This window comes from Pan paniscus, chromosome 9 (genome assembly GCF_029289425.2).
Source record: "Pan paniscus chromosome 9, NHGRI_mPanPan1-v2.0_pri, whole genome shotgun sequence".
NCBI classification, from domain to species: domain Eukaryota; kingdom Metazoa; phylum Chordata; class Mammalia; order Primates; family Hominidae; genus Pan; species Pan paniscus.
Window position 1 is genome coordinate 20,586,724 of NC_073258.2, and position 121,586 is coordinate 20,708,309.

A 121,586-nucleotide genomic window follows, 5' to 3' on the forward strand; every position below is an offset into this window, starting at 1 on the left:
GCCAGTAGGTCTGAAGTAGTTGACAGGCTGCAACTGATACACAGTGCAAAGCTTTGCTTTTTGAAAGTAAGGTCTGGACACAGCAAGTTCACTTGGGAACAAAGGAATGGACTGGATCTTAGACTAAGAATAAAAGAGACAAGAAGAAACTATACTGGGTAGCCAAGATGGGGAAAGAGGCAGCGCGACTGGGAGAGACAGAGAAATGTAAACCACCATGGACTAATGAAACCTGCCATAACCCTTGTGATCCCACACAGATGCCACTCCCAGGGGGAACATGATTTGGAGCACAGTGCTCCACAAGACACTGAAGGAATTTAGGGATGCTATGGGGCTTTAATAGGTTTAGGGACATGGTGACATTCCTAGCAACAAGATTGTAACACACTACATAATCTTTTGCTTGAAATAACTTGTTTTTGTTTTCTTACAATATAGGTACTTTGTTAGAGGTTGCGGTAAAATGAGGGTAATATGATGGCCTTTATGGTTAGGGGATACAAGGAATATATGAATCTTATGCCCAATCAAACCCACAAGGTCCCCAGTGGAGATAAGTTCTGAGGACAATGACCAGCACTCTATTGTTGGTTGGGGTTTGGCCCCAGACTTCAAAGCAGAACTCTGGTAAGTTGGGCTGCACTGCATGGTCTGGGCTAGAAGTCTAAGAGGACTTCTTTCAAAATCAGTCTCCAACCCCTCAGATCAGAAAGGCCATTCCAGTCAGCCCCCACCAGCACTGGAGGGAGCGAACCAGGGAGCATGAGCTTGTGTTTGACCCACTCAGAGCCAAGTTCCTATTGCACACCTCATAGGCTTTTTCCAAATTAGAAAAGGACAGAAGGACCTGTGAGACCTGCTCTCCTTCACTTCCTTTAGTAGGGTAAGGCTAACTTGCTTCAACAAAGATACTCCAAAATACAGAATGTTAAGGAATATACAAATTTATGTCTCACCTAACAGTTTGTGATGAGTATTTCAGCTGCCAGGGACTTCAGCTCCGTACTGTCTTTCAGGTTCCTTCCAAGTTGTTGGCTCTACCATACTTCAGACTGACCCTTGCTGCTCAAAGTGTGATCCAAGGACCAGAGGCATCAGCATCGCCTGGGATCTTGTCAGAAATGCAAAATCTCAGGCTCTACCCTAGATCTACTGTGGCAGTCAGGAGTTCCTACCTAATCTGTAGGAACTACAGCAAAAAATAAAAATAAAAAATAAGTAGGGACTTGTTGAGAAGCCAAAACAGGGGGAAAAAATGTGGGAACCCTTGTCCATCAATTATTAAGAATTTCAAAACAGTGAAAGCAGAACATTAAACCAAGTGGGGGGCCCTCATAAGCTCAGGGTTCTGACAATTATACAGCCCTCACATCCATGTGAGGTGGACAGAATCCTAAGGAAATTTCAGCAGGTGGGCAATGGGTGAAAAGCCACGCCAGAGTTGAACAGGAACATATGCAAAAAGAGCAAAGTGCAGAACGTATGCAAGGAACGGAGGACCCAGGACAAGGGACAAACTTGGGCTCTGAAACAGAAAAAGTTTGAAAATAGATCACAGAAGGCCTTAAATGCCAAGCCCAAGGGCTTGGGCTGTACTCTGAAAACAGAGGGGAGGCGTTGAAAGTTTCTGACTGGGAAGTGGCATGACTGTGCCCCAAGAAGACAAAGATCCTGGCAGTGCATCTGCAATTAACTTCCCATGAAAGAAAGATAAACAATCTTTCTCACGGACTGTGGTGCATCTATACACGAGGATGACTCTGACTAAATCTCAGAACAGTGTGGGGGTCAATGGCAAGTTGAGGGAGGTTAAATTAGTCCATTGAGCCCGGGCACAGTGGCTCACGCCTGTAATCCCAGCACATCAGGAGGCCCAGGCAGGCAGATTAATTGAGGTCAGGAGTTGGAGACCAGCCTGGCCAACATAGTGAAACCCCACATTTACTAAAAATACAAAAATTAGCCAGGCGTGGTGGCGCACACCTGTAATCCCAGCTACTCGGTAGGCTGAGGCAGGAGAATCGCTTGAAACCAGGAGGTTGCAGTGAGCTGAGATCGTGTCATTGCACTCCAGCCTGGGTGACAGAGCGAGACTCCGTCTCAAAAATAAAAATAAATTAGTCCCTTGATCTATAGTTTTCAGGTTTGGGGCAGGGTCTCTACCAATTGTATTTTTTTTTTTTTTTTTGAGACAGACTCTCACTCTGTCACCCAGGCTGTAGTGCCGTGGTGCGATCTCAGCTTACTGCAACCTCTGCCTCCCGGGTTCAAGCGATTCTCATGTCTCAGCCTCCTGAGTAGCTGGGATTACCGGTGTGTGCCACCATGCCCAGCTAATTTTTTTTTTTTAAACAGTCTCGCTGTGTGGCCCAGGCTGGAGAGCAGTGGTGCAATCTCAGCTCACTGCAACCTCCACCTCCCGGGTTCAAGCGATTCTCCTGCCTCAGCCTCCCAAGTAGCGGGACTACAGGAACCCACCACCATGCCCGGCTAAATTTTTATTGTATTTTAGTAGAGACAGGGTTTCACTATGTTGGCCAGGCTGGTCTTGAACTCCTGACCTCAGGTGATCCGCCCACCTTGGCCTCCCAAAGTGCTGGGATTACAAGTGTGAGCCACCATGCCTGGCCAGCAATTGTATTTTTAACAAGCTCCTGCGGTGATTCTGATATGGAGCCAGGTTTGTGAATCACCTGACTGGGTAATAGTGTGTCCGGAATTGGTGGGTTCTTGGTCTCACTGACTTCAAGAATAAAGCCACAGACCCTCTCGGTGAGTGTTTAAGTGTTACAGTTCTTAAAGGTGGGGTGTCCGGAATGTTACTTCTGGTGTTCGGAGTTTTTTTTTCTGGTGGGTTCGTGGTCTCCCTGGCTCAGGAGTGAAGCTATGGACCTTCGTGGTGAGTGTTACAGCTCTTAAGGTGGAGCGTCTGGAGTTGTTTGTCCCTCCCGGTGGGTTCGTGGTCTCACTGGCTTCAGGAGTGAACTGGAGACCTTCGCAGTGAGTGTTACAGTTCATAAAGGCAGTGTGGACCCAAAAAGTGAGCAGCAGCAAGATTTATTGCAAAGAGCAAAAGAACAAAGCTTCCACAGTGTGGAAGGGGACCTGAGCAGGTTGCCACCGCCAGCTCAGGCAGCCTGCTTTTATTCTCTTATCTGGCCCCACCCACATCCTGCTGATTGGTCCATTTTACAGAGAGCTGATTGGTCCGTTTTGACAGGGTGCTGATTGGTGTGTTTACAATCCCTGAGCTAGACACAAAAGTTCTCCACATCCCCACTAGATTAGCTAGATACAGAATGCTGATTGGTGTATTTACAGTCCCTTAGCTAGACATAAAGGTTCTCCAAGTCCCCACCAGAGTAGCTAGATACGGTGTCGATTGGTGCATTCACAAACCCTGAGCTAGACACAGGGTGCTGATTGGTGTGTTTACAAACCTTGAGCTAGATACAGAGTGCCGATTGGTGTATTTACAATCCCTTAGCTAGACATAAAGGTTCTCCAAGTCCCCACCAGACGCAGGAGCCCAGCTGGCTTCACCCAGTGGATCCCGCACCGGGGCCACAGGTGGAGCTGCCTGCTAGTCCCCTGCCATGTGCCCGCACTCCTCAGCCCTTGGGTGGTCAATGGGACTGGGCACCCTGGAGCAGGGGGCGGTGCTCGTCAGGGAGGCTTGGGCCGCACAGGAGCCCACGGAGTCGGGGGGAGGCTCAGGCATGGCAGGCTGCAGGTCCCGAGCCCTGCCCCACAGGAAGGCAGCTAAGGCCTGGCGAGAAATTGAGCACAGCAACTGCTGGCCCAGGTGCTAAGCCCCTCACTGCCCAGGGCCGGCGGGGCCAGCAGGCGGCTCCGAGTGCGGGGCCCGCTGAGCCCACGCCCACCCAGAACTCACGCTGGCCCGCAAGCACCGCCCACAGCCCCGGTTCCCACCTGCGCCTCTCCCTCCACACCTCCCTGCAAGCTGAGGGAGCCGGCTCCAGCCTTGGCCAGCCCAGAAAGGGGCTCCCACAGTGCAGCAGCGGGCTGAGGGGCTCAAGTGCCGCCAGAGTGGGGGCCGGGGCCGAGGCCGAGGAGGCACGGAGAGTGAGCGAGGGCTGCGAGGGTCGCCAGCACGCTGTCACCTCTTAATAGATCTAAGATTGTTTACATTTATTGTGCTGAGATGAACTGGTGGCAGTGATGGGATGTCAGTGGTTAGAGGTGAAGAGAGGAAGGTCACTTAAGTCTGCTGTAATGGGCCAGGCGCAGTGGCTCACGCCTGTAATCCAAGCACTTTAGGAGGCCAAGGCAGGCGGATTACCTGAAGTTGGGAGTTCCAGACCAGCCTGACCAACATGAAGAAACCCCGTCTCTACTAAAAATAATAATAAATAAATAAAAACAACAACAAAATTAGCTGGGTGTGGTTGCACATGCCTGTAATCCCAGCTACTCAGGAGGCTGAAGCAGGAGAATCGCTTGGACCTGGGAAGCGGAGGTTGCTGTGAGCCGAGATGACGCCACTGCACTCCAGCCTGGGCAACAAGAGCGAAACTCCGTCTCAAAAAAAAAAAAAAAAAAAAAGACTGTGGCAATAGTCTAGGCAAGAAATAATGAGAACGTGAGCTGGTGGCAAGAGACAATGGGAAAAAAGTGACTAATGGAAAACACCAGCAAGGTAGAATTGAAAGCAAGGTAGAAATGTACCTAGTCATTAGAAGTGAGGGTAGAGGAGGAGGAAGAGGCAAGGATGACTACTAGAAGGTTTTGAGCCTTGACCAGGGCAATCACAAATTTAACACATGCAAGGAAATTATTCATTTCAATTTTCGTCTTCCCACTGTCTCTGGCTCATGTAAATCCAATGTCTATGGGTCTGATAACTACCAGGTCCAACAACGACATCCCAAACCTTTCTAACAATAGCTAACATTATTACCTATATGTTACGTCACAGGCACTGTGCCCTACATTTCCGTCTCCTTTAATTCTCACTAAAAAGGAGCTCTAACACCTCACTCTTTCTTTGTGCTATGATCTCATCTAATCCTCAAAATACCCTGAATCAGAGCTACTATCATCCCCATTTTACAGATGAGAACACTAAAACTTAGAAAAACAAAGGAACTTCCCAAAGTCATGAAGCAAAAGAGAGAGTAGATATTCAAACCAAGGCAGTCAGCCTCAGAACACAAGCTCTCAGCCACTCTGATGCCCTGTAAAACAGCCGGTCAGATCTGTAAACAAAAGCGAAAGGGAGGCAACCATGAATCACCATCTGCCTAGAACTTTCAGGGAAGCGAAAGAAAGATACAAGTTCTATTTAAAAACTAATACCCAAATAGACTGCAAGTTTAAATGTTTAACTGAAGGAGATTTTTTTTTCATCTAATGTCATGAAGGTGATTTTTGTTTGCCTTGGAAAATAAATTCAAGTGACAAGATTTGTTTTTGTTTGTTACATTAGAAATTTCTCTCCATACCCTTTATCAAATGAGAATTGCTGTGCCTTGAGAAGGTCTGTGAAGAAATGATTGCACAATTGTGCCAGTTCATGCTGTCTGCTTGTCACGTCACGGGACTTCCTCTGGGCCTTCTAGTAGTCACTGTGCTGACAGTGGACGGGGGCTCTCACCCTTATCTCAGTATAGATGCACATTTCAACACAATCCAATACGGCCAAAAGGCAAATTATGCTAGTGGGAAGGTTTTCCATACTTCCCGGAATTCTAAGAATTCTCCTTTCCCTGACAATCTCTCTTTTTTTTTGAGACAGAGTCTCACTCTGTCGCCCAGCCTGGAGTACAGTGGCACGATCTCGGCTCACTGCAAGCTCCGGCTCCTGGGTTCACGCCATTCTCCTGCCTCAGCCTCCCGAGTAGCTGGGACTACAGGCGCCCGCCACCATGCCCGGCTAATTTTTTGTATTTTTAGTAGAGACGGGGTTTCACCGTGTTAGCCAAGATGGTCTCAATCTCCTGACCTCGTGATCCACCCGCCTTGGCCTCCCAAAGTGCTGGGATTACAAGCGTGAGCCACCGCGCCCAGCCCGACAATCTCTTTAACCCATATGGTTGCATCATATCTAGGAGTAATGTGTAAGTTTAACAGTGATTTGTGTCCATATTCTCTGGTTATGTTATAAATGAAAAAAAGAGTTGAATTGTTCAGTGCATCCAACACTTTACTTACTCCACACCTTTCTGCAAAATGCTCATAATAAACCTCCTGTCTACATTGTGTTCCAATGAAAACTTTAGTCATATTTTACATTTATTATTAATATAACATGCTATGTAAATGTACAGGAGCCTGACAAATGACAATCTACTTACATAATTTAAATAACACAAGTGCTTGCTGCAGTCTTTATTAGTACACAGCTTTGTTATGGCTTCTTAGAAATAATTTTAAAAAGTGCATGATTCTTGTGGGCTACTCTGTTTAGGAAAGATTACAGATAGCACATTTCTAAGAATGAATTAGTCAGCTGTATATGGGTTCAGATTAGAAAATATTAAATAAATACAGGGAAAAATATTTTTAATTAGCTTAATTTATATATGAAGATATTTTATTTAATTTGTTTTTGAGACAGGGTCTCTCTCTGTCACCCAGACTGGTGTGCAATGGCACAAACACATCTCATTGCGGCCTGGGCCTCCTGGCCTCAGGTACTATGCCTAGCTAATTTTTTTTATTTTTTGTAGAGATGCATTCTCACTATATTGCCCAGGCTGGTCTTGAACTCCTGGCCTCAAGTGATCCTCCCGTCTTTACCTTCCAAAGGGTTGGGATTACAGGCCTGAGCCACTGCACCCAGTCCCATTTTACTTAAATATCAAATTCAAATCTTCAGTGTTCTACTTATTTTGGGTGTTAATTCCATTATACGCCGTCTTATTTCAGTAATTTCCATATTGTGCCAGACAAGATATAAAAATAATTCAACTCCAGTCAATAATACTATCTGTCTTCATGTGACCAGGATGAAAAGCTTCTGCTCCCAACATGGAAGCCACAGTAAGAAAAGAATCTGTCTAATCCACTAGCAACAAGCAGTTAATACTGTAGTTCGGAATAATACTAGGACATTAACATTCTAATTCCAGCAAACAAAGACTGACTCTTTTCAAAATTCAACTTTGGTTAGGAAATGCTGAGTACAACTTTGGTTAAGAAACACTGAGGTCATGGATAAAGAGTCACAGATGCCGATGCCAAGGGTACAGACACTGACAAAAGTAGCCCCAATAAGATGGCAGGATTTGGGGGTGGTGTCTTTCCTTCAATAACAAATGCGTTCAGAAGGTTCAGGAGCATGATTTAGTTTTTCTCAAAATGTCATGACATCCTGCTGAATCTTCTCCCACTAGGCCTGCTGGGACCAGAGAAACCGATCGCATTTTTCAAGCATGCTTTGTATCAAGGCCCTGAAATCCCAAAGAAAAGAAACAAGCAAATTTAGTTGTCATTGTTCATTCTTCACAGAAAACTTAAAAACTACAGAGTTTCAGAGGATTCAAAAAGTTGACTGATTCTGTGCATCAAAAGACTCAATGCACAGAGTGAAAAGGCAAGCTACAGAATGGAAGAAAATATTTGCAAATCATGTATCTGATAAGGGGTTAATATCCAGAATATCGGAGAACTCTTACAGCAACAACAACGAAAACACCCAACCTGATTCAACATGGGCAAAGGACTTGAATAGCTATTTCTCCAAAGACAATTATATAAATGGTCAATAAGCATATGAAAAAATGCTCAACATCTCTAATCACTAGAAAAATGCAAATCAAAACCACAATGAGATATATAGTACCTGACACCCACTGGGATAGCTACTGTTTAACAAAAAACAACAACAGAAAATGACAAGTGTGGGGCTAGCACATGGAGAAATTGGAACTCTTGTGCACTGCTGGCAGGAAAGTAAAATGGTGCAGTCTCTACAGAACAGTATGGTGGTTCCTCAAAAAATTAAAAATAGAATTACCATATGATTCCAGAATTCCACTTTCAGGTATATACCCGAAAGAACTGAAAGCAGTGTCTGGAAGACATATTTGTATACTCATATTCATAGCAGCGTTATTCACAATAGCCAGAAAGTGGAAGCAATTCAAGTGTCTGTCAACAGATGAATGGATAAACAAAAGGTGGCATATATATACAACAGAATATTATTCAGCCTTAAGTAGAAAAGAAATCCCGACACATGCTGCAACATGGATAAACCTTTAGGATGCTATGCTCAGTGAAAACAGGCTGGTCACAAAACGACAAATCTATTAATTCCACTGAGATGAGGTATGTAGAATAGTAAAATTAATAAAAACAGAAAGTAGAACTGTGGTTGCCAGGGGCTAGGTAGAGGAAGTAAGTTGCTGTTTAATGGGTGTGGAGTTTCAGTTTTGCAAAATGAAAAAGTTCTAGAGACTGGATGCAAAACAATATGAATAACTTAATACCACTGAGCTGAATATTTTTAAATTGTTAAGATGATAAATTTTATGTGTATTATACCACACACACACAAAAAATTACTGAGACATTAGGTATCTGGTACCAGTAATTTTTTTTTTTTTCAGAGTTTTGCTCTTGTTGCCCAGGGTGGAGTGCAATGGTGTGATCTTGGCTCACTGCAATCTCCGCCTGCTGAGTTCAAGCGATTCTCCTGCCTCAGCTTCCCGAGTAGCTGGGAATTACAAGTGTCTGCCACCATGTCCAGTTAATTTTTTTGTATTTTTTTTTTTTTTTTTTAGTAGAGACAGGGTTTCACCATATTGGTTAGGCTGGTCTCGAACTCCTGACCTCAGGTTATCCACCTGCCTCAGCCTCCCCAAGTACTGGGATTACAGGCATAAGCCACCGTACCCAGCCAGGTACCAGTAATTTTTTTGTTTTTGAGATGGAGTCTCGCTCTGTCACCAGGCTAGAGTACAGTGTCATGTTCTTGGCTCACTGCAACCTCCACCTTCCGAGTTCAAGCGATTCTCCTGCCTCAGCCTCCCAAGTAGCTGGGACTACAGGCACGTGCCACCACACCCAGCTAATTTTTGTACTTTTTTTTTTAGTAGAGATGGGGTTTCACCATGTTGGCCAGGATGGTCTCAATCTCTTGACCTCATGATCCGCCCACCTCGGCCTCACAAAGTGCTAGGATTACAGGCGTGAACCACCACCACCAGCCTGGTACCAGTAATATTTTTAAAGAATCAAGGACACATCAGATTATTCAGGTTAATCTGAACAGCATCTTGGTCATGGCTGTGAATGAAATATTACTTTAGCCTCTTCCCTCAATTACCAGATCAGTCTCAGTCTCCTCATGTTAGTGATGGGTCGGGACTAAATGATCTCCACATCTACATCTGAAAGTCTGTGGCCTTCTACCTTCTCCAAGCACTATGCAGAGGGTAGGACAAACTGATATTACCTCTGCCTTTTCTCAGCAATCCTCAGGATATCACAGGTTCTGGTAAACTTCTCTGACAACTCAAGGGCCAGACCACATTCCTGTAGCAGTGACCAAGCCCGATCTGGGCCCATGGCCTTAGCTAACAGAAGTGCCACATTCTCCACATTGATGGGGGAAGGCCCATCACTGAGGCTCCCATTTAGTGACTCCTGGGGGGCTGGCCTCGTGCTCTTGCTCTGTATGAGATGAAGGAGAAGCTTCCATTCCTCCACGGTCTCTGGGATCCAACCTAAACACACACAGGGAAGTGTCAGTTTGACCACTCTTAGCACACTGACTGGATACAGGAGATGGTCAAAACTGTGAAAATGTTTAATGCCAAAACGTAAAAATATTCAAGAACACAATCTCATCACCCTAACACAAGTTGTTTTCTGAAAATTTGTTGTATAAATTGTTCATGAGAAAGAGAAGCCACAAAATTAACTTTAATTTTTTTTCTTTTTTTTTTTTAAAGAGAGACAGGGTCTCACTACCATGTTGCCCAGGCTGGTCTTGAACTCCTGAGCTCAAGCAAGCCTCCCACCGCAGCCTCCCAAAGTGCTGGGATTACAGGCATGAGCTACCACACCTGGGCAGCTTCAGAATTCTTTCAACCACTCAGTAATTACCCAGGGCATATCCTAGGCTAAGCACTGGATATGTAATGATGAACAGAAGAGACACAATCCCTGTACTCTTGTGGAGCCTACAGTCTAGTATAGGAGACAAAACTTAAACACGTAAGTATATACTTATAAAGTATGCTAAGCACTATGAAAAAAAAGAACAAGGAAGCATCAGAGAGAATGGCTGATTCTGCCTGGAAGATCTGAGAAGGGCTCTATGAGGAAGTGACATTGAAGCAGAAAGCTAAAAGATGAGACAAGCTTAGAGGACATATGCATGGGGCCCACATAATGTGAAAACTTGGAGTAGGAGCCATCAGAAATAAGGGGCCTGCATTTCTGATAAAGGAAACATGGAAGACATTGTGACACAGGAAAGAACTTGACGAATTCAAGGAATTTTTCTTTTCCTTTTTGTTTTGAGACCAAGTCTTGCTCTGTTGCCCAAGCTGGAGTGCAGTGGTGCGATCTCAGCTCACTGCAACCTCCACCTCCCAGGTTCAAGCAATTCTCCTGCCTCAGCCTCTCAAGTAGCTGGGATTACAAGCATGAGCCACCATGCCCAGTTAATTTTTGTATTTTTAGTAGAGATGGGGGTTTCACCATGTTGGCCAGGCTGGTCTCAAACTCCCGACCTCAGTTGATCTGCCCACCTCGGCCTCTGAAAGTGCTGGAATTACAAGCGTGAGCCGCCGCGCCTGGCCAGAATCATCTTTAATTAATGGGAAATTAAAAAAAAACAACAAAAAAAAGAGCCTAAGCACAAATTTTGGAGGAAGTCCTTGGTCTGAACCCCAGCTCCAGCATTTACAATTAGTAGCTGTGTGACTTTGGGCCAATTAACTGTCCCTTCTGTACCTCAGTTATCTGGAAAGTGGAAATAATAGTAACTATCCCCAGAGTTTGTTATCTCATTTAAAACAACATATGGAAAGCACATAGTATAGTGCCTAACACATAGTAGGCACTCATGAAATAGAAAAGTTGCCTATAGTTTATTCTTAATTGTGATTTCATAACATATCAAGGGCTATAGGTAAAAAAACAAAAACAAAAACAAAAACTCCACAAATGTGACAACTAAGTGGAATCACATATTAAATATATGATCATTGAAAGGTTCACCAAATTTTTTTGTTGAGAGGTCTGGAGTAACTTCTAAAAATTGACAACCAAGAGTAACCAGTTAGGATTGACATACCATTGTCCCCTTCCATCAGGCTCATATCATTCAGATACACAATATTGGTGAAGGCCTCTCTTCTTCTCTCCAGCTCCAAACAGAGAATTAGATATCCAGGCCAGAAACTTTAAAGAGACCGAAGTTGAAGAAAGGAATAAAAGGCCATGAATTTATCTGGAGCTGTGCTGCCCAAAACAGTAGACACAGTCACATGTGGCTATTTCAATTTAAATTAATTAAAAGCAAATAACATCTGAAAGTCAGTTTTTCAGTTAATATATTCACATTTCAAGTAGTCAATGGCTACATGTGGCTAGTGGCCACCACTGGACAGTTCAGTAGAATATCTCCACTATCACAGAAAGTTCTATTAGATGACCCTGATCTAGGGAAAAAAAAAACAAAACACCTAGCAACAAATGCTGACATTTGAGGCCAAGCTCCAATTATAAGGCATTTAAGCTTTATTCAATTTATAAACTTTAAAATTCAACACAAACCTAGCATATTTCTTCTCCAAATATGTAAACCTTGGAAGTCTTCCTTGACTCTTCCCCCTCCTTCATTTGCTATATCCAGTATCAGCATGTCCCACCGCATTTTCCTTTGAAATGCCCACTGGATGTGCTCCTTTTGCTGCCCTACTAATCACCAATCCACTCATATCTGAATTACTCCAACAGCTTCCTAGCTGGCCTTCTGTCTCCAGCCTTCTCATGTATGACATCAGAAATGATCTCTAGAAAGCTCCACTTTCATTACACAATTTTTGCACCAAGTAGTTCAGTCTAAAAGGGTCTCTACTGATAACTAAATTATTCTACCAGCTTTCAAGGTCCTGCATGATCTTGTCACCCACCACCTGGCCAGACTCAGCCCTCATTACAATGAACAAATATGTATCAAGTGCCTGGCACTATACAAATTAGATATAGACATTATGAGGGAAAAGAAAGACACAAGTTGCTATCTCCAAAAGATTATAATCCAGTTGGAGCCATAAGCCAGTATCACCAGGCAATAAATAACTGACTGAAGTGTGACATGGATAATAAGCAATGCCAGTTTTCCACGCCCTTGCTCTGTTTCTCTCACCTAACTCACCCTCTCCTGGCTCCTTTATAAATACAAATCCTACCCAGGTTTTAGGTTTTACCTCCCAAATCTCACCTCCTCCTTGAGTCCTTCACCAGCGATGCTATTGAGCCCATTTTGATCTCTCTCTTACTGTATTAATTATAAAAGTCTATCAATTATAATTGGTATCACATAATCTGGTGCTTAATTAAATACTATCTACATGCCTGAGAACTGGGGCTGGCAACTAAGCAGAGAGAGTGGAGGGGAATTAGCTAAGGCTATTTAAAAAAAAGAAAAAAGAAAAAAGCACGAAATTTAAATGGAAAAAAGACGTTTAATTTACTATCACTTAAAACAAAAAGGTACTTTTAAATAGCAAAGAGAATCCCCAAATATTAATGCGTATTAATTCAGACCCTTAACTATAAGGTTGTTAACTGAAACGTTTCTAACCTTAACTTCAGTTTCTAAAAAATTCTCACTTACCCACAAGACCTGCAGATGTCTGTCATTTTCTCCTTGGTTATAAAATCTGCAGGAAGTTTAATTAGATGAAGGATCAGCTGACTGTAACCCCAGGAAAGCAAGTGTGAATGAGGCCTATGAAATGAAAAGGAATCAGTAAATTAGATAGGAAATAAACTCTAGAAAATGCTTATTTATCACCTAATAGGTAAGAATAGAGTTTAACTGCATTCTATTACTACATTTTAAAAACATTGCTATTTGGCTTTTGAAAAATTAAAAATAGCTATTTTCCCTATAACCTGTTTATTTTTAAAGATTAGATACTTTAGGTAATCAAAAGCAAAAGAAATAAATTCTTTTTTCTTCAAAGATTAGATACTTTAGGTAATCAAAAGCAAAAGAAATAAATTCTTTTTTCTTCCTTTAATTCTATCATTCCATCACTCACAGATAACCACTGCATATCCTTCCAGACTTTTTGCTAGGAATATAAGACAGGCATTTGGGGGTCTTTTAAGAAGCTTCTCCTGGGAGGAAACGCAAGCAATAGTTCTGACACAAGTACCAGTGTGTACTTTAATTTTATTTTATTTTTAAAGTCCTAAATCAGGTTATGTCTAAAAATTCCTTGACACATTTTTAGGAAGAAAACACATACATACCTATCTCCCTAACCCCCACACCCAGTTTTATCCTCTCACAGGCTTAATCACCAAGGTCTCTTAATGTGGGCCCATGAAAAACCTGCAGGGGGTCAGCTGTGCAAAGTTTTGCATGACTGCATTTTTCTAAAAGGAATCATCAGATTCTTATAGGGTGACCCCAAAAAATTTCAGAACCACTAAGAAATATACTTAATCTCATTACTACCATGACTTGGGTCTGTCTCTTCCATAGCTATTTCTAAAGTGAGCCCAGAATGCCATATGTGAATAAACCAGTTCCATTCCAAAGGAACACTGGAGCTTAATCCTTAGAAATATGACTCCTAGCCAGGCACAGTGGCTCACGCCTATAATCCCAGCACTTTGTGAGGCCAAGGCAGGTAGATCGCTTGAGCCCAGGAGATCGAGACCAGCCTGGGCCATAAGGTGAAATCTCATCTGTACAAAAAATTAGCCAGGCAGAGTGGTGTGCTCCTGTCTTCCCAGCTACTCAGGAAGCTAAGGTTGGAGGGTTTAATCACCTGAGCCTAGGAGGTCAAGGCTGCAGGAAGCCATGATCTTAGCACCACATTCCAGCCTAGGTGACAGAGTGAGATCCTGTCTCAAAAAAAAAAAAAAGTAAAGAAAAAAACAAAGAAAGAGGACTTCTTCTGTACCTGGGATAACCTTCATCATCCATTGTGCTGGTGCTTGGTGGAGCATCAAGGGACACTGCCAAAAGCAGCCAATCCAACCTTAAAGACTCTGGTTGCAGAAGGGACTCAAGAAAAGATGACCTAAGAGAAAGTTGGGGAAAAAAGTCACCAATCTTCACGCTAAGAAAGGAAACATAAAATGTGGGGAGTGTGAAGAAAACCTGATTAAGAGATGAATATAGAAGAAGAAATAACTTGAAAACTCTTCTGCTACAAAATGTCTAGAAATGCTGGTGACCAAGCTCCAAGATAAGAAAGAAAATGTCAAAGGGCCAAAAAAGAAAAAAAAAAAGGGAGAGAAAGAGAGAGAGAAAGAAAGAGACAAATAAAAACCAGTGTGGCCAGAGTAGGAAGATCACTGAGGCCATAAGTTTGAGGCTGTAGTATGCTATGATCATACCCGTGAATAGCCACTGCATCCAGCCTGGGCAACATTGTGGCAAATGTGAACCAATCAAAAGAAGAAAGGAGGAAGCCGCTAGTCTAATAAGCCAGCGGCACAGGTCACAAGTGTTACAACCATGGGGAGACAGAAAATCAGACATCAGCCTAAAAAGAGAAGAGCTGGAACTGAGATCTATGTCAATAAAAAGGTGGCAGTGAATCTACTCACTGCAAAGACAAGAAGAAGCTTATCTTCTTAGTTCAGGCCCTGAATCAAGGGATTAATTTTGCACTGATCTGAGAATCCCTGAGAGGCAGTGAAGAAGTGTGGTACATGCACATTTGTGATGTGTGCTGTGACATGTGGCAGAATGTTACAAGGCCTCCCAAATCCTCCTCTTCCATAGTATGTGCCTCAACCCCTTGGTAATTAACAGTACACAATGTGACACCTGCTTATAAAAGAGAAACAATGCCCTGTCAAAAGAAAGGAGAGTCTGCAAATATGCTCTCCTTCTCACCGCTGATCTTCAGGCCTTGATTTCACCAGACTGTCTAAATAGGCCAAAAACTCAGCAGGGTGATGATGACAAAGTTGTATGATATCCGATGGCAAAATGGATGGATAGAACTTGATTAAGGATCGAAGAGCAGATTCCCCAAACTTTTCATACAACCTGCATTTAAAAACAACACACTTTAGTCTCTAATTTCAGTGAAATTATATAACTTGGTTACATTTAGGTTACTTATTACAAATGAAAATAAATATACTAACAGAAGCTGCCTCATATGCAAATGAGTAACATTAGAGACTAAAATACACAAAAAAATGCATGTGCTTCGGTTCATATAAACAATATATAGGACAACTTACCGGGTAGCATAAACAACCAACAACGGACTGTCAAAAGGAACCTCATCATCTAGTAACTTTAACCTTGTTGGTAGATCTCCTTTTTCCATCTCCATATACACAGGATTGGAACTTGCCATTTCTGAAATAGAAAGCATATCCTTTTCCAAACTTTATCTCTTAGGCGGAAATATTCAATTTATGAACATGTTCATTCAGCAATCATTAGTCACGTACCTACTGTGTGGACCTATTATGTGCAAGGCCCAATGTTAAGCATTGCAAGAGAAACAAATAAAAGAACAAGAGATGTAATCTCTACTTTTAAGAACCTTAAAATCTAATTGGGAGGCAAAGCATATTAGAAGTTGTAAATAAGACAAAGGAACATATAATTAATACATCAGTGACTATTACTCTTAAAATAATGAGTATCTAGGCCTATATATAGCAACTGTCCATATAAGCACACATCAAAAACCAATATACATAGCTATCATCAATGCCAAGTTGCTCAGTTTTTTCTAGAACTAGTATTCCTACTCCATCTTTTAGAATTAAATTCAATGAAATTAATTTTAAAATATTTGACCTTTTCTTAAAGTTATCAGTATAGCAAATACTCATTCTCTGAAGTACAAAAGATTTGACTTTTTGGAATAGCCAAAAGTCATTTAAAATCAAGTCTGGTGGAAGAAGTGAGTGATGATCTAAAACTATTTGTGGTTTAAAAAAAAAAAGTATGACTCTAAAGTAAAGTGGGTTTTTTCCAAGTAGTTTTCTTTTTTAGTTTTTTAGAAACAGGGTCTCATTCTGTTGCCCAGGCTGGAGTGCAGTGGTGATCACTGCAACCTTGAACTCCTGCGTGGGTGTGTGGGTGTGTGTGTGTGTGTGTGTGTGTGTGTGTGTGTGTGTAGCGACGGGGTCTTCCTACGTTGCCTAGCTGCAGTGCCTGTGTGCACACATGCGCACATGCGTGTATGGAGAGACAGGGTCTTGCTACGTTGCCTAGCTGCAATACCTGGGTGTGTGCATGTGTGTGTGTGTAGAGACAAGGTCTTGAAACGTTGTCTAGGCTGGTGTGTGTGTGTGTGTTTATGTGTATGTGTGTGTAGACAGGGTCTTGCTACATTGCATAGGCTGGTGTGTGTGTTTTTGTGTGTGTAGAGACAGGGTCTTGCTACGTTGCCTAGGCTGGGCAAGTATTTTTAACTGCCTCTGAAGACAAATCCCAAATAACAGTTCCAAAAGCTGTTTCCCATAATTATCACATCATTAGAAGGGTGAGGCCTACTCACCAGGTTCTAAGAGCCAACATTCAATTTCTGATACATGCTTTTTTTAAAAAGTCATTTTTTCCCCAGTCTCATTGTTTCCCATTTGACTGTGTCAGGCAATAAGTACTTTAAAGGAATTCAGAGGAGGAGGCCATTCAGAGGTTTGGAGAAGCCTGATGACTGCGCGGGAGCTAAACCAGACATATCCACCTAAATTGAAGTAAGCAGCCATATCACTCAAATTGCCCACCATGCTTCCTCTAGCCAGCACTGGTAGTAACAACTATCACTCTGGGTGATGGAGACTCTTTTCTGCTCTTCTGTGACTGGGTATGATCACATAATAGAGACAGATACAGTAAATTTACAATGAGTAATAATGTCACACATTTGAACTTACCTGAGGAGAAATAGCTTGTTTCTTATTTCACACAAAAGACAATCTACCTCAACTCAGAAAAAAAAAAAATTATTATGCTTTTAACTGCTATATTTGAATTAAAGCAGATCTGTAACTATAGATCCATGTTTCTAGAAAGCTAAAATATCTTTAAGTAAGATGACATTAAAATGTATCTCTATTCACTTTTGGTAATGAATGAAAAGTTTGCTTAAAGTCTAAAGTATTAGAAATATGGCATCTGTTATTCAAGTAGGATTTGGAATTAAGAAAATTCACTTCTTCAAAAACATGGGACTATGGCTGCAGAAAGGGCAATGCATATAGTTTTTAGGGTATGAGAGCTGGTTTCTATTATATGTCAGGATGACATATGTGACCTTCAGCCAAGGTAGATACTGCTGGCTATGCACCAAAGTCTCTGAGGCAGACATGTAAGCAAGCTCTTCACCTATATTCATTCTTTTCCTCCTGGACAGGTTACATTTCCCAGTTTCCTTTGCAGTTAGTTGTGGCTATATGACGGAATTCTCATCAATGGAAATGTATACAGAAGAGAGGTAAGCCACTACCAGGCCAGGCCTATAAGACAGCACTTTCTACATGCTTTCCCCAGACATAGCAACCCAAACACGACCACATCCCTTAAGGGAAGATGGAGCTGAAAATAATGGAAGGAACTTGGAATGCTAGAATGCTGAATTACCACCTGGGAGACAGCTACCCACTGACCTGGAATACCTGTCCTGGACTGTTACATGAGCAAGAAATACACTTCTATTTATGTATGAATTACTTCATTATCAGATATTTATTACAGCAGTTTAGCTACCTAAGATCTCTCTCTGCCTCAGACTGCTTATCTATAAAATGGAATAACATCATCTACTCCAAACATTATTGTAAGGATGAAATGAGACAATGCTGAAAAGTGTTTACCATAATATCTGCCACACAATAAGTACCCCATATAGTATTTCTGTGTTAGTAAGTTACATGAGAGATTTTCTTCTTTTAATACATCTGCATTTATAAACATTTTACTTTAACCTCAACTTCCCCAGCACTGCTCTACCATTTTCTGAATGTCATTATGAGAGAAATAAAACTAATTTCTAGGGCCAGCCATGGTGGCTCACACCTATAATCCCAGCATTTTGGGAGGCCAAGGTGGGAAGACTGCTTTGAGGTCAGGATTTCAAGACCAACCTGGGCAACACAGTAAGACCCCATCTCTATAAAAAAATGAAGAAATCAGAGGGTACAGTGGCACATGCCTGTAATCCCATGACTCAGAAAACTGAGGCAGGAGGATCGCTTGAACCCAAGGGATCAAGGCTACAGTGAGCCATGATCACACCACTGCATTCCAGCCTGGGCACAGAGTGAGACCCTGTCTCTAAAAATAAAAAATAGGGCCAGGCACAGTGGTTGATGCCTGTGATCCCAACACTTTGGGAGGCCAAGGCAGGTGGATCACTTGAGGTCAGGCGTTTGAGACCAGCTTGGCCGACATGGCAAAACCCTGTCTCTACTAAAATACAAAAATTAGCTGGGCGTGGTGATGCACGCCTGCAGTCCCAGCTACTTGGGAGGCTGAGGCAAGACAATCACTTGAACCCAGGAGGCAGAGGTTTCAGTGAGCCAAGATGGCGCCACTGCACTCAAACAGAGTGAAACTCTGCCTCAAAAAAAAATAAAATAAATAAAAATTTAAAAACTAATTTCTTATAATCTAGTTGTAAATTTAACCAATGTCTGAAAGAACTATTAAAAGTTAAAATGAATGGAAAACAGAATGAAGGGTTGACCAGAACAGATGTGATTTTCTACTTAAATCTTTTTTTTAAACCCCAAAATTCAAAGCTGCTAATGTTTTTTAATACGAATTTCTATCTTTGATAAGGCAATCTGAGTATTACCTTTCAATCCTTCAATAAAAGTATCCCAAACAGAAGGGCTATTACTGTAACTAAGCTTGATACTCTCCTTCGCTCTTTTCAAGTTCAGGAGAAAAAAGTACTTCTTCAGGAATTGGCAAGCCAGAATTTCAGGAGAGTACTGTTGCAAAGTGTGGTCCACATGTCCACTGGTGCTTTTGATCTTAGAATTCAATACATTCAACTCCAAACATAATGTTGTCAATTCAGCCAGGTCGTTCTGAAGACCACTTGCAATGGCGCATGGAGAACATATTTGAAACAGGTCATCCAAAGACTCCCTTGGACTCCTTACACATTCACATGCTGTTTTATCAACAGATTCTTCATTGCCTAAAGAGTCCCTTTTTTCTTTTTCATTATCTTCATCTAATATTCCCTTTTTTGATTCATTAACTAATAGTACATCCTGGTTCAATTTCATGGATGAGTTGTCAGTATCTGAAACGCCTGAAAAGTCCTTCATGGCAAATGTTTTTTCTAAATGTGAAAGCCACTCCTGTAAAACCATTCTCAGAGACTCGGATTCAAATAAAACCAGAGGGTCCTGTAGCTTGGTCCTATACAAAACAGACAAGTATGAAATTCATGTGTCATGTGTTTTTCTTAAAACAAATTAATTCATGCTAAATTAACCTAACCAATGTAACATACTCATGTGGAATAAACGTTACTTTTCAACTCTTTAAATAAAAACTATCTCAACAAGATGACAAAACAGAGAACATAAACTTTGTAGTGTTTTACTAATTCTTTTTTTTTTTTTTTTTTTTTTGAGATAGGGTCTTGTTTTGTCACCCAGGCTGGAGTGCAATGGCACAAACATAGCTCACTGCAGGCTCAAGTGCTCCTCCCGCCTCAGCCTCCTGAGTAGCTGGGAATACAGGTACATGCCACTACACCCACTACACCCAGCTACTTTTGGTATTTGGGGTTTCATCATGTTGCCCTGGATGGTCTCAAACTTCTAAGCTCAAGCGATCCGCCCACCTCAGCCTTTCAAAATGCTGGGATTACAGTCATGAGCCACCACGCCCAACCTAATTCTTCAATTTCAATTCCAAATGAGGCTACCTCTGCCCCAAACTGTCTCAGGACCACTACTGATGGACTCAGAAAGTCATTCCCATTCTGGGTTTGTGTGAAGGCTGCCAATCTTCTCAGTAGTTTTACACACAAAGCTAGGAATACTGGAAGTCAAATACCAAAAAATTAACATGAAAAAAATCTTATTGCTGCCAAGAATGAAAACTTCAGTGCCTGGGTTTTTCCTATTAGTCCTAGGAAGGCAACTTGGACTTAATAAAAGGAAAGACCATTTATAGCAACTTCTCTAATCAACTATATATTTCATATAAGGCCCATAAAAGACTTACAATATAATGATTCACTTCATTTACTAAACTGCCTTGAGAAGTCACTATAAAAGTTTCTCATTATACTCACATTGCTTCTGCTGTTGCTACTTTAAGCTCCTGGAACCTGTCTTCTTCTGGAGGTGGACTAGTTACCTCTTTTTCCTCCCTAAAAAAGTGTGAAAAATAACAATAACATTCACAAGAGTTAGAGGGGATCAGAGCTTTTTTTCTGAGACAGGGTCTCACTCTGTCGCCCAGGCTGCAGTGCAGTGACGTGATCTCGGTTCATTGCAACCTCCGCCTCCCGGGTTCAAGCAATTCTCCCTGCCTCAGCCCCAGAGCTTTCTTAGACAAATATTTCTTTTTTTTTTTTTTTTTTTTGAGACAGAGTCACGCTCTGTTGCCTAGGCTGGAGTGCAGTGGCATGATCTCTGCTCACTGCAAGCTCCACCTCCCAGGTTCACACCATTCTCCCGCCTCAGCCTCCCGAATAGCTGGGACTACAGGCACTCGGCACCATGCCTGGCTAATTTTGTTCTTGTATTTTTAGTAGAGATGGGGTTTCATCATGTTAGTCAGGATGGTCTCGATCTCCTGACCTCGTGATCCACCTGCCTCGGCCTCCTAAAGTGCGTGAGCCACCGCGCCTGGCCCTTAGACAAATATTTCTCATGCTTACTAACGGCAAGTATTATACTCATGTTACATAAGACAAATAGATGAATAGAAAAGGTGGTCCTTGGCCTCAAGGTGATAAGCTCCAGTAAGCTCTCATTAGAAAGAAAGGCATGCAAACAACTAAGTATAATTTAAAAAAAGAGTAAGTTGAATACCAAAGAGCAGCTCTTTAAAAGAGCATTGTGATATGAAAACAGAGAAGAAGAAATAATTTTTCTGAGTAGGGAAAGGGACATATTCCTAAGGAGGTATTATTTGTGTCACAAAAAATGGCGGGAGAATCCTCTGGATAGAAGACATAGCATGAAGAAAGGTAGTAAAGTGTCAGTGTACACACTTAGTTCTCCGATAGGAGTGAAATTTATAGCACTTAGAAGGATGTGGCTAGAAAGGTAGCTAAGGTCAGATAGAAGGCTGCATTAAATGCCATGTCAAAAAATCTGTACTTTTTTCTATAAACGTATGGATTCACTAAGTTATTCTGAGGATTACAAATCTTTTATTTCATCTGACTGTCCAGATGCACTGGTCCCATGGGTTTCTCCCTTAATTCCTGGGTAAGTGCTGAATTTGTTTGCCTTTAATACCCAGATTCCCTGAACTATAAGGCAGAAGCCAGAGAGACAAGATACTCCACACTATGCCCGATTAAGGGCTCTGCTACAACTCTACTACACAAGGACCAGGCCACCAGCATATTATGGGAAGGTACCTGACAGGACATCAATGCCAACTGCTTGATCAACGTTGCCTAAAGAATCCCTTGTTTTCTTTTTCATTATCTCAATCTAATATTCCCTTTATTAGAGAATAAAGTATTATACTCATGTTACATGAGACAATTAGATGAATATAAAAGGTGGTCCTTTTGCTATTGCTTGATGAGTCCTTGACTCATCAAATAATAGCACATTTTGGACCTTACAGGCCAGAGAGCATCAGTGACATTCCCAAAGTCACATACTAGTCATACGCAGAGCCAGGATGAGGTCTAGATCCTTGGTCATCCTACTCTTAATATAATACTCCTGTGAGATCCCAGAAGTTTGAAGAGATTATGGGGGAAGGAGGGGAGTTATGCAGGGGAAAGATGGAAGAAGTACTAAATTAAAACTCTGCTCAATAGATCTGCTTCGGGGTGATGTAATTTTTCAACACTTTGTGGAATTTCACAGTTTTTATAAGCTACACAAACAATCTTCAATGAATGCAGACATACATGTGCCTTCTTGAAAAGGACATAGTCTATGGCACAGGTGTCCAATTTTTGGCTTCCCCGGGCCACATGGGAAGAATTGTCTTGGGCCACACATAAAATACACTAACATTAACAATAGCTGATGAGCTATTAAAAAAAAAAATCACAAAAAAACTCATGTTTTCAGAAACTTGACAAATTTGTGTTGGGCCACGTTCAAAGCCATCCTGGAACACATGAGGCCCACGGGCCACAGGCTGCACAAGGTTGGTCTATGGCTTTCTTAAAACTGACAGCTGGATTCCCTAGAATGTATAGAGATTTATGTGTAAGGGCTTACTCAGTGTCTTCCTCCTTTGGGCAGGTATCTGAACTCACATCCTCTTCACATGATTGCTCATCACCCCTGAGCTCTGGTCTCACTTTCAGATCAGGGCTCGTGTGAAGGGTGCCAATCTTCTCAGTAGTTTTACGCACAAAGCTAGAAACACTAGAAGTCAAATAACAAAAAACTAACATGAATAAAAACTTATTACTGAGAAAACTCAGGTTTTCATTCTTCAGTTTTCTTGGTTTCTATTAGTCCTAGGGAGGCAACTTGGACTTAGTAAGGACTGTTTATAGCAACTTCTCTGTTCAAATAATAGTATTTCACGTATATAAACTTACAATATAATGATTCACATTATTTACTAAACTGCCCTAAGAAATCAGTGTTTCAGCGCTAAAGAAAAGGTCTTTAACTCCAGCTGTATCTGTAATATTTCTGTCAACTTAGGCAAAGCCATGTGATCATCAGCCCCATTCTGGTCACAGAATAAAGAATTGCTTCATGTAAGTCAGCTGTTAACTAGTCACAATATACCCTTCTTAAGCAAAATTTGTATCCAGTAAGACTCAGATAAGCAGTTAAGTAGCTGCACAAAGTCTTCTCTCTTAATCTCAAATGTCAACCCTGGTCCCATGGAGTAGCTAGAAAAGAATTCTGAAAAGACTCCAAGTCTGAGCCCAAACTGACCATTAGAAAGGATCAACTAAAGACTAATGTAATGATACGTGGAAACTATTCCCATCAGAGATTTTTAATTTTTGATCTCTTGAGGGTGGGGGCACCTACATCTGCAACAACTCAAATACCAGCTGCTAAAACAGAGGGAAGCTAGACTCTCCCCAAGGTAAATGAGAAGTTAATAGCTCCATATGACAAGTTATATGGAAAACAAGAGACTTCCTTTTTCTCATTTTCCATTCTCAGCACAAATTACCTAATGTGAGAACTGAAATAAGATCAGTAATGGAATTAAATGACAAGACTAATTGGTTTACCTTTCTTTGACAGCCTGAAGAGACACAAGAGGAGATGGAGAACGAAATGGTAATGGAATGCCGAAGGGGAGAAAAGTTTCATTCTTATCTGTCTCAAACATCACTGGAGCATGAGAAACATTGTCTAATGAATGGAATCAGGAAAAAAAGAAACAAAATCTAATCACGTGGGAGTTGTTTTAATCTTTAAAAAAATTCCGAAATGAATAAACCGAAAGAAATGAAGGATTCAATACCAAAATCACAACTGACCCAGAAACAAATGAGTGGAACACAGGTTTACAAAACGCACGGGATGGTCCACATAAAACACCGAGGCAGGTACCTTCATTTGCCTACTAACCCTGAGTCCCCATAAGTCAAAAAGGGAGTTTAGGATCTCTATTATTCTCTTCTCACTAGTTCAGCCACAGGAATACTCGCACATCGAAAAAGGAAGGCAATGACCCCCAAAAACTGCAGTAATTTTTCAATCCTGATGAAAAATAATTTGGTTAGTCAGAATAAAATCTTCCCACTCTTTTGGTTAATGACCTTTCTTTCATAACCTTTCCAGCATTTTGATGCATGATCAAAAACAGGCCCTAATGTTAGTCCAAACATGAGGGGAAAAAATACTAAACATAAACCAACTCTTCTAGTAGGGAGCAGATCTGTAGATCTGGATGGAAAGTTCTATCAACATGTTAAAAATTATTAACACTTCAGAGAAATTCTGTGCACAAGATAATCCTGGTAACAAGAGCTCGTGGAAAATAATGGCTTCACATCAGGAACCAACAACAGACACATTCATCACCTTCATTTCCGTGTGAGCCACAGCACTGATCTGGCAGGTCCTCTTCCTGCTGTGAGGTGAATTCTTTAAATCTCTCATCTTCTGAGAGGGTTTGGCTGTGAAGGGAGCAAGAGTCTTCATCTGACTGACTGCCTCTTCTACTACTAATGATACGATAAATACCAGAGTCCAAGATGCTGAAACTTTCCTAAAAATTAAAAGAATTCCAAAAAAAAAGGGTAAAAATTTCCTTTATAACGTTAATATAACTTCTGCAGAGAAATACCAACACTCAAATAGAAAGTTAATAACAACCATTATGGCTTATTAGAACAAACTGATGAGCAAGGCTTAGGTGCCTGGCAGCTGGGTCACTCCGTGTGCTAGTGGCATCAGCTGCCATATTTCTCTAGCTTGTCTTCATAAAGCTTGGTAGTGAGAATGGGGATTAAATGAGATAATCCAGAGCTGCATTCAGGCTCAAATTAGCATGAAGCACCTGAAATCACATATTAGAGCAACGTACCTTATGCTGGGAGCTATATGAGTATATCAGGGAACAAAAAATAATAAACAATGACAAAACAAAAAGTGGCTCCAAGACACACCTAAATGGAGGCTTCACAGAGCTGAGCCACTAGCTGAACAAAAGTTCACCCCTTCCCACCAAAAAACATAAATGGAAAGGACAACAAATTTGGGGATCCTAGAGGTAAATAAGAACAACCGAAGATGGAAAAATCTTACCCTACAAAATCCTTTAAAGGTGAGAATACTTACATGTGATGAAATGGAGCTTCTTCTACTGCTACAAGCTGAATCCAAAGGTTCAAATTTTAAGATCAATTCTTCCAGTTGCGAAATTAGATCATTGTAGGTGCCATGGTCCAGCTGAGATTTCAAATGCTCCAATTTATCTGCAGTCAAAGTTTTTCTTGCCTAATAAAACAACATCGCAATGGAATAGCTATTTGTAGGTAAATCTATATTCAAATGGCCAATATATTGAAAGAGGTCTAGGCCGGGCACGGTGGCTCACGCCTGTAATCCCAGCACTCTGGGAGGCCGAGGCGGGCAGATCCCCTGAGGTCAGGAGTTCGAGACAAGCCTGGCCAACATGGTGAAACCCCGTCTCTACTAAAAATACAAAAATTAGCTGGGCGTGGGGGCAGGCATCTGTAATCCCAGCTACTCGGGAGGCTGAGGCAGGAGAATCATTTGAACCTGGGAGGCGGAGGTTGCAGTGAGCTGAGATCGCGCCCTTGCACTCCACTCCAGCCTGGGGGACAAGAGTGAGACTTCATCTCAACAAAAAAAAAAAAAAAAGAAAGAAATAAGTCTAATATAGGACATAAAACTTCAATGGTGCTTTAAAAAGGCTTAGCAAGCTGGAGAAAGATTTAATGAGAATTTTCTTAGGAATTAAGAATTTAAGGCCACGTGTGGTGGCTGATACCTGTAATCCCACACTTTGGGAGGCCAAAGTGGGCGGATCACTTGAGGTCAGGAGTTCGAGATCAGCCTGGCCAACATGGTGAAACCCCGTCTCTACTAAAAATACAAAAAAAATCAGCTAGGTGTGGTGGCGAGCGCCTGTAGTCGCAGCTACTCAGGAGGCTGAGACACGTGAATCGCTTGAACCCAGGAGGCAGAGGTTGCAGTGGGCCGAGATTGTGCCATTGCACTCCAGCCTGGGTGACAGAGCGAGACTGTCTCAAAATAATAATAATAATAATAATTTAATTAAAATTTACCATATACGCAATTATCCCCCTTAAAAACAAGTTCTGAAACAAATTCGTATGTAAATTTGATGTTTTAAATGAAAATTGTACCCTCTTTCTTACCCTCTATCCACCCCTAGATATATCTATCATGCTTTCTCTGGGCATGTATTGCTGTATCTGTAGGTCACACAGACAGGGTTAATAAAATCAAGCAACTTTGTAACACAATCTTGCAAGCTAGGAGAGTTTCACCAATCCATGGTAAAGATGTCTAGGTAAGCTCTGACTCACTCTGCTGGCAATGACAGAATTTTGGAAAAGACAGCATGTACGAGCAGCCAAGTTCCATAGGCCTCTTCTTAGCAGGCGTTCCACACAGCGCTCCACAGATATCAGGGAGAGATGTGAGACTTTCCCATTTAGGTGCAAACAGAACAATTCATTCCTACAGACAGCCACATCCTGAATATCTACGAAAACCACAGGTGTGAACATACAAAATGTTAACCAAATACCCCTTACAATTTTAAAAGGGATGCAATTATTCTAATAAATTCATTTCTTACGTAGGGTTTGGCTTGACTGAATTTCATCTCTATTTTTGTACTTGCAGTTCAATGAAGAAATCATATTTTAGAAACTATTCTAAAAAGATCAAGAATAAAAGATGTGAAGAAAGAACTATATCTCTCTGACCTAAAGTCCTATGTTTAAAAATGCTGTTTTCTGTGAAAAGAAATTGGGACATTAAAAGAGGATAATCTACATTAGAGGCCAGACTATAAGGTTCGAGTGTTACAACTTGGTCCTCAATGAATGGATTTTAACATAGTATGTAAATCAATATACAGTTCATGAGAAAATATCTGCCTTCAAGAAAATATCTGTCTTGGCAGAGTATCCTGAAAGGACTTAAAAGACTACTTTTCAAGGGACATACTTAAGAAATTTAAGCCACAAGAAAGTCACTGTTGATAAGACCAGTAAGTAATGATTTCTTTCTCTCCCTCCTTTTTTGGTTTTTACAAACATAGAAAAAGAACCAAAAAGTCAACATAACACTCTCTACTGAGCAGCAATGGTAAAAAAGCTAGATTTCCCCCACTTCTGGTTTTAACCCAAAGAATATAGAGATTGATTTTCTGTCTCAGTCACATATGATGGCTGTTGCTCCCACAAGAACAATTTGAACCCCAAACTATAAAGATACAAAATGGGAGTCAAAGTAAGACTTCTGGCAGGGATAAAGACTCAGGGCAATAGAGGGAAAAATAACCTGTTTGTTCCTTTTCAGCAGTTACTAATGAAAACTGCACTTAAAATTACTCATGAAAACTGGAAGACACTATGTTAAGTGAAATAAGCTAGGAACAGAAAGTTAAAGACCACATGTTCTCATTTATATGCAGAAGCTAGAAAAATGTGATCTCACAGAGGTAAAAAAGCAGAACAGAGGTGACTAGATTCTGGGAAGGGTAAGAGGAAGGAGAAGACAGGGAAAAGACTTGTTAAAGGATACAAAATTATAGCTAGATAGGAGGAATAAATTCTACTGTTCCATAGCATTGTAGGATGACTATAGTTAATAATAATGTATGTTTTCAAAGAGCTAGAAGGATAATGAATGTTCCCAACATGAAGAGCTAATAAATGTTTAACATGGTAGATATGCTAACCACCCTGATCTGATCAGGGTACACTATACACTGCATGTATCGAAACATATTATGGGGTACATATTTATGTACCCCATAAATATGTACAATTATTATGTGTCAATTAAAAAATAAATAAAATGACTCATGAAAAAATAAATAGCTGAATGCAAATTCACTAATGCATGTTTGGGAAGTACCTTACAATGGGAAATATCTATGGTCAATCGTTAAAAGAAACGTGACTGGTCACGGTGGCTCACACCTGTAATCATACATGCTTGTAATCCCAGAACTTTGGGAGGCTGAGGCCGGCAGATCACCTGAGGTCAGGAATTTGAGACCAGCCTGGCCAACATGGCGAAACTCCATCTCTACTAAAAATACAAAAATTAGCCAGGTGTGGTGGTGCGTGCCTGTAATCCCAGCTACTCAGGAGGCTGAGGCAGGAGAATCACTTGAACCCAGGAGGCGGAGGTTGCCGTGAGCCAAGATCGCACCAGTGCACTCCAGCCTGGGTGACAGAGCAAGACTTAGTCTCAAAAAAAAAAAAAAAAAAAGTCATCCCATCCTGTTTTTCAACTTCTTAAATTACAAGAGAATGCTCCTACAATAATCAAATTTTCATAAGCATGAGATTAAAAATTACAAAGAAAAATATAATTACCTTTGACTTCACTCCAAAGAAGAACTTGAACATTCTGAGGAATGAAAATATAAATTCCTCTTTCTGTCCAAGTCAGCACACAATGCTCACTGCAAGAGAAGAAGTCAAGAGAATTCAAGTGTGCTAGGATACAAAAGTTTATAATTCCCCGAATTCAGATCCTTGCATTAGCTATTAAAGTAAAATCAGACTGTACAAAGAAAACACAAGAGTGATCCAGCTAATCGAGTCCTAACAACTCCTTTCTGTCTGTAACAACAGCCCACTAATAAATAGCATAAAATGATGCCAAATTGGGAAAATTCAGACACATATACTAGATATTTTCCAGGAAAAGAAAAGGGTCAGCTGGGTGCAGTGGCTCACGCCTGTAGTCCCAGCACTTTGGGAGGCCAAGGTGGGTGGGTCACTTGAGGTCAGGAGTTTGAGACTAGCCAGACCAACATGGTGAAACCCTGTCTCTATTAAAAACAGAAAAATTAGCCGGGCATGGTGGCATGCGCCTGTAATCCCAGCTACTCGGGAGGCTGAGGCAGGAGAATCACTTACCGGGAGGCGGAGGTTGCAGTGAGCCAAGATTGTGCCACTGCACTCCAGCCTGGGTGACAGCCTGGGTGACTCTGTCTCAAAAAAAAAAAAAGAAAGAAAGAAAGAAAAGGCTGGTATCTGGAAAAAGAAAAGCTTAGGGACCTTTACCTGATATTTGTTAAAGCAGCTGAACTTTCCATACTGGACATGATAGGGGCACATTTAAAACAAAGACTAACATCTTACTGCCAATCATTACTCTAGTGAGCCACTTTTAGGAACAGTAATATTTTGATGTTGTTAGTTGTGTGTGGGCAACAAAAAGCTGAGAACTCCTGGTCAACGATGTGCCAGGAGCTTTATTAAAGGCTCTGTCTATATTACCTAACTTTGTAGAAGCCAATCAAGGTAGATATACTATTCTTATTAAAAAGAGAAAAAGCTAAGGCTCAGAGAAATAAAATAATATACCAAAGGCCATTCAGCATGAAATGTAGATGAGTCAGAATTTATACTGGATATGCAGGACAGTCTGGCTCCAAAACCTGGACTTTTTTCCTATATAACACAGAATCTACTTCCTCCTCCACTTATCTTCACTAACCTACCCACTATTATCTGGAATCCTAACTATTCCACTTAACTGAATTCTCAAAAAGTCACAGATTCCCAAACTGCCAAACCCAATAACCCTTCATCACTTCCCATTTTCTCAACCCCAAGCAGAAGCCAACCCTGCTAACTGTTCTCTGCTTCTTGAACCTCACCTCCTGGGGCTCCTGGACACTGCATTTTCTTGGTTCTCTTTCTCTCCAGTCCTCTGGTCTGGAGGACTCATCTTTTTCTACTCATCTTTTTCTATACTTACTCGTATAAATTTATCTCATATATTTCATTTATTCTCTCAAGGCTGCTACTATTTTTTATATACCACTGGTAATCTCCACTTCCTAATGCTGTTCAGGACATTCTCCAACTTACAATGTTCTTAATCTAGCCACCTCTCAAGGATCAGAAGTTCTACTTCCCTCTGAAATCCTCCCTTACAGCCCACAACACTCACCCTATTTCTTGCACTCAACCTATTTCTTATACTCTGCTCATATGGCACTTAATCATCTACTGCACTGTCACAACTCTTACTTCTTATTGTTGTTAAACTTTTTGGAGAAATAAATCACATCTCTCCAATAAATTATACTCTTAAGAACAGGGACTATATTTCTTTTTCCTTTATGTTTCCAAGAGTACTAAAAATGGTTCCATGTGGCTATGAAACTAATTGATTTTTAACAGGAGTTGGGCCCTCATGTAAGTGTTAAACATTTTGTCAATATGAAAGACCAGATCACTATCCCTACAGGAAAGTAATCTTTGTCATAAAATGCAAGAATGGTCAGAATCTGAATCCAAAGTAAAATTGAGAAGGCTGCCTTCAAGAGTCAAAGGAGAAAAAAAGCGGGGGGGGGGGGGGGGGGGGCGGTCAGAGGATCCCTGAGAAAGAGATACAGGATCATAATTTTGATACTGAACCTGACATTCAGCTTGGAAAATTCCTTAGGAATAGCAACCTAGATTAGATGGGGGGCTGAGGACGGGAACTTAGATAAAAGCTGATACTTGTAATTTATACATTCCTTGTCCCCTTATCCCTTCACTGATAATAAATGGGGACATAAGCCTAACAGCATTGTTTTAGAAGTTCCAGAAAGGAAAGTGATATCAATGTGCCTGAAAGGAAACAAAGTACATAAGGATGCCCCCTCTGGGATTTATGGGTTGCAACAGTAAAAGTCCCATAGGGCACATTGTACGAATGAAAAACATAAACAAACAGGAATGAAAAGAAGCCCTCTCTTCATGTTTTCGAAAAAACTCTTTGTTGAATTCACTATCATTTGAGAGTTTTCTATGTGTCTAGCACTGCCCATAGAAAAGGAGTTGACAATCTGATGCTGGGATGCATATTCATAATACAGTAAGACAGTGGCAATGATAAAGGAATGAATATGGTTTGACAACAGTACATGCACAGAAATAGGTTGTCTAACATAAGCCTCTTGGAGGAATCAGCAGAAGTTTCAAAGTGGTGTTAATTGTTGCTTTAGCTGAGGAATAGGCAGAGCCAGATCATCAAAGGCTTTCTGTCTACCATGGTAGGGACTATAACAGGAGCTTTAAATAGCTACAGCCAAAAGAATAACTCTACCAGGAGAGCTAAGTGTATTGTGGCCCAACTACTAGAAAACATATTCTTGGGTACTTTGGGAAGCCGAGGCAGGTGGATTGCCTGAGCTCAGGAGTTCGAGACCAGCCTGGGCAACATGGTGAAACCCCATCCCTACTAAAATACAAAAAATTAGCCAGGCGTGGTGGCGTGCGCCTGTGAGTCCCAGCTACTTGGAAGGCTGAGGCAGGAGAATTGCTAGAACCTGGGAGGCAAAGGCTGCAGTGAGCTAAGATCGCGCCACTGCACTCCAATGTGGATGACAGAGCAAGACTCCGTCTCTAAAAAAAAAAAAAAAAAACTTGGGTAAGGGACTTCCCAATACCCTGCACATCACATCATAGTCAACAAATATTTATTAAGTATCTATCATGTGCCAGGCATTAGGCCAAGCATTGAAAAAATAATAGTCAACAAAACAGAAATAAAGCCTTCATGGAGCTCACTGTTTAGGGTAAGACATGTATAAATATTATATTAATATGTAATTATAAACTGTGACAAGTGCCACAAAGGAAGAATGCTAAAGGAGGAAGAGTTTTTAATATGCTTTATCTAATTATGGGTAAATAAATAAATGTCTTTCTCTAGTAACTTTCATGATGAATTATGGAGTTACTAAAGTGTTATAATGTCTATAATTCACTTTTTTTTTTTTTTGAGACAGAGTCTTGCTCTGTGGCCCAGGCTGGAGTGCAATGGCACGATCTCGGCTCACTGCAACCTCTACCTTCCAGGTTCAAGCGATTCTCCTGCCTCAGCCTCCCTACTAGCTGGGATTACAGGAGCATGCCACTATGCCTGGCTAATTTTTGTATTTTTAGTAGAGACAGGGTTTCTCCATGTTGATAGGCTAGTCTTGAACTCCTGACCTCAGATGATCTGTCCGCCTCGGTCTCCCAAAGTGCTGGGATTACAGGCATGAGCCACACCCGGCCTTATAATTCACTTTTAAATACTTCAGTGTAGGAAGTATGACAAATACATGAACTGGTTTTTATCCTTACCCTTAGAGGCAATTAATTAACACTTCAATTATTTTTAAAAATCACAAAGAGTGGTTAGTTAGCCTTTGAAAGAACTGAATCAGGTGTTCACACTCCAGTGTACCATATAACAACTTCATACAACATTTGCTGAATTTGCATCAGAGATCTTGTTAACTAGCCTAAGGGATATCAGAAGTAATTTTTTATTGATGAAATAGAGTTCAAGATATTGGCTGGAAATCATACACTGGTACTCTTGCTCTTGCAGAACAAGGTGTAAGAATTGGCAGGTCCAGCAGTTTAACAACTTTTAGGGCAGCGCTTTGTGCTGGACTTTGCATCTAATCCAACTAGAAGGCTGGCTGAACTCTGACATTAGAATATGGCTGAAACTGCCTCCAGCAGATCCTTCATGCAAGCATTTGTCAGAGTACCTACAGGATAGAGAGCTGAAATTTCACCAAGCTTACAAGAACAAGTTCTACAACTATTTTTGTGCCTGCTTGCTAAAAAAACATACATCTGTGTGGCAGATTTTGATCTGGGACTTGCTTTCATTATAGCATCCCATTAGGTAGGGGAGGTTATGAGGAGGTTGGTAGAGCTATCTTAGCTCCAATTGTTAGAAGTTTCTTGGCAATTATAAACTCTCCAATTGGCTTGGAAAGAGAAGTGTATTTCTAGGATCTTTCCATTCCTTTTAGATACAGAACACTTCATGTAACGTAATTATTTCCTAACTTTCTAAAAGTAATTTAGTGCAAAAATAACCTTAAAAAACTACTTCTGAACAAGAAACAGAGATAAAAATCTAAGTATTCTTTTTTCCCCCCCAGAACAAAGGAAAGGAGAAACTTACCTAAGATGTAAGAGTTTGGGGAAAGACAAAGATTGGGAGGATCCAGCTGTATGATCATACTGAGGTTCTGATCTAGAAAGTAAACACATCTGTTAATGAGTTTATCTGTTAAAAGTATAACATAAAATTACACTTTTCCCAATATAGGGAAATTTTTGCCTCCAAAACAAATTCAAGAGCCTAACTGCATCTGCCCTTATTCGACTGACACTAATCATAGGAGAGGTAATTATCAAAGACTTCTTTGGTTTTTCTGAATCTTTTAATAAAAATAAAAATTCAACTTCACTCTGAAAAGATAGAATAAAATCTTTTTTTTTTTTTTTTTTTTTTTTGAGACGGAGTCTCGCTCTGTCGCCCAGGCTGGAGTGCAGTGGCACAATCTCAGCTCACTGCAAGCTCCACCTCCCTTCACACCATTCTCCTGCCTCAGCCTCCCGAGTAGCTGGGACTACAGGCATGCGCCACCACACCCAGCTAAATTTTGTTTGTATTTTTGGTAGAGATGGGGTTTCACCGCGTTAGCCAGGATGGTCTCCATCTCCTGACCTCATGATCCGCCTGCCACAGCCTCCCAAAGTGCTAGGATTACAGGCGTGCGCCAACGCGCCCGGCCAGGTATAATAAAATCTTTAACACAGATAGAATATCAGAGATTTTCACCGAACCTCTATATAGAAGCTCTTCAAACAATCCCAACCAGCCATACAAATCGTTACCTTAGAGTAATCACAGGGAGAGGTGGCAACGAGAGGAGTTTCTTGAACTGATGTGTACTTATAACTTCTCCATCAAAGTTCACTTCCCACATCCTAGAGCCTGGGCGAGCACAATATATCAGAGGTTGCTGGCCCCCAGAACATCTTCCAGGAAAGAAACAAGCTCCATATTCTCCATCTCTTTCCTTGTTTCCAATTTTCCAAAACTTTTCTCTAACATCCAGAAAGGAAGAGAAAGCAGATTTACTTACAAAAAAAAGTCAAAAACAACGGCACTACAAATCAGCATGGGCATAATAACTCCACTCACAATGCCTTCTCCTTCATTCATATTGCAATATACTGAAAAAAAACAATAGAATGGAAAGATCAAAATAGGATTCTGGCTCTGATTTGCCATTAGCTATTTCTATGACAGGAAGCAAATCATTTCATATTAGTACTCAGTTTATTATCCACAGAATAAGAGGCTCAGAATTAATGTAAAGGCCCCTTCCAAATCTAAAAGGTGAGTGCTACCAAACTATTTCGTACATCCTTGAATCCTACTAATTGCTTCTAAAGTCACTTTGTAAAATGTTCTTTGGACACTCCATGGAAGCTACTAATCTAGTTCTCCAACCCTGTCTCCAAGTCACTTCCTCACCACAAACACCCAATAAACTTACTTTTTCCTCAAAAACCCAGGTCCTTCTGAAACTCTGCACCTTGGAGCATTCTGTTCCCTTAGGATTACATGAGTTAGATATATAAAAGAGCTTAGTACACTGCCTGGGAACACGGAAGGTGATAATGATGAGGGAGATGTCTCTTCCTAAAAACTCCTGTTACTTACTCTCCATGATTCCATCATTCCTCCTCAGAAACTTTCCTTGATTCCCATATATGGAATTACACGCTTCCTATGCTTTGCTTTCATAGCACTTATGATATATGGCAATTATGTCTATTTAAACAGCAGATCATGACTTTTCAGGGCAAAGGACAATTCTTATTCCTCTTTGGTTGAATTCCCAGTGTGTAGCACAGTGTCAGGCCTACAAAAAGCACTCAATACATTATAGAGTTCCATAAACTCGATCTCTTTTATTGAAGAGTGATCTAATATGCTCTCTAGCATGAATTTACTAGATAACCTCAGATAATTCAATAACTACTTCTGTACTTAATTGCTTTATGAATAAAATATAACATTTGCTTTACTTTAAGAACATAGGTGTAAGAGTGCTTTGAAATGTATACAGAGCAGTACAGGAAGTAGTGGTTTTATTACTTATACTCCTTATTTGGGAAATAAAATATATTTCTTCATTTTATATTTTCTATGGTACCTAATACAGTGCTAAGGAGCTGGAGGAACATAATAAATGTTTGCTGAGTGAAAAATGTAATCAATTCATTATCATTTGTATACTCATTAACCTTACTTTCTATTATTTTTCAAACAATACGTCACAGGCACAAAGTTGAGTATTTTCACATATGCTAACTTAGTTAATCCTTAACACTAAATTTACATGAAACAAAGTCATATCTATCACTTTGGCTAGTCACTAGGAGTCTCAGCTTTAAAAAAAAAAAACAAAGAAACAAAAAAAACCAAAAAACTGTTTGTTGGGAGGGAAAACAGGTTGAAACAAAAAGATTTTTTAACATAAGTATATATTTTATTATATTACACATGTCCCCAAAAGCTGAATTCTAGCTAACAGAAAGCACGTCTAAACATGTTATTTTTACAGGAGGTTCTATGATACTGTCATCCAACTTTAGTTATGAAATAGGTACACAGCGGTTGATTACACAATTCTCCCTTCTTTTGTGTAGGCTCAAAACTCTCCATGATAAATTTTTAAAAGGAGATGGTCCTGAGAAATATGATAGCTGCCAGGCCCAGTGAAAAAAAGAAATGGCCAGTGAAAATTTCCTTGCAGTGAGAATGGCTGAGAACTTTGGCACAGTGATGCATAATATTCATTTCCAGCTGTCTGCTATTCTGCTCTGGTATTTCACAGCTACCTCTAATGCACTCCTTTGCCATTCATTGGACCTCTGGCTCTATCTACCCTTGAGATTTTGATGAAATACTTATCTTCATAAAGCTCTTAATTATTCTTCATCCAATTTTACCCTTTAGTAAAATTCTATTAAAATAAAACAAATCCTGAAAACAACAAAACTCAAAGAAGACTTCCTGCTTCCCCATCTAAAAACAGGCCTTTAGCCTTCTCTCATGGCACTTAGAATATGTCTCACCAGCAACGGGCTCACGGAATACTTGTCTTAGTCACCCGCTGGACTGTCTTAGACTCCTCTACCTCCTCTCTGCTCTCTAACATCAGCTTGCATACAACTGATTCCTTAACATCTGTATAGCCAGGGGCAGTGGTTCATGCCTATAATCCAAGCCCTTTGGGAGGCTGAGGCAGGAAGATTGCTTGAGCCCAGGAGTTCAAGACCAGCCTGGGTAACATGACAAAACCCAGTCTCTAAACAAAATACAAAAAATTAGCAGGGCATGGTGGCATGTGCCTATAGACCTAGCTACTTGAGAGGCTGAGGTAGGAGGATCGCTTGAGCCAGGGAGGTCAAGGCTGCAGTGAGCCATGATCACACCACTGCACTCCAGCCTGAGTGACAGAGTGAGACCCCATCTCAAAAAAAGAAAGAAAAGAAAAAGAAAAAAAAAATCTGTATAACTGATTGATGGGGCTTGGGGTAGATAACTTCTAAGTTCCTCCCAGTTCTAAAATTCTGCATTTCTGATGACTAATGGTTGGTCAATATACCTCTCAGTGTCACACAAGAAGGATCGAGTAAGTGAAGATATAAGTAGCCTTCCATCCAAATAATCTAACTGTACGACACAGGAGTCAACAGTTGTGATTGTCTGAACAGGAAACATCACAAAAGCAGCAGCTGCCTAAAAGGAATGTGAGAAAGAAATAAAGTTTATTTAATCATAACATACACATGCAATCTCTTCCTCTTTACCTTGTAAATGAAAATAACTTGAATAGCAAAATAAAATTTTCAAATAAGCCAAAACTTAATTTGCTTGTAAGGATATCAAAGTTTTAGTCACTTAAAAGTTGTATTAAATAATCTCGTACGTAACTGCAGAAGAGATTTCTCAAGGATCTGTTTGTGATTATCTAATCTTAGAGGTTAGAATGAAAAAGATGAAGCAAGGTTTAGAACATGTTAGTCAGGCATGGTAGCACACATCCATAATCCCAGCTACTCGGGAGGCTGAGGCAGAAGAACTGCTTGAGCCTAGGAGCTTGAGGCTGCAGTGAGCTAAGATCATGCTACTATATGCCAGCCTGGGCAACAGAGGAAGAACCTGTCTCGTGATAAATAAAGTTTTGGAGTATGTGAAAGAATTTTTCACCTGTAGATAGTACTTCTCCCTTTTAGAAAAAGACAAAATAAGTTTACTAGGGTTTCTATATTTTAGGTCCAAAATATGTTAAGAATCAATTGATAACTTTGATAGGTCATGACGGCAAACCAGAAAAATATTCTGATGTGTTCATTAAAATAAAATAATTTAGCCAATAGCCAGGTGCAGTGGCTCATGTTTGTAATCCCAGCACTTTGCGAGGGCAAGGTGATTGGATCACTTGAGCCCAGGAGTCTGAGACCAGCCTGGGCAACATGGCGAAACCCTGTCTCTACAAAAGTTTTTAAAAATTAGCCAGGCGTGGTGATGCATGCCAGTAGTCCCAGCTACTCAGGAGGTTTGAGGTGGGAGGATTGCTTCAGCCCGGGCAATCAAGACTGCAGTGAGCCATGATCTCACCACTGTACTTCTGCCTGAGTGACAGAGCAAGAACCTGTCTCAAAATAAAATAAAATAAATTTAGCCAATAGTAGTTAGAGCCCTTCTTTTCTGCCAGGATCCTAAATAGAAATAAGCCAATGCGAGACAAATCCCTCTACTTCTGATGTAATGGCCGTGGAGGAGCAGGACAATGACAAGCTGGTCTATTCTGTCTTAATGACAGACTGGAGCATTCTGTTAGGGTAACCTGAGTCTCAACCCTTCTACTCAGCAATAACTGCAGCAAGAAGCCTGAGGACCTGCAGAGCAGAGCAAAGGCAGAAGGTGTCTTCAAGATTCCATTCAAAATAAGTTATATCCATCCTGATAAAAAATATTCCTAGACCTATGAGTTTCTTCTACACAAGAAGCAGAGAAGACCAGAAGCCTGGGCAATTGGTGTCATTTCTATGTTTGTCACTTTATTCACACCAATAATAAATAGATATCTTTTCTTTCTTAATAGCCTTATACTAAAGAATGCTTTAAATGAGCCATGCAGGTGAATCAGGAAGGACTGCAATAGATAATGTGCAAAGTACTGAAGTTAGTTCACAAAAGCCATTCTGTAACGGTATTGAGCTAACAGGCCACCACGTGTACTATATAAAAACAGGTCTCCTCAAAATCTCCAGGTTTGGACTCCGGATTAGTCTCCCAAGAAATACAGTAGATAAAATCACATCCTTTAATTGGAAGTTTTATAAGACAACACCTTGTATCTCACTACATACACAAAGAATGGGACTGCTTCTCACCTTTGCTTGTTTAGAAGTATTGAGTTTGATAGCAGAAACCTTCCCAGCATGATCACCTACAAAAACTCTAAGAATAGCTGTATCCCAGCAGAGAGCTGTGACTCTTCGGCCTTTGTGTTCTGAAGACACATACATTTGTTCCGGTTTCCCACGACGCTCTTGATTTAATTCCCAAACAACCACAAGACCTTGACTGCAAGAATTGAGTCACAGAGGCAAACATGGCAACGGTGAACAAGGTACAATTTTGTTGCATCACAGTATCAACTATATCAAATACATATGCAACTCTTGTTCTTCAGAAAAGAGGAAGTATTATAAAAAGTCAAGCTATTAATTTCCTTGTTTTAGTCACCAAACCAGTTTAATAGGAGAAGTTAAATGATCTCAATTATCTCTGTTCCCTTTGTCTTTTAAGGCCTTTGAAATGTTGTAACCTTAAATTAGCATTTTCTACAAATACTAGGATGACCAGCTGTCCATTCTGGTTTGCTGGGTACTGAGAGATTTCCTGAGACACAGGAGTTTCATTGTTAAAACTGGGACAATCCTAGGCAAACCAGGATGGTTGGTCACCCTAACAAACACATGTGTCAATTTAAAATGCATTTGAAAAAGGACAGACAGTTTTGGAACAGATTCTTACCTGGTAGCTACAGCAACATAATCATCATCATGTAAACAACAGGCGACTTGAGAAATTGCACCTTCCTAGAGCACAAAAGAAAAAACATTTTTTAAATCTCAAGTTTTACATTATTATTATTTTATTTTTATTTTTATTTTTTTTGAGACTGAGTCTCGCTCTGTTGCCCAGGCTGGGGAGCAATGGTGCGATCTCGGCTCACTGCAACCTCCACTTCCTGGGTTCAAGCGATTCTCCTGCCTCCGCCTCCCAAGTAGCTGGGATTACAGGCACTCACCACCACGCCCAGCTAATTTTTGTGTTTTTAGTAGAGACGGGGTTTCACCATGTTGGCCAGGCTGGTCTCCAACTCCTGACCTCAGGTAATCCATCCGCCTTGGCCTCCCAAAATGCTGGGATTACAGGCGTGAGACACCGCACCAAGCCAAGTTCTACATTCTTTTATTCCAAATGATTATTTATATTGGAGAAATTTACATTTATGAAAGAGACTCCAAATGGTGTATGACAGAGCTGCCCTTAATCTTACCCTGTGTGAAAGAAAAAGCCTGTGCTTCCAGCCTTCTTTCTGAATGAGATGCAGTCCTCCTCCTGAACTGCCCAAAGCCAACCATTTCCGAGACACAGCTATGCTCGTGCACTAAAAACATGTGAAGAGAAGTGTGAGATAATCACAGCTACTTAACCAAATAGACTATCCACTGAAAATAAATACTGAGGATTTATGCATCAGGCTCCTTCCCTCACTTTACCCTCTGCCCATATGGACACAATATGACACTTATTCTCTAATTCTAGAATAGTAAAAAATACTGAAGAAAGAACATTTTGTTTTTAAACTTCTAAATGAATCTCACAAAGGCTGAATAGGCTCCATTGTATGAGTAATTTTCCCTTGGCAAACGCTGGCTGTTAAGACTTCATATTTTGTGTAATTTGGCTAGGTCATTCCAATGCTGACTACAACAATGGAGGACCAAGGAAGTTACCAGAAGATAAAGCAACCAGGTTAAATATTCGTTCATTTAAATCATTTCTAATCTGTACAAACACCACAAAACATCCACAAGTCTTAGGGTAGGTGAGACTCCAGCAGAGAATGCAGTGGTCATGCCGTGCCCAATACCCCGTGGCAAAAGTTATTAGTTGATTGACTAAGAGACATTCCCAATCTTCTTCAATTTTGTTGCTTTTCACCACAGAAGTTGGAAAACCTAAATATTCACCTTCCCAGTTCCCTAGTTGCCAAGGGTTGTCATGTAACTCAATTCTAGCTAATAAGACCAAGGCTGCTGAGGCCTTGATGAAAGATGAAAGGCAGAGCCTGTAGAAAGCCTTTGCCCTTTGCCCCCACTTTCTTGAGATGTTAATGAGAACAGTAAGACTGGAGACAGGACACATATTGCAAAAGCAGCTAAAAGCTAACATATGTGCAATGGTAGAACAGGAAAAATGGGAGCCAGTTATATCATTGGGCCACTACACTAAACCCAGAACACTAACCTCCTATGAGATTATAAACATCTTTACCACGTAAGCTCCTATTAATATGTTACACCATACTGTAATTTGCAGCTGAAAAAATGTCTAACTGATATCAAGCCTCAAAATTGTTACTCATATTACTGTCTATCACTTCCTATTTTCCCTTTCCTCAGATGCTAGTATTTCCTTTAGGGCAGTAGCAAAAGTATAAAAATGAAATTACTTTGGTACTGGTTATGAAACTTTGTTTTTTACCACATCATTCCTGAGTTTAATCAAAATAACTCAGAGATTGAAGGAAGTACATAGTTCTTTGAATTCCAAGGACAATCAAAACACATACTTATTGAGGGAAAAAAAAAATAGCTCAGGGCAGTCTGAGCTATGTGAAGTATGCAGGCCCAGACAGAAATGAATATGAGATATCAGTCATGCACCCACTCTCTGCACCCATGCCTGGGGGCAATTGTTTAAAGTAATTTTGTCACTGACTAGCTGTCTCACCTGTTACCTTCATGTCACTGAAATCTGTGATACAAAGAACAATGTATAGCCAATCAATAGTTTTTGTTATTTTAATATGAGTTTTTGGTAAACAACTCAGAATCTGCCTCTTCTTTTCCTTTAAAAATCCACTTGGGCTGGACAAGGTGGCTCATGCCTATAATCCCAACATTTTGGGAGGCCAGGATGTCGAGACCAGCCTGGGCAACAGAATAAGACTCCAGCCCTAATTTAAACATTTTTATTTTTAAGAAATCCAGGCCAGGCACAGTGGCTCACGCCTGTAATCCCAACACTTTGGGAGGCCAAGGTGGGCGGATCACGAGGTTAGGAGATCGAGACCATCCTGGCCAATAAAGTGAAACCCCGTCTCTACTAAAAATACAAAAATTGGCTGGGTGTGGCAGTGCGTGCCTGTAATCCCAGCTACTTGGGAGGCTGAGGCAGCAGAATCACTTGAACCCAGGAGGTGGAGGTTGCAGTGAGCCAAGATTGCGCCACTGAACTCCAGCCTGGTGACACAGCTAGACTCCATCTCAAAAAAAAAAAAAAGAAAAAAAAAAGGCCGGGTGCGGTGGCTCATGCCTGTAATTCCAGCACTTTGGGAGGCCAAGGCAGAAGGACTCACTGAGCCCAGGAGTTTGAGACCAGCCACAGCAACATAATGAAACCCTATCTCTAAAAAATATATAAAAATTAGGCAGGCCATGTGGTGTGGTACATGCCTGTAGTCCCAGCTACTTGAGAGGCTGAGGCAAGAAGACTGCCTGACGCCAGTTCAAGGCTACAGTGCACTGCAGTGTGCTATGACTCAGCTATGATGCCTGTGAATAGCCACTGCACTCCAGCTTGGGCAACATAGTAAGACTGCATCCCCCCTCCCCCGACCAGCCGTCTCAAAAAATAATCCACCCAGCACTTTGGGAGGCCGAGGCGGGCGGATTACTTGAGGCCAGGTGTTCAAGACAAGCCTGGCCAACATGGCAAAACCCCGTCTCCACTAAAAATTCAAAAATCAGCCAGGCATGATGGTACACACCTGTAATCCTAGCCTCTCTGGTGGCTGAGGCATGAGAATCACTTGAACCCGGGAGGCAGAGTTTGCAGAGAGCTGAGATGGTGCCACTGTACTCCATCCTGGGCAACAGAGCAAGACTACATCTCAAAAATAAATAAATAAATAAATAATCCACTTGTAACTGCTGCTAATCAAAGTGTATATTTAAAGCAACTTTTATCTATGTTCCCAGGTTGTAATCCTCAAGCTTGGCCCTAATAAACTGTCTGCTTATATTATTTTTGCCTTTGTCTGTTTTGTTTTCTGGGTTTTTTTTATTCCTTTTGAGATAGGGTCTTGCTGTGTCACCCAGGCTGGAATGCAGTGGAGCTATCACAGCTCACTGTAGCCTCAACCTCCCTGGCTCAAGCAATCCTCCCAACTCAGCCTTCTGAGTAGCTGGGACCACAGATACCCACCACCACGTCCAGCTGATTTTTGTATTTTTTGTAAAGATGGGGTTTTGCCATATTTCCCAAGCTGGTCTCAAACTCCTGAGCTCAACCAATCCTCCCACTTCCGCCTCCTAAATTGCTGGGATTACAGGCATGAGCCACCAAGCCAGGGCACTTGCCTCAGCTTCTTCCTCTTAGGTCGACATTCTGCCCAGAGCTAACTAACTTTTGCTTTTCTCCCTAAAATGAGGGTTACACCAGACTCCCTGTTTTGGAATGACCTTAGTATAACTACATGTTATTCAAAATGTAAAGGGGTTATTGGGGCTCAGCAACCAATACCCCAAAATAGGGAGCTTTGACATGCTGACAGTTCTTAGAAGCTGCCTCAAAACCAAAGTCCCTTTAACCTTGTCTCGTTTCCACCTCTCCACCAAGCACAGAGTGGGACTCTCTCCAGAGGAATTTCCTTATCTGACCAAGAAAGCTTCTTTCCAAAGTGGGCCAGGCTCAATGGCTCATGCCTGTAATCCCAGCACTTTGGGAGGAGGCAAGAGGATTGTCTGAGGCTAGGAGTTTGGGACGAGCCTGGCCAACATGGTGAAACTCTGTCTCTACGAAAAATACAAAAATTAGCCGGGCGTGGTGGCAGGTGCCTGTAATCCCAGCTACTCTGGAGGCTGAGGCACAAGACTCACTTGAACCCAGGAAGTGGAGGTTGCAGTAAGCCAAGATCGTGCCACTGCACTCCAGCCTAGGCAAGGGAGTGAAACTCTATCTTAAAAAAAAAAAAAAATAGAAAGAAAGAAAGAAAGAAAAAGAAAGCTTCCTTCCAAAAGAAATGCAATTGTCCTAAACCCTTTCCCTAAGGATCTCATCAAATAACCAGGAAAAATCAACCACTAGAGAACAGACTGGGAGTCATCATCATGCCCAGATAGACTTTTCATTTATTCTTCTGAAGGTAGCTCCAAGAGTTTATCTGGGGGATTTTACCTGCATAAGTCAGATTGTTCCTATGCAGCTCCATCCCTCACCTTCCCATGTCTGCCTCCCACTTGCTAGGTCTATTCATTCTCCATAATGATTTACTGCCACTCAAAACAATCATCTACATTCTCCATATCCCCACTTCCCTATGAAAGAGGGTACACACAGCCAGGCATGGTGGCTCCCTCCTGTTATCCCAGTGCTTTAGGGAAGCCAAAGGCCAAGGCACATGATTGCTTGAGGCCAGGAGTTCGATGTTATCATGAGCTATGGTCTCACCACTGTACTCCAGCCTGGGCAACATAGCAAGACCCCATCTCTACAAAAACTTTAAAAATTAGCCTGGCATGGTATCGAGTATGTTTAGTCCCAGCTGCTCAGGAGGATGAGGCAGGAGAATTACTTGAACCCAGGAGTTTGAGGTTACAGTGAGCTAGGATCTCCCCATTGCACTTAGGCCTGAGCAACAGAGACAACCTGTTTCAAAAGAAGAAAAAAAAAGAAAGAAAAGAAAATAAGATTTTATATGCCTTTTCTCCTATTAATCTTATTTTTAGTAGCTGATTTTCAGCAAACCTTCAGAAGATGAAGAGACAGTTTTCTCTTGGTCTTTGTGAGATATACTCATTTATACCATTTTATTTTCAATCAAATATATTACTTTCTGAGAGAAGACAGCAGGAACACTAACGGGGAAAAATGAAGCAAATCAGTATCATGGTTTCCAGGGATGGTAAATTAGAATTCAAAAGATAGCTCAAAAAATAAATCAAGAAAGAGCTATGAAAATTATACCTCTACGTAAAGTGTCAACCTAAAAGGAAGAAGTTGAGGCCAAATTAACATTGACTTTATTTGGGCCAAGGTTGAGGATGCAGCCCAGGACAAACTTCCAAGTTGCCTTGGGGAATGCTCTGGAAAACAAGAAACTCAAGTTTTCAGAAGAGGCTGTTTGTCAGGAATTCTCATTGGCTTACAGCAATAACATTGATTAGTGATTGGCTATACACTTTTGAACTATGAAGTGTACTGCATTTTATCACTACTTGGTGTCAGTCAGTTAGTCTAGTGCCCACATAGGAAGTAGCTTCAAGAGGTAATTAATTAGCTCAAACAAAAGTGATAAAACCTGTAATCCCAGCACTTTGGGAGGCCGAGGCGGGCAGATCACGAGGTCAGGAGATCGAGACCATCCTGGCTAACATGGTGAAACCCCGTCTCTACCAAAAATACAAAAAATTAGCCAGACGTGGTGGCGGGCACATGTGGTCCCAGCTACTTGGGAGGCTGAGGCAGGAAAACGGTGTGAACCCGGGAGGCGGAGCATGCAGTGAGCTGAGATCACACCACTGTACTCCAGCCTGGGCAACAGAGCGAGACTCCGTCTCAAAAAAAAAAAGAGTGATAAGAGACTACTGTTTCATTCCAATGCTTCTCCGGGCCTGATAAATTTTTTTTTTTTTTTTTGAGAGAGTCTTACTCTGTTGCCCAGGCTACAGTGCAGTGGCATGACCTCGACTCACTGCAACCTCCACCTCCCGGGTTCAAGTGATTCTCGTGCCTCAGCCTCCTGAGTACCTGGGATTACAGGTGCGTGCCACCTTGCCCGGCTAATTTTTGTATTTTTAGTAGAGACAGAGTTTCACCATGTTGGCCAGGCTGGTCTTGAACTCCTTGCCTCAAGTGATCCACCCACCTCAGCCTCCCAAAGTGCTGGAATTACAGGTGTGAGCCACCACGCCCAGCCTGGGCCTGATAATTTAAAGGGGCTCACACTCCTCAGATAAAAAGTTTATTTTCTTCTTTTTTTTCCCCCACAAAAGTATGACTAGGACAGGTAAGAACACCCAAGATTCCACAAAACGTTAAGGAACTGAAGGGTAGGGGCACAGTAACAGAGAGCACGTGAAAATGAAACTGATACAAGGATCAAGAAATTCACCTTTAGACGACTGGAGTCCAGCCGCAGGGCTGAGAGTAATGGATCCAGAGATTCAAACTCTGCAAGAACATGGCTGTAGGACTCTGGTATCACTGGCACAAAAGTCATTTAGCCAGAAAGCTGAAACTTGTTGAATGATAGATACAGTATTCCTCACCTGAATAAAATCCACAAAAATATAATTTAAGAAGCCCACCATTCATTTAACATGCATTTAACAAATATGTGGGGAACATAGAGAAACATGAGAAAGTCCCCACTATACAGGGACTTAGAAAGAAAACACATAAGGTAACATCGTATGCCACAGTGTGTTTACATTGTGTCATTCCCTGACTCTAAAACTCCCAGAGCAGCAGGTACGGATTCTCAGGGCCCTCCATAATCCTATCCCCCTGTATTATCTAACAGTGTGAGTAAACAGAATAGGCAGAGTAGGATTTAGGAAAATTGGCATATCACCCTGAGGCAAAACAGCAACCTTGCTGCTGCATTTCTATGAATACTAAATCTTCTGTCTTTAGAAGTCTCTCATTAAAACGCAATCTTCTGTAAAGGCCTCAACTTATTAACTGTTATCAGCAAACCCTACAGTTATCAGCTAACAATTTAACAGTGGTTTATAGGAATAGGCCACTAGACTTCTCTCTTCAACCGAGCAAGGGCTTAGTAAGTATGGTGAATGAATGAACAGATCTACTAAGTGAGAAGGTACAGGGAATTAGAGCACAAAGAAAAATAAGCGCTTCAACAAAAGAGACTAGATAGGACAGAATACGGATAAGAATACAAGGTAACAAATGCCAAATAACTAGTGAGGACTTTGTAAAGTAACACGAAAGTTTTTATGTGTTCACCTACTCTCAAATGCACTTTTTTGTCAACTTGCACCAATCTCCAGAAAAAAAGAAAAGAAAATTCTACTCATTAATTATAACTTTTCTCAATCACTTGTTACCTGCCAAATTTAGAAAGCAAATGAATACAACAGAAAAAGTCATGAACTGTTTATACATTCTTGTTGTTTGTTCATGCTTTACGTTTTTGACTTTTTTTCCAGAAACATATATATTCCATCACTCATTTATTCAACAAATTTGTACTGAGCACCCACCTACGTGCCAGACATTATTCTAGGTCCTGGAGATGATAAAGTTCTAACCCTCATAGAGCATACTTTCTAGTGGCAAAATGAAGACTATATTTTTTTATTGCACACACATAACACAATCTTATTTTCTGCTAGTAACACTGTTCCTAATACACCTTGACCTCTGAAAGGAGAATGTTCAGAAAAAAAAAAAAAGAAAAAACCCAGAAAGAAACTTTCACATGCCTGTACTCAAAATATTTGAGAATTATTGACCTAAGAAAACCTTCCCTCATTGTTTTCACTCATTCATTTCATTGAGTACCTAGTAAAGTACCAGGCACAGTGGTAAAAATAAGACAAGTTAAATAATTCCAGAAGTCAGTCAGTTTATAATACGGAGGAAAAGACAAATACCACACACACACACACACACACACACACACACACACACACACACACATCTTATAAGGGAAACATAAGCAAACTGCTTTGTTAGAACTTTACAGGACAGAGGGATCACATTGAATCAAAGGGAACTGAAGAAAACGCTCTAAGGAAAGTAGTACTGATGCTGACTAGGCTTTTATCTCAAGGAAAAGGGAAAGGGTAGCAGGTAGGGTAGCAATAAGCAAATATATAGAGAAGAAAAAAATGCAGAATATACTAGAAGAATACAAATTTAGTCTTTGGTTGAAACAGGATACAAGTAACGGAATAATGAAAGATAAAGCTGGAATCTTAATTTGGGCCCAAGTTACAAAACACTTTGAATTTCAAACCAAAGAACCTGAACTTAACTTGGCAGGCAACAGAAAGGAATTGAAGAATTTGGTGTTGGGAGGTCACACAATTTCTGTAAAGCGCTGTGGGTGGTTAGATGCTAGAAAACAAAGACTTGAGAAAACGGGTGGGTGGTATGAAAATGAGGATAAAACATTTCAATTACTCAAGAAGTCTGGTGGAAAAGGAGAAAACCTCTCTTGACTTTATTATTGGGGAGACTCTTCAACAGATTTGTAGGTAGTAGCTAAAAGTAGAGTCTAGAACGAAAGGGACTGAAGATTCAAGAAAAAGATAAAACCATGGTACAGGATCCAAGAGATGGAAAGGAATGATAACATCATAGTGTCTCTTCTACTTGTGATCTTGAAACAAAGAAACTCTGAGTAGGTCATTTTGCCTTAATCTCGGTAAAAAGAGAATGTCCTGGAAGTTATAATATAATGCGGGGGTGGGCAGGGGGACACACCTAGTAAGTTCTACTGAAAAGAAAAAAAGAATTTAACAGAAATGAGAATGGAAAATAAAAACAGCCATAAGCAATGGCAATTCTCAGAGAAGCTGCTGAATGACAGTGTTAAACCAACTTCAACTTTATACTTTATGTTTACTCTCCCTGAAATGACTGCTTCCCTTCCAGATTTTCTTATCCAAACATACCCAGCTTTCAAGATCGCACATGAGCCCTACTTCCTAGAATTCTCAAGATGGAAAAAGATTCATAGGTAATTCAGTGAACATGTCCACCTAATTCAGAAATTAGTTTTGCCCTAGATCTGAACATTTTCAGCCATGGAAAGAAAGCACTCACTCTCATGAAGCTGCCAATTCCAGTCCTCCAAAGGGCTCACTATTATAAGGTTCTTTTTAATACTATGCTGAAGCCTGATCACTTAGAGCTCTACCATTATTCCTAATTGTATGTAGCTTCTACAGCTGAAGGGAACAAGCTGTCTCTTTCCAAAACAATCCTTCTGTATTTGAAAAGCATTATCAGGTCTTCTAAAAATTTAACATTCCCAGTTTCTTCATCACTCCTGACATGACATTTTCCAACCCTCTGTTCCAGTCAACCTTCTACAGAGGCACTGTAGTTTGCCTAAAAATGAGGTGCCTAGAACTGAGCATAATACTCCTTAAGTAGTTAGATGAGCCCAGAATAGAGTAGAAACACTAACTTCCTGGATCTAGACACTAAGTTTCTATATTACAACCTAAAAACAGTATTAGTTGTGTTTAAGTGGCCATGTTACACGTTGATTCAACAGAGCAAGTGGTCAACTAAAACCCACAGAAATTGTTTACATAAATAAAATCTTCTTAGCCAGTAGCTACATACAGTAGAACTGAGCTCAAATTGAAAGCTGCTATTAATCAAATGCAACAATGGATATAAAAAGTACCTAGAAATGTACAAACAGTATAAACAGGAACAGCAGAATGCTGATAATTGTTCAAGTTGCGTTAAGTGTACATGAGGGTTCAATTTATTATCCTACTTTTGTCTGCGTTTGAAATTTTCCACAATAAAATTTTAAAAATATATACATAATATTGTACAAGCCTTCAACAGCTCTATTTCTTGAAAATCTGTTATCTCCTCCCTACTTCTTTTTCCAGCCTCATTTCCCATCTTAACCTCTCTATTCTCCAACTACATTGGCCTCGACTCTTTTTTTCTTTTTCATTCCATAAACTTGCTGTGCCTCCATGGTTTAATATATGATGTTTATGGAATCTTCCCCCATTTACCAAAACCCTACCTTTCTGCAAAGCTGAGTTTAAATGCTACTTCTGTGAAGTCACTCTACCAAAAACTAAGAACATAGACGTTGGCGACAAATGCTTAACCAAAGTAAATGAAACAACTTTTGGGAGACTGGCTTGCCCAAGGATCACAGAGTTCATAAATGGTAGAGCTGAGATTAGAATAGGCGTCTCCTGAATCCAAATCTCATCTTTCCATTATCGTAAAATAGTTCAGTGTTTGTTGCTCACACATCAAATGCAAATATGTTTCTCTTTTGCCCCAGTAGGTGCGTGGAAGAAGAGGAGAAAGAAGTAAGAAAGATAGCAAAAATTGAAGAAATGAGAAGGGGAAGTTGCAGACTGCCTCATTTTCACAATGGGATCTTTCTATCCAAGAAGAAATGATCAGAAAACAACTCTCTGCCTCAGACAAATGGCGACTGACTCATTCATACATTCATTCATTCAACATTCTGAGTGCCTACTATGTTCCAGGACCTGAACACACCGCTAGAGACACAGGGATGAACAAAACACAATCCCTGCCCACAAAAAGCTCCTTGCCTAGTGGAACTACTACCTTTTTAACAGCAGTAACTTTAATATCTTGAGATTTCTTGAGAGGAGACCCAGTAACCAATTTTCAAAGCCCGGCTCACAGACCAGCAGCCCGGAGGTCCCAGCCCAGCTCCACCACATCCAGGCCAGTACCTCGCAGCTCTCAGTAGATCGGATCTTGTCTCCCGGCTTAGCGCCGGGGAACTCACCGCGCACTAAGAGCGGAACGTGAACTTCAGTCTCCCCTCGCGTTCCTCCCCTTCCTTGCTGACGTCATCCAGGAGAGCCGCAGACTGGAAACAACGCTACTAACGGCACTTCCTCATCACGTGACGAATCACGCCCCTCCTTGCGCGTGGTCCCTCCCCCCTCAGGCCGCGGTCGCGATTACGCTCTCTACGGCCTGCGGCCGGAGGGCCGTTGCGGGCTGGAGACACGGCGCCGACTGGAACCGGAGGAGCTCTAGGCCAAATGGTTGGGCCAGCCAGGATCCCAGGACCCTTCGCCGCTCGAGACCGGAGAGAGGAAACGAAACAGGCGGGAACCCGTGGGGGAGGGAGGGAACTAGCGGAAGGTGTCATGGCGGCCGCGCTCTTGAGTCACGTGCCCAGGGCCCGCCTTGCTACTTCCGGTCACGTGCCCTCAGACTCCTCGCAGCCAGCGATGGAGGCGAGACCCCCTAGTAACAGAGGCGGTGGCTACTGCTGCGGCCACTGGGTTTCGGCCTCTTCCCAGCAGCGGCTCTAAGAAGCGCAGCGGAACTCGACCGGATCCAACCCAGTTAGTTACTTCCTGTCTAGAGTTGTAGCTTCCACCTGGTAAGTTTAGACCGAAGAATGCAGGCGGGTGGGTGGGCGGGTGAGGAGCTGACAGGCCTGGGGGCCGCTGGACGGCGTGGATTCTACCCCTGTTCCCAGCGTCGCTGTCGCCGTCCTCCCAACGCCCAAGCCTAGCGTCTTGTTTGCCCTTATCCTGAGGCGAGGAAGAGGCGACCCCTAATCTACTTGTCTAAAGGAAACCTGCTCTTAAATTGAGAGCAGGTTTACCCAAAGCCAGGATCAGATTTGGCTTATGAGAATGAAGTGGAGGCCTCTCCCAGACAGAGAAGCCCTTCCCGTCAGGAAATGTGCTGTTGAGTCTGGGATTCTGTAAGAGAAAAGCTGTCACCTTGTTGTCTGCACACCTTTTGCTTCCACCTGTCAATCTTACCTCTCTTAAAAACCTTAACACGTGCCAGTCCACACACTCCTAGTTTTTGGTCATTTGATTGTCGTGTAATGATGAAAAATAGACCATGAGTACCTGGATATATGTAATTATTTTGTAAATCCCCCAGTGTTCTCAAAGGCCAAATTAAATAAGGAGGTGACTTTTCTTATTTTTTTTTAAGAGGCAGAGTCTTGTTCTGTCGTCCTGGCTGGAATGCAGTGGCGTGATAATAGCTCACTGTAACCTCGAATTCCTGGGCTCAAGCGATTCTCCTGCCTAGACCTCCCAAAGCGCCAGAATTATGCTACAGTGCCTGGCCCCAAATGACTCCTAAACTCCAATTTTAGCATCAGTAAAATGGGGATGGGGAAAGAGGATATGAAAAATACACCCTTTGTCCATTTGAAGACCCAGTCTTAAAAACAACAAAAAAAAAACTGAGTGGTTTGAATGAAATATGCTTTGCAGTGAGTATTGACTCCATACAAACCAATATCCAGACTTGTGATTTTCAAACATTTTAAAGGAGTGGAACAATTTCTCCCCATGAATTTTTATCTGGAACCCAATATATAAAGCAGCATGCTCTGGTGGAACTAAATTTAAGAGGGCCAGGCCCCACCACCCCACTTAACTTCTATCCTAGAGGCCACTCCTTGGAACACAGTTTGAAAACCACTGAACTGGACTTAGGTAATTAAGCCAAAGTTGCCAACCTTAAGATTTTTTAAAAGACAAAACCAGAGCAGTTGAGATGGAGAAGTCACAACCGCAGGGAAGGTAACCTCTAGTAGCAGGCCTTGGGTTTACAGAAGGACTAGACTCTGGAGAGAACTTTGTACCTGTTAGCAGGCTTAAGTCCCTCATTCAGAAAGGAGAAAAAAGAGATGGTCTGCTATCCTCACTCAGCCGACATTTTTTTTTTTTTTTTTGAGACGGAGTTTTGCTCTTGTTGCCCAGGCTGGAGTGCAATGGCGCGATCTCTGCTCACTGCAACCTCCATCTACCGGGTTCAAGGGCTTCTCCTGCCTCAGCCTCCCCAGCGGCTGCGACCACAGGCGCACGCCACCATGCCTGGCTAATTTTTGTATTTTTGGTAGAGACAGGGTTTCACCATGTTGACCAGGCCATTCAGCCGACTTGTAGCAGTGCAACAGATTGGTAAGTTTGAGTCTCTCTTAGGTGATATTAAATACACATTGCAGTACAAATGTGAAAAAAAATCAAAGCAAATTCAGAGAGGGCTTTTGAAAAGTACTAGGAAACTTGGTGCAGTGTGGGAGAAGAATCAGTTAAAAGTAGTGAAGCCAGCGACCAGCACCAGTCCTGGGTTGTGAATGCTTCCTGTGTGTACTGCCCTCAAGGCTTGTAACTTCTCCCTGCTGGTACCATGTGTCCTGCCCTCTGATAACCTGCTTATCTGTGCTATTTTATTCCCTACCATCAGAATGTTGTCTGGCATACCTTGAGCTTTCCTAGCATTTTGGCCACCATTTATCTCTGCCTTATGCATACTGCTGATAGAGATGTCTTTGTGCCCTTCCTTTCTCTTTCCTGCCTTCAGTGTGGCAGTATCAGCCATTGACCTAGTAGTTCCTCTTTTCACCACTTTGATTACCAACTGATTACTCTTCTCTCAATTTTGGTAATATACTCTTGTCAGCACGCAGTATTTATTAGTGGATATGAGCATATTTTCTTCTGTCATGCATCTCTGTCGCATTTTCCTCCTGCCTCTTCCCTGCACTGCTGTAAAATGTACAAGTGCTCAGTCCTAAAATTGCCACATCAGTTATTCTCCTTAATATCTTCCTTGTCTGTGAAATTATCCTTAAAACAGTACATTTTGGTCACTCTTTACATACTTATAAAGTTATTCCCTTTAATGCTGAATTGTTCAAACACTTTTGGATTGCTTGATGGCAAGCAGCATTCCAAATCTCCATTTTTGTATGCTGGCAGATATAGCAGTGCTCTCTAGTAATCCTTTTTTCAGAAGATTTCTCTTTCACTTGTTGCTCCCTATCTCCTCTCCTCCATTTATCTCTTGCACATTGGAAAAGGGGATGTAGGTAATGGAAATGCAGAGGTGCAGTAATGTAAAGATTTGTATTCAACCAGTTCATATTCTTCCTTATCACTGTTGCCTTTTAAGAGCAAGATCCAGTTATTAGAATCTGTATGAGAAATGGTACATTGATCTGTGAATTGAAAACTATAGTGGTTCCTGGAGTTTAGTCAAAGATGTATATGCAAAGATTCCTTATTATGTCTTAGCAAGAGATTGTATTCTTTTAACAGCAAGATCTTAAATGATGTCATTGATACTTCTTGGACTCTTCTTATAGGCCAAACACTATATTACTGGGTGCTATATTACAGAGAACCCGACATATATGGCCTCTGCCCTCCCTTATGAAGCTTGCAATCTGTCAGGAGACGTGTACATTAAAAGAATTACATTAAAAATTATGTTGTTGTAAGTGCCATGAAGAAAATAATAGACTTTAGCTGGTAACTTTGAAGCTTAACATAGACTGAAAAAAAAAATGAGTGAAAGTTAGCCAGTTGATGGGAAAGGAAGAGAATGTACAAAGGCTCAGAGCAAGGTATATGAATTTAGATTCGGACAAATACATTTTTAACTGCAAATAAATTAATGCCTTTACTATAGATCTTGCTATTTAAGGAAGTCTTAGACCATTTCATAAGTAAATAGTCTTTTAGTAAAGCGAGATCTTCATTGACCTGATGTGTTTAAATGTAGCCTACACCAATAACTTTCATAAATTTCTATGGCTCTTATAGAGTTCTCCTGGGAAGAAGTGTTTGCCACTCAAGGAATACACTCAAGAAAAACCTGGAAATCACAGAAGGCATTGTAAGATAGCTACAGTGATTCTGTTAAACCTCCTGAAATTGGTCCTTGAACAATTAAGAGGTGCTACAGATGACCAGGAAAATTTACCAGGCAAATTAGCTGTGAGACAATTGACCATTTGTGCCCAATGTTCGGTAATTTATCTCAGATTTATTTTTTAAATTTCCCCATAAATGAATTTTGATATAAATGGTTTTATATGTTATATATAAGAGGTTATGGCTGGGCGTGGTGGCTCACGCCTGTAATCCCAGCACTTTGGGAGGCTGAGGCAGGCAGATCACCTGAGGTCAGGAGTTTGAGACCAGCCTGGCCAACATGGCGAAACCCCATCTCTACCAAATGTAGAAAAATTAGCGAGGTGTGGTGGTGCGTGCCTGTAATCCCACCTATTTGGGAGGCTGAGGCAAGGGAATCGCTTGAATCCGGGAGGTGGAGGTTGCAGTAAGCCGAAATGAGGCCACTGCACTCCAGCCTGGGTGACAGAACAAGACTCCTTCTCAAAAAAAAAAAAAAAAAAAAAAAAAGGTTATGTTTTTCCCAGTTGCTGTAGTCAGTTCTGTCTCATGATGTATTCTCCACTTTGCAGTTTCTGTCTTCATGAATTTTTTTCCCTTCTCAACTCATAAAGGTCTTTGTATTATTTTCCAATACTAACACTTTATTTGTGCCTGTAAGTCCAGTTAATTGGAGACTTGCTCTATCAGCTGTCCTTGCTCACTGCTTTTCTTCCAACTACTGACATACTTAAAATTATCCTACTTAAGTAGGATAATGAAGTATCAACATACTTAAAATTATTTGCCAACTTCCCCGTCAAATCCTCCCCTCATCTTTCTTAGATTTTAATTCATTTTTCTTAAAACATATGTTTCCTAATTTGTATGGTTTGAAGTCCAGTTTCATATTCTACAGAGTGGGCTTTTTAAAATGTGTTCTCTAACTCCCAACCTCAGGTGATCCACCTGCCTCAAAACCTCATCTCTACTAAAAAAAAAATAGAAAAATTAGCTGGGCGTGGTGGCAGACGCCTATAATCCCAGCTACTTGGGAGGTTCTGGCAGAAGAATTGCATAGTTATATGTTTATTATAAAGAATACTAGAAAATTAATGTTAAAATAAACTATTGAAAATAGAAAACACTGTTTTCAAATTCTCACACTAGCACCCCTAACACTTTCCTGGGTTACCTTTATAAACATTTGGTTTGATAGAGAAGAAACTCTTGGGAAGACTTTTTTTTTTTAATAACTGCTCTAGTATAAAATATATAATTATTATAGATCAGAAAAGAGAACATTTAAATCATCTGTATTTTTATCACCCATAGATAATCATTATTAAATTTGGTATCTATCCCTTCATTCGCATATATTTTCAGAGTAACATAGTGAAATTTCAAAGACAGACTGACCCAGATTCAAACCCAATTCTGCTACTTCCCTGATGGTTTAAGAAAGCCTCTTGATTTCTCAGACCCAGTTTCCTTATCTACAAAATGTAACTAATAATAGAACCTACCTCATGGGATTATTAACTGGGGACTGAGATAATGCCTATAAGAAACTTAGTCCAGAACCTGACACATTATTAAGCATTCAGCAAATTCTAGATGATGGAGAATACTCTGTCACCCAGACTGGAGTGCAGTGGTGTCATCACGGCTCCATCTCCCTGGACTCAGGTAATCCTCTCATTTCAGCCTCCCTACTTGCTGGGACTACAGATGTGTACCACCAGGCCCAGCTAATTTTTATAGTTTTTGTAGGGACAGGGTTTTGCTGTGTTGCATGGGCTGGTCACAAACTCCTGGTCTCAGGCAGTCTGTCCGCCTCGGCTTCCTAAAGTGATGAGATTATAGACGTGAGCCACCCTGCCCAGCCTAAATTTTAGATTTTTTTAAATTTAAGAATATGGGGCAGGCTGGGTGTAGTGGCTCACGCCTGTAATCCCAGCACTTTGGGAGACTGAGGCGGGGGATCACTAGGTCAGTTCGAGAGCAGCCTGATAACATGGTGAAACCCCATCTCTACTAAACATACAAAAATTAGCCAGCCATGGTGGCATGTGCCTCTAACCCCTAGTTACTGAGGAGGCTGAGGCAGGAGAATCACTTGAACTGGGGAGGATGAGGTTGCAGTAAGCCAAGATCGGGCCACTGCGCTCCAGCCTGGGTGACAGAGGGAGACTCCATCTCAAAAAAAAAAAAAAAAAAAAGAATATGGGGCCAGGCATGGTGGCTAACGCCTGTAATCCCAGCACTTTGGGAGGCCGAGGCAGGTGGATCACCTGAGGTCAGGAGTACAAGACCAGCTTGGCCAACATGGCGAAACCCCGTCTCTACTAAAAAATACAAAAATTAGCCGGGCGTGGTGGCAGGAACCTGTAATCCCAGCTACTTGGGGGGCTGAGGCAGGGAGAGTTTCCTGGAACTGGGAGGAGGAGGTTGCAGTGAGCCAAGATCACGCCACTGCACTCCAGCCTGGGTGACAGAGCAAGACTCCATCTCAAAAAAAAAAAAAAAATTTTATGGAATCATGCCAGGCATGGTGGCTCACACCTGTAATGCCAGCACTTTGGGAGGCTGAGGCGGGGGGATCACTTGCGTCCAGGAGTTCGAGACCAGCCTGGCTAACACGGCGAAATTCCATCTCTACTAAAAATACAAAAAATTAGCCAGGCATGGTGGCACATGCCTGTAGTCCCGGCTACTCTGGAGGCTGAGGCAGGAGAATCGCTTGAACCCGGGAGGCGGAGGTTGCAGTGAGCCGAGATCGCGCCACTGCACTCCTGCCTGGGTGACAGTGAGACTCCATCTCAAAAAAAAAAAAAGAATATGGAATCAAACTACGTGCCTTTTTTTTCTGTGTATCTTTTCATGTCATTAAATAGTCTTAAAACAGTTTTTTAAACTTCAAGAAGGGAAAACTCTCAAAGTCTTAAGACATCAAATAAGTCAGTTAAAAGGTGGTATCGTTTATTAAGAATTGTGATCCTTTATCATATTTGATATATGGATATCAAAATGGGATTGTAAGAAAACAGAAATTCTCAGTGGTGAGTAAAAATCACAAAATAATGGACTTGAATGTATTTTATGATTACATTTGTAAGGTGGGTACAGATAAGGTAAGCACAATTAAAAATGAGGAAAATTGATGTTAGGGTTGTGACATTATGGAATTTTTAAAATCCCTTTTTAATTAAAAGCAGTCATCTAATCGGGCTTTATTCCAGCATTTGCAAATGCCTACATAATGCAGACTATCTCCACCTGCATGACTCAGCAGCACCTCACATTCATCATGTCCGGAACTGAATTCCTTATCTTCACTTTCAAATCTGCTCTTCTTTCTCATTAATTTCTGAAAATGGTACCACTGTGCTCATGTCAGTAAGGCTCAGAAATGGGGTATGGGCAAGCAACCGTGACGCTTCCTTCAGCACTTTAACAATGTCTGTTCATTCTGCTGCTTCAGTGGTCCTCCTTGTCCCTTCCTCTCCAGTCTCTCCTGCTGCTCACAGATTAATTTCTAAAATACAAATCACTCCCCTATTCAAAAGTCTTCAGAAGTTTTCTGTTGTTTGCCACATGGGGTGGCCTTCTCCACTATATGCCTCCATCTTAACCATCCAACCTCATATCCTACTGATCTCATGAACCTTATGCTATATCCTAAGCAGATTACTCATTCGTAGAGAGTTTCAGTCCACTGCCCCAAACTATTTCCTTTGCCTCTGACACCTGTTTCCCTTTACTTTCTCTGTAGAAGTCGTCTCTTCAAGACCCAATTTATAACCAAACTATGTATTAAACAGAATGAACTGATACATATACAACAATATGGTGGATTTCAAAAAACATGTTAAGCAAAAAACTAGAGACAAAAGGAGTACATACGGTATGATTCCTTTCATATGAAATCCTAGAACAGATAAAAACTAATCTGTGGTGATAGAAATCAGAGTAGTTGCTAGAGGTTGGGGAAAAGAGATTGACCTGAAGGAAACATGAGGGAATGTTCAAGGGTGACTGAAATGTTCTGTCTCTCATTTTGGGTAACTGTAAATGGGTGTGTACTATAGTCAAAACGCATCGAACAGAATGCCTAAGACCTATGTATTTGTTGGTTTGTTAATTATATCTTAGTTTTTTTAAATGGCTTTTTAAAAATTCTGTGGCAAACATTTCTCATGGCTTTCTGAGTGAAGAAACTGCCTCTTGAGTCCTAACTTGGAACATTTTTGTGTCCCTTTTGGGACTTCATGTCGTGGGTAGCAACTGTCTGAAGCTGGTGGCACCAGTAATAAAAAGAATTCACCAAGACAGTTGTAGGTAAAGAAAGGCAGATTTGTTAGAGAAAGTAGGAAAATATGTTGCAAGAAAGCAACGTGCAGATTAGCAAGCGGAGAGCTGACTGCAAGGAGACAAAAGCTTCCTGGGGATTTTATAGGATTGTACTTTTGCTGAAGAGGGCTACATGAAGTACTGCTAACACCAAGGCTGCAGTGAGCTAACTTGCATTTTTCTATCCGCTGAGGTTTTGGTGATAAGTGGGGCACAGGAAGACTGTGAATTATTTGCACGGGAGGGCTATGTGTCCTGGACCATGAAGAAAGGCTGACTTGTAGCTTATCTGCTTTTTCTTTTTGCTTTCCCCTGCTCCCACCAGCCTGACTCCTTTTCCCTAATTAGGAGTCTACACACATTCTAATTAGTATACACTAACAAATAGCACACATATACACACTTGCTCACTGCCCTGGAAGATCTTTGAAAGCAGAAATCAACAGACGTTCATCTTTGGATAGTCCCCAGGCTCCTTGGCTCAGTACAGATTTGTTGGATAAATGTATTCACATTGACCTATTTCCTTTCTGTTCTCGGGATAGAATAGCCTGTAAAGACCTATAAAAGGGGTATCTGACTACTCATACTTGAGATAATCAACTTCAGAGAAAGTAAGGTTTCACTTTTTTCCCTGTATTTTTTATTTCTAACTCATTGTTTGAGCGAATAAGAAGTAATAATTGTTTTAATCCAGTGGTTTGTTTTGTTTTGTTTTGAGGCAGGGTTTCACTTTCATCCCCAGGCTGGAGTACAATGTTGCGATCTCACCTCACTGCAGCCTCTGCCTCCTGGGCTCAAGCGATTCTCCTGATTCTCCCGCTTCAGCATTCCAAGTAGGTGGGACTGCAGGAGCACATCCTTTTGCCCGGCTAATTTTTGTATTTTTTGTGGGAATGGGTTTCACCATGTTGCCCAGACTGGTCTCGAGCTCCTGAGCTCAAGTGATCCACCTGCCACAGCCTCCCAAAGTGCTGGGATTATAGACAGGAGCCACCGTGCCCAGCCATATTTATTAATCTTAAGAGGTGTTGGTTTGCTGGGCGCAGTGGCTCACACCTGTAATCCCAGCACTTTGGGAGGCCAAGGCGGGTGGATCACCTGAGGTCAAGAGTTCGAGACCAGCCTGACCAACATGGAGAAACCCCGTCTCTACTAAAAATACAAAAATAGCCAGGCGTGGTGGCACATGCCTGTAATCCCAGCTGCTCGGGAGGCTGAGGCAGGAGAATCACTTGAACCCAGGAGGCGAAGGTTGTGGTGAGCTGAGATCACACCATTGCATTCCAGCCTGGGCAACAAAAGTGAAACTCCGTCTCAAAAAAAAAGAGGTGATGGTTTAAGTAGTTTTTTTGGGGTTTTTTTTTTTTTGTAACTTTATTACAAGAATTTCTGATTTCTATTGTTTTTAATCCCTGCCGTACTCCCCTTCCTAATACTTATTTTCCCATTATGTTCAAATAGAAGTTCTCAATTATTTTGGAGAACTAATGGCAGATCCAGTATTTCATTGTTCCCATTTTATTTGTTTAGAGACACAGGTCTCACTCAGTCACCCAGGTTGGAGTACGGTGTGGTGATTATAGCTCACTGCCGCCTCAAACTCCTGGGCTCAAGCAATTCTCCCCCTTTGGCCCCCAAAGTAATTAGACCTATTTTTTGTACAGACGGGGTCTCACTTTGTTGACAAGGCTGATCTCAAACTCTTGGGCTCAAGTGATACCTCCTGCCTTGGCCTCCCAAATTGCAGGGGTTACAGGTGTAAGCCACATCACTTGGCCTGTTTTCGTTAGTTTTAACCCTCAGAAAAATGTTGCAGTAAAGCTTCACTTATTTGCCCAGGGCAAACGTAATTGTTAAATTATATTTTGGCCATTCCTCTGGGGATGAAAACTAAAGTCATAACTTCACCAGAAATGGCATATATGTGGCATTGGTGCCACAACTTCCCCCATCCTGGCCCATGGCAGACAGCACCATCAGTCAGCAGTTTTTCTCACTGAGTCCAGACAGCCACACACAAGCCTGGAGGATTTGGGTTGGGCATTTAAGATTCTCAGAGGCAGGGGATGGAGGTGGAGGGACCAGACTCTTTCTTAGGTAACTAGTTAGGCATTATACCAATGAATCATGGCCAAGACGTGGAGAGCAGTTGAAGACATTTGAATGTTAAAAGATAAGAAATTAGCATGTGAAGTGTTAAATATTTAGTTCTCTCAGTTTTATTTGTACAGAAGAAACAGACCAGAAATCAGGAAACTTTGGTGTGGTTTCAGCTCTGGGAATGGTTCTGGGAAGTCCCCACAAATCTTGCAGACTTTAGTTTCAATTGAAACAAATTTGAACTAAATAATAAATATGACTGTAATTCTACAGTTTTACAATTGTAAATATAGACTGTATGAAAGACTACACATTTTCAAATTGTGTGTATAAGAATATAACTGAGGAAAATAAATTAATAATACTCATTAGCATATAAGTATTGTATAAATTTACACCTGTGGTATGAGCAAAATGAAATTTAATTGTAGAGGAATGATGCCATGCAACTTTATCTTCAACTTTGAATGAGAAAAGAGACTTTCTTCTTCCCCGTTAATTTCCTACAGTTTAGATTTTATATTTGAAAGGGACTCTAGAAGTCAACAAATTCAACCCTAATTGATGTGTGGAATAGTTTTTTTCTTCATCTTTTTTTTCTCTCTTAGCACCTTCTAGCCACCATGGCAACCTCATCTGAAGAAGTTTTGCTGATTGTAAAGAAAGTGCGTCAAAAGAAGCAGGATGGAGCTCTGTACCTCATGGCAGAAAGAATTGCTTGGGCACCTGAAGGCAAAGATAGATTTACAATCAGCCATATGTATGCAGATATTAAATGTAAGTCAGCTATACTAAGTTCTGATGTATTTGTATGTCATAGTTGCTAGTAATTTTGTAAAAAGATTATATAAATCTTTATTTTATATCAAAAAATCAACCATGTAGAAATAATTACAAAATGGGGTCACTGAATATATACTGTTTTATAACCTGACCTTTTCACTTAATAACAGAACAGGTACAGGTTTACATATAATATGTAAATCTACCTGACATATAGATCTCCACACACTTTAAGAGTTGCATAATACTCCACTAAATGAATATACAATCATGTATTTAACCAGCCCTCTGTGGTTGGACACTTAGGAAGTTTCCAGAATTTTTTTATTGCAGTGTTTGCACTAATATCATTTCAAGGTTGTATGTGTAGGATACATTTCTGCAAAGAATTTCCTGTTTAATAGTTGATGTGTTTTTTTGTGTTATTGTTGGTAAGGACAGAGTCTTGCTGTGTTGCCCAGGCTGGTCTCAAACTCCTGGCCTCAAGCAACACTCCTGCCTCATCCTCTCAAAGTTCTGGGATTATATTATAGGCATGCACCACCATGCTTAGCCAGGTTTATGCATTTAAAATGCTGATAGATGATGCCAGATTTTCCTTCACTAAAATTGTACCAGTTAGGCAAGTTGTCTGATCTTTGCTTATGTGGCCATCTTCTGTTGAGAAGACTCAACCTTATAGTGAATGTAGGTGGTGGAATCTCTTTTTATAAATTTCAGGCATGTGCTAGGCGCAATGGCTCACACCTGTAATCCCAGAAGTTTGAGAGGCCAAGGCGAGTGGATCACCTGAGATCAGAAGTTTGAGACCAGCCTGGTCAACATGGTGGAACCCCATTTCTACTAAAAATACAAAAATTAAGGGCCGGGCGCGGTGGCTCACGCCTGTAATCCCAGCACTTTGGGAGGCCGAGGTGGGCGGATCACAAGGTCAGGAGATCGAGACCATCCTGGCTAACACAATGAAACTCCATCTCTACTAAAAATACAAAAAAATTCTCTGGGCATGGTGGCCGGCGCCTGTAGTCCCAGCTCCTCGGGAGCCTGAGGCAGGAGAATGGCGTGAACTCAAGAGGCGGAGCTTGCAGTGAGCCAAGATCGCGCCACTGCACTCCAGCTTGGGTGCGAGACTCCTTCTCAAAAAAAGACATATATTTCTGAGAGAATGCCCTACAAATTTCTGTTACTAGCTAATAGCCTTAGCTACTAACATTTCTGTAACAATAGACTTATAAATTAGCAGTATTAGCATCTCTCTCAAATGGGAAGCTAGCCCCATAGCTTTGTGTAATACACACGCACATTGTGATAACCACAGTGTACAATAAACAGTATGCCCATCTCCAATTTCTCTACAATTCTTCTCAGTTATTGGTGAAAGCAGTGCATACCCAAAACTAGATTTGCACCAGAATAGTTTCAAGTTGAATATTTGAAGGAATGCCCACATCTGAAAGAAGCAATTAAAATTGATTTAGTTCTTATCATAGCTGACAAAGTTACAGAAAATTTTAAAGAATGATACAGTGAAAACCTATGTAATATGCCCCACCTAGATATTAGTTATTATTTTGCCATATTTGCTTTATTATTTGTGTGTGCACTTTTATTGCTTGTAATACCATTATCACACTGAAAACATTTTAATAAAAAATAGCCATTGTTACATTTCCATTGGTTGTCTCAATAATGTTTATAGTTGTGGTTTTTTTTTTTTTTTTTTTTTTTTTTTTTAAAAACGGTATCCAATCTAGGTTCCTGTAGTTGTCATTTCTTTAGTCCCTTTCAGGGTATAGCCTTGTCAAATATCAAACATTCTGAATATTTCTGATTGTCTCCTCAAGGTTTTAATTTATTCCTGTATACCTGTATTTTTTATAAGCTAAAAATCAGATTTAAAGGCTTGAATATATTCAGCTTAAACATTTTGTGCAAGAGTAATAACATACATAGTGACATTCACTTCCTGTTCCATCACCTCAGAAAGCATATAGTGTCAGGTTGTCTCACTTTTAATGAGGCTAAGTTTGATAACTTTATTAAAGTGGTGACACCAGATTTCTCGAATATAAAATTACATATTTCCCTTGCAAAAAGAAATGCCATGGGCCGCATTTTGCAGTCTTTTGGATCATGATAGGTCATTTTTTATTAATGATAATGTTGATTTGGGGCAGTTTGTTTAAAATACATTCAGGAAGCTTTAAAGAGGTCTGCCCTGCCCTAGTTGAATGGTAACAAAAGCCCATTAATATCTGGAGGTAGTAGCAGTGGGTGAGAAGTGCTGCATGACAGGAGTACCAAAGAAGGAAGCAGAGTGTTAGTGAGTTTGATGAGCATGCTCTGGTTGTATGGGATCATTTAAGAAGAGTGCATTCTACAAAAGCATCAGTATTGGAATAGGGCAGTTAAAGCCCAAAGGAATCCTGAATCATCTTGGGAGAAGTAACTTACTGTATGGTTATTCCCACAGTGTGAGTGTCATCATCTAACTGCCCTCATGCTTCTTTTTAGGCCAGAAAATTAGTCCAGAAGGAAAAGCTAAAATTCAGCTTCAGCTGGTCCTACATGCAGGGGACACAACTAACTTCCATTTTTCCAATGAAAGCACAGCAGTGAAAGAGCGAGATGCAGTAAAAGACCTTCTTCAGCAGCTGCTGCCCAAATTCAAGAGGAAAGCAAATAAAGAACTGGAAGAGAAGAACAGGTGGGAGGAAAAGAATAGCCTTTTGAAAGAGATACTGGGTTCTCTATAGTCTCCTAGTATGGTAATAGCTTGTTAGCTATCCCGACGTTTTTTCGGTTTTGGTTTTTTGTTGTTGTCGTTTTTGTTTTTGTTTTTGTTTTGTTTGTTGGTTTGTTGGTTTTGGTGGTGGTGGTTTTTTGTTTGTTTGTTTTTGGATTTTTTTGAGACGGAGTTTCGCTCTGTCGCCCAGGCTGGAGTGCAGTGGCACAATCTTGGCTCACTGCAACCTCCACCTCCCAGTTTCAAGCAATTCTCCTGTCTCAGCCTCCCGAGTAGCTGGGACTACAGGCATGTGCCACCATGCCCGGCTAATTTTTGTAATTTTAGTAGAGACGGGGTTTCACCATGTTAGTCAGGCTGGTCTCGAACTTCCTGACCTCCAGTGATCCACCCACCTCAGCCTCCCAAAGTGCTGGGATTACAGGTATGAGCCACCACGCCCGGCCACCTATCCTCACTTTTGCTATGATACTGTAATGTAGGAAAATATGGGCTCTAGTGTCTTTACCTTGGTGTTTAGTTTTCAGCTTTAAAATCTTACTGCTTGTTTGACTTTGGGAAATGAGAATGTGCAAACCCAGAAGCTGAATTAACTGCATCATGCTTAACATCTGCTTAGGAGCAGAACCGGGATTGGAAGGTGCTGAAGTTCCTTAATTTCTTTTCCCAGTTCTCTGTCACAGAGAAGATGCTAAGCCATTGGAAGTATGCTTATGAACAAGAAACCTAAAATAATTCACACTGAAAAAGTGAGACAGTATGTAAAATAATGAGTTTTTTTTTTTTTTTTTTTTTTTTTGAGACAGAATCTTGCTCTGTTGCCCAGGCTGGAGTGCAGTGGCGTGATCTCAGCTCACTGCAACCTCCACCTCCTGGGTTCAAGCAGCTCTCCTGCCTCAGCCTCCCAAGTATCTGGTATCACAGGCACACGCCACCACACTTGGCCAATTTTTCTATTTTTAATACAGGGTTTCACCACGTTGGCCAGGCTGGTCTCAAACTCCTGACCTCAAGTGATCTGCCTGCCTGGGCCTTCCAAAGTGCTGGGATAACAGGTGTGAACCGCCACACCTGGCCACAATTTCCTTATGAATTATTCCATCACCAATATCTTTCAGGCCAGCAGTGCTTATATCTGTGCATGCTTAGCGCCATGAAAAATCCATTGCTGAAGGCGGGGCATAATGGCTCATGCCTGTAGTCTCAGCACTTTTCGAGGCTGAGGTGGGTGGATCACTTGAAGTCAGAAGTTCAAGACCAACCCAGCCAACATGGTGAAACTCCACGTCTACTGAAAAAAATACATATCTATGTATACAAAAATTAGCTGGGTGTAGTGGCGCATACCTGTAATCCAGCAACTTGGGAGGCTGAGGCAGGAGAATCACATGAATCTGGGAGGCAAAGGCTGCAGTGAGCTGAGATCATGCCAGTGCACCCTAGCCTGGGTGACAGAGCAAGACTCCATCTCAAAAAAGAAAAAAAAAACTTTATTGCTGGAAAATTTCAAGCATACCTCCTTTTCTGCCCATTTACTTCTGTATGTGAAAGAGAATACATTCAGCCTTCCATATCCAGGAGTTCTACATCCACAGATTCAACCAACTTTGGATCAGAAGTACTTGGGAAAAAAATAACAGTACAATAATTAAACATAATACAAATAAAAATATAACTATTTACCTTGCATTTGATATTATAAATAGTTATTATTATAAGATTTATAATATAAGATTTAAGTATATGGGAGGATATGTATAGGTTGTATGTAAATACACCATTTTATCTAACGGACTTGAGCATTTTCAGATACCAACAGACAGTACACTGCAGACATGGTGATCTTTGAATCACTGGGATACAGAGATGAATAAGATCAAACCCATGTCCTCAAAGGGTTTAATCTTTCCTTTACACCTACCTCCATTTATCACCACTTCATTTGTTCCTCCAAAAATGTGGGGTATTTTGCTCTTAATTACTGAAAAGTGAACTGAAGGACCTCTGCTGCTCAAACATCACAAAATAAAAGTTGTGTGTTTCAATGTTTTGTGTTGCCAAAATCTTTTTAAAATGTACCTACATGGTGTTTTATTCTAGAAGTTCAGTTATATTCGGTATATTCTGCTTTACAGAATGCTGCAAGAAGATCCTGTTTTGTTTCAGCTTTATAAAGACCTTGTTGTGAGTCAAGTGATCAGTGCTGAGGAATTCTGGGCCAATCGTTTAAATGTGAATGCAACAGATAGTTCTTCCACATCCAATCATAAGCAGGATGTTGGCATTTCTGCTGCATTTCTGGTATGTGAGCCTTCTAGATTTCTGAAGAAAATAAAAATTCAAACCCCAATATGTGTCTTAAGACCATTATTCCTTTTGTAAAACTTAGCATTTCCTTAAAGGAAAGTAATGGAAAATTGAGTATCCATGGTATTCTTCACTATTATTGAACTATTATTATTATGTTTGTTTGTTTGTTTTTAACAACAACTCTGTCTCACTCTGTCACCCAGACTGGAGTGCAGTGGCACAGTGATAGCTCCCTGCAGCCTCAAACTCCTGGGCTTAAGCGATCCTCCTGCTTCAGCCTCTCAAGTAGCTGGGACTAAAGGTGTGCACCACCTTGCCTGGCTAAATTTTCTTATTTTTATAGGGCGGGGGGCAGCTCTTTTTGTATTTCCCAGGCTGGTCTCAAATCCCTGGCCTCAAGAGTTCCTCCCATCTTAGCCTCCCAAAGCTCTGGGATTACAAGTATGAGCTATCACACTCAGCCCTCTTCCAAAATGTTTTTAAAATACATATAATTTTTTTTAAATTTATATTTCTTTTTACCAGTTATGTTTTCTTGGCCTTTGGACTTGACCCTAGCATGCTGGTAGTCAAATGGAATTTGAAAATGACTCTTTCAGAGTTTGGACTAATACTTACTTTTTCAAATATTTTCAAATGTAGGGCTTTCTGGTGCCTTTTTAAACCTTTGCCATATTTTACTTACAATACAAGGTTAAATGTATCATGACCATATTATAGAAAATGTAAGATTTGTGAACTATATTAGAACAATTGGGAATACCTTATCTGTGGAATTATGGAATGGAATTCAGTCAGTTGGTATTCTAGTGGAACCAGAATAGTATTAACACATTCAACAAAATTTTGAATACTATTTGTATGTTTGGTATCTTTTTTGGATGTTTATTAGTGAAGTGAATTAATAAGGCCTTTCCCAAAGAAGTCAGTCAGTTAATGTTAATTTAATTATTTACTAACCAAGGTTTGTAGTGATCTTTATGACTATACAAGTTTTATCTTAAAGCTCCACTGCCTCTCTGCCTTCATACTTAAACATGCCTATTTGACCATATTAGACTTCCAAAGGAGCAGATTTTATAGGTCACTTAAGACCGTGAGAAACCAGTCAGGCTTTTTTGAGTCCTGCCTCTGTGCAAAAAGTGAAGGTGAGGGACTTTCTCTGTCTCTGCAGTTAGTTCAGAAATTTTTTTTTCCACCTTTGTCCAGTGTCCACTGGGACCTGAGCCATCTCCCTGATGCTCTAACGTGTATGTGTGTATGGGCTTTGTTTTAGGCTGATGTCCGGCCCCAAACTGATGGCTGTAACGGTCTGAGATATAATTTAACCTCTGATATCATTGAGTCCATATTTAGGACCTATCCAGCAGGTAAGAAGAATCAGTTCTTTCAGATGGTTAAAATATATGGATATATTCTATAGTATATCAGTGAAAAACAAAAAGCTTCAGATTCCTGATCAAGTGCAATAAATTATGTAAAGTACTTTTTACCCAGTGCCTGACATATGGTAGATACTAGGGGCTCAGTAAATAATATGTTGTCATCAGTTCACTAATATGACTGCCATTCGAGTCTGTCTGTACTACTAACTCAGATCATTCTTCATTCTGCATCCAGAGTGACCGTCCTAACCCACAAATTACTTCCCATGCAGATGCCATCCTAAAAGTATAGATTCCTTGACCCCAGCCTCAGTGATTTATTATGTGTAGACAAGGGTGAGAGCCAGTGTGTCAGTCATTCTTCTGACTAAGCAGTACTCTCTTAAGCTGTATTCTGTTCTCGCTTCCCTCTTCCCCACTCTTACCCCTTTAGTCCCTTAGGAATCTCTCTCTCAGGACTCAGCTCAAGCCTCACCTCCTTGCCACCTCTATGAAATCCTGGCCAGTCCCAGTGGCTCACGCCTGTAATCCCAACACTTCAGGAGGCTGAGGCAAGAGGATCCCTTGAAGCAAGGGGTTCAAGACTAGCCTGGGCAACAAAACAAGACCCTATCTCTCTTTTTTTTTTTTTAATTGAGACAGAGTCTTGCTCTGTCAACCAGGCTGGAGTGCAGTGGCGCGATCTTGGCTCACTGCAACCTCCGCCTCCCAGGCTCAAGTGATTCTACTGCCTCCGCCTCCCAAGTAGCTGGGACTACAGGCACGTGCCACCACGCCAAGCTACTTTTTGTATTTTTTGTAGAGATGGGGTTTCACCCTGTTGGCCAGGCTGGTCTTGAATTCCTGACCTCAAGTGATCTGCCCGCCTCAGCCTCCCAAAGTGCTGAGATTACAGGCTTGAGCCACAGCATCTGGCTCTTTTGTATCTTTCTGATGGTAACATAATTGTGTAGTGTTTATTATGTGCCAGACACTTTTCTAAGTTCTTTTTCTATAGTAACTGATTTAATCATCACGTAAACCTATGAAGTAGAGGTACTGTTATGACCCTCATTTTACAGATGAGGAAACCAGGGTACAGAAAGATTAAGTAATTTGCTCAGGGTCACACAGATAGAAAGTGGCAGACCTGGAATTTTAAACTCAGAGCTCAGCAAACAATGCTGTTGAACTCTATGCTTGCTAGTGTGTAAGCCGCTGGAGTGCTGAGCTGACAGTCCAGTGGATATTGAGATCATTATTACCCCACAAGCTAACACAGTGCCTTGGATTGAGAGTGCAAATATATAAATGAGCAAACAAGCAGACTCAGCTCTGACTCCTGAGATTCTTGGTATTTCTACTAAAACTTCAAAACCTTATTCTTTTGGTGCAAATAAGGTTTTGTTTGTAATTTGTAAGATTTATAGAGGTCATACCTCACCTAATCTCTCAAGTTACCCTTCATATTTATAATTAGATTATAACATATAGTATGTAGAGTTGAGAGCTTTATGGTCTAGATTTTGCTATTTGTATTTCAGTTACCTAATTTGAGAGGTTTTAAAAATGGAAATTCACTATATAATACTTGTGGGTTTTTTTCCACAGTAAAAATGAAATATGCAGAAAATGTTCCCCACAACATGACAGAGAAGGAATTCTGGACACGTTTTTTCCAGTCCCATTATTTTCACAGGGATCGGCTGAATACAGGGTCAAAGGATCTCTTTGCAGAATGTGCCAAAATAGATGAAAAAGGTAACTGTTTATCTCTGATAGACACTGGTATTTAACTTGCCACCCTCTGGACATTATAGGTGTTAATTTCTGAGACAGATAAGACATGCTGAACTTTTTATTTTGTTGGTTTTCTAGGCCTAAAAACAATGGTTTCATTAGGAGTGAAAAACCCACTACTAGATTTAACAGCTTTGGAAGATAAACCATTAGATGAGGTAAGAAGCAATAAAAGAAGTTTTGAGAGAAAAGAGTCTTTTCCTAGTCTTCAACATTGTCTTAAGCGTAGTAGACCTATTCCACTTGTGAGAATGTCAAATAAGCAAAATACTGTTACTTGAAGTGATTTATCGGAAGTGCTTTGAAATAGCGTTGTTTGCCATTAAAATTGCCTAGAAGAAATGAAATTCCTGTGTGAGTTGCTGAAACCTTTTAAAAATAAATTTCTAGCTCCCTTATCCGCAGTTCTCTAGTAATAATAAAGGCTTAATGTGATGAGTTCAGCTTTATGCTCTAGCTAACATTTAATCTAAAGAAATATGGATAAATTAATAAATAAGGAAGATAACAAACATTTGTTGATTGCTTACTATCTGCCAAACCTTAAGCACTCTCATGACCCTTATACCATGCCAACCCCAATGTTTCAGCAAGTAGGCCATCATATATGACCTACCTACCTCAGCATCATGACCCCAGACCTACAGATTTATCTACTTGCAGAGAAAGAGATGGCTCCTGTTGTGATCAAGGATAATTTTATCACTGCCTCTGTCTTCTAGGCCAGAACTTGTCTTCCTCAGTTATTCCCTTTACTCTGAGTTTTCATTTTCTTGCTCTTATTTTTCTTCTTTTTCTGTCTCTTTTTTTTTTTTTTGAGAAAGAGTTTCACTCTGTTGCCCAGGCTGGAGTGCAGTGGCGCAATCTTGGCTCACTGCAACCTCTGCCTCCCAAGTTAAAGCCATTCTCCTGCCTCAGCCTCCCAAGTAGCTGGAATTACAGGCACGTGCCACCACACCCAGCTAATTTTTGTATTTTTAGTAGAGACGGGGTTTTGCCACGTTGACCAGGCTGGTCTCAAACTCCTTACCTCAGGTGATCTGCCCACCTTGGCCTCCCAAAGTGCTGGGATTACAGTCATGAGCCACCGCGCCCAGCCAGTGTATTTTCAATTTATACTTTGATCATATGGTGAGTTTTTCAGGACATCACCCTTTCAGAAGTGAAGAAGAATCTATACAAACATGGCCCTCTTTAATTATCCTGAGAAAATAAAGCTTAGTGGCGCTTAGACTTACAACTTACTATGAAAGGAAGACTTTTTTAGTGCTTTTTTTTTCTTTAAACATGATGGCATATTGTACATGTACATTTGTAACTTTATCTTCTGTTTAGTATCAATATCTGTATAAACTATCCCATAGTTTAAAACATAGACTTTAAAACCAAACTAGCTGACTTAGATCCTGATATCTTCTAACATTTCTAGGCCCTGTTTGGTTTTTGTTTTGTTTTGTTTTGTTCTGTTTTTTGAGATGGGATCTCACTCTGTTGCCCAGGCTGGAGTACAGTGGCCTGAGCTCGGCTCACTGCAACCTCTACCTCCTGGGTTCAAGCGATTCTCCTGCCTCAGGCTCCCGAGTAGCGGAGATCACAGGCACATGCCACCACACCAGGCTAATTTTTGTATTTTTAGTACAGGCGGGGTTTCATCATGTTGGCCGGGCTGATCTCGAACTCCTGACCTCAAGTGGTCCACCCACCTCGGCCTCCCAAAGTGCAGGGATTACAGATGTGAGCCACTGTGCCCGGCCCAAGCCCAGTTTTTTTGTTTTTGTTTTTTTTTTCCTTAGTGAGGCTAATAGTACTTGCCTTATAGGATTTCTATGAGTTAAAAGAGCCTAGTGCGTAATAAGTAGTAGGTAATAGGCATTATTGTTGTTATCTGTATTTTTAGATGCCTGCACAGTATTCCATTGGTATGGGTATATCAACATTTATATAACCAATCTTTTTACTACAAATATTGGTTGATGCCATTTTTCATTTGGTGTTCCTTCTTCCCTTCTCAATCTTCTGGTTATAGTAACTATCACAGGCTATGATCTATGGCCTCCTGAATGCATTCTCTCTATTCCATTGCTTTACTAGATATGGGGAACAGGGGAGGGAGTAAAAATAAAAATAAAAACATTCTTGTTACGTAATGATGAATCCTGAATAACCATAGTCTGTCTTTGACTGCAGAGCTCTAGCTGCCTACTTGACATCTCCTCTCAGGTATTTCAAAGACATCTCAACTTCACATGTAAAATGGAATCTTTGATTCCCATCCTCATAAACGTATCTCCATGGGTATTCCCTCTCTTAGTAAAAAGCATTACAATTTGCTCAAGCCAAAAACCTGGGAGTCGGCGAGTCTCCTTGATTCTTCCTCTTCTTTTTTATGACAGGGGCTCACTCTGTTGCCCAGGCTGGAGTGCAGTGGCACAATCATGGCTCACTGCAATCTTGACCTCTTGGGCTCAAGCAATCTGCCTTAGGCTCCTGAGTAGCTGGGACTGTAGCACAGGCTACCACACCCGGCTAATTTTATTTTTTGTAGAGATAGGGTCTCCCTATATTGCCCAGGCTGGTCTGAACTCCTGGGCTCCAGCTATTTTTCCACCTCAGCCTCTTAAAGTGCTGAGATTACAGGCGTGAACCATTGCAGCCAGCCATGTTTTCCTCCTGATACAGCATTCAGTGTATCAGCAAGCCTCGTACAATACACCTCTCATCTGTGGGATCCACACAAACGCTTACACCCTTTCGTGTTTACGGTATCATCATCTTTGGCCTGTTTGCTTGCCTTAGCCTTCTAACCTTTATTTTTGCTATCTTGTCTTTTATAGTTTATTCTCCCCTAGCAGTAATAATTATAATATAGGCCGGGCGTGGTGGCTCGTGCCTGTGATCGAGCACTTTGGGACGCCAAGGCGGGTGGATCACCTGAGGCCAGGAGTTTGAGACCAGCCTGGCCAACATGGTGAAACCCCATCTCCACTAAAAATACAAAAATTAGCCGGGCCTGGCGGCACATGCCTGTAATTCCAGCTACCCAGGAGGCTGAGGCAGGAGAGTCGCTGGAACCAGGGAGGCAGAGGCTGCAGTGAGCTAAGATTGCGCCACTGCACTCCTGCCTGAGTGACAGAGTGAGACTGTCTCAAAAAAAAAAAAAAAAAGGATTATAATATAAATCAGATCCTAATAATCCCCTATGTGAATCTCTTCATTATCTTCTCACTGAGCTTAGAATAAAATCAAAACTCCTACAAGACTGCTAGATTTGGCTCCTGCATACTTCTCAGATGGGGCCACTTCTACTCATTCATGCTTTAGACATAATGACCATTCACTTCCATGCCACGCTTTTTCTACCTCAGGGCCTATGCACTTAACTGATCTTCTACCTGCTTGTTCCCTAACCAGCTTCTGCCTATCTTTAGATACCTGTTCTAATGTCATTTCTCGCCAGGTGGGGTGACTCATGCCTTTAATCCTAGCACTTTGGGAGGCTGAGGTGGGAGGATCGTTTGAGTCCATTGTGAGACCACATCTCTAAACTTTTTTTTTTTTTTTAATTTAAAAATTAGCTGGGCATAGTGGTATACACTTGCAGTCCCAGCTACTCGGGAGGCTAAGGCAGGAGGATCACTTGAGCCCAGGAGGTCAAGGCTGCAGTGAACTGCGATTGCACCACTGCACTCCAGCCTGGGCAACAGAGCGAGAACCTGTCTCAAAAAAAAATAAAAATAAAAATTTAAAAATTAAAAATTAAAAAGTTGCTTGCTTCAGAGAAGCTTTCTCTAACCACCCACAAATTCAGTCACTTCATCATGTTACCCTCTGTTTTATTCAATGACATTTTCCACTTTCAAAAAAAATTGTGTTTACCTTGTTTTACTGGATAATTCCATTCACACTCCTCTCAGAGTGTAATCTTCATGAAGCTGACTTTGTTCTGTTTATTGGCCTGTTCCTAGCGCATGTCATGTAGTAATAATCACTTAGTAATTATTTGATACATTGATGAACAGCATATGGATCTTTTTTTTTTTTTTTTTTTGAGATGGAGTCGTGCCGTTTTGCCCAGGCTGGAGTTCAGTGGCGTGATCTCAGCTCAATGCAATCTCTGCCTCCCGAGTTCAAGCAATTCTCCTCCCTCAGCTTCCTGAGTAGGTGGGATCATAGGCACACACCACGCCCAGCTAATTTTTGTATTTTTAGTACAGGGTTTCACCACGACCAGACTGGTCTTGAATTCCCAACCTCAGGTGACCCACCCACCTCAGCCTCCCAAAGTGGTGGGATTACAGGCGTGAGCCACCACACCCAGCACATATGAGTCTTTTTTTTTTTTTTTTTTTTTTTTTTTTGAGACGGAGTCTTGCTGTCACCCAGGCTAGAGTGCAGTAGCACCCCCCGGGGTTCATGCCATTCTCCTGCCTCAGCCTCCCGAGTAGCTGGGACTACAGGTGTCCGCCACCTCGCCCGGCTAATTTTTTGTATTTTTAGTACGGAAAGGATTTCACCGTGTTAGCCAGGATGGCCTCGATCTCCTGACCTTGTGATCCACCCGCCTCGGCCTCCCAAAGTGTTGGGATTACAGGCGTAAGCCACCACACCTGGCCCATATGAGTCTCATGATCTTTCTTTCACCTTTTTAGCCTCACCAATTCCTGGACCACCGTTATTAGTGTATTGAACCATATACAGTCTCATGACACAATATGTACTACATTGCTGCTTTGCTTGTGTTTTGTTTTATTTTTAAATAGAGACAAGGTCTCACTATGTTGCCAGGCTGGACTTGAACTCTTCGGCTCAACAGTTCTTCTGCCTCAACCTCCCAAATAATCAGGACCACAGTGCCTCTTTGCCTTTGTTTAAGCAGTTTCCTCTCCCTGAAATGTTATTGTCTCCCGGATCTACTTGGCAAGCACCAGTTTATCTTATGGTTCTCTGTGAGCCTTTTTCGAACCCTCTTCTCCAGTAGGATTGATTAGTAATTCTCTCCAGCCCAGCTTCCCACTAACTAGTATTTAAGCTCCTATGGCATGGGGTCTTAATCAATTTTGTATCTACATGGTCTAGCAAGTAGCGTGCACTCAATACATGTTTTAAAATATAATCTCATTTTATTCTCTTTTATCCTACTTTATAGAGCTTGGAAAAGTTTATCTTGCCTAGATTAATGTTAGAAAAAGAATTTGACTCTTTATCTTTCTGAATCCATAGTCTGTGTTTTTCTCACTATATTCTATTCTTTTTATTTACTTTTTTTTTTTTTTTTTTGAGACAGTCTCACTCTGTCACCCAGGCTGGAGTGCAGTGGTGCAATCTCAGCTCACTGCCACCTCTGCCTCCTGGGTTCAAGTGATTCTCCTGCCTCACTCAGTCTCCCCAACAGCTGGGATTACAGGTGTGTGCCACCACACCTGGCTAATTTTTGTATTTTTGATAGAGATGAGGTTTCACCATGTTGGCCGGGCTAGTTTTGAACTCCTGACCTCAGGTGACTCGCCCACCTTGGCCTCCCAGAGTGCTGGGATTACAGGTGTCCTGACTGTATTGCTTTTATTTAACGTTTTGATAACTAGGTCCAAATTGTTCTTTAAAAGAGAAATGCAGACCACGCACGGTGGCTCACACCTGTAATCCCAGCACTTTGGGAGGCCAAGGTGGGCGGATCACTTGAGGTCAGGAGTTCAAGACCAGTCTGACCAGCATGGTGAAACCCCATCTCTACTAAAAATACAAAATATTAGCCGGGCGTGGTGGCAGGCGCCTGTAATCCCAGCTTCTCAGGAGGCTGAGGCAAGAGAATCACTTGAATGCAGGAGGCGAAGGTTGCACTCCAGCCTGAGCAACAGAGCGGGACTTCATCTCAAAAAGAGAGAGAAATTCAGTTTAAGATGTATTTTGTAATGCTAAAACGAGTTAGTGCTATTTGTTAATCTTTTATGTGCATATGTCACTTGTTTTTAAATGTTTGTTCATAAATATTTAATGTTCGTGAGAAGTAATAAAAGTCCCATCATCCAACAAATTTTTTCAGCTAAGCGTGTCTTATAATAAGAAAAGCAGAACCTTTTAAAAAAATTTTTAATATATTATTTCTCACAGGGCTATGGCATTTCCTCTGTGCCATCTGCTTCCAATTCTAAATCCATAAAAGAGAATAGTAATGCTGCCATCATCAAGAGATTTAACCATCACAGTGCCATGGTCCTGGCAGCTGGACTCAGAAAACAGTTAAGTATAAATGCAGAGGTGCAGTAACTGGGCTTTTCAGGATATCCAGATGGAGTTGTGGTGTTGTTTTGCTTGTGGTTTCTAACGTTAACTTTTTTTCCCCTTTATTTTAAGAGAAGCACAAAATGAACAAAATAGTGAGCCCAGCAACATGGATGGACATTCCGGAGATGCAGACTGCTTTCAGCCAGCAGTCAAAAGGGTATGGGCAAAAAAATATGAACCATTTGGGGCTCAAGTTTCTCCAAATACTTTATGTGACTGCAAGTACTGTATACGCTTATTTCATGTGACTCAGTTCTTCTAACTAAGATGTTAAGCATTTGGCTTAAAATGTATAGCATTACAAAGAATATTTCCCCAGCTTTGGCTTGCCAGCTAACTTTCCATTGACTCTAGCCTGTTAGCCATTTTTATTGTTTTTTGTTTGTTTGTTTGTTTGTTTTCCTCACATGTACACATACATACAGATTGTTCTTATATGTGATTTTGTTCTCTGGGAATAAAATCTTCATTCAACAGAGGCAATATGGCAGAAAAACCGAAGTTTCATGTATATGATTTTTCAAAGAAAGTGAATTGGCCCTCATGTTAAACCTAGCATTTCAGAGCTGAAAGTGTCTTCTCATTAAATATTGAAGAAATCATTTGAGGGTGTGGAGAAGGATGGACAGAATTAGCTGCTTGTGTGTTTATTCTTCTCCTGCAACTTTGCCACGCTATTTTGTACCTCCCTTCCTAATTATGATAAAGCTTTCTTAGAGAGCAGTCAGGCAATGTGTATTAAGTGTTTAAAGCTTTACACCCTTAGTTCTACTTGTGGACATTTATTTCTTAAGAAAGATGTATACTAAGATTTAGATAGAAATATTCATTACAGTATCATAATAAAGACAGTAGCAAGGATTCTGTTATCTGTGTTGCATTAATACAATAGAGATTGATGCAACTGTTCATTATTTTGAAAGCATTAATGATAATATTGCATTAAAGAGTTCACTGAACAGATTGTACAGTACAGTTTTACACACAAAAAAAATAGTTTGTGAGCTTTAAAAGGGCCTTCAAATTAATATGCTAAACGGTTGTCTTTCAATAAAGGGATTATGGGTAAGTCTTAATTTCTTTCATTTATTTCAGTAATTTAATGTTTTTGTTGTTGTTATTGTTTTTTTTGAGACAGAGTCTTGCTCTGTCACCCAGGCTGGAGTGCAGTGGTGCAATCTCAGCTCACTGCAATCTCGGCTCACTGCAACGTCTGCCTCCTGGATTCAAGCAATTCTTCTGCCTCAGCCTCCGGAGTAGCTGGGATTACAGGCGTGCACCACCATACCTAGCTAATTTTTGTATTTTTAGTAGAGACGGAATTTTGCCATATTGGCCAGGCTGGTGTTGAACTCCTGGCCTCATGTGATCCGCCCATCTCAGCCTCCCAAAGTGCTGGGGTTACAGGCATGAGCCACTGTGCCAGCCTATTTCAGTAACTTAATGTTTTTACAGGCATGTATTATTACCTATAAAATTAATAAAGCCAGTGAGGTATTTCTTTTTTGAACTAAAGCAAAGCTAATAATAAGTTATAGAGAAGTTAGAGAAGAAATCTATTAAGTGATACTTTCTTTGTATACTGTTGCACTGAGTACCCTTGATTCTTGGTGGTGAACAAGTTATCAGAAATTTCTTGGCCAGGAGCCGTGGCTCACACCTGTAATCCCAGCACTTTGGGAGTCCAAGGTGGGTGGATCACTTGAGGTCAGAATTTCTAGACCAGCCTGGCCAGCATGGTGAAACCCTGTCTCTACTAAAAATACAGAAATTAGCCAGGCATGGTGACGTGCGCCTGTAATTCCAGCTACTTGGGAGGCTGAGGCAGCAAAATCACTTGAACCTGGCAGGCGGAGTTCGCAGTGAGCTGGGATCGCGTCCCTGCACTCCAGCCTGGATGACAGAGCAAGACTCCATCTCAAAGAAAAAATAAAAAAGAAATTTATTTATTTGTGTGAATTTTTACAATACAGATGCTTCTCGACTTAAATGGGGCTACATCCCAATAAACTCATAAGTTGCAAATACTGTAAATCAAAAATGCATTGAATACACCTAATGTATGGAACACATAGTTTAGCCTATCCTACTTTAAACGTGTTCCAAACACTTAGCTTAGCCTGTAGTTGGGCAGTATTACCTACTATAAAGTGTATTTTCTAATAAAATGTTGAATATCTCATGTAACTCATTGAATACTGAAAGTGAAAAACAATGTATAGGTACTCAAAATATGGTTTCTCTACTGAATGTGAATCACTTTGACACCGTCATAAAGTTGAAAAATTCCAAGTCAAACCATTGTAAGTCAGGGGCTATCAGTATTCAGTAGTAAATGCTGGCTCTAACTATTCTTCCAAGTCAGTGGTTGACTGCTGTTTATTCTATAAAGGGTTACAATTTATAGATTCTCTCACTTGTAGAATGAGAGATTCAGAATTAATAGCAGACAGAGTCCCTACCTTGATGGAGCTTTCATTTAAGTGTGAAAGTCAGGTGACCTAACAAGGCCTTGGCATAAGTTTAGGATTTGGATTGTTACGGGAGCTTGGGTAGGGACATGTCATAGGTAAGGCAACAGCAGGAGTAGAGATAAGCTTGACATATGTCAAAAATCATGAAGACATCAGTAATCCTTGAAGTTGGCTGAAAGGTATAGAGTTGAGAAAGTAGTTAAAAAAAAAAGAAGTCAGGCTGAGTCTAGGTAAGGATGTGTTTCTCTGAGGTCAGATTTGTTCCTGTACCATAAAGGGACTATTTAGAATCTTAAAGCTGGAGCAATTTAAAACGTTAAGTTTTCAGATTGAGGTCAGATTTGTGACCTCATGTGAGGTCAGATTTGTTCCTGTACCATAAAGGGACTATTTAGAATCTTAAAGCTGGAGCAATTTAAAACGTTAAGTTTTCAGATTGACGTTTTTTGAGGTATAGTTAATAACCTGAATGTTCTGATTCTAGTCTTGGTAGTCAATAAGAGTTGACCAGATGAATTTCATAGCTTTGTAGAGGATGAAATATTTCAAGGCTGATTTGCACAAATGTTTACATAGATCATGTATCTTTCATAAGTAATATGTTTTTATTATTACAAGGCTGTAAAAATTTAAGCAGGTTGTTAATAGCACAGGGGGTAACAGATTAATAAAATTAATGAATAAAATTACTAAAAGAGTCCAGAAGTAAACCCAAATACATGGAGGAATTAAGCATATGTATGATACACATGACATTTTAAAAATCAGTGGGAAAAGGTAAATTATTTTACAAATGGTGTTAGAAGCACTGATTGATAATTTTGTTAAAAGAAACTTAGATTCCCTATTTTACTCCTAATCCAAAATAAATTCTGAGTGGATCCAAGATTAAGCAAAAATTAAGCCGGAAGCTGAGCATGGTAGCATGTGTCTGTAATCTCCGCAATTTAGGAGACTGAGTTCGGCTGGGGAGGTGGTGATACGTGCCTAGAAAAAAAAAATTTTTTTAAGCCACAGATGTATAAGCAAAAAGCAGGCAAAGAGGCGGAATTTTTTGTTTTTTGTTTTTGATGAAGTCTCACTTGTCGCCCAGGCTGGAGCGCAGTGGCGTGATCTCAGCTCACTGCAACCTCTGCCTCCCGGGTTCAAGCGATTCTCCTGCCTCAGCCTCCCAAGTAGCTGGGATTACAGGCACCTGCCGAGGAGATGGATTTTTTTATAATTAAAACAAAACAAAACAAAAAAACACCAAACTGGAAGATAAAGTATTTACAACATGTAAAAGACTGTTTCCTTAATATTTAAAAGTCTTATTTTTTAAAAAGTACCCAATATAAAAACAGTGGAGAGCATAACAGATCATTCATTTGGGGAAAAAATAATAAAATGTAAACTTTCACCTACCAGATTGGCAAAAGTAAAAAGTTCAATAATACTTCATGTGGTCAGAGTGTAAGAAAACTAGTATTCTTAAGTAGTTGTTGAGAAAATTGGTTCAACCATTTGTAGGACAGTCATCTCTAGGAAGAGAAGCTCATGGTGGGAAGACTTCATTTTTTACCCTCTGTACAGTTTTGTTTTTTCAGTCATGTTTATTGTGTAAGAGAAAGTTGTGACAAAATAAAAAGTACTGTGTTAATAATTATAGGCGAAATTACAAGAGTCCATTGAATATGAAGACTTGGGGAAAAATAATTCTGTAAAAACGATTGCACTAAACCTCAAGAAGTCAGATAGGTAAGTTTGGTCAATATTAAGCAGAATAGCTATGTAACAATTCAGTCCAAAATATATCCTACAAGTATAGCACTCATGTTTTAATCAGTTCGTCACCATCAAAGTACAATATCCTTTTTTGTTTAAAATTTAGGCTTCTCAGGAAGCAAAAATGATCAAACCCATGACAATAAATGTGGATCTTTCTGCTATTGCTTTCTTATTGCCCTTATGGGAATTAAATTATTTTATTGAAATCTCTTTACTTATCGTTTCTTGCCTTGAGGGGAACTTAGTACTGACTGCTAAAATGTTGCAAAGACAAATGTTGAGCATCTTTACTGTGTGTGATTAGTAATTTCTTCTTTGCTAACCTGCAGGTATTATCATGGTCCAACTCCAATCCAGTCACTACAGTATGCAACAAGTCAGGACATTATTAATTCTTTTCAAAGTATTAGACAAGAAATGGAAGCTTATACACCCAAGTTAACTCAGGTAGGTGACTTCTACTGTTTGAAAGCCAGAATTCCCATAGTTCCTTCCTCAGTTTATGAGCACAAGCAGATTGAACCATACAACTAATATTTTAATTGGGCTTAAAGACATAGTTCTGCTAAATAAATTGAAAAAATCAAGAGGTAGCAAGAAAAGGTGTTTGGCATATTCAAGAGGCATCTGAAGATAAGATGATAATGAAAAAATAAGTTGATGAATTTTGTGATTTTTACTTCCATATACTTTTATTGGGAAAATCTCCCAGGTTTCCAAATTCTGTCTGGACATTATTCTCTGAATATTCTGCATGACTCAGGCTTAAAATATGTAAAACAGCTCATCATTGTTCTTTGTTTCTCTTCGTACTTCAGTTGATCAGCAATTTGTCAGTTCTGCCTTCAATAATACTTCTTGATTCTATCACCCTTATTTAGGCAAACCTGATTGATTTTCCATAATGCTACTGCAAGTTGTCTTTCTAAAATCACTTATTTTGGCCGGGCACAGTGGCTCACGCCTGTAATCCCAATACTTTGGGAGGCCGAGGTGGGTGGATCACGTGAGGTCAGAAGTTCGAGACCAGCCTGACCAACATGGTGAAACCCGTCTGTACTAAAAATTTAAAAATTAACTGGGCGTGGTGGCACACGCCTGTAATCCCAGCTACTCAAGACGCTGAGGCAGGAGAATCACTTGAACCTGGAAGGCAGAGGTTACAGTGAGCTGACACCGCGCCATTGCACTCCAGCCTGGGCGACAAGAGCGAAGCTCCATCTCAAATAGATAAATAAATATTTAAATATTTAAAAATAAAAACATGTATTTTATCACTGCAGCTTGAAAACCTTCACTGCCTCCCTTCACTGCAGTAGTCTGAGTGCCTTTGTCTGGCCTGCAAAACTCTTTATAGTCTGGCCCCAGCCCACTACTCGAGTCTCATCGTCAGCGATAGTCTCCGCTACTCCCTTCCACACATGGCCAAGGGTTCCAGCCTAACACACTAAGCTGTCCAGAATCTTTTGATCGCATTATCTCCTTCATGCTTCCTGTGCTTCGGCTTATGCTCTTTCTCTTTAGAATTCCCTTAGCCCTGTTTCTCCCCCAAGGAACTAATAATTACTCAAGACTCAGCTCCAGTTTCATTGCCTCTGGAAAGTAATCCTTAACTTGTGCAAAGAAGAATTTGTTTTTTCCTTTTCTCCATTTTTATGAGCACTGAGGCACTGAGTGTATACCTATATTACGTTATTTATCACACATTTTACTTTTTATTTTGAAATCTCAGATTTTACAGAAAGTGACAGAAAAATGTTTTCCAACCCATTTTGAGAGAAGGTTACAGTCATAATTTCCCTTTACCACTAAATATTTCGATGTATATTTTCAAAAAACTAAGACATTCTCTTAAATAACAGTACAATTATAGAATTAGTAAGTTAACATTGGTGATGTGTTATCTAGTCTATATATCTTACTGCATTTTCACCAGTTATACCACTAATGTTCTACATAGCAAAAGAAAACTTTTCTTGGTCCAGCAGACAAGCTGGGTTTATGAGTTGTATTTATTTCTCATGTGTTTTTAGTCTCCTTTAAAATGGAATGATTTGACAATCTTTGTCTTTTCATAACTTTGACATTGAAAGAGTACTAGGCAATTTTTTGTAGAATGACCTTAAATTTACCTAATGTTTCCTCATGACTAGATTCACATTAGGCATTTTTGCCAGAAATTCCACAGAAGTAATGTTGTATCCTACTCAGTGTGTCATATCAGGAGGCAAATGATTTGTATATATCCTAGCTTGTGATACTAAATTTTTTCACTTGGTTAAAGGTAGTATTTGCCTGGTTTCTCCACAAAAAGTTAACTATTTTTCCCTTTGTAATTAATACATATCTTGTGGAGCTGTACTTTGAGACTATATAAATACCCCGTTTGTCACCAAATTTTTTATTTTTATTTTTTAATATTATTATCTTTAGAGACAGGGTCTTGCTCTGATGCCCAGGCTGTAGTGCAGTGGCACAGTCATAGCTCCGTTCAACCTCAGACTCCTAGACTCAAGCAATCCTCCTGCCTCAGCCTCCTGAGTAGCTGGGATTATAGGCATGTGTCACCACACAACAAACTTACATCTGGTAGTTTTTTTAGAATCACTGATGATTCTTGCCTGGAAGAGCAGTTGTTAAATGATGATTTTCTAATTCCATCAGCCCTATCAGCATGGATTCATTTATGAGTTAAACACTGTTGCTATCTTTTTTCTTTGTTTATTTTTGTTTTTGTTTTTGTTTTTTTTTTGAGATGGGGTCTCACTCTGTCACCCAGGCTGAAGTGCAGTGGCATGATCTCGGCCCACTGCAACCTCCACCTCCCTGGCTCAAGCGATCCTCCCACCTCAGCCCCCCAAGTAGCTGAAACCACAGGCACTCACCACCATGCCTGGCAAAGTTTTTGTATTTTTGGTAGAGACAGGGTTTTGCCATGTTGCCCAGGCTGGTCTTTAACTCCTGAGCTCAAGCAATCCACTCGCCTCGGCCTCCCAAAGTGCTGAGATTACAGGCCATTTTTTTCTTTTTCCTTTTTTTTTAATTTTTCTTTTTTTTTTTTTATTTTTATTTTTTGAGACGGAGTCTTGCTCTGTTGCCCAGGCTGGAGTGCAGTGGCACGATCCCCGCTCACTGCAAGCTCCGCCTCCCAGGTTCACGCCATTCTCCTGCCTCAGCCTCTGGAGTAGCTGGGACTATAGGCGCCCGCCACCACGCCCAGCTAATTTTTTTGTATTTTTAGTAGCAACGGGGTTTCACCGTGTTAGCCAGGATGGTCTCGATCTCCTGACCTCGTGATCCACCCGCCTCAGCCTCCCAAAGTGCTGGGATTACAGGCGTGAGCCACCACGCCCAGCCTTTTTTCTTTTTATTAACCAAGGTACAACTTAACATACAGTAAAATAAATAAATAAATAAATTTACTTATTTATTTATTTATTTCGAGACAGGGTCTCACTTTGTCCCCCAGGCTGGAGTGCAGTGGCACAATCTCGGCTCACTGCAGCCTCGACTTCCCAGGTTCAAGCAGTCCTCTCACCTCAGCCCTCCAAGTAGCTAAGTAGCTGGGACTCCAGGCATGTGTCACCATCCCTGGCTAATTTTTATATTTTTGTGTGTAGACAGGGTTTCACCACGTTGCCCAGGCTGGTCTCGAACTCCTGAGCTCAAGCGATCCACCTGCCTCAGCCTCCCAAAATGAAATTTATCTTTTTAAGTCTGCTATTCTACAAGTTTTGATAAACACATGCTGTTGTGTAGCCACCAACAAAATCAAGATTTTAAAAAACCGGTTCTGTCACCCCAGAAAGTCTACCCATGCCCCTTTATAGTCAAACCCTTCCTACACCCTTCACACAGGCTCTCCTGTGTCTTTCTGACAATATCCCCATCATTCTTAGCCCCTCCTTACTTAATGGTATAGTAAGATAGATGTTCCAGGCTTATCTTATATCTGCTCTGTCCCAGACGTGGAATTTTCTTTTTAGCACTGAGTGGATCAAGGTAGGAACCAAGATCTGGGACCGGGCACAGTGACTCACGCCTATAGTCCCAGCACTTTGGGAGGCCAAGGCACGCAGATCACTTGAGAGCTCTAGACCACCCTGGCCAACATGGCAAAACCCCGTCTCTACCAAAAATACAAAAATTAACTGGGTATGGTGGTGTGTACCTGTAGTCTCAGCTACTCGGGAGGCTGAGGCAGAAGAATTGCTTGAGCCTGGGAGGCGGAGGTTGCAGTGAGTCGAGATCGCACCACTGCACTCCAGCCTGGGTAATAGAGTGAGACTCTGTCTCAAAAAAAAAAAAAAAAAAAAAAAATCTGGGCACTAGGTATACATTGGGGTGTCATTGTCCCTTCAGCAGAAAGCTAGAAAATACATATGTGTACATAAATGCACACATAACCAACCTGGGATTATTTGACCAATTCTTTCAATGTAGACTATAGTTGTCCAGTATCTGGCCCTTGGGCCTTTTGTCTTGGGGGTGGTGGTGTTTGTTTGATTTAGAGGTGAGGTTTCTGTCACCCAGACTGGAGTGCAGTAGCACTATCATAGCTTACTGCAACCTTGAACTCCTGGGCTCAGGCGATGCTCCCACCTCAGCCTCCTGAGTCACTAGGATTATAATTGTAAGCCACCATGCCCAGCTCTCCCCATGTAATTTTTTTACACTGTAATCAATCTTTGTTTTTGTTTTTGTTTTTTTTGCAGTCAGGGTCTTGCTTTGTTGCCCAGGCTGGAGTGCAGTGACACCATCTCAGCTCACTGCAGCCTCAACTTCCCCAGGCTCAAATGATCTTCTCATCTCAGCCTCCCAAGTAGCTAGGACTACAGGCATGCACCACCATGCCCAACTAATTTTTTTGTATTTTTTGTAGAGACAGGGTTTCACCATATTGCCCAGGCTGGTATCTGACAAAAGGAAAATAGGAATAAAGTGAGCTCCAATGTCCCCTTCACTCATGGTTGTCCCATACTGTACTTTTACACTAAGTTGAAAAAATGTTTTCATCCAATCTATACATGGATGGATTTCTACTCATAAAAACTTCATTGGAAAATCTTAGAGATGATAACCCTGCACTTGCTGTTTCACAAGTTATTTGTTCCTCCCTATAGCAGTGCCTCCCTACAGTACCTGGCACTTGATAGGCACTCATCGAATAGATAGGTCAATTTTTTCCTAAATGTTGATGTTGATACAGTGGGAAGTATATTTTTCCCCCTTTTGGCTATATTTATTCACTTCCTTGAAAATTAAATGACAGTTAATAAATTTCTGCTCTTTATTTTTTTTTTCCCCCAATCTGTTATCAAGGGTATATGTTAGCAAAGCCAGGTGCGGAGTACACACCTGTAGTCTGTCCCAGCTACTCAGGAGGCTGAGGGAGGAGGATTGCTTGAGCCCAGGAGTTCAAGTTCAGCCTGGGCAACATAACAAGATTTTGTTTCTTAGAAAAATAAATTTAACGGAAACAAAGGATACAGGTTAACATGTTGTTTTACCTGTTTTCTTTCCTTAAACTCAATTTTACCTTCAGTGGTAAGAGTTCTCATGTTAAATTGAGTTGGTACTTAAGAAAGGGCTTTAACTAGGCAAAACCTTGGGAGTTTTGAGGTCCCTGTGGACTTGCCTGGCATGCCTGGGAAATTTGTAGGTATCTTCTTTCTACACGGATTGTGTTTCTGCCCTCAAGGAAAATAGTTCACTTTGACCACTGTAAATGATGTAGTATTTAAACAAAAGGAAAAGCACTTCATCTTCTGCTCTAAAACTAAAATGTTAAGAAAGAAAGGTGGCAAAAAAAAAAAGGGAGGAAAACCAGTTTTAATGCATCTTCATTTTTTTCAGGTTCTCTCAAGTAGTGCTGCCAGTAGTACCATCACAGCACTGTCACCTGGAGGGGCACTTATGCAGGGAGGAACACAGCAAGCCATAAACCGTATGTGCCGGGCCATCTTCTACTACTTTCTGCCTAAATCAGCTTTAAAAAGCAAGCTGGGAGGAGTGCTGAACTTTTATTGGTTTTTCCTTGGAATAATCCTGGGATTTCTATTTTGTAGATTTGTTTTTATACATTCAGATTCTGAAACACATCTAAACAAGATCTTAGGTTTCAGAACCGTCTTACTATTACAAATAGTGGTACATTGCTAGTTTCTCTAATATCATAGTAAAAGCTCCTTTCTTCTCCCCTACCTCTTAGAATAAAGGGGAAACCTGAAAGTTTCTTTGAAATCCCAAGAGCTTTTAAATTTTATGATCTCTCAGCCACAAAATTACTAACTTATCTGAAAATAGCACATCCTGGTTTGGCATTGACAAAGAGTACATGTTCAAGTTTATTCTCTGAGTGGTCATTTTTTTCGAGACTGTATATGTTAAAATAGCTCTTAACCTATGGGCCTCGTTCTTCTTTTGCAGAGATGGTGCCAAATGATATTCAATCTGAATTGAAACACTTATATGTAGCTGTTGGAGAACTTCTACGACATTTCTGGTCCTGCTTTCCTGTTAATACGCCATTCCTAGAAGAAAAGGTTAGAACCAGTTCTGAAGACAGCCAGATAATTGTGGTAGTGACTTACAAGAAGTTTTGAAATTGGAAAGTTTTATTAAGTCTTACCATGTGACAGACACTGGGATAACTCTTTTGCATACATCGTTTCATGTAAACCTCACAGCATCTTTATGGAGTAGCTATTGGTACCCATTTTATAGATTTGGAAACTGAGATCCAGACGAGTTCCATAACTAATAATCATACAACTTAAAACTTGTATCTACCTCCAAGCCACTGTGAATAGAGACCCAAAATAAATTACATCAATAAAGTTATTTACATTTGATACGTTTTTCAGGGATAACAAAATCCAAAATAAGAACTGACAACAAATATAGCACTAGCTTTTTAACACTAAAACCCCTTTAACCAATTAAAGGACAGGTGACAAATGAAAAATGTAACATTAATAGTAATACTGTAAATTGCTTTCATAAACCATGATTAAGTAAAAGATAAAGACCTCATTAAGCACAATAGGCAAACACTTTACAAGCAACTCACTAAAGAATGGAGTGGCCTAGGAAGATTAAGGGGAAATGCTCACACTTACCAGTATGCAGATAAATTACAGCTACAGTAAAAGAACATTTTGGCCAAGCACGGTGGCTCACACCTGTAATCCCAACACTTTGGCGGGGCTGAGGCGGGAGAATTGTTTGAGCCCAGGAGTTGGAGACCAGCCTGGACAACATAGCAAGACTCTGTCTCCAAAAAATACATAAATAAATTTTTTAAAAGAATATTTTTTTCACCTACTAATTTGCAGAAGAACAAAAATCTTAAAATGATCAATGTTGACCAAGTAGCCAAGAGTCCTTTCTTCCACTGCTAGTGTTTTTTTAGATGCTTTTACTTCAGCATTCAAATGAAACTTCAAATGAAATTCAACATTTAGAAATTTAGGAAATAATTAGGAATGCAAATACTTAGCTAGAGATGGTCTACCACTCTCTAAGATAGAGGAAATGGCCTAAATATCTACCAGAAGGGGGTTGGTTAGAGAAGCATTTGGTATATTCATACGTTGAAAGACAATAATTATTTTATTTTATTTTATTTATTGAGACAGGGTCTCACGCTGTCACCCAGGCTGGAGTGCAGTGGAGTGATCTCGGCTCACTGCAGCCGCTACCTTCTGGGCTGAGGTGATTCTCCCACCTCAGCCTCTCTAGTAGCTGGGACTACAGGCATGAGCCACTAAACCGGGCACTTTGGGAGGCCGAGGCAGGCAGATCACTTGAGCTCAGGAGTTTGAGACCAACTTGGGCAACATGGCAGAACTCCGTCTCTACAAAAATTAAGAAAAGTAGCTCAGGTGATCACCTGAGCCTAGAGAGGTCAAAGCTGCAGTGAGCCATGATGTTGCCACTGCACTCCAGCCTGGGTGACAGAATGAGACCCTGTCTCTAAATGAATGAATAAATGAATGAGTGACTATTTAAATGAGTTGGGGTTTTTTGTTGTTTTTGTTTTTTGAGATGGAGTCTCACTCTGTCGGCAGGCTGGAGTGCAGTGGTGTGATCTCAGTTCACTGCAGCCTCCACCTCCTGGGTTCAACCAATTTTCCTGCCTCAGCCTTCTGAGTAGCTGGGACTACAGGTGTGTGCCACCACGCCCAGCTAATTTTTGTATTTTTAGCGGAGACGGGGTTTCACCATGTTAGCCAGGATGGTCTCAATCTCTTGTCCTTGTGTTCCGCCCACCTCGGCCTCCCAAAGTGCTGGGATTACAGGCGTGAGCCACCACGTCTGGCCAAATGAGTATTTATGACTGAAAGATACTCACATTGAAGGGTTAACAATGTGATATAATTGGTATATTTTTATTTTATTTTTACATTTAAAAAAATTCTACAAGAAAAGTAACTTTCATATGTAGAAGATTGTTTTTCTGTTGGTCTCTACAGCTTGAGATTTCTCTGTAATTTATTGTTTCTCATCTTTTTTAGGTAGTGAAAATGAAAAGTAATTTGGAACGATTCCAAGTTACGAAGCTCTGTCCATTCCAAGAAAAGATTCGGAGACAGTATTTAAGCACAAATGTAAGGCAGCAATCTGATTTTTGCCTGATCTTCTTTCTCTTTGTAGTAAAATGATGAAATTGATTTTGCTTTCATGTAAATGAGTAGATACTTAATTTTCTTTTTTTTTTTTTTTGAAACGGAGTCTCACTCTGTCGCCCAGGCTGGAGTACAGTGGCTCCATCTCAGCTCACTGCAACCTCTACCTCCTGGGTTCAAGGGATTCTCCTGCCTCAGCCTTCTGAGTAGCTGAGATTACAAGCGCATGCTGCCACGCCCAGCTAATTTTTGTATTTTAGTAGAGACGGGGTTTCACCATGTTGGCCAGGCTGGTCTCAAACTCGACCTCAGGTGATCAGCCCACCTTGGCCTCCCAAAGTGCTAGGATTACAGGCATGAGCCACTGCACCCGGCCAATATTTTATTTTCTGTTGCTCAAAGTACTATTTTTTAATATTGAAATGTGTCATGCATTCAGAAGTATATAAAATGCATACATATTTTTTAAATAATAAAATAACTGTCTGTTTACTTACCAATCAGGAAAATTAGTAGAATGTTGCCATAACCCATAGATATTCCCTGAGTGCCCCTGTCCAGTTGCATACCACTCTCTCTTCCCCTCCAGAGGTCATGACTAACCAAAGCATTTGTGATAACCATCTCCATGCTTTCCCTTAGAAAAGTTTTACAATCTGGCCGGGTGCGGTGGCTCATGCCTGTAATCCCAGCACTTTGGGAGGCCAAGGCAGGCTGATCACTTGAGGTCAGGAGTTCCGAGACCAGTTCTGGCCAACATGGCGAAACCCTGTCTCTACTAAAAATACAAAAATTAGCCTGGCATGGTGGCGCATGCCTGTAGTCCCAGCTACTCGGGAGGCTGAGACAGGAGAATTGCTTGAACCAGGGAGACAGGGGTTGCGGTGAGCCGAGGTCATGCCACCGCACTCCAGCCTGGGTGACGCAGTGAGACTCTGTCTCAAAAAGTTTTACAATCTATGTGTATGTTCTGAAAAATACATATTACTAATTTATTAATTTGGAAAAACTGAGTAGCAAGCACAAAACTAGCAGCGTAAGGAAAGATAGAATTGCCACTACTCATAGTAAGCAAAACTGTTCCTGGGTTCTATTTGGCATCAGCTTCCCTGATTGTTTACAGTGGGGAAGGTCAGTGGATGAGGTATTGAGAAGTGTCACTTTATGCCCAGCATTTTTAGCATTGTATTTAAAACAAGGTTAGAGCAACCACATCAGATCATTTGTATGTGCAGTTATACAAGCCCTCCCAGAGGTACCTTGGGAAGAATAGTACAGTCACGTGTTGCTTAACCACAGGGATGTGTTCTAAACAATTCATTGACAGACAGTTTTGTTGTATGAACCTCACAGAGTGTACTTAAAACCTAGCTATATAGCCTACTATACTTCTAGGCTATATGGTGTAGCCTATTGCTCCTAGGCTACAAACCTGTACAGCATAGTACTGTACTAAATACTGTAAACAGTTTTAACACAATGGTATGTGTGTATCTAAACATAGAAAAGTTGCAGTAAAAATTCAGTATAAAAGATAAAAAGTGGTCCACCTGTAAAGGGCATTTACCATAAATAGAGCCTGCAGGACTGCAGGACTAGAAGTTGCTCTGGGTGACTCAGTGAGTGAATGTGAAGGCCTAGGACATTACTGTACACTACTGCAGAGTTTACTAACACTGTACACTTAGACTACATTAAATTTACAATATAGCTTTTTTTCTTCAATAATAAATTAGCCTTAGCTTACTATAACATTTTTACCTTATAAACTTTTAAATATTTTTAAAGTTTTTCATTCTTTGGAATAACACTTAACCTAAAACACCCATTGTATAGCTGTACAAAAGTATTTTCTTTGTATTCTTATTCTATAAGCCTTTCTCTCTCTCTTTCTCTCTCTCTCCCTCTCTCCGTATAGATATATATATTTTTTTCTTTTTCTTTTTTTTTTTTTTTTTTTTTTTTTTGAGATGGAGTCTAGTTCTGTCGCCCAGGCTGGAGTGCAATGGCATGATCACAGCTTATTGCAACCTCTGCCTCCTGGGTTCAAGCGATTCTCCCGCCTCAGCCTCCCGAGTAGCTGGGATTACAGGCACCCACCACCACGCCAGCTAATTTTTGTATTTTTAGTAGAGACCGGGTTTCACTGTGTCGGCCAGGTTGGTCTCAAACTCCTGACCTCGTGATCCACCCACCTCGGCCTCACAAAGTGCTGGGATTACAGGCGTGAGCCACCACGCCTGGTGCCTTTTTTCTATTTTTAATTTTTTTTTTCTTTTTAAACTTTTGTTAAAAACTAAGACACAAACACACATTAGCCTAGGCCTACACAGAGTCAGGATCATCACTATCACTGTCTTCCACCTCCACATCTTGTCCCACTGAAAAGTCTTCAGGGGCAGTAATGCACATGGAGCTGTCATCTCCTGTGAAACAATACCTTCTTCTGGAATACCTCCTGAAGGACCTGCGTAAGGCTGTTTTACAGTTAACTTTTTAATATATATAAGTAGGAGTACACCGTAAATAATGATTTTAAAATACAGTAAATAGATAAACCAGTAACATATTCATTATCATTATCAAGTATTAGGTCCTATACATAATTGTACATGCTATACTTTTATACAGCTGGCTACTTAATAGGTTCGTTTACACCAGCATCCCTACAAACGAGTGAATAATGTGCTGCTGTATGATGTTACGACATCACTAGATGATGGGAATTTCTCAGCTCTATTATAATCTGATGGGACCGCCATCATATATGCACATTATGTGGCACATGACTCTAGTTACAAATTTAAGATTCAGTATTCAATAAGTAGGATAAATAAAAGGGGAGTTTTACAATTGAAAGCTGAAAAATCATCAGCAAGATTTTTCATATTTATTTCCTAAATATTCTAAGTGGGTTTTCTTAAAATACAAAACAGCATTACTTATAATCAGATAGAAGCTTAGAGTGTCTTCTCACAGCAGGGCAAGGATGGCAGATAGGTTTCAGGTCATGTGCCTTCTCAATTGATTATAACTGCTTGGAGTGCTGTGTTGGAAAGGATGCTGAGGGCCAGGCATGGTGGCTTACACCTGTAATCCCAGTACTTTGGGAGGCTGAGGTGGGTGGATCACCTGAGGTCAAGAGTTCGAGACCAGCCTGGCCAACACAGTGAAACCCCGTCTCTACTAAAAATACAAAAAATTAGCCAGGCGTTGTGGCGAGTGCCCCTAATCCCAGCTACTCGGGAAGTTGAGACAGGAGAATTGCTTGAACCTGGGAGGCGGAGATTGCAGTGAGCTGAGATAGTGCCATTGCATCTAGCCTAGGCAACAAGAGTGAAACTCCATCTCAAAAAAAAGAGAAAAGGATGCTGAGGCCATGCGTAGCCTTGCAGAAGGATATGGTGTTCGTGTCTTCCAATTGATAATATAGATACTGCTGCCCATCAAACAGAATAAGTAATTTTTATAGTTTCCAGACAGAGCTAAATATTCCTATCCCCCATAATGATAAACAGGTATGGCAGTAAGGGTAATTTTTTTAACTCTGTACCCCTCAGACCTAAACATTGACATGCCAAAGGAATTTAGGACTTCCTGATCTCCATCTCCATCCTCCCAGACTTGGCAAAACTTTACTTCTAAACACATAAACACTGTCCACCTCCAAGGAAACATATTCCAGAGACTTCTACCTCAAAAGTCAGTATAAGCCAGATGCAGTGGTATGCACATGTAGTCCCAGCTACTCAAGAGACTGAGGCAGGAGGATCACTTGAAATCAGGAGTTTGAGACTATAGTAAACTAAAATTGCACCTGTGAATAGCCACTGCACTCCAGCCTGGGCAACATAGTGAGACCATGTCTCAAAAAAATAAAAAAGATTCCATATGATCCTGTTGACTTCTAGCTATGTCCATGATGAGGGCAAAATTCTTAATCTACTCAAAGATCTATAGTCCTGACCCAAGACATGACATAGCACATTGTGTGAAGCATTGAAACCATTTAGGTGTTCTGTAATCTGCTGAGTTGTATTGAACTCCTGAAATGCTGGAGTTGGAAAAACCCTAAAAATAGCAAACTGTTTCACAAAATTATGCAGAATTAACTGCAGGAGCTTTTGAAAATCAAACATTCTTGGGTCTCATCCCAGGCCTGTTGAATCAGAATCTTCAGGAGAATAAGGCATTTTTCCAGTGTTCTGCCAAGATGTATATACGGGGCTGGGCACAGCAGCTCATGCCTGTAATCCCAGCACTTTGAGAGGCTGAGGCAGGAAGATTGCTTGAGCCCAGGAGTTCGAGACCAGCCTGGGCAGCATAGCAAGAGTCCATCTCCACTATTTAAAAAAAAAAAAAAAAAAACCTGGCCGGGCATGGTGGCTCAGGCCTGTAATCCCAGCACTTTGGGAGGCTGAGGTGGGTGAATCACTTGAGGCCAGGAGTTCAAGACCAGCCTGGCCAACATGGTGAAATCCCATCTCTACTAAAAATACAAAAATTAGCCAGGTGTGGCTCATGGTTGTAATCCTAGCTACTCGGGAGTCTGAGACATGAGAACTGCTTGGACCTGTGAGGTGGAGGCTGCAATGAGCCAAAATCACACCATAGCACTCCAGCCTGGGTGACAGAGCAAGACTCTGTCTCAAAAAATAAAATAAAATAAAATAAAATAAAGTTTATACTACCATCCTGGCCTTAGTTGGCTGACCAGTATTCAAATCTAGAAAATCACAGATATAGTTCAGACCCCTCGTTTGACAGAAGGAATTGAGGCCTGGAGCACAATTGTGACTTTCATATTGTCCTATTATTGGTTAATGACAGGACAGCCATTACAACTGCAGCCTTTTCACTGCCCCCTACTTTCTGTCTTTCCTTTCCACACAAAATGTGTCTGACAGCACCTTCTCAGAGGGCTTGCACATTACCTCATTGACTGGGGAAATACAGAGGAGCTCCGAAACTACACTCTGAAGTATGTGCCAGATTTGGGTTGGAAGGATTAACTTCCCCTGCTTTTGCCCAGTTGTTAAGTGTCTTGCTGTGTTTTTCAGTTGGTAAGTCACATAGAAGAGATGCTCCAGACAGCCTACAACAAGCTCCACACATGGCAGTCACGGCGTCTGATGAAGAAAACGTGAGGTGGCCATGATGCTTACAGGTTTTGTGAGATGGAGAGAACTATGACCTGCAGCAACTCTGGAAACCTGGCCTGACAGACAAGCAGATGACCTCACAGGAGTGATAAGAAACATCTGCTCCACGCCAACTCCCAGAGCTGATGCTATTGTACTTGCACATTGGAGACTGAAAGGAAAGAAGGGACTAAATGCTGGGGAGGTAAATTAAGACAGAACCAAATGAGCTAAGTTGCAAATATATATATATATATATATACACACACACACATATATGTACATGTGTATGTACATATATATATTTTAAAAGACTGTTTACTGCAGTTGCTCAGGAACTGCTTTTGATTCACATTAAGCTGCTTTCAGAAATTAAAAAAAAAAACACTTTTTAAAGGGTGCATTGATAAAATCTGAGGTTTTTTGGTTGTCGTTTTTTTCTGTGTACATTTTTTTCCTAAGTTTATGGCACAGGGTAGACCTTAAGTATTCCTCCTCCATCTTTCATTCTTCACCCTCCATTGGATCCTCAAATTTTAATGAATTCCAATTATACCTTACATCAGCAAGTTAAAAAGAGTACTTTAAAATAAAGCAAAGGGAGACTGTTGCTCAACCATCAGGAAACAGTTGTCAGAAGACATCACTGGTTCTGTGTTTCCTACGGAAATAAGAAACAATAAATATTGCACTGAATGTTTGTGGTTTGGAGTCCCTGAATAATAAAGAGGGAATATATTTGCAGAAAGTCGCATAGGGTTTTTTAATGCAGAATTTTGTCAGAAGACAATGGCGCTGCATGTTTTTCTTTGAGTGCAAATGTACATTGCTAAGATTTTCTTAAGATGGCATGTGCTTTGAAAAGAAGATATTGCATTTTTAAGAGTTTAAAAATCTTATGAGTGAGAAATATTAAAAAAATCTTATTTTCACCTCTTTAGAAGAAATAAAAGATGTTTCTCCTATCTCCTTTTCTCTAGTATTTGACTGTTACTGTCCTTGGCGAATCGATAATCATTGCATAGTGACTGAAAAGCCTAAGTGCAAAAAAAAAAAAAAAAAGATGTTCTTGTTTCTGAACTTCGTGCCATATTTTGTTCCTGATGGGATCAACTTAATGTTTAAGACTTTAGATGTCTTGTATTAAAAATTACACAAAAAAAGTAAAACTTTTTATACTTACCCTTTTAACTCTAACATATCTCTGGTTTCTCATTATGTGTGAATTTCCTTGGGTGGGCTGCCTGAGAACTATTCATTTTATTTTAGGCCATGTTACAAACTGGTTATCCTTTATATAATGACTGCTAAGGTCAGAATCTAAGCCAGGCATGGTAGCACATGCCTGTAGTTCCAGCTACTTGGGAGGCTGAGGTAGGAGGATCACTTGAGCCCAGAAGTTCAGAAGTCCAGACTGAGCAACATAGTGAGACTCCATCTCTTTTTTTACAGAAAAAAAAAGAAAAATTTATGAAGACCTTGAACTGGTAAAGGGAAAGAAGCCACATCATTTTCTGCCTTCAGTCTTCCCATTTCTCTTTCAGATCAGTATATGTACTGGTATAATCCCTTAAAATTTACACTTTCACAAAGTACTTTCAAATGTGTTACTGCCACAGTGGGGCAAATAGAAAAATGATTGAAATAAAAAAAATGGCTATTGGGAAAGGCAGACATAAGAAATAGAACGTTCTGTTGAGTGCTGTGTTGAAAATTAAGTTGTAAGCTGGGCATGGTGAGTCATACCTGTAATCCTGCAATTTGGGAGGCCAAGGCAAGAGGATCACTTGAGCTCAGGAATTCAAGACCAGCCTGGGCAACATAGCAAAACCTCATCTCTACTAAAAGTAAAAAAAGTTAGCTGGGCGTGGTGGTATGTGCTTGTAGTTCCAGCTGCTCTGGAGGCCGAGGCGGGAGGATTGCATGAGCCCAGGAGATTGAGGCTGCAATGAGCTATGATCACACCACTGCACTACAGCCTGGACAGTAAGACAAAGCCCTGTCTCAAAAAAAAAAAAAAAAAAAAAAAAAAAAAAATATATATATATATATATATATATATATATATATATATAAAGCCTGAAGGAAAGACTTCATTTAAAAGAGCATTTTAGCTAAGTCTTGAAGGTTGAGTAGGATTTTGTGAGGTAGAGAAGAAAGTCATCTCTTCTAGACTGAGGGAAGAGCATGATGGTGAGAAGGTTTGAAAGACTGAAATATGTTAGAAGAACAGGAAAAATGTGTTAGATTGGAGAGTTGGAAGTGACAAGTAAGGCTCAGAAAACCATTTTAATTCAGGTTGTGAATGGCCTTGTATGCTAAAGTAAAATACTCAGACCTTACCTACTAGGCATGGGAGACTTGAGAGAAAATTTTAAGCAAGTTGCTTTTATGGGGGTGGTTTCTGGTGGTGGGGGGTTAGGCAGGGGTTAAATAACTTGGCAATTAGGACAGATTTAGAAGACTTTCTGAATAAACCACACAGGAAAGCGTCTACATTAAAATGAAGTCCTGGTAAATAGGAAGGGCCTGAGTAACGGCATTTCTACAGTGTATGTGACCAACTCACAGGGAGTGAAGGAATCAAGGGTGATTCACAGAGATAGCTGTGAATTTCATGTCTAGCTTGCACTTGAAATATTTGAGCCTTGGATACCTTTAACAATGTGGCCCTTCACCTTCTTGTGGAAAATAATAGCACCACTGATGGTTGAGGGCTGCTGTAAACCAGCATTGTGCCAAACACTTTTTCTGCTGTATCTCCCTTCCCACAACTGAAGAAGCAAGTAGATACTACAAGATTTTGTACAGATTAGAAATGGTTTAGCGGTTAAGTAATTTACCCAAATTCACACAGCTAGTATGTGTCAGAGCTAGGATTTACCCTAAGGCTTCTCTAGTCTGGAGAAAGGATGAGATGTCTGTGAAGTTGCAAGTTTTTATTCCGCAGCCCAGGCTTCCATTGCCTAGTTTTTCCTTTGACTCCTTTGTCATTCCTGCCTGACTCTATTCTGTGCTTTACTTGTGGCAAATCGCATCATGGGATTAGTCTGCCTAGTAGGCCCTGAGGGCTATAAAATGTAATAATGTAAACAACAGCATGTCCTGCTGTAGGAGAATGAGTCTTTTCTGGAAAGAAAGTCAGTAGTGGCCTAGCGCAGTGGCTCACACCTGTAATCCCAGCACTTTGGGAGGCCGAGGCGGGTGGATCACCTGAGGTCAGGAATTCGAGACCAGCCTACCCAACATGGCGAAACCCCATCTCTACTAAAAATACAAAAAATTAGGCGTGGTGGCAGGCACCTGTAATCCCAACTACTCAAGAGGCTGAGGCAGGAGAATCGCTTGAACCTGGGAAGTGGAGGCTGTGGTGAAACGAGATCAAGCCACTCTGCTCCAGCCTGGGCAACAAGAGCGAAACTCCATCTCAAAAAAAAAGTCAGTAATGTTAGTCTGCTTTAGACATACTACAAAGTGGGTGAGGTACCTTATAAAATCCACTTCAGGATGGAAAACAAAAGAATGTTTTAACATCTGTAACTAGAAAGGTAACCCCACTCATCGAGTCTGAAGAGTTTAATCCAGAAAGTGATTTCCTGTTGCATATACCATCTTTCTAGAGCTGACAGTGTCTGGAATGGAAAGCTGTGTGTTTCAAACTTAGGTTTGCTGTCTCCAGTGTCAAGACTTGCATGGAATTCCTTAGGATTACCTCTGCCCTTTCCCAATTTAGCTCCCTCAAGACTCAGCTGTTCTCCCAGTTCTTGAGGCCAGGGGAGTCTTAGTTATTTTCAGCTGTTAAAATGTCCAGAACTGGAGTATTGCCTGGAACCTGGTTCAGGAGTGACCAGCCTGAGTTAGTAGTCCATCTCCTTGTTTGGGTGTATATTAAAGTCACAGAAGAGACTGGAAATCTTGTCATCTCGTGGCCACTACTGACTTTCTTTCCATCCTGGGTGGAGTTACATATGTGTGTGTGTGTGTGTGTGTGTGTGTGCGTGCTATATATATGTGTGTGTGTGCAATACATATAGTGAAAGCATAATTTGTGGGGTTTTTTTTTTCCCTGAGTTTTGAATAGTGCTGAAGTATATAAAATAGAAAGTGTCTCTGTACCCTTACTTCCAAGTCTTTCCTGAGGTGATGGTCAGTGCATCTTCTTCTGGACATTTGTCTATGCCCTTAAATTCTTTTCTAACCTGCAACCTGAGATTTTTCTAACAAAGAGATACCTGTGCACCTGGACAGGCCCTTTAAGATAATCCTTTTAGTTAGGCATGGTGGAATGCACCTGTAGTCAGGAGGCAGGCAGGAGAATCACTTGGGCCCAGGAGTTTGAGGTTGCAGTGAGCTATGATCATGCCACTGCACTCCAGCCTGGATGACAGCTAGACCCTGCCTCTTAATTTTTTTTTTTTTTTTTTAATTTTTAAAAGTTAGAAAATGACCGGGCATGGTGGCTCACACCTGTGATCCCAGCACTTTGGGAGGCCAAGGTGGATGGATCCCTTGAGCCCAGGAGTTCAAAACCAGGCTGGGCAACATGGTGAAACCCCCTTTATACAAAAAAAAAAAAAATTAGCCTGGCATGGTGGCATGTGCCTGTGGTCCCAGCCACTCAGGAGACAGGAGATTGAGATGGGAAGATAGCTCGAGCCTGGGAGGTTCAGGCCGCAGTGAGCTGTGTTCACGGCACTGCACTCCAGCCTGGGCAACAGAGCAAGACCCCGTCTCTAAATAAATAAATGAATAAAAAGATAATCCTTAACAAAGGGGCTCATATCCTTAGAGAAGAATCCATTAGTGATCCTATTTCTGCAAGCCAAATTCTTGTAAATTTTGGTCCTACCCATTTGTATCTGTTTCTGACACATGGTTATTCTTTTCTTTTTTCTTTTGTCTTTTTTTTTTTTTTGAGGTGGAGTCTTGCTCTGTCACCCAGGATGGAATGCAGTGGCACCATCTCGGCTCACTGCAACCTCTGCTTCCTGGGTTCAAGCGATTCTTGTGCTTCAGCCTCCCAAGTAGCTGGGATTACAGGCACCCGCCACCATGCCCGGCTAATTTTTGTATTTTTAGTGGAGACGGGGTTTTGCCATGTTGGCCAGGCTGGTCTTGAACTTCTGACCTCCTTCTGATCCGCCTGCTTCAGCCTCCCAAAGTGCTGGGATTACAGGCATGAGCCATCATGCCCGGCCACCTGGTTATTCTTGAGAACAGGTTATATACCTGTGCTGAATACACATCCTCGAGACTTCACATATATCAACCATATCCTTATTGCCCTTGAACATTTAGACCTACAGAATAAGGAATGGAGAGTAAGTCAAGTGTTCTGACAGCCCCTTCACAGGATTTATCCACATCCCTGCAGCAGTGGACACATAGTATAGCATGTGTCTGTTGGATGCTATACTTTGGTACTAGGCTCTTTGGGTTCAAATCTCACCTGTCTAAAACACTAGCTGTAAACCATTTGCTTAATCTGTGTCTTCATTTCTCCATCTACAAAATAGGTCTAGTAGTAGCATTTAACTGATAGGGTTGTTGTGAGGATAGCTGAGATGTCTATAAGCCACTTAGAGCAGAGTCCAGCACACCACAAGTGCTATGCAAGTGTTTGCTGTAATGCATGTTGATAAGGCTTCCCGAGTCACGCAGTGAAAGACTGCAGCACCTTCTTGTTTTTATTGTTTAACCTTAGAAACCTAAATGGAGGAAAATTCCCTCAAAGAAAAGTAAAAGTGCTTTCTTCTGTGCCTTCATTTTCCCCACAAAACCTATACATATTTGATTTTCTTAGATCATCTTTACTAGATTGATTAGTAGACACTTTTTTGTGGTGACCTGCATTCTCCAAATTTTGAGCTCTTTTTTTTTTTCTTTTTGAGACAGGGTCTCAGACTGTCACCCAGGCTGTAGTGCAGCCACATGATCATAGCTCACTGCAGCCTCCAACTCCTGGGCTCAAGTGATCCTCCCAGCTCAGCCTCTCGAGTAGCTAGGACTACAACCTCGCACCACCATGCCTGGTTAATTTTTTGAATTTTTTTCATAGAGATGGGGTCTCACTATGTTGACCAGGCTGACCTTGAACTCCTGGGCTCAAGCAGTCCTCCCGCCTCAGCCTCTTAAACTGCTGGGATTACAGGTACAAGCCACTGCACCCGGCTTAAAATTTTTCTTTAAATAGAAGTTGGGATCAAACTTGAGTTAAAAGAAAAAGTCATTTAGAGTATGCTGAGTTAGCAGGAGAGCAACCTTAAAACTTGATTCAATAGGTGCGAAGGGTTTATCTTCAAAACAAAGTCACTAACAGGTTTCAGTTAGCATGTCCTAAATATGGTGGTTTGGCATTGTAACAGTTACATATCACAATTATAACTTAGATAAGAAGGAATTTCCTTAAAAAATACAACAGCGATCCATTTTCTTTGTCAGATGAATAAATTAAGAGAAGTCTAACTTATATGATGAAGCACTCAAGATCTAAGGTAAGCTGCCTGAGTTCAAATTCCAGCCCTGTCATTTACTAGCTGGCTAGCTGTGTGATTACTTATCTCTCCATGCTTCAGTTTTTCTTTCTCTTTCTTTCTTCTTTTTTTTTTTTTTTTTTTTTTTTTTAAGAGACTAGGTCTCACTCTGTGGCCCAGGTTGGAGTGCAGTGGCACAATCACAGCACTGCAGCCTTCACCTCCCGGACTCAAGCAATCCTCCCACCTCAGCCTCTGGAGTAGCTAGGACTACAGGCACATGCCACCATGCCTGGCTAATTTTTGTATTTTTTGTAGAGACAAGTTCTTGCCATGTTGCCCAGACTAGTCTTGGGACTCCTGGGCTCAAGCAATCTGCGTGCCTCGGCCTCTCAAAGTGCTGGGATTACAGGCAGGAGCCACTGCACCCTCTTTCTTTCTCTGTCTCTTTCTTTCCCCCCGCCACCAGCACCCCCCGACCCGACTTTAGTTTCTTAATTTGTAACATGAGCATAATAGTAGTACTTACAGATTTACCGTGAAGGTTAAATGAGCTAATATAGAATAGTGCCTGGCTCAAAATGACCATTCAATAAATGTTCTTTCTTTTTTTTTTCTGAGAATAAATGTTCTTTCTATCATTTATTACTATTACAGTCATATATCACTTAACAATGAGGATATGTTCTGATAAATGCATCATTAGATGAGTTCATTACTGTATGAACATCACAGACTGTGCTTATACAAAGCATTCCTCCCGCCTCGGCCTCCCAACATGTTGTAGGCTATACCTCCTGGATGGTATAGCCTACAAAACATAGAGGCTATGTGGTACAGCCTATTGATTTGAAGCTATAAACCTGTACAGCATGTTACTACACAGAATAGTGTGAGGAAATAGTAACACAAGAGTAAGTATTTGTGTACCTAAACATAGGAAAGATACAGTAAAAGTATGGTACAGTATTATAACCTTACAGGACCACCCTTGTATATGCAGTCCATTGTTGACCAAAACATTATGAGGTTCATGACTCTATTATTATTACTTACCATTACCAGGCTTCAGTTCAAAGCTTATTGACTTAGGGCCAGGCGCAGTGGCTCACGCCTGTAATCCCAGCACTTTGGGAGGCTGAGGCTGGCGGATCACAAGGTCAGGAGACCGAGACCATCCTGGCTTACACAGTGAAACCCTGTCTCTACTAAAAAAAAAATTAGCAGGGCATGGTGGCGGGCGCCTGTAGTCCCAGCTACTCGGGAGGCTGAGGCAGGAGAATGGCGTGAACCCAGGAGGCGGAGCTTGCAGTGAGCCGAGATTGCGCCACTGCACTCCAGCCTGGGCGACAGAGCGAGGGGGAAAAAAAAAGCTTATTGACTTAGGCTGCCATATAACAACATTGGTAAAAAGCTGAGGTAGAGATCAAGGGAAAGAAACTCTTATTAGTTAGTTTACTACTATCTACTATCTATTAGATCTATTTGCCAAATATTTGCCATGCTATATGACCATTCTTATTTCATCCTCAAGATTCATTCAATAATTATTAAGCTACTGTGCATCAGTATACAGCCTTCTACTTATAAAGTCTCAAATTGACTGGGTACAATGGCTCACACCTGTAATCAGCACTTTGGGAAGCCAAGGCAGGCGGATCACCTGAGGTCAGGAGTTCAGGACCAGCCTGGCCAACATGGTGAAACCTCATCTCTACTAAAAATACAAAAATTAGCTGGGCATGATGGCTCATGCCTGTAATCCTAGCTACTCAGGAGGCTGACGCAGGAGAATTGCTTGAACCCAGGAGGCAGACATTGCAGTGAACCGAGATCACATCACTGCAGTCCAGCCTGGGCAACAGAGTGAGACTCCATCTCAAAAATAAATAAATAAATAAATAAATAAATAAATAAAAGTCTCAATTTATTGGTCAGGTGTGGTGGCTTTATGCCTGTAATCCCAGCACTTTGGGAGGCCAAGGCATACGGATCACTTGAAACCAGGAGTTCGAGACCAACCTGGGCAATATGGGGAGACCCCTGTCTCTACAAAAAATAAAAATTAGCCAGGTGTGGTGGCACATGCCTGTAGTCCCAGCTTCTCCAGAGGCTGAGGTGGTAGGATCACTTGACCCGGGAAGTTGAGGCTGCAGTGAGCCATGATCATGCACTGTAAGGTGGACAACAGAGACCCTGTGTCAAAAGTAAAAATAGCCTCTGGTTATTAAAAAGCATTGTCCTGGCCGGGCACAGTGGCTCATGCCTGTAATTCCAGCACTTTGGGAGGCCAAGGTAGGTGGATCACTTGAGGTCAGGAGTTTGAGACCAGCCTGGCCAACATGGCAAAACCCCGTCTCTACTAAAAATACAAAAATAAACTGGGCATGGTGGTGCACACATGTAATCCCAGCTACTCGGGAGGCTGAGGCACGAGAATAGCTTGAATCCAGGAGGCGAAGGTTGCAGTGAGCTGTGATCGCACCACTGCACTCCAGCCTGGGTGACAAAAAAACAAAGCACTGTCCTAGATGATGGGCAAAATGCCCTCGTGAAGCTTACTTAAGAATAAACAGGCTTGGAGAGATGAAAAGCCCCTGCATCCAACTCGGGAGTGGAGAGCTAAGATTCAAATTCAGCTCTTGAATGCAAATTCTGTGTATCTACTGACCTCTCTCTCCCTACCCTCCTCACTCTCTCGCTAACCTCCTCACTCTCTCCCTAACCTGATCTTGCAGGCTGGAACTTTTCCTTCTACCTGATATAAATAATTGGGAGCAGGAGAGCTATTTTATTTCTATCAGGCCTCACACTGACAAGCACAGATGGCTCTGAGGCTGAGACTGCTTTATTCTCCAAAAGTGCAGTGAAGGAGATGGATTACTGGATCTGAAGTCACTAGGGAGGCTTGAATTCTGCTGTTGGTACCGCTAAGCATCCATTATGCACTAGGCCCTCAAAAGAATTCAAAGGGCCATTACTGTGTTTTTTTCTCTTGGCTTTAGACTTTCAAAAATTAATTTTGTTTTTTTTAGCAACATTTTATGTGCTCATAATTTAAAAAGTGAAAAGCACTAGAAGGCACATTTCAAAATACCATGTCCACTATCCCACTCACTGCCCCCTACCCTTTATTCTCTCTTCACTAAATCAATTACTTTGCACTCTTTTAGCTGACAGTATACCATTCTTATTAATTTTGTTATTTTCTACTGACTTTCTATTATGGTAGTTGAAGATTTAGTGTTCTTATAATACCATTACTCCTTTCCCCTCGACTCCAGGCTCCTGATATAGTTATTTCACAGTTTTTCGATAATTAATAGTGTTTGCATTTTGATTATGTGAATATTGTTTAGTGGTTGAGACAGGATCCTGTCAGGATACAAATGGCACCCTTAAACTGGGTTATTTGAAGAGATTAAAGGGACAATTTACAAAGGTGTGGGCGGCATGTCCAGAAACCAAGCAAAGGCCTGATGAGGGAATGGGAAGAAGTTAACAGGAGAGAAGAGAGACCCCTGAGAAGAGATAAGGGGCAGGGTCTGCCCATGGTCCTGCAGAGAGGGTGCAATCTCACTCTTCTTCCTCACTCCCAGTCTTCACCAGTGAAGGTGGAGGACAGGAGACACCATGGCTGTGTGGTCCATTCAGGTCAACCCCCAGAGCCCAGAGCAGTATGGCAAAGAGAAATGTAGACCTGCAAGGCAAAAAGATGTTCAGAATTACAGCCAGGCAGAGTCAACTATAAAACTCTCAGCTGGGTTGGGCATGGTGGCTCATGCTTGTAATCCCCAGCAGTTTGAGAGGATCACATGTACCCCAGGAAGGTTGAAGCTACAGTGGGTGGTGATCACACCTCTGCATTCCAGCCTGGATGACAGAATGAGACCTTGTCTCTAAAAAAAAAAAAAAAAAAATAGTATTTATGGGACTTTTCTCTGAGGCTGTTCAGTCTCTCCAAAGAAGGGACCTCCAGGTTTCTACTGGGAATGTAAGCCTGGATGCCACCCTTCTGGGAATCACCTGGGGAAGGGAGCTCTCTGTATACAGACAATCTCCTATGCCCCAGCGCTCTCACCATTGTGCTTGGGCCCTGATTGCATTTCCTCAGAAAATAAACCTGTTCTCACTTAAGGTGGAGGCAGGAGGTAGCCATTTTGTTTCAGGGTGGGAATAGAAGTCTGAGAGCCTAGCATTTCCTTATAGCCCCTGTTACAGCCCCACATTTTACCCTTCCCTTCCATGGTACCTGGTACCTCCAATTCCTGAGACTGAACAGTGCTCTTCAGAGCAAATCAGCTTCCATCTCTTCACTCCCTCCCTGTGTGGGCACTTGAATTTCACTATGGTCTCAGTCTCCACTGATTTCTACTTTCCAAAGCATTGCTGGCAGACTTCTCATCTTCCAGTCCCTTCATTTTTGTGTGTTATTTTCCTATCACTTTAGTGGGGCTTGGGGAAGGAGTTAAGATAAATGTATCAGGTCAATTCATCATGTTTAACCAGAGGTCCACTAGCATTGAGTTTTGGTAATGTTTTATTTTTGTGTTTAGGCGCATGCTCACCATTTCATGACTGAAAGCCCCATAAGATGGTTGCTGTAAACTGATGTTCTCCATACTCTTATTAGCTAGTCACAGTGCCTTGTGATATACCAAGCCAAAGTTTCCAGCGTAAGCATGTCACTGTCATTCCACTACCAAGTTCTTCATTAGCCCAGTGTTTTTTCTTTTAAAAAAAAATTTTTTTTTTGAGATAGGGTTTTACTCTGTCGCCCAGGCTGGAGTGCAGTGGGGCAAACCTGGCTGACTGGAGATCAAGTGATCCTCCTTGCCTCAGTCTCCCAAGTAACTGAGACCACAGGCACATGCCACCACGCCCAGCTAGTTTTGTTTTTTTTTTTTTTTTTGAGATTTGCACTGTCGCTCTGGCTGGAGTGCAATGGCACAATTTCAGCTCACTGCAACCTCCACCTCCCAGGTTCAAGCAATTCTCCTGCCTCAGCCTCCCGAGTAGCTGGGATTACAGGCGCCTGCCACCATGCCTGGCTAATTTTTTGTATTTTTACTAGAGATGAGGTTTCACTATGTTGGCCAGGCTGGTAATTTTTTTTTTTTTTTTTTTTTTTTTTTTTTGAGACGGAGTCTCGCTCTGTCACCCAGGCTGGAGTGCAGTGGCACAATCTCGGCTCACTGCAAGCTCCGCCTCCCGGGTTCACGCCATTCTCCTGCCTCAGCCTCCTGAGTAGCTGGGACTACAGGCACCCACCACCATGCCCGGCAAATTTTTTGTATTTTTTTAGTAGAGACGGGGTTTCACCGTGTTAACCAGGATGGCCTCTATCTCCTGACCTCGTGATCCACCCGCCTCGGCCTCCCAAAATGCTGGGATTACAGGCGTGAGCCACCGCTCCCGGCTGGTAATTTTTTAATTTCTGTGGAGATGGGGTCTCACCATGTTGCCCAGGCTTGTCTCGAACTCCTGGGCTCAAACATTTTTCCTGCCTCAGCCTCCCAAAGTGTGGAATTACAGACATGAGTCACTGCGCCCAGCCTAACCCATTGTTTTCTAAAGTGTGGTTAGCACACCTCCAGGAGGTTGAGAGAGTAAATTTCAGATGAATTAACTTTTTTTAATTGTAAAACTTATATATTTTAATGTATATGTGTTTTTAAACATAACTGGCATTAGCCAGACACAGTGGCACACACTTGTAGTGCCAGCTACCTGGGAGGCTGAGGCAGGAGTTCACAGCTATAGTGCATTATGATCGCACCTGTGAATAGTCAGTCACTGTGGTCCAGCCTGGGCAACACAGCAAGATCCCCATCTCCAAAAAAAAAAAAAAACCCAGGTGCGGTGGCTCACGCCTGTAATCCCAGCACTTTAGGAGGTCGAGGTGGGCAGATCACGAGGTCAGGAGTTTGAGATCAGCCTGGCCAACACAGTGAAACCCCATCTCTACTAAAAACAATACAAAAAATTGGCCGATTGTGGTGGCAGGCGCCTGTAGTCCCAGCTACTCACGAGGCTGAGACAGGAGAATCACTTGAACCCGGGAGGCAGAGGTTGCAGTGAGCCGAGATTGTGCCACGGCACTGCAGCCCAGGCAACAGAGTGAGACTTCGTCGCAAAAAAAAAAAAAAAAAAGAAAAGAAAAGAAAAATAAGAAAGGTAATTGGCATGTCAGGCCCATATTTTGCTAAGGATAAGTCTAAGTAAAATAGTCAATTTAAAGAAAAGTGTTAAATAAATGACAGTACAGGTGCTATTCAGGAAAGGCAAGCATTGTGACGGTGACTACAATATGATAAACACTAATCCTGCAGGTAGCTAGTACTACTAATCCAGAAAAGAGATTTTAGAAGCCAATTTCCTTCCAAAATAGCCCCAGGACTTGTGCTCTTCTGCCTCCCCTAATCCCCAGACTGGAATGGAACCTGTACAGTGCAGTCTTCACTTCCCCAGAAATCACTGTTTTTGTGGAATAAAACAGCTTGCTGGTTGCAAGAGGCTGCCTGCAAATGATGTGGACTAGAATAGCAACTTCAGTGGCCTCCCTCTTAGAGCTACATTTACACTCCCCAGGGACCTCCCTTCCTTTGCACCTTGCTCTGAGACACAGGCTGAGAAAATGGGAGGGCTGGTAATTGACAGCTACCTGGAGGGTTCAGTCCTTAGCCCTGGGCAGAACAGTTGTCTCCTCATCTGTCCTAGAACTGCTCTTAGCACAGCTCCAGCCCAGACAAGGCAGCAGCAGGTGGGGAAGCAGGTAGTGTCAAAGATCTCGCTCCTGGCTCCTCTGGGCCATCTCCTCTTCTTAGGTTGGGCTCCTGGGAGCTTCCCAGGAAGCATCTTCAGTTCCACATTGCAAATTGCCCAAAAGGGATAGAAAAGAGAATTAATATTTGTTGAGTACCTACTGAGCACTGGAACTTTACTTTTTTTTTTTTTTTTTTGAGACGGAATCTTGCTCTGTCACCCAGGCTGGAGTACAGTGGCACAATCTCAGCTCACTGCAACCTCCACCTCCCAGGTTCAAGTGATTCTCCTGCCTCAGCCTCCGGAGTAGCTGGGATTACAGGTGCGTGCCACAATACCCAGCTAATTTTTTGTATTTTTAGTAGAGACGGGATTTCACTGTGTTAGCCAGGATGGTCTACAATCTCCTGACCTCGTGATCCGCCCGCCTCAGCCTCCCAAAGTGCTAGGATTACAGGCGTGAGCCACTGTGCCCGGCCTGGAGCTTTACGTTTAAAGCTTACGACAACCTATGACAATGGTATTACCGTCTGGGTGCGGTGGCTCACACCTGTAATCCCAGGACTTTGTGAGGCTGAGGTGGGCAGATCACCTGAGGCCAGGATTTTGAGACCAGCCTGGCCAACATGCCAAAACCCAGTCTCTACTAAAAATACAAAAAATTAGCCAGGCGTGGTGGCGGGCACCTGTAATCCAAGCTACTCTAGAGGCTGAGTCGGGAGAACCACTTGAACCTGGGAAGCAGAGGCTGCAGTGAGCAAAGATCGTGCCATTGCACTCCAGCCTTGGCAACAAGAGCAAAACTCCATCTCAAAAAAAGAGAAAAAGGAACAGTATTACCCCTATTCTACTGAGGCCCCATGAGATCAAGAAACTTGCCCATGTTCTCATAATGAGTGGCAGAGCCAGTTAAACCCAGGGCAGTGTGAGGCCAAAGCAAAGAGCTGTACTGAGTAGGCCGGTTCCCCTAGAGACATGTGGCTCACTCTGCTGCTGTCTGGTCAATTGTATGGCTACCTCTTTCCAACCTGTGAGGAAAACAAAACTGAAGGAGGCCAGAGCCTCCTGGGCAGGGGCTGGCTTTCTGAATCCATGCAAGGGGCAGAGACAATCCAGTGTTTGACAATGACCAGAAACATTCATGTGCTTTACATCCTAGACACACCATAAAAAACTGGGAAACTGGTAGCCAGCCCAATCTTGTATATACAACTGACATTAGTCCTAAGTAATAAGGTGTTTCTCTTTTAAAAAGCAGTGGAGGGATGGGCATGGCGGCTCACATGCCTGTAATCCCAGCACTTTGGGAGGCCAACGTGGGAGGATTGCTTGAGGCCAGGTGTTCAAGACCAGCCTGGGCAACATAGTGTTCCCTGCCCCCCCATCTCTAATTTTCGGGGGAAAACAAAAGCAGGGGAACAAGTTTTAGAGCAGCCTTTATCTGAGCAAGGGGTCAAAGATAGAATTGGGCAAGGACCAAAAAGGATTCTAAGAATCAGTTACAGTCCAAAATGGGCCAGGCATGGTGACTCACGCCTTTAATCCCAGCACTTTGAAAGGCCAAGTCAGGTGGATCACTTGAGGTCAGGAGTTCAAGACCAGCCTGGCCAACATGGTGAAACCCCATCTCTACTAAAAATACAAAAAATTAGCTGGACGTGGTGGTGGGCGCCTGTAATCCCAGCTACTTGGGAGGCTGAGGCAGGAGAACTGCTTGAACCCAGGAGGCAGAAGTTGCAGTGAGCCTAGATCGCGCCATTATACTCCAGACTGGGCAATAAGAGTGAAACTTCATCTCAAAAAAAAAGAAAGAAAAAGGAAAGAAACTCTGTCTCTACTAAAAATACAAAAATTAGCTGGGTGCAGTGGCGCATGCCTGTAGTGTCAGCTACTCGGGAGGCTGAGGCAGGAGAATTGCTTGAACCCAAAAGATGAAGGTTGCAGTGAGCTGAAATCATGCCACGCCACTGCACTCCACCCTGGGGGACAGAGTGAGACTCTGTCTCAAAAAAAAAAAAAAAAAAAAAATTACAGTCCAAAATAGATGAAACAAACTGTCAGAACAGGAACCACAAACTCGCCTCTTCCCAAGTCATTTTCCTGCAATAGGAGTATGGTTTATTGGGCAATCACCCTGTGCCAAGTACTTTTGTTTGCATTAAACCTTTCACATGGGGGCTATCATTTTTTTTTTATGTCACAGACACTTAAGGCTTCAAAAGGTTAAGTGACTTGTCCAGAAGCATTCAGGCAGTAGGAACAGAGTCAGGATTTGAACCCAGGTCTGTGTGGCTCCCAAACCTGAGGTTCCCACTGCACAATGATTACTGTCTGGGACCTTCTTGCTGGAGGACAATGCAGAGCAGCTGGAGGCCCTGCTCTCTGTGCCTCCATGTCCCTAGGAGAGGTGAAGAGCTTCTCTCCAAGTGGTGCAAGCAGGAGGGAGATGTCAATTTTCTGAAAGGCCTGCGCAGAAAGATAGAAAAATAGGGCTTCCTAGGCCAGGCACAGTGGCTCACGCCTGTAATCCCAGCACTTCGGGAAGCCGAGGTGGGTAGATCACCTGAGGTCAGGAGTTTGAGACCAGCCTGGCCAACATGGTGAAACCCCGTCTCTACTAAAAATACAAAAATTAGCTGGGCGTAGTGGCAGGTGCCTGTAATCCCAGCTACTCGGGAGGCGGAGGCAGGAGAATCACTTGAACCTTAGAGGTGGAGGTTGCAGTGAGCCAAGATCGTGCCATTGCACTCCAGCCTGGCGGACAAGAGTGAGACTTTGTCTCAAAAAAAAAAGAAAAAAGAAAAGAAAAGAAAAATAGGGCTTCCTCAGAGAGAGTCACTCTCTCTGTGTTTCCCCATCCCCTGCCTCTGGGACTTAACAAAGCAGCACAGAAGCAGGCTGGCAGGAGCTGCTACAGATGGTCACCTGGGCTCCAGCACATTCCTGGTGCTCAGATTTGTGAGGGAGCAGCCTCCGAGCCACAACGCCTCATGTAAATCTCTGATTTTCTGCTTCATTAGATCAGTAAGAGCCCTCTTCAGCATGGCCTGGCAATTTTCTTGGGAGCTTACTGAGAGGAACACCCTGTTTTCTCTGCTCTTAGAGGTAGTGGCAGTTCCTGGTCTCCATGCAGGGAGACTACCCAGCTGCTAAGCTGCTACCTGGATCTCAAGCTGCTACTTGGATTTCATTTTCTTTTTTTTTGAGACGGAGTCTCGCTCTGTGGCCCAGACTGGAGTGCAGTGGCGCGATCTCAGCTCACTGCAACCTCTGCCTCCCAGGTTCAAGCAATTCTCCTGCCTCAGCCTCCTGAGTAGCTGGGATTACAGGCACATGCCATCACGCCCGGCTAATTTTTGTATTTTAGTAGAGACGTGGTTTCACCATGTGGGCCAGGCTGGTCTTGAACTCCCAACCTCATATGATCCACCGCCTCGGTCTCCCAAAGTGCTGGGATATACTTTGGGATATACTTTGGCGTGAGCCGGTGCACCCAGCCTCTGGATTTCATTTTCTTTGAGGCCTGGCTCCAGCACATATGCCCAAGTGACTTTAGGCATGTTACTTTACCTCCCTAAGACTCAGTTTCTGTTTCTGTTAAAATGTGTAGTTGTGAGGATTAAATTAGATAATGAATTTATAGGATTTAGTACATATTAAGGCTGGACGCGGTGGCTCACACCTATAATACCAGCACTCTGGGAGGCCGAAGTGGGTGGATCACTTGAGGTCAGGAGTTCAAGACCAGCCTTGGCCAACATGGTGAAACCCCATCTCTACTAAAAATAAAAAATTAGCTGGGCGTGGTGGCATGCACCTGTAATCCCAGCTACTCGGGAGGCCGAAGCAGGAGAATCGCTTGAACCCAGGAGGCAGAGGTTGCAGTGAGTCAAGATCACACCACTGAACTCCAGCCTGAGCGACAGAGCAAGACTCTGTCTCATAAAAATAAATAAATAATGGCCAGCCTCGGTGGTTCACGCCTGTAATCCCAGCACTTTGGGAGGCCGAGGCGGGCAAATCACCTGATGTCAGGAGTTTGAGACCAGCCTGGCCAACATGATGAAACCCTGCCTCTACTAAAAATACAAAAATTAGCCAGGCGTAGTGGTGCACACCTGTAGTCCAAACTACTCGGGAGGCTGAGGGATAAAAATTGCTTGAACCCAGGAGGTAGAGGTTGCAGCACGCTGAGATCATGCCAATGCACTCCAGCCTGGGCAACAGAGCGAGACTCGACCTAATAAATAAATAAATTAATTAATTAAATATAGGAGTAATTATTATTGCAATTCTCACAAAGTCTGGAACCATGAGGTTTTGTCTCCCAGCACTGTCTAAGAAGCACCTGTCAGCAATCCAAAGTAATTTCAGGCCAGGCTTACTGGCTCATGCCTGTAATCCCAACGCTTTGGGAGGCCAAGGCAAGAGGATCACTTGAGCCCAGGAGTTCAAGACCATATTGGGCAACATAGCAAGACCTCATTTTTACATAAAAATTTAAAAATTAGCCAGGTGTGGTAGCACACGCCTGAAGTCCCAGCTACTCAGAAGGCTGAGCATGGCGTATTGCTTGAGCCCAGGAGTTCAGGGCTGCAGTGAGCTATGATCATGCTACTATATTCCAGCCTGGGTAACAGAGCAAGACCCTATCTCAGGAAAAAAAAAAAAAAGAAGAAAAAGAAAAGTAATTCCAAAATAGCTCAAATCCTTAGCTTCACATTTGGCCAAGTGATAGTGGAGATTCCAATGATGTCTACAACAGCACTAAATGAGAATAGCTAGAGGCCTCATTCCTCTACAGTTCACTCTGATCATAGTCCACAGAAGTTAAGGCATCTCTTCAACTCTCCCACCCTCAGTGCCCCCCAAATTCCTTTGAGGTGTTCTCTCTCTCTATTAGATTAACAGCCTAAGGACCCAAATTCTTCTCCCTGCTATCATTCTATACAGTCTTCCCCAACATGGTATTCTTTTTTTGATACAGGGACTCTGTTGCCCAGTCTGGAGTGTAGTAGCGCAATCTCGGCTCACTGCAACCTTCATCTCCCCCAGGTTCAAGCAATTCCCCTGCCTCAGCCTCCCAAGTAGCTGAGATTACAGGTGCCCGCCACCATGCCTGGCTAATGTTTGTATTTTTAGTAGAGACAAGGTTTCACCATGTTGGCCAGGCTGGTCTCGAACTCCTGGCCTCAAGTGATCTGCCCGCCTTGGCCTCCCAAAGTGCTGGGATTACAGGCATGAGCCACTGTGCCCAGCTAACATGATTCTTTTTTTTTTTTTTTTTTTTTTTGAGACAGAGTTTTGCTCTTGTTGCCCAGGCTGGAGTGCAATGGTGTGATCTCGGCTCACTGCAACCTCCGCCTCCCGGGTTCAAGCGATTCTCCTGCTTTGGCCTCCCGAGTAGCTGGGATTACAGGCATGCACCACCATGACCAGCTAATCTGGTATTTTTAGTAGAGACGGGGTTTTTCCATGTTGGTCAGGCTGGTCTCGAACTCCTGACCTCAGGTGATCCGCCCACCTTGGCCTCCCAAAGTGCTGGGATTACAGGTGTGAGCCACCGTGCCTGCTGGTATTCTCGATTCTATATCACAGAAGTGCAAACACCTAACTGCCCTCCAAGGAGATTTGGAAAAGAAGTTGAACATGAAAAGAAGGATTATGCAAGGCTGGGCGCGGTGGCTCACGCCTGTAATCCCAGCACTTTGGAGGCCAAGGAGGGCGGATCACTTGAGCTCAGGCGTTTCAGAGCAGCCTGGCCAATATGGTGAAACCCCGTCTCTATAAAAACATACAAAAATTAGCAGGGTGTGTCCGCTGGGCGCCGTGGCTCACGCCTGTAATCCCAGCACTTTGGGAGGCCGAGGCAGGGGGGATCACGAGGTCAGGAGATCGAGATCATCCTGGCTAACACAGTGAAACCCCGTCTCTAATAAAAATACAAAACAATTAGCTGGGCTTGGTGGTGGGCGCCTGTAGTTCCAGCTACTCGGGAGGCTGAGGCAGGAGAATGGTGTGAACCTGGGAGGCGGAGCTTGCAATGAGCCGAGATCGCACCACTGCACTCCAGCCTGGGCGACAGAGCGAGAATCCGTCTCAAAAAAAAAAAAAAAAAATTAGCAGGGCATGGTGGCATGCGCCTGTAGTCCCAGCTACTCTGGAGGCTGAGGTGGGAGGATTGCTTGAACCCAGGAGGCAGAAGTTGCAGTGAGCCGAGATCACACCACTGCACTCCAGCCTGGGCAACAGAGTGAGACTCCATCTCAGGAAAAAAAAACAAAAAAACAAATACGCAGGGGTCAGGGAAGGCTGTGAGCTTTGGTCTGCTACAATGAGTTTCAGGCTCACTCCCATGCCCGGCCTCCTAGTACTGTGGTTGGAAGCAGAGGAGATGTGCTTAGAGGACGGAGATGAGAAGCAGGAGGAACAGCAGCAGCTGCAGTTTGTATTCTGGTTTGCTTTTCTCCTGGAAACAGAATCTCTCAGAAGATACCTCCTCAATCCTCAAAAGGGTGCATTTCAGGTTGGCTCTCCTCTTGTTGGCCCTCGCTGGCCCCCCTCTCACTCTGGAGTCTTTGATTCCACATGGATAAACAGCCCCCCTAGTTGAGAGCTCCTCAACTGCCCCAGGGGACATCTTATGGAGTTAGGGGTGGCAAGGAACTATAGCCTAATCAATTGCAGTCTCTCTCCTGTACCCCCCAAGAGAGCAAAGTCTAAAGCCAACTCACAAACTCACATTTTCAACTTTCACCCATTGCCCTGAAAAAGTGTTAACACTGGAGCCCCACAGCCTACCATGAAGAATCGATTCCACAAAGAAGGGAGAGCCTTCCCAGTCTGCCCCCTTTCAGACCTTCCTCAAAGAACTCCTGAGCTGTGCTGCCTCCCTAAGCTGTCCCCATGCGAGGATGATAGTGAGATGTGTAATGGGCCTACTGTGACAGCCAGCCCTCCTTGCAAGGGAGCCCTGCCACGGGTGCAAGCTCTGGATCAAGGCAGGAAGCTGCGGCCCATGGTTACCATGGAGATGCTGGCACAGCCTATACCCATCTGTGGTTGACAGGCAGCCTTCCTGAGGAAAGGAGAGGAATTTGGGTGCTTGAAAACCAGCTTGTGGTGGGGGTCGGGTCGGGGTTGTCTGTGACATCATGAGTTTGCAGCCAAAAGACAACTGGAGAGGAAGCTGAGGCTGGGAGCTCTCCACTGAGGTAGCCTTCAGCCGACGCTGTAGCTTTAAAAGCTGGGGTGTGGCCTCCTGCAGAGTGAGGCCAAGCTACAGAGCTGTCAACTCCAAGCAAGGGCTGTTGGAAGAAGCTCTGGTACAGTGGAAAAAACCCAGGAGTCAGAGACTAGAGGGAGAACCACACCCACAGTGCCAGGCATGTTGTGAAGGTCATGGTACATGGTGCAGAGAAGAAACCTCTAGGGTGGTTGGGAAGTTCTAGGCCCTGAGTCACCACCACTGAAACACTAGGGCGGACCAAGAAAACTTCCCTTCTCTTCTCTGAGCACGAAGTCTCCACTGTGTGACTAATGTCTGCCCTGTGGGCTAGGCAGGATTACTGAGAGGCCCTGCAGCATAAGTGAGGCAGGGGCAGGTGTCAGGGGCTGGTGATCTCCCTCTGATTCAGTGGGTAAAGGAAGACCAAGGCTATGAGGATTTCTCTGAGGCTTTCATCCCTTCTGTGGCTAAAACTGGAGTATGAGCTCAGTGAAACTGTCCTTTGAGAGAGCCTGACACTGCAAGTGTGTTTGTACAAAAGGCAGAGCTTGGCCTTGTACACCCAAGGGCCATGCAAGGCTAATGCAGCAGGGAGAGGGAGGCTAATTAGATAGAGCCCTGAAGTAGCCCTGTGAGCCAGAGGAGCTGTCTGGACCTTCCTGTAGCCTTGGGCAGGGGAGGGAGCTAGGGAGTATTTATTACTTTTGCCCTTTGATATCCAGGAAGCAAAGGGCTAAGTACTTACTTACTATCCTCCCAGACTGTGAGACAGGAAGTCAGAGGTACAGAGTGGTGAGTTTGAAATCCACTTGGCCACTTTCCCGCTGTGTGGCCTGGAGCAATACAATTTTTTGTGTTTTGGCAATATCACCAGTTAAATATTAAAGCTCCTGCTTTCCTCTTCTGGTCAGGGTGAAAACACCCTGAGAGAATGCTTGTGAAAGCCACCACAGCTACACGCAAGGGAAGGACCTGATGTCCTTTATCTGGCCACAGAAGAAGCCTTCTCCACATCGGCACTGGCCCCCCACAGCCTGAGCTCCCCCTGAGCATCTGAGGAGTTTTCTTTGACTCCTCATAAGAGAATCTCAGGCTTCCCTTCTAGTACCCTGCAGAAATGAGTAGGGCTGCCTTTTCAGGGCAGTGTCCTCTGAGCAGGTTCAAAGAACAGGGCAGAGAGCCCCCTCGTCCAGCAGAACCTAATTTTTAAAATTTTTTGTAGGGACAAGGTCTTACTATGTTGCCCAGGCTGGTCTTGAACTCCTGGTCTCAAATAATCCTCCCATCTAGGCCTGCTAAAGTGTTGGAATTACAGGCATAAGCCACTGTGTTGGGACAAGATATATATATATATGTATATATATATATATATATTTTTTTTTTTGAGACAGAGTCTTGCTCTGTCACCCAGGCTGTAGTGCAGTGGCACGATCTTTGCTCACTACACGTTCAAGCAGTGCTCACTGCCTCCCAGGTTCAAGCAATTCTCCTGCCTCAGCCTCCCGAGTAGCTGGGACTACAGGCACCCGCCACCACGCCTGGCTAATTTTTGTATTTTTTAGTAGAGTCGAAGCTTCTCCATGTTGGCCAGGCTGGTCTTGAATGCCTGACCTCATGATCCACCTGCCTCAGCCTCCCAAAGTGCTGGATTACATGCATGAGCCACCACGCCCGGCCAAGTTTTTTTGTTTTGTTTTGTTTTGTTTGTTTGTTTGTTTGTTTGTTTTTTATTGGGAAGGAGTCTCGCTCTGTCTTGCCCAGAGTGTAGTACAGTGGCATGATCTCGGCTCACTGCAACCTCTGCCTCCCAGGTTCAAGCGATTCTCCTGCCTCAGCCTCCTGAATAGCTGGGATTACAGGAGCCCACCACCACACCCACCTAATTTTTGTATTCTAGTAGAAACAGGGTTTCTCCATGTTGGCCAGGCTGGTCTTGAATGCCTGACCTCAAGTGATCCACCCGCCTCGGCCTCCCAAAGTGCTGGAATTATAGGTGTGAGCCATCGCGCCAGGCCCAAGATAGTTTTGTTTTTTTTTTTGAGACGGAGTCTCGCTCCGTCGCCCAGGCTGGAGTGCAGTGGCGCAATCTCAGCTCACTGCAAGCTCCTCTTCTCGGGTTCACGCCATTCTCCTGCCTCAGCCTTCCGAGTAGCTGGGATTACAGGCGCCTGCCACCACCCCCGGCTAATTTTTTAAATTATTATTATTTTTAGTAGAGACGGGGTTTCACCCTGTTAGCCAGGATAGTCTCAATCTCCTGACCTCGTGATCCCCCCCGCCTCGGCCTCCCAAAGTGCTGGGATTATAGGCATGAGCCACCGCGCCCGGCCAAGATAGTTTTTGTTAACAAATTTAACAAACACCCACCAGTGTACTGGGCATTTGGGATCCTGTTTTGAAACTAATATGGGGGACAAGAGGATGGCAGGCATAGGTTTCCTGTCGCCATAGGCATTTCTCCCTTATCTCAGGAGCAGCCCTGATCACTTCCCAAAATGGGGAGCGCTTTGCCTCTGAGTCCTGAGCATTGTAAAAATGAAGGTGTGTTGTGTGGAAGCTGGACTCACCACCTCAGAGCCTCCTTGGACATTACAGCTGGAAGAAAGAGGCCCTTTCTTTTTCTTTTTGAGATGGAGTCTCGCTCTGTCGCTCAGGCTGGAGTGCAGTGGCGCTGTCTGGGCTCACTGCAACCTCTGCCTCCTGGGTTCGATGCTCGTACCTCAGCCTCCTGAGTAGCTAGCATCACAAGAGCCCACTATCGAGCCCGGCTAATTTTTGTATTTTTAGTAGAGGTGACATTCCGCCATGTTGGCCAGGCTGGTCTTGAACTCCTGACCTCAAGCGATCCACCTGCCTCGGCCTCCCAAAGTGCTAGGATTACAGGCATGAGCCACCGCACCCAGCCAAGAGAGATCCTTTTATGTTTGCAGTCAAGGGTGCTGAGGCTACAGAGGGAATGCAACTGCCACAATGTTACCCATGTGTCCATGACATAGCTGGGGTAAGAATACATGTCTCCTGACCCCCAGGCCAGTGTCCCCTATCCATCAGCTGCCCCGTCGTCTCTGTCCCGCCATGCCCATCACTGTCCTTGCCACCCAAGGTGTCAGAGGGAAAGGCTATCACAACTTTTCATGGTCCTCCCCTGATGTGATTAGACAACAGACAGTTTCTGCTTGTGGGTGCCACTGGTGACTGTCTGGCTTGAAGGGGCATTGGGACTCCCTCTGCAGCACTGATTTTGGGGGCCCTCAGTTTGAAAGTCACTTAAATTCTGGTGACAGTCTTTGCTCTGGAACTTCTCAGTGGGATGGGAAGCTTGAGGCCCAAATCCCAGCCAGGGAAAGAGGGAGAGAAAGGACACAGCTGCTACTTATTTCCTGGGTTAGGAAGTGGCTGGGAAGGAATCTAGAGTTTTTGAGATGGATTTTATTAGGGAACAGCGTGAGGAATGAATTCTGGAGGGAATGACGGTCCAAGCCAAAAGAGGAAATGCAGGCAGCATCTTGTGCCTGAGGATGAGCCTTGCCTGGAGGAGGAGCAGGTGAGGAGGAGGAGACAGGCATTAGTGGACCAGGAGTTGTCACCCAGGAGAACCTGAACAGTCAGGGTGGAGTCTTCTGGCATCCATTCCTGTCATCTGAGAGATAGATGGGGCTTGGGATGAGGAGAGGGACATGAAGGAGTTTCTCAGGAGCAGGTGCCTGCTCTCATGCCAAAGAGAGGAGCCTCTACTTTGGTACGTACATAGTAGGCCCTGGTATCTCAGGAACAGAGACTGATGAGGTTGTCTGCATCTTGGGCCCTGCAACTCAGGAAAGCCATCAGTTTTGCAACCACAGAAAAGGTAAAAAGAGTCAGGCTGTCAGTGAGGGTTTGACGGGACTGTGGGGCTGTCTAGGGTTGTATGAGAAGCGTATGTTCTGAACACATGTGGTTGGAGCTGTATATGGTCTGTACCTGTTGTAGATCTGTATGTTGTGTATTACTAAAAAAATCCTGATGCCTTCCTTTCCTTACTCTGTTGCCCAGGCTGGAGTTCAGTGGTGTAACCATGACTTACTGCAGCCTCAATCTCCTGGGCTCAAGCAATCCTCCTGCCTCAGGCTCCCAAAGTCCTAGGATTACAAGTGTCGGCCACGGGCTGGGCACAGTGGCTCACGCCTGTAATCCCAGCATTTTGGGAGACAGATCCGGGTGGATCACGAGATCAGGAGATCGAGACCATCCTGGCCAACATGGTGAAACCTCGTCTCTACTAAAAATACAAAAAAATTAGCTGTGTGTGATGGTGCGCGCCTGTAGTCCCAGCTACTCGGGAGTCTGAGGCAGGAGAATCGCTTGAACCCGGGAGGCGGAGCTTGCAGTGAGCGGAGATCGCGCCTCTGCACTCTGGCCTGGCAACAGAGCGAGACTCCATCTCAAAAACAATCAACCAACCAACCGAACAAACAAGAACAAAAAAACAAGTGTCGGCCGGGCGCGGTGGCTCACGCCTGTAATCCCAGCACTCTGGGAGGCCAAGGGCGGCGGATCATAAGGTCAGGAGATCGAGACCATCCTGGCTAACACGGTGAAACCCCGTCTCTACTAAAAATACAAAAAATTAGCCGGGCGCGGTGGCGGGCGCCTGTAGTCCCACCTACTCGGGAGGCTGAGACAGGAGAATGGCGTGAACCCCGGAGGCGGAGCTTGCAGTGAGCCGAGATTGCGCCACTGCACTCCAGCCTGGGCGACAGAGTGAGACTCTGTCTCAAAAAGAAAAACAAGTGTCAGCCAGCATACCCTGTCTCCCCCAAATTTCTTAGCCTGGCATTTAACGCTAAAGATTAACCAGACTCACCATGTATTTTCCTGCCCCTGTGCATTTTACTCATGCTTTGTTCTCTGCTTTCTCAGCACCTGATCTTTACCAATTAAAATCCTCTTCTTGCTGCAGCTCAGCTGCTACCTCTTCCAGGAAGCCTTTTTTGGTATCCTTACGCAAATGCCCTCTCTCCTCTGAATGGCAGAGCACTTTTCTCTACCTCTTTTGCAGTAGTTACATTCTCTTATGCATTCTGACTATTAAGGGCGAGGCTGCCAGTTTCCTCCACTAAATACTAAAGTCTTCGAAGGCTTATAAGTTTGTTGTATTCATTTTTGTATCCCCAATACCTAGCACAGTCCCTTTACGTAGCAGGCATTTAATTCAAAATATATTTGTTAAACAAATAAATGTATGTGTTGGGTTATGGAGATACATGAGAAACTTGCGGGGGTTTTTTGTTTGTTTTCTGAGATGGAGTCTTGCTCTGTCACCCAGGCTGGAGTGCAGTAGCGCGATCTCGGCTCACTGCAACTTCCGCCTCCTGAGTTCAAGCAATTCTCCTGCCTCGGCCTCCGGAGTAGCTGGGATTACAGGTGCCTGCCACCGCACCCAGCAAATTTTTGTATTTTTAGTAGAGACAAGGTTTCACCATGTTGGCCAGTCTGTCTCGAACTCCTGACCTCGTGATCCGCCAGCCTTGGCCTCCCAAAGTGTTGAGATTACAGGGGTGAGCCATCGTGCCCAGCCTTTTTGTTGTTGTTGTTGTTTGTTTTTGAGACAGGGTTTCATTCTGTCTCCCAGGCAGGAGTGCAGTGGAGTGATCATAGCTCACTGCAGCCTCAACCTTCTGGACTCAAGCAATTCTGCCACCCTAGTCTCCCGAGTAGCTGGGACTACAGGCACACGCCACCGTGCCCAGCTAATTTTTTTTTTTTCTCGTAGAGATGAGGTCTTGTTATTTTGCCTAGGCTGCTCTCAAACTCCTGGGCTAAAGCGATCCTCCTGCCTCAGCCTCCCAAAGTGCTGGTATTACAAGGATGAGCCACTGTGCCCGGTGCTAGGAAAACTTCTTGCCCTGTGCTAGGAAAACATTTTTTCCTAGTGGAAAGAAAGTTTCCCAGTGGAAAAAAAGTTTATTTGCACTAGGAGCTTACAGTTCAGTGACAGAGACATACACCAATATGAATTAATTTATTTGGGAGGCTGAGGTAGGCAGATGGCTTGGGCCCAGGAGTTCAAGACGAGGCTGGACAACATGGAGAAACCCTGTCTCTACTAAAAATATAAAAATTAGCCGGGCATTGTGGTGCACACTTATAGTTACAGCTACTCAGGAGGCTGAGGTGGGAGGATCACCTGAGCCTGAGATGTGGAGGTTGCATACAGTGAGCTGAGATTGCACTGGGTCACAGTGGGAGACCCTGTCTCAAAAAAAAGGAATATATTGAGTGCTGATTATGTGGGGCTCAGGTGGGTAGGGATGATGGCAAAGGAGAGGGCACTCAGAGTGAAGGAACTCCCTAGGTGGAAGGCTGGAGGTGAGAGAGTACATGGCACATTTGGGGAATGTGGTGTGTAGCCCTGGGACTGGTATATAGGAAGCATGAAGGAAAATAGATAAAACCAGAGAGGGGATGTGGGTGCTGGATCACAGGGGTTTGGCTGTGTCTTTCCAAAGTGTTTGGACTTTATTCTTGAGGCAATGAGGGGCCACCGAATGCTCTTGAGGAAGCGTATAATAAATACAAGATGAAGGAATGACTCAGCACTGTGTTTTGGATGGACAGCATCCTGCAGCCAGGGCCATTTTAGGAAAATCTTACAGTGGGTGCTGAGCAGCATCTATTCTCTGAGGCCAGCTTGTCCCTTGTCAAACCACCTCTTTATGGGATTTTCCCTTTAAAAAAAATTTTATTGATACATAATAGTTGTACATATGCATGAGGTACATGTGACATTTTGATACAAGCATAAAATGTATAATGATCAAATCTGGGGAACTGGTATATCCATCACCTCAAATATTTGTGATTTCTTTGTGTTGGGCACATTCTGAATCTTCTAGCTATTTTGAAATATACAATAAGTTATTAACTATAGTCGCCCTATCTAACTGTATTTTTGCACCCATTAACCAATCCCTCTTCATCCTTCATCCCCGCTATCCTCCCCAACTTGTGGTAACCACCATTCTATTCACTACCTCCGTAAGACCAAATTTTTTAGTTCCCACATGAGTGAGAACATGCGATGTTTGTCTTTCTGTGCCAGTTTATTTCACTTAACATAATGACCTCCAGTTCCATCCATGTTGCTGCAAATGACAGGATTTCATTCTGAAATAGCTGAATAGTATTTCACTGGGTATATATAGCACATTTTCTTCTTCTTTTAAAAAAATTTTTTTTTTGAGACAGAGTCTTGCTCTGGATTGCAGTGGTGACATCACAGTTCACTGCAGCCTGGACCTCCCTGGGTCAGGTGATCCTCCCACCTCAACCTCCTGGGTAGCTGGGACTACAGGCATTTACCACCATCCTCAGCTAATTTGTTTTTTTTTTTTTTTTTTTTTGTAGAGATGGGGGTTCACCATGTTGCCCAGGCTGGTCTTGAACTCCTGGCTCAATCTGCCTGCCTCAGCCTTCCAAAGTGCTGGGATTACAGGCATGAGCCACCATGTCCAGCCCCTCTGCTTCCTGGGTTCAAGCAGTTCTCCTGCTTCAGCTTCCCAAGTAGCTGGGGATTACAGGCATGTACCACCACGCCCAGCTAATTTTTTTATTTAGTAGAGATGGGGATTCATCACGTTGGTCAGGCCAGTCTTGAACTCCTGACCTCAGGTAATCCACCCACCTCGGCCTCCCAAAGTGCTGGGATTAGAGGCATGAGCCACTGCACCTGGCCAACACATTTTCTTTATCATCCATCCATTGATGACACTTAGATTGAGTCCA

General features: G+C 42.2%; 2 protein-coding genes across 19 annotated transcripts; one reads left to right on the plus strand and one right to left on the minus strand.

Annotated features, from left to right (window-relative positions):
• Positions 1-3,044: 3,044 nt before the first annotated feature.
• Positions 3,045-50,126, minus strand: HPS5 (HPS5 biogenesis of lysosomal organelles complex 2 subunit 2). Of its 10 annotated transcripts, none has more exons than XM_055094220.2 (23): positions 49,727-50,126; positions 45,338-45,494; positions 39,494-39,604; positions 38,965-39,029; positions 38,319-38,511; positions 36,524-36,657; positions 33,735-33,947; positions 33,016-33,087; positions 28,413-28,501; positions 26,382-26,560; positions 25,144-25,302; positions 24,385-24,571; positions 23,586-23,709; positions 22,600-22,749; positions 20,472-20,549; positions 19,008-19,585; positions 15,430-15,550; positions 15,074-15,229; positions 14,130-14,249; positions 12,827-12,940; positions 11,279-11,385; positions 9,428-9,698; positions 3,045-7,418 (listed from the first exon to the last, which is right to left on the minus strand). In XM_055094220.2, the coding sequence occupies exons 2-23, from the start codon at positions 45,443-45,445 to the stop codon at positions 7,358-7,360; spliced, it is 3,390 nt and encodes a 1,129-aa protein (XP_054950195.1). In that variant the 5' UTR covers positions 45,446-45,494; positions 49,727-50,126; the 3' UTR covers positions 3,045-7,357. The 10 variants fall into 10 exon arrangements, with proteins under 10 accessions (XP_054950195.1, XP_054950194.1, XP_003818271.1 ...); XM_055094219.2 differs by having other exon boundaries at positions 49,671-50,098; XM_003818223.5 differs by having other exon boundaries at positions 49,540-49,801.
• On the plus strand, positions 49,875-94,553 carry GTF2H1 (general transcription factor IIH subunit 1). 9 transcript variants are annotated; one of them, XM_063608123.1, is made up of 18 exons: positions 49,893-50,335; positions 57,379-57,510; positions 58,682-58,792; positions 60,668-60,836; positions 63,357-63,549; positions 65,724-65,889; positions 67,175-67,268; positions 68,874-69,023; positions 69,141-69,220; positions 71,250-71,282; positions 75,171-75,298; positions 75,414-75,501; positions 79,467-79,555; positions 79,915-80,032; positions 85,442-85,532; positions 86,015-86,130; positions 88,105-88,197; positions 93,276-94,553. In XM_063608123.1, exons 2-18 carry the CDS (start codon positions 57,472-57,474, stop codon positions 93,360-93,362), a joined length of 1,845 nt encoding a protein of 614 aa, XP_063464193.1. In that variant the 5' UTR covers positions 49,893-50,335; positions 57,379-57,471; the 3' UTR covers positions 93,363-94,553. The 9 variants fall into 9 exon arrangements, with proteins under 9 accessions (XP_014202201.1, XP_063464193.1, XP_054950200.1 ...); XM_055094225.2 differs by lacking the exon at positions 71,250-71,282; XM_055094226.2 differs by lacking the exon at positions 58,682-58,792.
• The last annotated feature ends 27,033 nt before the right edge of the window (positions 94,554-121,586 follow it).

Coding starts and splice junctions, on each gene's coding strand:
- HPS5 (XM_055094220.2), bottom strand. CDS start 45,445: ATGACTTTTGTGCCAGTGATACCAGAGTCCTACAGCCATGTTCTTGCA. Junction 39,605..45,337: donor TGGACTCCAGTCGTCTAAAG/GTGAATTTCTTG, acceptor ACATGTTTTTAG/TGCACGAGCATAGCTGTGTC. Junction 39,030..39,493: donor GGCTTTTTCTTTCACACAGG/GTAAGATTAAGG, acceptor TTTGTGCTCTAG/GAAGGTGCAATTTCTCAAGT.
- GTF2H1 (XM_055094224.2), top strand. Junction 53,608..58,681: donor TGGAAATCACAGAAGGCATT/GTAAGATAGCTA, acceptor GTTTTGAGGCAG/GGTTTCACTTTCATCCCCAG. Junction 85,533..86,014: donor AACACAGCAAGCCATAAACC/GTATGTGCCGGG, acceptor CTTCTTTTGCAG/AGATGGTGCCAAATGATATT.